This window comes from Uloborus diversus, chromosome 9 (genome assembly GCF_026930045.1).
Source record: "Uloborus diversus isolate 005 chromosome 9, Udiv.v.3.1, whole genome shotgun sequence".
NCBI lineage: Eukaryota > Metazoa > Arthropoda > Arachnida > Araneae > Uloboridae > Uloborus > Uloborus diversus.
In genome coordinates, this window is record NC_072739.1 from 81,747,559 (window position 1) to 81,891,737 (window position 144,179).

General features: G+C 33.5%; 4 protein-coding genes across 4 annotated transcripts in view; 1 reads left to right on the top strand and 3 right to left on the bottom strand.

The window, feature by feature from the left end:
• Positions 1-8,292: 8,292 nt before the first annotated feature.
• On the bottom strand, positions 8,293-14,441 carry LOC129230347 (acetylcholinesterase-1-like). The gene is made up of 4 exons (XM_054864745.1): positions 13,909-14,441; positions 11,817-12,131; positions 10,434-11,250; positions 8,293-8,434 (listed from the first exon to the last, which is right to left on the bottom strand). The coding sequence occupies exons 1-4, from the start codon at positions 14,438-14,440 to the stop codon at positions 8,293-8,295; spliced, it is 1,806 nt and encodes a 601-aa protein (XP_054720720.1). The 5' UTR covers position 14,441.
• Positions 14,442-28,796: 14,355 nt separating this feature from the next.
• On the bottom strand, positions 28,797-50,675 carry LOC129230751 (acetylcholinesterase-1-like). The gene is made up of 5 exons (XM_054865184.1): positions 50,577-50,675; positions 34,897-35,464; positions 33,715-34,029; positions 30,404-31,124; positions 28,797-28,972 (listed from the first exon to the last, which is right to left on the bottom strand). Exons 2-5 carry the CDS (start codon positions 35,429-35,431, stop codon positions 28,831-28,833), a joined length of 1,713 nt encoding a protein of 570 aa, XP_054721159.1. The 5' UTR covers positions 35,432-35,464; positions 50,577-50,675; the 3' UTR covers positions 28,797-28,830.
• On the top strand, positions 45,051-118,678 carry LOC129230348 (alanine aminotransferase 2-like). The gene is made up of 13 exons (XM_054864746.1): positions 45,051-45,183; positions 73,423-73,512; positions 74,989-75,097; positions 78,208-78,338; positions 89,223-89,336; positions 92,011-92,140; positions 94,692-94,786; positions 96,508-96,641; positions 104,044-104,152; positions 107,091-107,156; positions 108,806-108,961; positions 113,130-113,242; positions 117,676-118,678. The coding sequence occupies exons 1-13, from the start codon at positions 45,067-45,069 to the stop codon at positions 117,764-117,766; spliced, it is 1,455 nt and encodes a 484-aa protein (XP_054720721.1). The 5' UTR covers positions 45,051-45,066; the 3' UTR covers positions 117,767-118,678.
• Positions 118,679-143,026: 24,348 nt separating this feature from the next.
• Positions 143,027-144,179, bottom strand: part of LOC129229827 (DNA excision repair protein ERCC-5 homolog) — a 3,721-nt gene continuing 2,568 nt past the window's right edge. Inside the window, exon 1 of the mRNA XM_054864201.1 lies at positions 143,027-144,179. This exon is cut by the window's right edge and continues 2,568 nt beyond it. Coding sequence (XP_054720176.1) covers positions 144,057-144,179 — 123 coding nt within the window. The 3' untranslated portion in view covers positions 143,027-144,056.

Here is a 144,179-nt window from a genome sequence, read left to right on the forward strand (position 1 = left end):
ACAAATAATTTTAAAAGTTTGGCGTCTGCTATATAGTCCATGTTCTTATTCATTCATTCTTCAAAAATAAATGAAAAATTCTTAAAAAATTACTTTTTGTCGCCGGCAAAGGTAACATAAAATTTAAACAATCAAAGTAAAAATTTTAATTGATAATATAAATATTTACTTTAAAATGCGAATTAGAATACCGATTTTTTGATTGCAGAACTGAATTGAAAATGCTTTGAATCACCGAAAAATCAAATTTTATTGCATTTTGACTGAAAGAAAAATATTCAGCGGTTGACCGAACGACCAGAAAGGTTTTTCTCGGATGTCTTTTCATTTAGAAGCTCATACTTCCTTTGCATTGAAAAAGGTGTTGTAACACCGAAACACATGTCTGCAGTAACTTGTATTATTTTGTGCTTCATAAAGTAGGATAACTGATTATTTTAATAGAAATGATCTTTCTGTTTTTTGTTAGTGAAAGAGGATTCTATCATGGAAATGATGCAAGTGATCATGGATGCGTTAATGCTCTGGAAAGAATTACAAAGAAAAATTCTTAATGACTGACAAAAGACTATCATAGCCAGCTCCTCTTTGTAAACAGAACATGAAGTTAACTTATGTTTTCTTTATGCATGTTGTGCATGAAAGTCGATATAAGTACACATTAACTTTATTATACAATTAGATATCACTAGAATGAAGTATTTTTTTTTTTATCTACGGAAACTAACTCCTATTTCAACATTACTATTGGGTCTCAATTTACACGGCATTTCCGTGGAATGTTACCCTAGCGTAAAACGAGCGTCTACTGTACTTAATATACGAGGGGTTTTTTTGAAACGTAAGGTTACAAGAGCTCTGATGGGGGTGCAGAATCTCTGTATGAATCAAAATCACACTGATAAAGAAGATGTTAAAAAGCTTTCAAACGGTTCCGGTGGATGGAGCTGGGTGTCCACTAACAGGACAAAATGTCAGAAGATGGCTGCGTTGACGGAAATATGCCCCGCGAATGAAACAGGAAGTGTAATAAGATTTTTGTGTTGGGAGGTATTGGACCACCAGCTTTACAGCATCGACCTCGCACCAGGTGATTTCCATCTTTTTGGACCTTAAAAGAAACACTTGGGAGATCAGCAGTTCAGTACCAAGGTTGCGATTCTGCAAATCATCTTGATGTGGTTTCTCATTCTTGACGACGATTTCTTCCATGCCGGACCTCCAACTATTTGTTTAAGGTCCAAAGAGATGGAAGTCACTTGGCGCGAGGTCGGGATTGCAGGGAGGGTGGTCAAATACCTAACTGCGCAAAAACCTTGTCACACTTCTCATTTCGATGGTGGACCATGTTTCCTTCAACGCTGAAATCTTCTGATATTTTGTTCTGTTAGTTGACACCTAGTTCAGCTCACCGGTACACTTTGATAGCCCTGATCATATTCCTTATCTACAGTGGGGTTCCTATTCATACAGAGAACCTACACTCGCGTCAGAGCACTTGTTAACTTATTTTTTGAAACCCTCAACGTGTATTTTATTATGTTCAGTTTTGGAATTTTACGAAAGCCTACATTGAAAGGAATTTTTGTAATACAGAGCTACATTTTATTGCTTCGACTATGTAGGGCAAAATACTAAAAATATGTGCCTGATTTTGAGTGATTTCTAATGGAACACTAGTATTATTTTGAAATTGCTGAAATATGTTACATTTATGATATTAAGAGAATGAACTTAGCTTCAATTTCCTGGCAGTTAATGCTTTTCTTTTTTAATTGAAGGAAAATGTGTTCAAGATAACTGATTAATCAGTAAAAAAGTATATTTGAGCTAATGTTAGAGTCTAAGCCGAATGAGAGAGAGAGAGAAGCACATGCTACCAATCCGATGCAAAAGTAATATCCCCTGTGATAGATACAAGATCAACTAAAAATAGATTTTCTCATGCATAGCAAATAAACAAGATCTCAAAATTTTCTTGCATAAACAACACACATACGTACACAAAACTGTAGGGTGTGTGAGTGTGTGTGAATTATTACAGATTTATTACACAGGGGCGGGGGGGGGGGGGAGTGTCCATGAAAGATTTTCATGCTCGTAAGGGAGCCACAGGTCAAAAAAGGTTGAAACATCCTGGTTTAAAACAAATGCCAAGTCTGTTACCAGCAGTTTTAATGGTATTTGATTAATACTTTTTTCCTCCTCCACTACTATGCTTCTTTTACCTTTAAAATAGAGATACAATTTTCTTGCAATTTAAAACTTCCCCAAATAGCGTTGTTTTTTTTATTGGAGAAAGTTATTTCATGAGTTTTTGGTGATTAAAACTTGTGTGGCTGTAAATGTCTCTCATATAAAGTTAATGTATGTAACTCTTTATAGTGAATAAAAGTAAGGTTTCAAAGACATTCTGGAAGGAAGTCTGTGGCGGGCCTGCGTCCAGGAGACCCCATAGCATCTACAACTTTGAAGTTTTGCACAAAATTATTTCGAGCCCCATTGGTTTGCACTTGGGGTTTTGCTTTTTGAAATTCGAATTAGTTTTTTTGTAAGTAATTTTTTAAGCTCAAATTTCGCGTAAATTGCCTATTAAAAGGGTGAAAAATTACTTGCAAATATTAATATTATATATCGTTGGAAAGGGTAGAATTTTCCGCGTTCTACGCGCTAAGGATTTTTCCCACAGCTTTCTTTTTGACACCACTGGAAAGAGCGATTTTTTTTTAAACTCCAGATCTAATTCGACTCATGGTCGGAAAAATAAGCTTCTATCTCCAAAGGAAAAAAGTACAAGCCGTTTAAAATCAAGTTCGAATAATCTTATCTCCATTAAAATTATTGATGTTTTATTTGGCTTTGCCACGTCTTTTCTCGATTCGCTTCTTTTTTCTTTCTTATTCACAAACTTTAAGGGTTTCGATTTTAACGGAAAATCTTAGGCTCAACTCAATTTAAGCCTCGAGCTAAAGAGCAAAATATGATACTAGATACCACGAATATGAAAGCAACTTTTCAAGCGTACAGCAGTTTTGCAACTGCAGTTTTGCAATGCTCAGGAGCCCCTTAGCCCTTACAGCTCTGCAAATTGGTGCAAATTATTTTGAAAACTGGGGAAGTGGTGCTTTTTGTTCCAAAGGGAGCTCATAATGCGTTTTTAATCTGTTTCTTTTTGATTGGCGATTTAAATCTTAGCGAATCAAATCAGATCGCGAAGCAATCTTCGGGGGTTGGTGAGCGTTGACGAGCCGGAGTCAGAGCCCTCTAAGTAAAACAACAACAAAAACGATGTTTTGAAATTCAGAGACATAAGCCTGTTCAAAACAAGTTGATTTTGGAATTTTTAAAGAAATATAAAGGCGAGAAATTTTATTAATTTTAATTGGTTGCAAATTTGTCAACTTGGCATTGCAATAACTTTTCTAGATCAAAGCGCATCAATTATTCTAGATCAAAGCGCATTGGTTATTACTTTCTCACATACTTCAAACAAATGACATAACGCTCGTTTTCATTTTTAAGAGAAAACGTGAGTTTTGAAAAAAAAAAGAATAAATAAAATGTGCTTAAACACATGGTTAAAACAACCCACTTACAAAATAAGTTGTATGGATCTGCGACTCTCAAGCGATGGTCCGACACTGGTTCGCAGAAAAATTGAATCGGCTTTTGAAGATTTTTGCTTGTCCACGTTAAAATATTTTAACTTAAAAAAAAACACGATAATAATAATAACTTATGTGATATCTTTTATGTGAATTTTGTGTATGATTTTCGCAGTTTTCAATAATTTTTCAGCAGAGTTTATCACTTATATGTAATTATTACAATAATTATTTAAGTTATTTTTAACATGTAAATAATTTTTGTAAGAGTTCTTTAACACTAAGTAGAGTTTTATTTATATGTTTATTTATTCCTTAATTGTTATTTTTATCATCCTGTAAATTAAAAAAAAGGGAAGAATGTACAAAAGAAAAAAAAAAAAAAAGGAGAAAGCCTTACAAGTCCGTAAAAAAAAAACATTTGCATGTTTGTAACACTCCGCAAATGCAAGGTTTTCTTTCTCTTTTTGAAAAAAAAAGGAAAAAAGAAAGAAAGAAGGGAAAGAAAAGAAAAGGAAAATAAAGCATCATCGACCCGTGGTTATTTTTGTTATTTTTTTTTTCAAAAGCTCTTGCCGGTCCGTCTGTCAAAAAAAGGTTGAGAAACGCTGGTATATTATATGAATCTGAATTGTTAAGTGTTCTTGTTGCTTGATATCAATGTTAGATTTTTAAGGATAATCTTAAGCCTTTTGATTAAACATAAAACAAATTGGAAATTTTTACATTTTACTGGAATATGACATGGAGTATATGTTTTTTTTTGGTCATAGAAAACAATGTCTGTTTCGTAACGGATTTCTATACACTTTTGTTTCTCTGGGGTGCCCCCCCCCCTAAAATCAAGGTTGCACCCCTCTAAATATCGCAAAGCTCCCCTCCAATAGCAAGAGCTCCCCAAAAAAGAGAAAAATCCCCTTAACAACCTCATAAAACTTTTAATGGAGCAGTTTGCGCCATGACCTCCCATGGCTCCCTAGGTGGACACCCCTGGTGTTTCTTTTGTATTTGGATCTTAAAAACTGTGAAAGCTTCAGCGTTTCTTAAAATGATAAAAGTGCTAATGTGTAAGCAATATAAACATTTATTTTTGTGCAGAAAAAATAATGACGAAACCATTATTAAATCATAAAATGGGAAGAAATATTTATCGTACACGTGTTTTGTTGTTGCAAGGAGCTTAATGTAGAACAGAGGTTTCGAGCTTTATACTCTGAGCTGTAGTAGTGAAAGGGTTTTTTAGAATCTCAAAGCTTGAATTTGCAAAATTTTAGCAATTTTGTAATTATTCTTAGCATTTATGTGATTAAAGCAGCTGTTTCTTTTCTCTTTCAATGTCCTTCTTTTTGATTTCGTTATTGTGAGTTTTGCTATTTTTAATACAGACTCCAGATCTTTAACAATGGCAAATCTGGACAGGGCCGTATCCAGAGGGGGGGGGGGCTGACGGGCCCGCCCCCCCCGAAACCCGAAATGTTTTGCACCGTAAAACAGTTTTTTTTTTTTAAATTCCTAATGTCAGAAAAGGAAAGTAACAATGTTTTTTTTAATTCTTAATTTTGCTACTATTCAAAATTTATAATATTTTGAAGAAATACAGAAAAAGCAGTTCTAGTTCTCATTAGCTGCAAAGCACACTTGAAATTTAGACCTTTAATTAGGACTTCCTGCTTTCTTTCACAATTCAATTCAGGGCAGTCCAGGGTTAAGGTAGGCCCTTTGTCAGTTCGGTAGATTTTTCAAGTCTATCAAACTGACTTCTATGACTTCCTCCTCCAGGGGCATGCACAGAAATTTTGGGGCTGTCACAAATGCTTCTTTTGGGCCCCCTCCATGTTGCTTACCTATATTTTCAACCCTAGGTTTAAAAATATTGGGCCCCATTTAAGCTCGAGCCCGGGCCAACAGGTGTCCCTTCTCCCCTCTGTGCACGACCCTGCCCTCCTCTCCCTAAAACTCTTATAAAACTTACACTGTACTGATTTCGAGCCGGAGACTCCCCAAAGGCTGGGCCCCTAGTTTCCGATTAGGCGAGTATCTTGTTACCAAGATGTGACAAATTCAGCTCCTTGATACATCCTGAGTAAAAAATGCAAAAATCACGATTCTCGCGTTTTTGTAGCAAAACTTTCAAGATCATTTTTGTGACTGATATGTTTCTTGTCTTGCATTTATTTAATGCCGAATTCAGTATCATGGAAGTTCTTTTGTTATTGCTTGTTTTTTTTCTTACTTCTACTGCATACTGTTAATATCTTTAGTATGAGAAAAAAAATAACACTTACTCTACTCTCTTTCTTTTTCTGCACTACTTGTGATTGAAAAAAAAAAAAGTTTGTTTCGAGAAACATTTCGTTGCAATTATTTTTAACTTAAAACGGGTGTGTCTTACAAAGTTATAATCATTTTGTAAGACTGCAATCAACTTCTAAAAAGTGTAAATAAAGAGCTTCAAATAATTTCAACTGTTCGAGAGTCTGAAAATTATTTAAGTTTTTGAAATTCCTTGAAAAGTTCTTCAATTTTGTATCTTATCAAGAAAATAAAGTATGAATTGTCTAAATGGCCAGAATATTACTCTTCCGTTCTTATTTTCTGAATGTCTACACCATTTCTTTTAAACTATTTTGTACAATTTTCATACTGTAGGGCATTTAATGGAAAAAAGGGGGGGGGGAGGGGGAGTGAACAAAAACAAACTTCACGAAAAGCCGATATGAGCAGATGACGAAGTGCTTCTCTTTTCTTCTCTCTCGTTTTTCCCCTCTGTCCATTAAGTTCCATGATTTGTCGAGCAAGCAGTTTTTATTTTGTTTGATTTTGATTTGCAAAAGAATGTATAACTTTTAAAAAACTTTGTTTGCCTATTTTTTTTTTCATATTTTTGTTGTCACAATTACCTAATATAAGGCCTCAAAATACAGCTTTTTTTTCCGAAAATTTTTCGGGGGAAAACCCCCGACCCCCTGAAATTATGGATGTTCTACATCCGACTTAAAGGGACACTCTCCTGTTATCCTTACCACTACAAGGTGAATAAGAAAAATAATAAGAAATTAAAATAACAACAGTTCAAACAGTGGAATCATTAAAAATCGAGACAAAAAGTCTTCTATGTTAACATTCTTATGCGTTTGGTGTGTCTATATATACTATATGTGTGTGTGTGTGTTAGGGGAGGGCAATGTGCTAATCCGGGCCCCTCCCGAAAAAAATTTCTGGATACGGCCTTGAATCTGGAAGTAGGGTATGGTGGGGTGGAATGGGTATAAAAACAGGTGTGTTTGAAATGATTATCAAACTATTCAAATCGGATATCCAACAATTAAAAAACCATAACTGAGTTTTTACATTTTAACAATTCACTTCTCATATCCATAGTTATCATTACTGAAACAATTTTATTGTTTAGTAAAAAGGCTATTATTTCAAAGTCTGTTTTCATACCCATTCCACCCTATGGGGTGAAGTGAAATGGGTAGTATTATTTTTAATTAAATTTCAGAGTGAAAACATGAATTTATTATTGTTTTTCACACCAAAATATATTAATATAAGGGTAAAAATCTATTCAACAATATAGTCTAATTTCACTGCAATTAAAGGTGTAATGTCCACGATTGTTGAGGATTGGCTGACTTAGTTTTTCGATGATGCATCTTCTTTAATCTCCATTTTCGCATTATTGGGGTAGGAGAAAAAAATTTCCCATCACAGACTTCTTAAGAATTTTTACAACATAAGCACAAGTATATACTAACGATTCTAAAACTTGAGAAATAAAATACTTTTTAAATTTCCTAGTAATCTATTCAACTAGTACCCAGTTTCCTGTAGATATTGTAGTACATAAGCTTAGTGGAATGGAAGTTTGATCAGACTGGTTTTCAATTTATTTAATCATTTCTGGCTTTGTCTAGTGGTTGCAAAGCATGACTCGTATTAGGTGGTAGGCAAATGTTAAATTTCATTATCGATAACATGCTTTACATTTTCATATGTCAGACGGCATGCATGTCTTTTTAGATGCCTTGCGAAAAGTTTGAACCTTTCTTCAAAGAGTGTGTCTTCCATTCAACCAACTTTAGTGCAGCCATAAGCAACTCAATAACATAAGGATTTCAGAATATAAAACTTTCGATAAGATGAACAACTTACTTCAGAGAAAAACCTTTATCGAGAAAAAATGTTAATTCCACAGCCTATGTCATTAAGCTTAATATTATACCCATTCGACCCTACTTAAAAAATTTTAACATATTTCTTAAAATGTATGGAATTTCTCTTTTCTGATTTTTTCAGTAGACAAAAGAGATTTAGAGAGAAGACAAAAATAACAGTAATAAAATTCTATCTAAATTCAAACAAAATCCTGAAAACAAAGTTTAAAAAAAATAGTTTTGATTTTTAAAACGTAACTTTCAAGAAGGCTGCCACTAAATTGACTGTTTCCATTCAGGTTTTTCTTGACCAAAATAAAGTCAAATTATTGTAAATAACATGAGTGTTTTAATTTTTTTTTTGCAAATTGTTTTTTTCCCCTGTAACTCAAAGATTAATAAACTACGCATTCCACCCCACATACCCATTCCACCCCACCTGACCCTACTAAACTTAAAGTAACAAGACACATAATCAAAAGTAATACCGAAAAATCTAAAAAAAAGTAGAATTTTATTGCAGTTGACTAGTTAAAACCAAAGTACGGTCTGAAGAACTCGCAGTTTTCAAAATGTTGTTGTAGGTAACTTTTTCTGTTTTCTTTTAGCTGGAATGTCAATACATAAGGTTTTTCTCGTGAGAAAGTGGGCCACTCGTGACTTGGTCTCCTGAAAACAAAAGAGGCATTTATTAAAAAAAAAATAATGCTGATTTATTTTTGGCAACGGGAAATTAAAGGAAAGTCGGAGTCCTTTATGATTTAGCAAAAAAGAGCTGTGTAGACACTTTTTTTTTTTGAATGACAAAAATTATTTATTTAGGTGGACATTTTATCATTATTTATTTTTATTTATTAATTCATTTTGTTATTTTTTGGCAACGGGAGAAAAATAAAATTAGTTTTTACCAGGAAGAAAGCTTAACAATTTTTTTTTTGATATAATATATACATTTTGATAAACATTTTTATTGTTATTTTTTCAAATGTCTTTGAAAGCGATTAAAAGTTTTTTTTGGGTTAAAAAAAAAGCATACAAGCAGAATTGTTTTAAAAAGTGTTAGGGTAAGATCACCAGTAACAGACAGTCATAAGTTTAGATTCAAATGATAAGCCTTTTAGGCGGGTAAAACTGATGTTGATGTGGCCCATGAATACGGTGCAACCATCTACTGTTTGACCACGGATTGTATGGAATTTTCAAGAGTTCAGATAAGACGAATCTATCTGAATGAGGGGGAAAATTAAAAATTTGATACCGGTATTCCGCTCATTTGAATGAGACTTTGCTTCTGCAAAAGCTGACATCGCTAAAAAAATAATAGATTCGTCCATTTCCGGCTGTAAAACGGATGTTTGTCTTTCCATACAATCCGTGGTCAGACAGTAGTGTCATCAGAGTGAATTTTATGAGCCAGTTGGTATTTACAAGGCAGTGATGGAAGGTTATGAACAGCCACCACAAGGTCATCAGCTAGTGTTTCATGTTCATTTGAATTTAATAACTCTTTAGTTCTTAAATTAAAGAGCTTTTGCACGTTTTTGAAGAGAAAAAAGGAATTTTGAGTCTATTACTCATACTTTTCGCATCTTGTCTGTTACTGGGAATAATCAGATTTTTCGGCGTCTGTTACTTGGGTTCGGAACTGTTTTCGAAATTGAGCAAATAAAAATAGAATTAACTAATTCTAGATCAGAGGATCCAGAAGTATCCAAACTTTAAATGAGATGTAGTTGCATGAGAGAAAATAGTTTAAAAAGTCTCAGTACAAGGCTCAGAAAATTGAGTTAACCAAAGAGCGATGTCTTAAGCATGTATGTGACTGGTACCGCTACCTTATTACTTCATTTGTTCGTTCATTTATTTTCTACTTATCTGTTTCATCAGATGAGAGAGATACATTTTGCGTTTATAAATCAGCTAAAAATGTTAAAAAGGCATGTGTGACATAATTTGCAGAAGCTAATAACTAATTTAGAGAATATCAGTTAGGTACTAGAAAGTCGATGTTGGTATAAAGAGGAAATTAGGCTCGTTTAATTTTGGACGGACTTCTTGTTGATTGAAATACATTTGTCAGAGATTTTGTTCTTAGAAAAAACTATATCGCACCCCCCTACAACAGAAGAGACACATCTCAAAAATAAATAAACAAATAAGTAAATAAATAAACAAATAAATAAATAAAAGTGTATTAAAAAAAAAAAAAAAACATCATTGGAGCAAATGAAGGTCTTGCGCAAAGGCACTTTTTATCTAATTTATTCAAAAATACTATAGTAAGCACAAAACATTTGAAATTTATGTTTTCTGGTTGTTTTTTAATAATCGAAATCAGTAGCGTATACTTAAATTTCAAAACTATTTCTTCTAAATATTGAAGTTTTAATGATGTGTTCGTATTAAATGTATCGTTTATACACTACCACGCACCAGTCATGTAAACTAACTTTGTGCTATTTTTGTGGAAAAAGGGGGCATTAAATTTGGATTTTAATTTTTTCGGCCTTCTTTTTCATTTTTCTATTTCGTCATTTCTCTTGCCGGAGTGCCCTAGGTGGTTCTTAAAAAATTCTGCAATGTGCATGAGATACAAATTTTGATTATTGCCAAAGACTAAGCATTTAAAACAAAATAATTCGTGTAGAGTAATGATTTTTGAACTTACCCAAATTTTGCAAAGTTGGTCCACATCGAAATCATTTCCCTACTTAGTTTTTGTTCAGAAGCTGTATAGTGTCCTCTACAATGCTGATATTGTGTATTCTTACACTTTTTATGAGATTCTACGTATTCCAAGGGCCTTCTAACCCTGACTAATGCTTTATCATGTCCTTTGTAATCAAACGGTCTTTCAAGATAAAGTGGCTCTTCATCATGTCCTGCGGAATCAAACGGTCTTCCAAGGTATGACTCTTCATCTTTGTCTGCGCAATCCAACGGTCTTCCAAACACAAACGGAATTTCGTCTGCATGTACCACGCCCATCCAATGAGCCCATGGTGTCACAGAACTCCGATGGTTGAAGTAGTAGTAATATACGGAATTACCTTTTCTCGCATAGCTTTCTGCAAAATATACATCAGGGCAAAATATGCTATAATCTCCGTACGCATGGTATACTTGACTACGGACATGATGGTAGTCATACTCCTGTAATCCTCCAAGATACCACTGAACAGCAGCTTCGGGTGCAGGGAAAGCGGGGGTAAACAGTGGAATTATGGCACTTCCAAAAGTTTTGTTAATGCGAGGATTTCTTTCACCAAACGGACCAAAAAGCTCTGGCATGAAAACAGGAAGTTGAAAAGCACCTTCGTCTTGATTATTGCCAATTAGCACATCGACATTCTGAAACTGTAAATTAATTACAGCTAATCTAGGATTGATTGGTAGCAGAGCGTCTCCAAAGATGAAGTTAAAAGTTTGGACTGAGAAATTATTCAAAGCATCAGCGGCGTATGCTAGAATATTAGCATCTTTACCTGCAAAGAGGGAAAAAAAATGTTATGAATACTGATGCAGCGTAAAAATGTTTTTGTTAGTTTTAAATTAATGTTAAAGAAAACAAATAAATACCTTTCTGTTGAAAAAGTTTCGTCCACAAATCGCATGACACGCTTTGAATGGGAGAGGGTTTGTGAGATTATGACAGTTTGTGGCATAGGGGAGGGAAGAGATAACAAGCAGTGTAACATCACAAAGTTTTAAATAAGAATATGTTTATGACAACTAGCGAAGCATATGTTAAGGGAAGTGGATAGAGGAATGTGTAATACTTTGTGACAAAGAGGAAGGGAACTCAAAATGATGAAAAAAAGGTGACATCATTTATGGACAGCCCCTAAGGAAAAAAAATCTATGCAACCTTAAAAAAGCAGAAATCCCCCCCCCCCTCCCGACAAAAAGAAAAGGAGAGATCATGTTTCGGAATTATAAGGAACTCTTTTCTCAATACAAAAAAAAAAAAAAAAAATCTAAAACTATGAATATTACCAACTGGGTATTGAAACTATTTTTAAATGAATGAGCAAAATACTTTGTGGCTTACTTCTCAAGCATTGAATTATTCCAACAGGATTCTCCACTAAAGACGCATTGTTTGGTGCACAGCCCATTTCTGCTGCGAGTCGGACACCTAACTGTAGATTCGCCAGGTAACTGGCGTCATCGATGAGTCTTGCCGGGGCACCACTTTCCAAGATGACCCTTCTGAAGAGGCCAACAGTGAGAGGGGACACGCAGAAAAGGCCTGACACCATAGCTCCCCCACTCTGGCCAAAAAGTGTGATGTTGTCCGGGTCCCCTCCAAAAGCCTGAATATTGCTCTTAACCCACCGAAGAGCTTCCAGTATGTCATAAAATCCTGAAAAACAATAGCGAGATCAGTAAAAAATGGGAATGCTGCACTTAACTCAATATTTGTGATAATTTCTTTTTGTTTTGTATTCGCTGCAACTGAAAAAGTATTGAATGGAATTTAGTGAATTCGGGTAGACATATGCGTTTTTTTGCGAATCGACGATGATTATAGATTTCGAAACAACAAGGGAACTTTGTATTTCAAAAAGTTATGTAAGGGCAGGTGAGATTGTAAAATAGGGGTAAATTGTCACTTTGTGACTTGTTTACTTGATAAATTTGCGAAAAAATATCGGTTACATCATCATCGTGCTTGCTCTTTTGCTTCATTTGTTTTCCTAGAACTTTTTACAATGCTTTTTGGCGTGATAGATAACTCCGGCGGAATATTTTACATTTTGGTGGAAATTTTTATGTTGTTAAACTTATAGTTGGAGGATTATTTTATATTCTGATGGAACGTATGGCGGATGTTATTTATTGTCTTTCTTCATTTTTTTGACGGTTTGTTTTACATGGGTTTTGTTTCAATGTCTTGTTGTCATTGTCATTTTAGTGGAACTTTTAATCCTGTCAAATGACTTATTTTATTTGAAAGTAAATTGTTGTTTTTGTTTAGTGCCAGCTAGGCTAGCCATTTGAGGTGCGCTGCTTCACTTTTCCAAACGTACCGTAATTTGGTGTACAGTCCGACTACCACAGTACACACATGCGTTGAGGACCCGTTTATAGGGTAGACAACCATTCACAGCACAAATACACATTCCTACAAAGAAAGGACAAGGACAGGAGAGAGAAAGTATATCTATGCCCGAGCCGGGATACGAATCCAGGGCCTCCCCATCCGCAGCCAGATTTCTCTCACCACTAGACAAGGGAAAAAGTGCATTAAATAAACAAAATAATGCATTGTATCCCCTTATACGTAGCTTTTGTGTAATTTTGACCAAACTTAGCAGTAAATACTAGGGTTGCCACACAGTTGTAGAGAGTCACCAACTGTACAAGCACTTGATTTTCAATATCTTTAAATACATTAAATTGTCAATGAACCTTTATTCTTCTCTTAACCCAATGATTTGCACCAAAATTGGTATATAGGCGGTTCTCAATGGGAGCACTTCTGATTAACTTTTGGCGCCTGTCGTTAGGGGTGGCATTGATATAATCAAATGTTTTTCACATGAAATATGACGACAGTCGCTCCGAGGGAGGAATGTTCTTTATTTTTTTTTTTTTTAAGTTTGAGAATAATTTAATCAAATAGGTAAAAAAAAAAGTCTTGTGGTGGCGGAGCATGTTTAATCTCAAAAACTAACTGTATTCTCTCCTTTTTAGCTTTTTCTTTTGTTAATAAAAAGAAGAAAGTAGTGAAATTTTTCGAATTCCAACGGATTTGCACTTTTTGAAGTGTGTTAAACAGCGGTTCTACATTGATGTCGATAATTTCAAAACATCAATGTTTCTATTAAAACTTCGAGTTTGAGGGTAAACGGAAAGAGATAACAACTATTTCTCTTAGTATAAAACGTTGTAATAAATATTATACAATTTAAAACAACAACATAACTATTTTCCTAAAACAAAAAATTTTGACGTTTGACAGTTTTCCGAAATAAACGAATTAGTTAACAACGTTTAAAAATTTTAAAATTTATTTTAATCCTTCAGTAAAAATATTTAAAAATGGAAATTTTACGGGCGTAGTAATCAAGCGAGAAATTTTACTAAAAATAAAACAATGGTTTAACTCAAAAAGGAAAGATCTGTAAACTACTGACCCATATTCCCTGGTGCTTCCTCACTTGGTGTTGATAAAAATCCAAACACCCCTAACCGGTAATTAATATTGACGACAATCACATCTCCTTTTGCTGCTAAAACGCTCCCGTCATATGTATCAAGTCGATTAGATCCTGACGAGTAGCCACCTCCATATATCCAAAACATCACAGCTTTTTTAGTCGTGCTGTGAGCACTTCTTGGTGCCCATATGTTTAAATACAAGCAATCTTCGCTTTGTCCAGGCATCTTGTCGACCCATGGATATTTGTAAGGAAAATACTGGACGCAGGCTGGAGCATAGCTGTCGGCTTTCAGAGTCGCCATCCACGGTTGGACTGGAACTGTTCTTCTAAAACGTAATTGTCCAACTGGAGGAGTGGCATAAGGAATTCCAAGGAACGTATCTACTAAAGTACCGTGATGAGTGTCCACAATTCCTTCTACAGGACCTGACCTGGTTAGAACAACTGATGCAGCACTTCTCAAAAATGCCAATTTGAGTATCAGCATAAAAATCCCAGAGACCATCATTTTCACAGCGACTTGGAATTTCTACTACATGGACTGCAATGAAAGGAAATAAACTCTTATTAAAACATATCTTCATTTTAATGTCGAACAACACTAGCTAAAACATCCGGACAAAACAATTTTTAGTTGATTTATTTTCTAAATTCTTATAAATTTCATGAATGAAGGAACGTTTAAGTGGTTTAGTAGTATTTGATTTGGCAACGACTTATAAGTAAACATACAGTCTGACCACCATAGATGTAGTATAACTAGATGCACAACTCCGTAACTAGCCACTGGCTGCTCGAAGCCTCCGGTCATTGAACACTCGACTCTTGAATCAAACGGACAAAGCATAGCTTACGAGGATGCAACGCTAATTGCATCCTATCAGACTACGGCAAAAGTTGTTTCGCGCATGTGCTTTCTGGAAACCGTTAACTTGAAGATTTCGGTTGCCCATGGAACCGGTTTCTTAATGGGTATCTAGTTAATACCACAGAAAGCAAAAAAAAAAAAAAAAAAAAAAAAACTCAGACAGGCAATTAAATGTACTAGGTTTTCCACAGATTAAGTTCCGTTTTCAGTTTTCGGTATGGAATGGTTGCGTTTATTAGTTTAAACACACGCCTTCTTTTGGCTTAAACTTGACAATCGAGTAAAAGCACTTTCAGACTGCTGACTTATGCGGAATATGTTTAGTGAGCGTTCAAAATGTAAATGTGCATAAAAGTAACATATGACTTATCCTGCCAAAACCCAGTCCAATAAAAGTGCTGCTTCCAAAGCTCAGGAGGTGGCATTTTCATATTCCCAGACATCATTTAGCACATCTTTTGTTAACTTCAATCTGCATTAATTTTCTCATGAGTATTCAATAATTGATTTTTCTTTTGATTAAAAAAAATAATTGTGTACTAATCGTGAATGCTTATTGCTGTTTTTAATCAAAGATAATTTATCATTTAAAACCAATTTAATATGTTATATTAATTTTTAAATTTTATGTTTTTTACTCTACACAAAAAAGAGAATAAGGTAGTTAAAATTTTTGATAGTATTTATCACTAAAATTGTAACAGATGTTGTTTTCGTTATGCGGTCCAACGTGCCCCACCAAGCGGATCTGTATCGTTGAGAAATATTTAATGAAACTTACTGTTTAAAATCGAACTGTTCATTAAATTTTTTGATGAGATAAAAAATGAAAAATAAAAAAGCGGGCCAACGTGCCTCATTTCTCTCTACTTGATAACAAACAACTAAATGGAGAATCAATTTTAAACTACTAATTGATGTTTGATATTAAAATTGATTAAAAAGAGTTCCAAAGTCTCCTGCCCGATTTCTGCTATTTTCGCTAGAACAATCCGTATGGGTTAATTTATTAAATAATTGTAATAATATTGAATAAATAGCAGAAATATCACAAATACCTTGATCTACTAAATGAAGAAGATATGGGGATGATCCATATTTTACTACTGCAGTAAAATTGTTCGTATTTTCATCTTTCCAGTGCACAAATAAACGCACATTTCTTGGGTGCCATTTGAGAGGTTTTTTAATGCATAGAAATTCTGCAAAACTGAGGAGTTTTTAAAAGGTACTGTAAATTATTAAACAGGATAATGAACAGACGGATAATCCAAGTTCAGTGTTCTTCGTTTAGAACACTTAGCGCAGTTTTGTTTAATAACAAAACAGATTACACCGATACATATCAGTTGATGTGGGTCACGATAGACATCCGATATTTATTTTAAAACCATCATGATATCTGTATTTTCGATATTTATTTTGGAATTAAAATATTTGCAATATAAAATAATGTTTTCGAATCTTATTAATACTAGTGATTCAAAACAAAATTTATAATCAATAAAATTAACGAAAAATTAACATGCAATATTTTTATAATATGATACAGATACATATCATTAATGTAATGAAATATATAAGTTTTAGTTTAAATTAGGAAAATCATTAAGACTGTATACTGAGTCTCAAAGAGCAAATGTATATGAATAGTCGAAATAGATAATAGTAAAATTAATTAGCTACAATGCTTTATTTTATTTATTTCTTTTTTTAATTCTAAATTGTCACATTTCACAAATGATTATGAGTATCATTTATAGATATAATTACCATTTAAAATATGCAACTTTTTGTATATAGATTAATAATGAATGAAACATTAATATTAAGTCCGTAATCACAATAATAATGATGGAAAATCAGCAAGAGTGTGACTTAAACATGTAGTTAATATTTGAAGAATTTAATTTGCATTGATTTAAAACATTGGACATCAAAATATCCGCATCAAAATATTGGACATTTTCGACGCGTTAAAAAACATCAAGACAATTTCAAATCATGTTACAAAAAGATCAAAATTCAAAATTACTCTGCTAAAACATAGTTTAAAAACTACAAACAATTTAAAAAATCATTTTACAGAAGAGCAAAAACATTTGCACTCACTTTCAGCTCCTGTGACAAGCAAGTAAACGCTTCACACACAAAATGACAAAATTGACAGCTCCTTAAACCCTTTTAAGCAATTCCTTACGGCAGATCTTATTCGATTCAAATCGAAAATAAGTACTTTGTTGAATCAAGCATGCCTGGTATTCATCTATTATTATTTAGAACAGAGCTTCTCAATCTTTCTTAAACTCTTATTTGATATATATCGTGAAAAATAATAAGAGATTTTAACTAAGTTTATTTTCCGCAAAACAAGGATTAAAGGTAGTCAACGCAATAATGTTTTCCAGTAAAATGTAAATCTTCATACTTTCCTCCCACGTGCTTTTATGCTATTGCACAAATGTAACAAAATTGTGCACCAATCCATGGAAATAGAATGAACGTTCTTCCTATTTAGTTTTTCTCCTTTTACTAATCTACCGTAACCGCATTGCTTCCTTTATATCAACGCAAGTTAACTATTCCTTCGCACCGGGGAAAACTTAAAGCATCTGAATAGTCAACACTACTTTTTATTTTTGAAATATTGAAGACAATTCACTTTGAAGCTCATTTTTTGTTTGGCTCTAGGTAAAAACCTATATAAAACAGAAAAAAAGAAAAAAATTAAAGAATTTTTTTTTCCCGAAGAAATGGGCAATTTTGTGTTTAAATAAGGCGTTTATTGTACATTACAACATCCTCAATAAAAAGGGATCTATTGCGTAATATGAAAAAACTCACCTATCATGTTCTTTAGAATGTTATTGTCTGTGTTTTGTTCCATTATCTTTCAGCAACTGCCGTTTGCCTCTGAATTAGGGGTCAAAAAATTACAAAATGCAAATTTTCCAAAAATTTCCCATTTATGATTGAAAACAAAAAATCATAAAAAATTTATAAACACTCTGTTTTCTTAGTGCTTAGGACAAAACATCTGTTCTATAATATTCAACACTGGCACGAAATTTCAAGCAATTATTTGTGTAAGGGGCGACTAAAACTGTTTTCGGAGAAAAATACAGTGGCTCCCAAAAGTGTTCGTACACCTTGAAATTTTGTAGTAAAATCAAAATAACGCAAAACTGAATTTGAATATGAAGTCCAATTTTTTTTTCACACCATTCTTATGCCATTCTGAATAAAACTCAGTAGTTTTTTTCAAAATATTGCCAGATTTTATTTTTGAAATTTGTCAAAAAATGAAGAGACGGAGAAATAATACGCCACAAAAGTCGTCGTACACTCAAGTTTTTTCGAATAAATTCATGATTAAAACTATCATATGTCATTTTTTTATTATTTTTGCATTGTGCTGACCCTTAAAAGTCATTTGGCTTTAATTTTTTGTTTATTTATTCCTTAATATTGTGCTTATTACTTTAAAATGACTGGTATTTGAAAAACACCACAAACACCATTCGAAATTTGAATTGTTTACTCACAATAGCGGTAAATTGGTTTGAAATGTCTCTAAATTAGGTAATTTATACCATTCTATTGTGAAGTGCTTGATAAAATGCTTTAAAGACAAGAATAGAATCGAAAACACGGTAAGAAAAGGTCAACTGGCAAAGTTAACAATGCGTGATCGGAGGTTTACAGTTAAAAAAATTATGAAAAATACACGTTTGAGTGCTGAAAAAATTTCTGCAGAATTGAATGAAACATTTTACGTTTAATTTTCACCTAAAATTGTTCGCCAAGTTCTCTGATTAACTGGATTAAATGGGACCTCTTCCTGCAGAAATTTTCTTGTTCGTGCGAATAACAGAAAGCTTACTTTCCGTCGCAAAATTAATGATAAATAAGCTCAAAAAGTTTTAGAACAACGTCTTACTTATAGATGAAAATAAATTTAACATTTTGGGTTAAATTGTTGTATAATTGTAAATAAAAGAAAAAATGAGGAATTTAATCTGAAGAACTTAGTTGGATCAGTTAATCAGGACAGTGAAAGTGTTTTAATGTGAGGGTGCATTACAGCATCAGGACTTGGAAATTTGGAATTTTTTGATTAAATAATGAATCATGCTGTTCATTTAAATATTTATAAAAGCAATTTTAAACTATTAGCCCAAAATTTGGTAATCGGAAACAACTTTGTTTTTTATCGAGATAACGATAAGAAGCACACGTTTGCGTTTGGTGCCTCAAAAATTGTCCTTAAGCTTAGAAATACCCCCTCAATCTTCAGATTTGAACTTAATGTAACATATTTAGAGATATCTGGGGGCTAGATTACGAAAATACAGCTTTGAAACGAAAATAGAGCTAGAAACAGTAAGACTCAAACTGGGGTTGAACACTTACTCAGAAATTACGCAAAAAAAGAAAGAAAAAACAATGAAATCTATTCCCAGACGTTTAAAAACTCTTGTTGATACTGCATGATGTTCTACTAAATAATAACTTTGTAAAAAGTTAGATTATATACTAATTTTTTTACATTTTTTCAAAGTGTACGAAGACTTTTGTGAGATAAAATTTCCGGCAATTTTTGGTTTTTGATTTTTAAAAAATTATGTTTTAATGTTTTATTAAAAATTTTCATGTAGTTTTGTTAAATATAGATCATAGATCTTATAATAAAATACCTATTCCGAAATATTAATTCTAACCAATGGATAATGGCCTATTTCATTGAAAATCGTAGGTGTACGAACACTTTTGGGAGCCATTGTACATTTAAAGATTTTAAAGCACAAAGTGCGTCAAAATCTGTTGTCAGATTTTGAAAACTAAAAAATGAATTAAATTAAAAAAATATATTAACGAGCTCCAATTGAGGCTTGCCTTAATTAATATTCTTCAACTAAAGTCATTGAAGTTCCCTTGAAAACACATACTTTCGGTATCGATCGCTGACTTTCGGTTCATTCTTGTTGACGAAGTTGTTTTCACTTGACGAAGAAACTGAATTGATTCATTTAATTAGTCAGATACCTTAAAAGATTTTGAGAGTGTTCACGTAAAACAGTTAAAGTGCTCATTTCTACGAAGTTCAAGTTAGATATATTTTTTTTATTTTTTGAGCAATCACGAATTGGTTATTATCCTCACTTGGCCACAGTTGATGTTGCTCTGCTTTTTCAGATCACCATGACAACGGTTGTTTTTAATATTTATTTAGAGAGCGAAGTTTTCCTCGTCATACAGTGGCTCCCAAAAGTGTTCGTACGCCTTGAAATTTTGTAGTAAAACAAAAATAACGTGAAACTGAATTCGAATATGAAGTCTAATTTTTTTTTTCACATCATTCCAAATAAAACTCATTAGTTTTTTTCAAAACATTGTCTGATTTTATTTTTGAAATTTGTCAAACATCGAAGAGACAGAACAAATACGCCACAAAATTAATCGTACATTGAAATATTTTCGAATAAATTCATGGTTGAAATTATTACATGTCGTTTTTTTATTATTATTATTATTTTTCCATTGTGTTGACACTGTAAAGTCATTTGGCTTTAGTTTTTTGTTTATTTATTCCCTAATATTCTGCTTATTATTTTAAAACGGCCGTTATTCGGAAAAAACAACTAACACCATTCGAAATTTGTTTTTCCCTCCCCCTCACAGCTGCGGTAAATTGGTTTGAAACGTCTCTAAATTAGTTAATTTATACAATTCTATAGTGAAGTGCTTGATAACATGCCTTAAACAAAAGAATCGGATCGAAAACAAGATAAGAAAATGTCAACCGGAAAAGTTAACAAAGCGTGATCTGAGATTTACAGCGGAACAAAATATGAAAAATACACCTTTGAGTGCTGTAAAAGTTTCTGCAGAATTTAATGAAACATTTTACGTTTAACTTTCACCTAAAATTGTTTTCCTGATTCTCTGATTAGCTGGATTAAATGGGATCTCCTCCCACAGAAATTTTCTTGTTCGTGCGAAAACCAGAAAGCTTACGCTTTTCGTCGCAAATCAATGATAAATAAGCTCAAAACAATGATAAATAAGCTTGAAATAACATCTTACTTATAAATGAAAATAATGCAACATTTTTGGTTAGATTTTTGTGTAATTGTAAATAGAAGAAAAAATGAGGAATTTAATCTTAAGAACTTAGTTGAATCAGTTAATCAGGACGGTGAAGGTGTTCTTGTCTGAGGGTGCATATCAGCATCAGGACTTGGTAGTTTGGAATTTATTGATGAAATAATGAACCACACTGTTCTCATTTAAATATTTAAAAAAAAAAAAACAACTATTTTAAACTGTAAAAACGATTCAGAAACGTTCCTGGAAAATAATAGGCGGCTGATGTGCCCAATTTCTACCAGTAACATATCTTACAACAAGAAGTTCTGTCTAGAACTAAACGAGCCTACTTTCCCATATACCCATACTACTTTCTAGTACCTGATCAATATTCTCAAAAACAGCTAAAATCGCAAATTGTTTCAAAAATATTTTTTAAATATTTTAAGCTGATTTCTAGAAACAAATTATTCCTCACTCATCTTTAAAAAAAAAAAAAAAAAAAAAAAAGCAGCAGCACTTTTTAAACAAAGCAGCTTATACACTTTTTTTCCATTAAAAAAATTCTTTAACAGCTTTCAAAACGAAAAAATAATAGTTAAAATTAATAAGTTTATTAAAATAAATACATCATATCAAAAAAAAAAAAAAAAAAAATAATAATTTTTTGAATGAATTAATGCAATTACCAAAATAAATAAAAACAATAAAATGTCAACTTAAAGAAATAATTTTCATTGTCAAAAAAAAAAAAAAATCGTCTGCGCATATCTTTATGTAGAAACATGAATGACTTCGAGTTTATTCGCCGAAAACTGAATGCCTAAATTGAAACTTTAGCGTTAAAATAAAAACAAGTCATATCAACAATAATTATTTCATAGTTAAAACCATAGCTGCGGAGTCGGAGTAGGAGTCAATCTCATTTTGGGATAAAGGAGTCGGAGTCAAATATCCAAGAATCGGAGTCAGTCATCTGTCCTCCGTGTATAAATGTTTGCCAAAGCTAAGAAGTCAGAGTCGAAGTCGGGGCGTCGGAGTCCGATTAATTATCGGGCACAGGAGTCGGAGTCGGAGTCAGTTGCCCCTAAATTCTCGGAGTCGAAGTCTGGAGTTTGGCGTCAAGAGCTATTTCCAACAAAATTTGTTTGAAGTAAATCCGCCTTCAAGTACGGAATCTACATTGACTTTCACTTTCCCCGTAGGCGCTAATGTTAAGGAATTTGAACTGTTCAAAATTGAACGGAAAATTGTTCAAACCAAAAAGATATTTTATATACAAGTTTTTCATCAAAAGTTTTTTTCTACAAAGTTTGTTTGAAGCAAATTCGCCTCACTGTTCGAAATTGCCTTGAATTTCCCCGTAGGCGCTAATGTTAAGTTTTTCTGAACTGTTCAAAATTGAACAAAAAATAGTTCAAATCGAAAAGTGAAATATGGGAATGAGGTGTCCTCGCCGAGATCTTTCGAACAAAAAAAAGGTTTGTTCGAATCGGACTAGTCATTCAAAAGTTATTAGAGGGGGACAGACAGGCAGACAGACAATTTTCCCCATCTCAATACCCTACTTTCCAATTTTTAATTTTTCAATATTTATCTAACTATTTTATTTATTTTTGACTTTTTGTTTTTTGTTTTTCGGGATATTTTTAAGATGCATTAAGCCATCTTTCATGCTTTTTTCTTCTTTCTCTGACTTTTACTGGGAAAGTAGGCTAAAAACCAGGAACGTTTTCCGATAAAAGTCAGTAACCTTTCTGAAATATTGGGAAATCTTCCCTGTTAAAGCCAGTCGTGAACCTTCTAGAAAAATTAAATAGATTTAATGTATTTGATTAGAACTTTCATGATTTACTAAAAAAACTAAAGAAGCATTACAGCAACCATGGCCAAAGCTACATGAAAACTGCAAGAAATAACCGAGCATATTCCTTGCCTCGTAAAGCTGCAGCTATCCAGTGACATATTTGCTCCCATTGGAAGCTCAGTCAATCTACGGTGGCCGTAAAAGCCGATACACTTAATAAACACGCTCAGTCAATCTTTAAGCTGGTAGCAAAAAATATCTTTCACACCAGTGAGAAGTCTGCATTCGTGCATCTTTTAGCAACTCAGGAAACTTTCTTGCGAAGATACTTGATTTTACGGAGAAATAGGTGAAAACCTCTAGAATCCCAAAACGTTCCACGGAAGTAACCAGTAACGTTTCGGATTTTTTATACAATGTAAACTATTAGCTCAAAATTAATTTGGTTATCGGAAGCAACTTTGTTTTTTATCAAGACAACGATAACAAGCACACGGTTTTCAACGTTTGTGTCTGGTACTCAAAATTTGTCCTTAAGCTTAGTAATATCTCTTCAGTCGCCAGATGTAAACTTAATGTAACATATTTAGAGATATCTGGAGGCTAGATTATGAAAATACGGCTTTGAAACGAAAAGAGAGCTACAAACAGTAAGACTTGAAGTGTGAATGAACACTTATTAAGAAATTGCACACACACAAAAAAATAAAAATAAAATAAAATAAAAATAAATAAATAAAATAAATAAAATAAATAAATAAATTGAAATCTATTTGCAGACGTTCAAATGTTGTTGTGGATGTTGAATGATATTCTACTAAATAACTTAATAAAAAGTTACATTATTCAATAAAAAATAGACATTAAGTGTACGAAGACTTTTGTGAGATAAAATTTCCGTCCCTTTTTAGTTTTTGATTTTTAAAAAAATAAGTTTTAATTTGTAATTAAAAATTTTCATGTAGTTTTGTTAAAAATATATTATCGATCTTATATTTAAATACCTACTCCAAAGTATTAATTTTAACCAATGGATAAGTGCCTATTTCATTGAAAGTCGTAGGTATACGAACACTTTTGGGAGTCATTGTAGTTACATGTACAATGGGGTTGTTTCCTTCAGTCAAAAGTAGTAATTTTAGTCACTGAAAGTGATATAATAAGCAAATAAATAAATAAATAAATAAATAAATGAAATAAAATAAAATAAAATAAAAATAACATGGACCCAGAAAATACTTTTTTTCCCAACAGTAATTTTTTAATTAATTTTTTAAAATGCCCGATTTTTTAAACAAGGCGTGGTCTTGATGACGTCACAAATGATGCTCTTTGCCCCAACTTTCTACAGCGTTTCCGTTCTATGATAATCAAGAAGGAATTAAAATTGCGCTCTACGCTTGCTATCAACCATATTGTTGCCAATACGCGTGTGTAAAGATGCGAGTTAAATATTTTGCTCTGTGAATGGCAACACTGAATGGCATTTCATCATTTGTGGTGTCATCGGCAAAAGCGTAAACAATGAAAGCGCATCGATTTAAGTATTTTTTTTTTTAATATTAAAGTTAAATAAATTATTTGAAAAATGGTCAGATCCTATGCTTTTAAGCGTGCTCTTTCAGAAAAAAATACTTTTAAAATTTTGGAAACGACCCCGTTCGTCTGCGACTTGATTTTATTCATTGTTTTCTCAGGGCTCAGCTCAAGCAGATTTTACGCTAAAAAAAGATTTATTTTGTGTAAAATTACGTTTTTTTCAGAAAAAAAACCCCCCGCCTGCACAGATGAACTTAAACAGCAAAACTGCAGCTAAATATAACATTTTCAGGTTACCAATTCCCATCATTTAATATTGATAAGAAAAAAAAATACCAAGCGTTATACTGTGTAAATAATCTTTATGATAAATGTACTGGTGGATATCGGCCCGTAAGAGCTTTTTCTTCATTACCGCATCCTAATCACCATTAATTTTTTTGGGGGGATATGCCTTGCATTACCTATTCTTAAAAATCACTAATCATAATATGACGGGTGCAAATGTCTTGGTCATTTCCATTCCAGTCCATTTGTAAAAAAAAAAAAACCCAACGAGTAGGGTCCTATCGCAATTCGTGATTGTAAAAAACATAATTTGAATTCAAGACGTCTAAATTAAAATGAATTCTGAATTATTTTTAAAATTTATTTTTGGTTTTGCCTGTTTACTAGCTGCGTTGCAAGGCGTTGCAGCCTATCTCGAAAATAAAAGTAATGCGTCCAGTGACTCATGTTCAAAAAAAAAAAAAAAAAAAAAATAGAAGGTGAATTTTTCCGCCAACGTGTAGCTCAAAATTTAAATTTAGACATCTTTGGATTTTTTTAAAATTCCAAAATTCAATCCTTGCTATTATTGGGCGTAAATATTCCTTTTAACGGACTTTCGGGCTATACATTTCTCCTTTTCCTTCGTCTTTCTTCGTAGAAAATTAAATCCGCCTCCAACACCTACTCTTTTTCTTCTTTTAGTAAACACTAAGCATAACATAGCTTGTTAAATTTACCATGCATTTTGTAATTTTTGTAATATTTATTGAAAAAAAGTATTGTTTAGTGCTGAAGTAGCTTGATTGAAACGCGTCACATTTAGTGATTGTTTTACTCTCGATAACTCGAAGTTCCAAGAAGGCGGTTTAACTCTTCGAGTAGTCGGTAGTTCAATTTATCGGAAATTCCTTTCCTAGCTTGCTCAAGAATAATTTTTATTTTTTTTCTTCGAAATAGTGCATAATAGAAAGACTTATAGTTTGGAAAAACTAATTATTACTATTACGTAAATACATCTTAACAGAATAAATTTTATTAAAATACTTCGAAAAAGGAAGTTATTTTTGACTGTTACACTTTTTTTTTATCGCATCTTAAACCGTAATCAAGTTTGTATGTCGTAGGTCCAATTTTTTTTCTCGTTTTTAGTTTGTATTGCTTCTAAACGACTTTTTGTTCTAAAAGCAAATCATTTAAATCATCAGAACATAAAGACTTCTCTTTTCAATTTTTACCAAAATTTTAAGTCGCACAAAGATTAGTCAGGAGTAAAATTTTAGATCATTAGCCACGGCAAAATGTAGCCCAATCGACTACGTCTCACGTAATCTTGTATGCATTAAGGAGCATTATTGTAAAAAAAAATATGCCCCTCACTCAAGTTTATAAGTAAAGGGGGAAAAAAACGTCTTTCTTCTCATTTTGGCTGCATTTTTACGCACAAAATGAAAACGAAACTTTCGTAAAAACTTGGACTTAAAAGGAATACATTCGAAATACAGAGACAACTTTGTATTGAAAGCACTAAATTATTTTAGAACCGAATAAAATCTTCGAGATAAAGGAATATTTGAGCCTTAAGGCTTCGAGCTAGCGCGAGTCGACTGCATGTGCATCAGAGCCGAGGTTAGGTCATGTCAGGGGGGCATGTCTAGGGATCAAGCTCGGGATTATACGTACTAGTATAAATGTGTCAAGTTTTAGGGGCAGCTGGGGGCCAGGCGACCAAACTAAGAAGGGGCTCACCTTGGCGGCCTTGGCACTCTCAGCGTCCCTACTGTGCATGTTAAAATCCAGTTAGTGTCTGTGGTCGCGTGGCCATTTTTAAATTCCCTCTTTTCGCCAAAGTTTTCGATTAACCGTAGAGGTTCCGATTTCAATCAATTCCGTTAATCGATATTGTACTGCACCTGGAACGAAACATTTAAACATTGAGTAAACTCTAATACGTTGTTCGAATACCCGGAAGTGAACATCACCAACCTGACACGTCGTCAACGCGTCTGGTAGCGAAGTTTCTTTTAAGCACGCCTCATTTAAGATCTTGTTTCGTTATAATTACCTGCCTTATTGAATAAACAATTATTTCCTATTGCGTTAATTCTTTACTTACTTTTCTTGAATTTGCACATCAGCTCCGTTACACATATTTTAACGTTGTTTAATTGCAATTTGTTATTACGTTTACTTGAATTTGCACAAAGAAACATTTAGAGAGTTACGTTTTTATGTTTACAGGTATGTTTTTATTTCCTTTTACGAAAAAGGAAGTATTGTATTCGCGAAAAAATTTTCACCAAAAATCGACCTTAATTTCCATTTTGCTCACCCCGAATGAATGTTGAGTTTTTTTTTTCGACTCTACCACACATGGATAAGTGCCTAAGAACGTATAGACACGCGAAATATCCATTTTGACGATTCCCGAGTTAGTTACAACGAGTTTTCTCGTGACGTCTGTATGTAAGTATGTGCGGATGTATGTCGCATAACTCAAGAACGGCGAGTCCTAGAAAGTTGAAATTTGGTATGTAGACTCCTAGTGGGGTCTAGTTATGCACCCCCCTCCCCTTTTGGTTGCATTCGGATGTTTTTAAGGGAGTCTTTTTCCCCTTTTGGGGGGGGGGAATCTTTGTTAATTTCGATGTAAACTCAAGTGGTGTTACAATGTAAACTCAAGTGGTATTTCGATGTAAGCTCAAGTGTTTGGCGGACACTTGGCGATATATCGCCAGTCTTTTGGTCGCCAAGTTTGGTCATCAACTTGGCGACAAATTTGGCGATTTTTTTTTAAAAGTCTGGTTTCAATTTGGCCCTGTTGGAGATATTTAGAGAGCTAACTTTTGAATCACATTAAAATTACCAATAATGGGAAAATGACATTAAATTGTAGTAAAAGGAAGTCATGTGAGGCACACATCAGCTCGTTTTTAATCACGTGTTACTATTCCTGTGATAAGGTAATGGCGTTTACTCCCAAGTCTTACTCAAGTCTAATTTAAAACTTAAGCGAGTTTGGGGTTACTATATAGTAAGTGCGGATCTAGAAGGGAGTCATAGGGGTCTTGACCCCTTTAAGTGACCAAATATTGCCTAAAACTGCATTTCAGGGAGTTGTATTTCAAAAATTTCGGCCCAGATCCTCAATTTAAGACCAAAAATAGCACTTTGCAGTTTTATGCAGATCCTAATCAGTATTACGATGCTGCCAGGTTAGGTTTTCTCCAACTCTTTGTTTGATTTAAAGAAGATATTTTGAACCATACAAAATATTGTTATTGAAAATGTTTTGGAACTCTTTATAGTATGAAACATCAGCTTTTGTTACCAAAAATAAAAACAAATGGCATATTTTGTAACTGATCTTCATGCGTTCGTTCATAGTAGACACAAGTATTTTCTCGGTATAGACCTTCAGAACTGTTAAAAATTCAACTTCTGCAAAAAAGAAGAAACAAGCTTAATAGCGTTGGTGAAACCAACGCTATTATAACTTACAAAACTACACATAATTTTGTGCACGCGTTTCCAAGTTACAAATGATCAACAATGCAGAGAAGGTTTCGAATTTCCAATTCTGAGCAGCAGTCAAAAAAAATTATTTTTGCAACTCAAAAGCACGTGAATGCAAATTTGTGATTTAATGGTGTTGTTTTTAGCAATTATGTGATTAAGGCAACTGTTTCTTTCGATCTTTCTCTTTTTGTTTTCACGACTTGCTTTTATAAATTCGTCCCTCTGACTTTCAGCATTTCAAATCTTGGTTCAAATCTTAGCAATGACAAATCTTACAATTATTGTTGTTTCCTTCAGTCAAAAGTACTACTTTTAGTCCCTGAAATTGATAGAACAAGCCAAAAAAAAACACGTAGCCTGAAATTTTTTTATATTTTTCCTGCAGTTATTTTTAATTATTTTTTTTAAAGTCCGCTTTTGGAAATAAGGCGTGGTCTTTATGACGTCACAAGTGATGTACTTTGGCGCGCTAAATGTTTACGCTATGCTGTCAACCGCGTTGCCAGGACAAGATAATTTGCGCTGTGCGCTAATGGCATTTCATCACTTGTGATGCCATGTAACAGAAGCGTAAAAATTGAATTTCAATCATAATAATTAAAACTATTGTTAAAAAATATTAAACATTGTCAATTTTTTTGAAAAATGGTTAAATCCTATGTTTTTAAGTATGCTCTTTCAGAAAAAAATACTTTTAAAATTTCGGAAACAACCCAATTGGAAACGGGAAACTTCAGCATGATGTATAAAAAGAGACGCATTGAAACATAATGCAAACAAAAATGCCCAATTTTATTACAACTGACTAGCTAAAACCAAAGTAAGGCCGGAAGAACTCGCAGTTTTCAAAATGTTGTTCTAAGTAACTTTTTCTGTTTTCTTGAAGCTGCAGTGTCATGACATAATGTCTTTCTCTGGAGAAGGTGTGCCACTCATTACTTGGCGTTCTAAAAAAATATATAATAATTATTATTATTTACTGAACTGTTAACACATTACAATATTTTAGTACATATGTCACACTTTATCACTGTAAAAGCAAGTATTTTTGCGAGACTTTAAACGAAATTTCGGTTCTGTTCATATAGAATTTGCGAGATGTTCTGCTCGCGAAATCACCGATATCTTCATTTTCGTGAAAATAAGTGCTTTTATAGTAAATACAATGTTATATTTTGGGACTTTATTCCTGGAAAGACAAAAACGTGGAAGTTGATATAGGGTAATAGATTATTTTTATGGATAGACATAGATTGATAAATTAGATAGATAAGTATAGGGCAATAGATAGGAATATATATATATATATATATATATATATAGTTAAAGACATACATAGGTATAAATGTTGTGTCGAAAAAATTACACTGCATAGCACATAATTAAAAAAAAAAAAAATCTACGCACGAAAGAGGAGTTGTTAGAGTGAAACGAAATTTTATGTACGTGAGGACAGTATTAATATAAGAATGTGATTAAAAATGATCATTTATTCCAAAAAAAAAATCTCAATTGAATGGAGGTTTAAGTACCCTGTTGGGCCACCTCTAACATGATTGCACGAAGTGATGCTGGCGAAGATTACGGTTTAAAAGTATCGTAAGAAGTCCTATGCCATCACGTTCTACATTTACTCGAAAAACGCCGCTAATTCGTTCAAACTTAGCGTCCAAAGTTATTCCAGATATGCTCGATCAGTGACAAATCAGGAAATCGAACTGGTCAAAAAAAGTTATAACGAGGAAGAGGAAGTCCCCTGCCTCTAAGTGTCAGGGTCATATTGGGATGAGTAAATGCTTGCCGACTACTACTGAAGAGATTCTTCTTAGACGTACATGAGACAACAGAAAAAGCAGCTTTTACAGGAATAAATTGAAGTCAACCGTTGCTTTCTGAAAATAAACATCATTTAATCTAGCTTGACCTATAGTATAGTATTTATTACATAGGAATTGCTTTTTCTCTATCAATTTACCTTTAAATCGATGGGTTGGTTGCTGTATGTATCCTTCTCCAGTGAGCTGTTGTGTATCTTGGAAACAAGAGCTAATTTAAGAAAATTATTTACACATTCATGTTTTTCGACCTAAAATTGATAAGAATTTGTTATTAGAACCAAGATACAAATAAAGTTTTTTTTTGTTGTGTAGTGTTACGTTTTTATTTTGCCTAAGACTTCAAACCGATATTTCGCAAGCGCTCGTGCATAACACTCCTAGTTTCCCGCGAATTTCTATTCAATTGGTTTCATAAGATCATCTTTTGACTGAAACTGTAAATGGTCTTTGGGAAAAAAAAAAAAAAAAAAACTGCAACTTGCTCAGTGTGCAAATTTATGATTAAATATTTAAGACAACAGTGACTGTTTATAAACATACCCATATTTTGCGAAGTTAGTCCACAGCGAAATCATTTCTTTACTGAGTTGCTTTTCCGAAGATGTATAATATGCTTTACATTGTCGTCTAGCTTCAGATGGCCGTTCATCAGTAACTGCGTATTCCCAGTATTTTTCAAATCCAAACGGCTTTTCAACTCCGTATACGTAATCCAACGGCCTTCCAAACACAAACGGTATTTCATCTGAATGTACCACACCCATCCAACCAGCCCATGGTGCTGCGGAGCTTTGATGGTTGAAGTAGTAGTAATACACGGAATTACCCTTTTTTGCGAAACTTTCTGCAAAATACACATCAGGACAAAATATACCATAATCTCCATACGCATGGTATACTTGACGACGTACATCGTCGCAATCATTTTCCTGCAATCCTCCGAGGTACCACTCAACAGCAGCTGAGGGTGCTGGGAATGTGTCGATAATTTGCGGAATTAAGGTACTTCCAAAAGTTTTGTTGACACAAGGATTCTTTTCACCAAACGGACCGAAAACTTCTGGCATGAATACACCTAGTGAAAAAGCACCTTCGTCCTGATTATTGCCAATAAGCACTTCGACGTTCTGAAATTCTAAATCAATTACGGCCAATCGAGGATTTTTTGGTAGTAGAGTGTCTCCGAAGATGTAGTTGAAAGTAACCACGGAGAAATTATTTAAAGCTTCACTGGCGTATGCAAGAACTCGAGCATCTTTACCTGCAAGAAGAAAACAAAAATGGTTAGAAGATAAGAAATTTTAGAGACAGTTCAAAGCTGGAAAAAAAAAAACTTTTTTAAAATGCATGTTAAATACTCAAACAAACTATACATGCCCATTTGGAATTTGGATTTAGAAGTTCATGGTCGTTTTTAAGAATCAAAATATCTTGTGCGGGAAATATCTCTAAATAATGTTATTCAACGGGTAAAGGGAAGAAACTAATTCAAACCCAATTTACTTTTGACCTGCCAATGGATATTATAAACTGGCTATCTAAGATCTCCTTACGCAAGAAACACTATTACCTTTACTTTTGATGCTTAGCTTTGATTGATTCCACTGTTCTTTCGTAGTCAAATTTCTCAAGCATAGTTTTATAAGCTAATTTCAACTCAAATTAAAGTACCTAAACTTTATTTATTTTCTTATTCATTCATCCAATGGGTGGGATTTAACCACTAAAACCCTTCCTGTGGCCCCATCCTTGCTTAATATCAATTAAACAAGGCGTCTAGTAGCAAAACTAGCTCATTTCATGATTTTGCAACTTTTTTTTTTCGTAATTTGATACTTTTTGATTGATACTACCTGATCCAAATCGATTTAGGACGAATCTCTGCCAGGTCCAAAACCACAGCCAAAAACCAATTTTACATCAAAACTACCTCAATACAAGCTGAACGACCCATGTAAAATGCAGGAGTTACACTGTAAAAACAATTCAGAAACGATTCTGGGAAATAATAGGCAGCTAATGTGCCCAATTTCTGCCAGTAACATATCTTGCAAAAAATAAAAATGTTGACTGCTAAAATTCAGTAACTTTTTGAAATTATCCTGAAACTTTTCTGAAGAACTCAGAACTATTCCCGTTTAAAGACCATTTGTGTCTCTGGAACCAGATTACACTTAGGTGGATGAAATACAATAGCTTGGCACCTTCCTGATTTACCAAAAAAGCTCTAAAAGCAGTATTGCCAGAACAACGATAGAATTGCAAGTAAGTAAAAAGAATATAACTCGCCTGCAAAGCTACGGGAGTCCAGAGACTTATTCGCTCACATTGGGAGCTTAGTCAGGCTGGACGAGCCATAATCGAACTGAATCCCATTCACCTAATAAATACGCTCAGTTAATCTTTATCCGGAAGTTAAAAATATTTCTTACAACATTGAGAAGTCTACATTCGTGCAACTTGTAGCAATTCAGGAACCTTTTTGACAGTGATACTTGGTTTTCACAGGAAGTGAATGAAAACCAGTAAAATCGCGGAACGGTTACACAGAAATAATCAGTAACGTTTCGGAATTTTTTTTGCACTGATATATCGACAACATTTTTAGAATAAATAGCTAAACTACTATGATTTTTTATTTTATGGCATAATACATGGAATAAACTAAAAATTCCTACCTCAAGAATTAATTGAAATTTCAAAAGAAAAAAAAAAAAAAAAGATAAGTTTACTTCAAAACCATTTCATTTCAAAATATTTTCAATCTGTGAATAATTAGACAGTATGGTCAAGTTTTTAACTTAACCATAAGAAAAGAAAATGAAGTCGAACAGCAAAGGTTACTCAAACGAAAATTTATTCCCATTGAAAATTTAACTGTTAGTGTGCAAAATGTTCTTTTTTCTAGAAAATGGATCGATCTTGTTGATAATAAATGCTTCAAATGTGTTACTGTGTGGTTCTGGTAAGAGAAGCTATGACCTTGACAATGTTTACTTCTTTTTAGAGTAATAGAGAAGGGTAATACGCGCTGAATTCAGTTGGGTTACTTGCGTGATAGTTTTGAAAAAAGAATTCAACTCAAAATCCCTCCAATAACACGTACCTTTCACACTGAGCTCCCTAAAGGAGGTAAACATTGTCACAGTCCTAGTTGAACTTATGAGAACCACACTATACATTTTATACACCATTGTACTATACCTAACCTTCAAATGATTTAATTCCACTTATACAGTCATCTAAACATTTTTAGAAACAGAAGTATTAGAATACTAGAAAATCGCCCGTCAGGGTATGATGGTTGAAAATTGCTTAAACCTTGAACGAAACAATTGCCTATTTGGTGATATTTCGATCGTTGACATTTTAACCCTAACTCCAGTGGATTAACCCTAAACTCCTGTAGATTAAGTTCATTGTTGACCACTTTTTCGTTTTCTCATTCTCCTTAAACGACATTCTTACCAGTAAAACAGTTAGGTTACCGGATCCAGTTCAGCCTTGTCGAAATAAAGCATTTCCCGGCAGGTCAAACATTATTAAAACATATTATCAAATTATCATGTCGTGGCGCGAGTTTCATTGTTGATGACGTCAGGAACGTTACTCGATCATTGGCTATTATATATATATATATATATATATATATATATATATATATATATATATATATATATATATATATATATATATATATATATATATATATATATATATATATATATATATATATATATATATATATATAGATATATATGAGGATAGTATGTTCCTCAGTGATTCTAATGATATAGCGCACCACTGCAGAGCTACTATTTAATGAATAAGCAAAACATTTTGTAACTTACCTCTCAAGCATTGAACAATCCCATCTGGATTTTGCTCTAAAGATGCGTAATTTGGAGAACAACCCATTTCTGCTGCTAGTTTATCACCCAGCTCTAAATTCATCTGGTAACTAGTGTCTTCGACAAGTCTTGCCGGGGCACCACTTTCCAAGATGACCCTCCTGAAGAGGCCAACAGTGAGAGGGGACACGCAGAAAAGGCCTGAAATCATAGCTCCCCCGCTTTCTCCGAAAAGAGTGATGTTGTCCGGGTCTCCTCCAAAGGCGTGAATATTGTTCTTAATCCATCTAAGAGCTTCCAGTATGTCAAAAAACCCTGACAAGCAATGGCGAGATTAGTGACATCCAACAGTACCGCACTAAAACTAATGAGTGTGAACATTCTTTGCAGGAGTTCTAACTCAAAACGTAATGCATGGAATCGAAACAAAATTTGTACATTTAATACTGATTAGACCAAAAGTTGGCTTGAAAGAAATATATAGATTTAATTTTTTTCCTTAATTCGTTTCGATCAGTTTTGTATTTCGAACAATCATTTGTAATTCGATTAACTGCTCAAATGCCATAGACCTTACGACAGAACTTTTTTCCATGACAAAATATTCCGATGGTTTAAGAGGGTAATGATTCCCATGACCCTGTATTCCCCCCTTATTACATCTCAAAAAGTCCAGATTGGTATCTAGGTGGAACATAATGGGAACAGCCGCTGATAAACTTTCGGCCCAGTCCCCCTAAGGAAACTAGAGCACTTGAACTATCGTTGAATTAAAGGGCTAATCTTGAGCCCTTTAAATTTGGCCTTTGCTAATTTTGAAAGGTAGAATGCTTATATGAAAAATTATAAAAAAGAATTTCGTGATGGTTGCAATACAATTGTATATTTTCTAAAACTCTCTCTTTTTATCTTTAAACTTTCCTAAAGAGTATGAACTTGCAATACATTTTGAAAGCATATTTATTGACAATGCACAACCATTAATTAACTACATTAAAAAATAAAAATTAATAAAAGAAACGTTTTGCTTTAACTTAGAGCTACTGCAAAGCAAAATTAAAATCTGAACAAGGAACAATATGGAAATTCTATCACTTAAAAGCACAGAAGAAATATGATTTTTTTAAAAAAAATTATAAAATTAAGCCTGCCTATAAAAGGCAAAAATTGTAACTTACTTACCCATATTACCTGGTGCTTCTTCGCTTGGTGTGGATAAAAACCCAAACACTCCTAACCTGTAATTAACAGAGGCAACAATCACGTCTCCCTCTGCGGCTAAAACGCCACCATCATATGTTTCAATTCGATTAGATCCAGAAGAGAAGCCACCTCCGTATATCCAAAACATGACAGCTTTCTTACTTGTACTGTAAGCACTTCTTGGCGCCCATATATTCAGATGCAAGCAATCTTCGCTTTGGCCTAACATCTTGTCTACCCATGGATATTTGTAAGGAAAGTACTGAACGCAGGCTGGAGAATATCTGTCAGATTTCAGAGGTTCAGTCCACGGCTGCACTGGAACTGTTCTTTTAAAGCGTAAGTTTCCAACTGGAGGAGCTGCATAAGGAATTCCAAGGAATACTTCTACCAAGGTACCTTGATAAGTATCGAGTATTCCCTCCACAGGACCTGATCTGGTTTGGACAATTGAAACAGCACTTCTCAAGTATGCCACGCTGATCAACAGCATATGAATTCCGGAGGTGCGCATTTTGACAAAAGCTGGGAAGTTCTAGTACATTGACTGCAATAAAAGAAAATATTTTTTTATTATGCTATGCATCTACACTTTAACGTAAAATAACCCTAATCACGAAATCCTCAAAATATCAAAACTATTTCTGATCGATTTTGGCAAAACTACTTTTGATTGGCTTAATTTGATGATTCTTTTAAACTAATGGTTGAATATTTAGGTAGTTTATTAAAATGTGGCTTCAATGTCAATTTCAAAGACTTTGTACAAATAGAATTTAATATTTTAAGCACTTTGAGCCCATTATCTAATCCTTAATGTTTTCATAAATAGGAAGCGGTAATGACAAGCAGCAGTATGATAATGTTGTTTGTCATTCCTGCTTCAAGATTTGCGGGCATGCTTTGAAAAATTTTTACTTTTCCATATCAGTGAAATCAATGTCATACTAAAGAAATGAGAATTGCGTACACGTACTTCGAAGTTGCCATTGAAATCTTTTTGTTCATTAGAAGATACGGAAAAATAGCCTTTGGCTGCATCGAAAAATAGCCTTATGAAAATAGTTCTTCTTGTGATGCAGCACCACACTGTAAAAACGTTTCAGAAACGTTCCTGGAAAAGAATGGGCAGCTAATATTCCCAATTTTTGCCAGCAACATATTTTGCAAAAAACAGGAAGGTTTCGCCCTAAAAGTTAGTAATCTTCCTGAAATTAGCCGGAAACCTTTCTGAAAAATTCAAAAACTTTCCCAATCAAAGCCAGTCATATTTTTAGAGTAACTCAGGAACTTCAGTGAAAACTTATATACAGTGCGACTCAAAAGTTTAAGAACAGAGCAAATTTTTAAATCAAAGGAAAACTATTCAACAGAATGCTTTTAAATTTCTAATGTAGGTGGCCATTATGATCCTAAATATGTGACTGAAAGTTTGAAAAATATAACTGTAATAAAAATCAGAAAGTACAAAAGACTTTTGGTTGCTGCGAAAGTTTATGCACAAATCAGGCTTTTTGCAAATATCTCTTGAAACGTGATGCGTGGAGGACTAGTGCGGTTCTTTGCCGAAGTCTCTGCAGTTCTCGCCTGAAGTTGCGAAACTCTCGAAGCTGAAAACCAAAGGTAAATCCGTTACGGAAATTTCAGTGATTTTAAATCGGTCAAAACATGATAGTATTTATAATGTTCTGAAACGTAGAAAACAATTCAAACCTGCGTATCACTCAGGTAGACCGAGAACAACTACCTTCCATGAGGAGAGAAAACTTAAAGAATGGCTGTAACTGGAAGTTTGTCTCTTATCTTTATATATTAATAGGCAAGCCGTTTTTTTTCGGTACCGATTTCTCCTCTGTTTGTGAACCGATTTCCTTCATTCTTTTTTTGTTCGGTAGCTATTGCCGAGGTTTAGTGTCATCAACAAAAATTTTTGAAATTGAACGCTAATTAACGGAGATATTAATAAAAAACGCATTTTCGTCCTAAATGACTTTTTTACGCGGACGGATAGTTCAACTTATTCGAATTTGATATGGTTGGAAAGGTCTTTAAAAAACACTCCTAACGAAAAAAATTGTCAGGGCGCCCAAGGTCCAATAGCCTAAATCCACTAGAAAAAAGTTGTAAGCGTTTTTTAATTAGCGAAACTCAAAAATTTTAATTTTATCTCTTTTCCATTGTTGAAATCCATTGTTGGAAGCGTGAAACATTATGTTGTAATTCATTTTTAAACCGCTTTTTCTGCACGAAAAAAAGCATTTTAATGATTCGAGCTTGGTATGGTTGGAAAACTCGTAAAAAATGCTTTGAAACACGTTCTACCCGGTTTTTCCGCGCGAAAATTGAAACCGCTATGTTGGCTTGAAACAGCGCTAGAAGCAATTAAAAGTTAGTGAAAATTCATTTTTATTTGCTTTTTCACGCGACATAGTTAACTTGAAGAAATTGCTGGATAATATTGTGGTGTTACCAATTCTCACTTGAGCATAAAGAAATGAAATTCTTGCATTTGTTTTTATTATTGAGGCTTTTTGGGTAACTACGGGCATTTAAAATATTTTCATTTTGATTATGTTTTCGCGAATTTAATATTTAAATAAATTGTTTTACGGAGTGAGGGACTGCTTTCAGTTCCAGCTCCCAATAATATCTGCATTTGCTATCACCACAAACAGATCTCAAGGTGAAACGTTTGATAAAATTGGCTTATTATTGCGACGTTCAGGACAATTATATGTTGCCGTGAGAAGAGTTCGTTCATTTGACTGTTGGAAATTTTATATTTAACGGCAAGATCATGCCTACTTAAAAAAAATATTGTTTGTACAGTATATTACAAGTTTTACGTATTAAAGGAGTTTTGCGGCATCATTTCATTCAGAACGACTTCCATAATTGTGAAATTGGCGAACTTTATCCATTTTGGCACCAATGCCAGGACGAGAAATATTTTTCTTTTGCATTCGTAAAAATCGAGTACAGAAATGTCTATTTGCAAGGAACTGACTACCAATGAAATCCCTCTTTAAGGTAGGGTTCATTAAATTGTAACTGTTTGTGACAAGGGGGAGGAAATAAATGACAAGAGGAACATACAATGGGGAGAAAGGGACATCAAGCTTTTTTTGATAAGAACGTTTATGAAAAACAGTGTGATATGTGGCAAAGGGAATAGGTGTTATGGTGAACTGAAACTTTGCGACAAAGGGAAGAGAGATAAAAAATTTTGAAAAGTGCATTTGTCAGTTTTCTCCTAAACCGTAAACAAATCACAAACACGATTTTTTAAAAAAATACACTATTATTGCGACGTTCAGTGTTTTTGAATGGACAATTTTGCAATGTAGCAAGTAGGCTTCGTTCATTTGACTGTTTGGAATTTAATAATTCTAACGGCGGAGGTCAAGGCAACTTACTCAATAATATTAAACTTATTAAAAGAAGCATTGTTCTTGCAGAAGTTTTACGTATAATCTGAGTTTTGCAGGATCATTTCATTTGGGAAGATTTAGACAATTGTTAAATTGGCGGACGCTCTTCATCTATTGGCCTCAAATTTCTGGCCCCAATTGGAGCTCGAGAAATGGTTTTACTTTGCATACGAAAACAAAGAGTAGGAAAATTTATATTTGCATACGGTTGCCACAAAGTAGGGGCTGTCCACGAATAAAGTCCCGGTTTAAGGTGGGGTTCACGAAATAGTTACAGTTTGTGACAAAGGAAAGACATGACAAGAGGGGCATACAATGGGGTGAACGTGACAACAAGCCTTTTTTTAATAGGAACGTTTATGAAAAACAACGTGACATGTGACAAAGGGAAGAGGGGGTATAGTGAAGTGCAAAACATTGTGACAAAGGGGAGAGAGGGTTCAAAATGTTGAAAAGAATGACATCTGTTATGCACTGCCTTTAACTTTAAACAAATCACGAAGTCGATCTTTTTTAAAAATTGTACTATTATTACGGCGCCCAGTGTTTTTGAATGGATAGTTATATGTTGACACGAGTAGAGTTCGTTCATTTGATACTTGGAAATTTATATTTCTAATGACGAAGAAGCAACTTACTCAGTAATAGTAGACGTTTTGTAAGTAACATTGTTCACACAGAAGTTTTACGTATAAATTAAGTTTTGACGCTTCATTTCATACGGGAAGATTTCGAAAATTGGATAATTGGTGATTTTTATCCATTGGCGTCAATTTTTTTGTTTCCAATGCCAGCGCGAAAAGTGTTTTTCTTTTGCATACGTAAACAAAGAGTGGGGAAATATTTATTTGCATAGGGTTAGCACAAAGCAACATGATATCCAAAATAAAATTATTCAAGCCAGCAAATTGTCGACCCCACCAATTTCTCAATGGGGTTGTTTCCTTCAATCAAAAGTACTACTTTTAGTCTCTGAAATAGAAGATAGAATAAGAAAAATAAAATGTTGAGCCAGAAAAAACTTTTATTTTTTCAACAGTTGTTTTTTAAAAACTTTTTTGAATGTCCGATTTTAAAAATAAGGCGTGGTCTTTATGACGTTATAAGTGATGTACTTTGGCGCGCGACTTCATTGCCGCGCTAAATATTTACGATTTGCTCTTAACCGCGTTTTCGGGTTTGCGCTGTGCGCTAATGGCATCAATAAGTGGCATTTTATCGCTTCTGATGCCAAAAAATTAATTTCAATCTGCGCACCGATTAAAATAGTTGTTAAAAAATATTAAATTTATTCAAATTATTTAAAAAATGGTTAAACCCTTTGTTTTTAAGCATCTTCTTTCAGTAAAAAAAAACTTTGAAAAATTTCGGAAGCGACCCCATTACCGAAATATCCCCTTTTATCCATTTATTTTGAGATTATAGGTAAAAAGAAAATTGGAATAAATTATTACTGTGGTCTGGTGTGTCAGTATAAAAATTGTACCTTTTCAGATATGCAGTAAACATGAGTAAAAGTAGAAATAAAAATTTTGGAAATAGTTAAATTCATACAAGTTTTCTCAAATATTCATTTATGAATATGGTTGAATTTCGACCACTGGGCGAACACTAGTTCAGATAAAAACTCGACTTGGATCAAAAATATCACGTGACACCATATGCAGACGAATTACCGAATCACGATTGATCCACGAATAAAATTTAGCTCGTAAACTGTTTTTGAAACAGTGTCACAAACAAGCAAGACTGCAATGGGCAAAACACCACATGCATTATAGTGAAGAATGGATTGGTGTTGTATTCCCAAAAGAAACAAATAATGGAATTTAGACAGTTCAGATGGGTTCTCATACCCATGTGCGTGACTTGAGGAAAGATCCGAAGTGCATATTCAGTAAGCAACAAGGTGGTGGCTCACTCTTCGTATGGGGCGCTTTGTGCTTCAACGAACAAACTACTCTTAGCTTTCTAAAGGTCCGACAAAATTCAGAAGTGTATCAAAATACTCTAAGCGAGCATTTGTTACCTTTTGGTGATGTCCAAAATGGTCCTGATTGGATTCTCCAGCAAGACAACTGTTCAATACACACTTCCCGTAGTACAACACAGTAGCTTGTGTCTCAAAATATCAGTGTAATGAACTGGCCACTACTCAGCCTAGATCTTAATCCGATAAAAAACATCTGGGGAATTCTATCACTTGACGTATACCAAAATGGGAAGCAGTATTGCTCAGTACAAGAGTTCAAATCAGCAATCGAGGAAGTCTGGTACAGACTCGCTCCCGATACCTTCCATAATCTCGTGCTATCAATGGATAATCGCGTATTCGAACTCATCAGATGCAATAGTCACTCCATAGACTACTGAAAGACTTTTATGCTTTCTTAAATGTAAATATTTCATTTTTTTGCGATAGCAAATTTGATCTTTTTTAATGAAATCCTATTTTAAATTCTATGAATTGTTTCCAAATTCGAAACAGGAACTTGTAAGCTGATTGGTTAAGTACAGTAAAAATTTCAAAGCTATCCGCTGTATACTTTTCTTTTTATAAAAAGATTTCGGTTGTTCTTTAACTTTTGTGCCGCACTGTATGTATATTAGTCCAGTCAATAGGTAGAAAAAAACGGGCTTGCCTGACAAAAAACGGGGTCAAAGATTTTTTTTTCTAATTTGTATATACTTGTACCAATATGAAAAAACCAAGTTATCCAACACGAAAGACCGCGGGAGAAGTTTTGGAAGCCGAAAACCCCCAAAAATTTGTGACTTTTTGGAGTAATTTCAAAATATCTCAAAAATGGTTAAAATTACAAAAAAACTTCCAATACAAATGCTAAAGAGGATTAAATTTCCTTCAACTTTTGTCATTACAACATTTTTGTAGCATGAAAAGCAAGCGAGTTACAACTTCTTGAAAGTCACACTTTTTCTGAACCCCTCAGCAAAGTGCGTGAAGTCGCATCGGTAACGGAGGAAAAAAGGAGAAACGCCGGCAGTCTGACCTTGGAAATGATTTGTCTTTCGCAGCTGAGGGTAAATGCCTCCATTCCCTTTAACTTAAAGAAAACACCCCCATTCTATCCCCCCCCCCGCTTTTTTTTTTCTCCAAATGCGATGTATCGGCTCAATAGCTACGCATGTTGGTCACTTCCGAGTTCGAGCGAGAGTATGTTTTATCAATCTGCGTGTTCTGTATTACATTTTTTTTTATTTGCGAAATCAGTTTGAATGAATGCGAAATAAAGATTATGAAGGAGAAGGGGAATAGAAAATCTTCAAAGATGAAGCGCAAAACGTCAAAATGAAGAACGTCAGCGTTTTTCGAAGGACTTAAAAGAAGTGACAATTCACACTGCCTGTCACAAATGCTATATCAATGAGCAATCAAACTCTGCCCTTGAAGTAATGGTTGAACCTAACATGTTAACTAAATTCCTCAAGAAAGATTTCTGGCAAATTATAACAACAATAATCGTCTTATCCAACTTCTTGAGACATATTTCGAAGAGTGTGACATTGAAGTCAGGCAGACTCAAGAAGATGCCGACTTATTTACTGCTCTTTCAAAGTCGAAGGAAATTGAAAAGGTTGTTATAGCGGGCGAGGATATAGATCTGTTGGTACTGATGACAGCTTTAGACAGCCTTTCAGCAACTTGTTCTTTTTAAAACATGGAAGAGGGAATGCTTGTGATTTGTTTTTTACCCATTAAATCCTTTAAGATTGACCTCTACAATATTCTTTTCATCCATGCGTTTAGTGGGTGTGATACGACATTAGCAATCTTTGGCCAATGCCAATTTAAGTTGTGCAACATGGTCAAAAAAAAAAAAAAAAAAAAAACTCCTGAAATTAAGGAAGCTATTGAAACATTTATGGACCCAATCAGTCATCACGATGCCGTAGCTGCAGCTGGAGAAAACATTTTGAAAATATTATACACAGGTGACGTAAAGTATTTGAACCTATCTTTGGATACTTTGCGATTTAATCTTTTTATAAAACTAGTATCTTGCAAGGCTACCTCCAACGTGCGGGCGATGAGGGAAGTTATCACTCATATCAGTGCTACCACCAAACTCAAAATTGGTTGGGCAACATAATTGATCTAGAGAAATGGGGTTGGGAACGCAGAACGCAAGGTCTAATGCCTGTTGACACGAAAAGAGATTTAGTTCCTCATACTCTTTTGAAGACTGTATCTTGTACCTGCAAGGAAAATTGTACTGGAGCCTGTTCTTGTCGCAAGGCAGGTTTAAAATGCTCCAGCACATGCAAACACTGTATCAGCACAAATTGTGAAAATGTTGCAGAAATTTCATCTTTGGATGAGACTGCCGAAGAAGATGATTTGTTCCAGGAGCTTTCGGAATTATTGCAACAAGGAGATTAACAATTTAAGGACTACAGCTTCTTTCTACGCTCTACAGATTTTGAACCGGGAGAACCTGGGCCTTCAAAATGGCTTCGAAAAAGATAAACAACGTATTTGTTGTCCTTTTTCTATTTGCTTTAAGGTCGAATGAATCTCCCTGTAAGTTAGTTGTATGTATTAAGCTTCTACAGTTGGATTTTCATTTTGAAAGGTAATTCTTCTGGGTTTTTCATGCCTCAAAAAGTCAGTTTCTGCAGAATTTTTTCAAAGTGTTCATTACGTACTACTATTGTACCTTCATTATGCATTATCATGTCTATTGTTTGCTTATTAGCACACTAATATTTATTCATTCACATTTATATTCAAATATCGCATTTTTGCTTGTAATAGAATAGATGGTACGAATTATGTGCTTTAAATGAATGTAAAGATTATGTATTTCAATTACAAACTGCAATATAAATCATATGTTAATGGAGTCTGATGAAGACTACCTCTGTCAGACCAGAAATATTAGTTCGTGAGCGGTGGGGGAGGATTTATTATTATTATTGTATCAGCATAGGATGCATGATTGTGTTGATTGTTTGCTTATTAGCTGCCTAATATTCATTCCTTCACATTAATATTTAAAAATCGCATCTTTGTTTGCAATAGAAAGACTAGAATTATATACCTCAAATGAATGTATATATTGTGTAATCCAGTTGCAAACTGTAATATATCATCTGTTATTGGAGTCTGATGAAGACTAGCTCTGTCAGACCAGAAATGCTAGTCCGTGAGCAATGGGGAAGGTTTTTTTTATTATTGCATCGTCGTATGTGCTTGAAATGAATGTGTATATATGTATTTCAGTTTCATAATACATCGTCTGTTTTTGGAGTCTAGTGGGAACTAATCTGTCAACCAGAATTGCTACTCTGTGTCCGGTGGGGAAGGGGGGGGGGGAGCAAGAAACTCAAACTGTCGATAAACTCTCTGAAACTAAAGCTTCTATTCAAGTTCTAATGATCGTGATCTTGCTTTCGATGTGAAAGGTTTTTTTTTTTCGGATTAAAGGAAAACTGCCTATTTTCAAAGAGCTATAGCAAGCTTGCTATTTGTGCTACAAAAAAGTTGTAAATACGAAAGTTGTAGGAAATTTGATGTTCTTTAAACTTTACAGTTAATACTTTTTTCTGAGTGGAACCATTTCGGAGATATTTCGGAAAAAACAAAAAAATTCATAAATTTTTGTGGTTTTTCGGCATGCAAAAGTTCTTCCGGGGTCTTTCGTGTTGGATAACTTGGTTTTTCCATGTCGGCACCAATATGTACAAATTAAAAGAAAAAAAATCTTTGACCCAATTTTTTGCAAGGTAAAATGTATCTATTGACTGGACTATATAGTAATAGCTTGGCATCTTCCTGCTTTACCAGGAAAGCTCCTAAAGCAAATATGGCGAAGATAAGACGGAATTGCGAGATGTTCCTTCGCAGCTATACTATCCGGAGACAGCATTTCGCCCTTGATTGGGGCTCAGTCAATTTGGAGGGGCCGTAACTTAGCTGAAAGAAAAACGCCTAATAAAGAAGATCAATATATATTTTTGGAGTGGTAGCTGAAAAATAATTTTCACCACAGTATAAAATCGGTATTCAGAGAACTTGATGCGATTCAGAAACATTTTTAGCATCAAAACTTGTTTTTTTTTTTTTTTTTTTTTTTTTTTTTTTCACAGAAAACTGATTGAAAAACCTTGAAATCACAAAACGTTACCCGGAAATAATCAGTGACGCTTCAGAATTTGTTTACAGTGCAATTCAAGCCCCTGAAAACATTTATATAATTTTCAATGAAAATTAAAAGTTTACTTCGTTGATTTTTTCTTTTATACAGTAGCGGAATAGATATCATTTTCAATAAAATAGTTATAGATTGTACCTGTTTTGTTTTTAAAAAGTGATTTATGTTTATTTATTTACCTGAAAATCCGATTGGGAATCGTGTTACAATGTGAAAGAATTAGCGCATATAGTGTGTAAAAGTATCTTACAGTTACCTTCCTTGAAAGGGCCGAAGTCAATAATACCTTACAAAAAGAATGAACTATATACAACCACTTTAGAAAATCAGAAACTTTTCAAGGCCAATAAAAATGCTACTTCAGTGAATCATTTAACATCTTCCCGTTGCTATCATGCCTTTGAAAAAATAAATAATCAAACATAAAAAAGAATCCTTGGCGACATTCTTCCATCCCTCTAAGAAAGCTGGCAGAATGTCAGCGTGTCGTTGGTGGGTGGCTGAATCTCATTCATGGCATGGAGAGTGTGTCAATCGGGAGCATGGCTAGGAAGCTGCTTACCTTGGAGAATATCAACCCTCTGTTGAGAGACATTCAAAGCGAGGAATCCGAGCCTACGGTTAAGAGGGCGGCGGAGATAGAGAGAGAGCTGAGAAAGGTGAGAGTTTTGAGCTATAGTTGATGGTTCAGAAAATCGTGAGTCCAGAAGTAGGGTAAAAGCATCAAATAAGGAGTGGATTTTGTGTCTGTTACTTACAACTAACATATTTAAAAGAAAATTCTGATATTTAGCTTAAAATGAAATTTTGGGTTCAGGCATTCGAACCTTTTAAGTTTAAACGTTTATATAGATCGAAGACTTTACCGATAAATTAAAATCTTCCAAAAAACCCGGAACAGGTTTGCCCCATGTTTGTTTTACATGGATTTTGTTTCACTGTCTTGTGTCTTCTTGTTATTGTCATTTTAGTGGAACTTTTAATCCTGTCAAATGACTTATTTTATTTGAAAGTAGACTGTTGTTGTCTTGAACCAGCAAGGCTGGCAATTTGGGGACACAACAACACATTCACACAAAGAAAGGAAAGAGAAAGTACATTCATTTCCGATCCGGAATTCGATCCTCATCCGCAGTCAGACTTCTCTGACCACTGAACAAGGCTTATACACCATGTATCCGATTATGAGGTACTAAAAAAATGTTAGAGAACAAGTGTTTGCATTTCGTGCATCTTTTTTTATTCTTTTTCTTCTAACAAATGATATTATTTTTTCGATTATCAACGCAGTCTATATGAGATGATTTAGGTAATTTTTTGACCTCGAATGCACTGTTCGTCCCCTGGACGCCCCAAAAGGACTCGCACAAAACCTTTTCTCGCATCACTTTTACTTTTCTTTTACTTTTTTGAACTAAAAGGAACTTTCTACGCCCCATATTGCGTATTTTCCAGCCTTTGACCATACTGCACGCTATTTTTTTTTTAAAGTTTTATATGTTACATCAAACCTTTTTTTAAATTTTTTTAATATTTTTTGTTTTTTACTTTTTTTCTATTTCTATAGTTATTTATTCATTTATTTTTTGTCTTACTTTGCTTATTTTTAACAATTTTATTTATTTATTTATTTATTGTCTTACTTTACTTATTTTTTACTATTTTATTTATTAATTGTTTGCGAATTTTATTAGCTGCTGCCACATAAAAACACTTCCTTAATTAAAATTTCTCACTAAATCTTCTTTATTTTTTCTTACATTTTCTTTTTATTAGTTTTTTAGCTGTTTTATTTGTTTATTTAATCATTGCATTCAGACGAGAAAGCTAAATGTGTTAAAAAAAAAAAAAAAACCTCATGAAATTTTCAAAAACAAAAGTATGTCCTTTTTTTCCGTTTTAGTTCCTCCTATAATAACAGCATTGAGTATCTTTAAACACAGTGGTTCTCCACCTGCGTGCATAGAAGATTTTTAAGGAAGGCGTAAATTAAAAAAAAAAAAAAAGCAAAACTAACTATATAAGTGAATGAAAAAGTGAAACTAATACTATACTTTTCTACAAAATTATTTAGTTTTCTTCATAAAAAAGAACTGATTTTCTTTGAAGTGCATAAAACTAAATTGAATTTATTCAAACAAAAGAATGAAACGCAAGGTTTTAGCGTCTTGGTGATGATTGTTCAAGCGTGTAAATTTTGATTAAATTGAATGCGTCTGTCAAATGCTATGAAGGTTATGGGGTGCAGTCAGCCACGTAGACAGATATTTCTCCATCTCAAAAGCCAATTTTCAGTATTTTATCTCTTAAAACATTCATTGTACTAACTTGTGCACGTCAGCGAGATTTTTCCAAGAGGTTACGCCTACTTTCACGTGTTTATGTATCCCCAGTATAAATGTCTTATTATTATTATTAGTAATATTTCTACTCCTATTATTCTCTTATGATAAATAATAATCATTATTCTCATTACTATTATTAACATCATCAACAGCAACATCATCGAAATCATTATCATCATCATCATTATCATCATTATAAAAAAATATTATTATTATTATTATTATTATTATTATTATTATTATTAATATTAGTTTTTTTTTACGTGAACGTAGATTGTCAGAAAACGAATTAAATGAACTCATGTCGTCAATTGAAACTTATCCAGAAGCTAAAACGGTTACCGTACACAAAAAGAAAAGGGGGGAAATTGATGAAAGGTAGTAAATTATGATGGATTTGTAAAGCGTATTCTGCAGTGCAACGATTTGTAGTGAGTTTAAAAATAATATTTCGACTGCTGCTGAACTAACAGATGCTCACGCATTTTTCTACAAGAAGAAAATTTTATTGGGAATGGACACGTAATGCTTTAACAGAATTAAAAATTATTTCCGTATATTAAGTAATAGTTGTTAGATAAATTCTGTTATCTTTTATTCACATTCACTTTAATAGCGAATAAAAGATAATAGAAAGAGGTATGGATAAAACATTCAACAATTTTTTGAACTGGAAGAAAAAACACATCTATGCACTATTGTTGCGTTAAAAACTAAGAAAAGAAACAATAATCACATTTTCCCTGCACAAAAGACTCTTTGCATGTTTTTCAACTTAATAAACTCAAAAAAAAAAAAAAAAAAAAAAAACTTTATTCATTCAAAAACATAGTTTTGTGTAATAATCTTCTTAAAATAAGGTATCATGCTTTCGAAAATTTTTATGATTGTGGTACATTTTTTTTTCCCCTTCCTTTCTCCTTTCGAAAATTCCTTAAAATGAATTACTGGACATAGTAGGTGAATGTTAGAAATATTTTATGGAGATAAATATTCATTTCTATTATTATTATATTTTGGTACCTTTGAATGTTTTAATGGAGCATATAAAACATCTATAAAAATAGGTGAAAGTGCTAAAATTTAAAAAATAGAAATAAATATTACAAATGGTAAGAGAAACGCTCAACGGTTTTGGAAGAAGAGAGGTGATGCTATACAGCATGATTTAGAAAAACTTTACAATGTAAACCTACCTATAGTGTTTGAACTTTGTACGCGTTTAACTCGAAACAGAAAAAAATTCACTTACATCCTTTTCCTTCTCACTGCCTCAAATAGTAGATATAAAGTGTTCCTAATTTTTTTCGATATTCAACAAAAAAAAAATAATTTGTATTACAAAAATTTTTGAAAAGTGAAAGCATCACAAATTCTAATATTTCAAGGTATTTTGAGAAATTAATTAATGTTAAAGATTTATCCAATTTATACATTTCTAAAATATTCAGTACACGTCCCAAAATATATCAAATTTCATTTAAAAGTACTTTTATTAGAAATATGTACTTACGTATTTAACATTTAATAGCTAAATGCACATATTAATGCATATAACAGTCTTCTAAAGGTACATTCCTAATGCACGATTAGAGTTTCTTATTATCTTTCTTCTGCTTCTAATGCATAGAAAAAAGCAGTAGTTTCAGGATAATTTCCGAATTTTGAATTTTTGATATATTTACAAGTGTTCTGAATCCATTTTGACCATTTTTAGAAAATGTGTGCCTATGTGTCGGTATATGCGTGGCTGGTTTTTTTTTTTTTTTTTTTTTTTTTGTGGCAGATGTAGCCCAAAAACTACAGCAAGAAATTGGACGAAATTTGAAACATATGTACCTCTATGTAAATTGGTACTCATTAATTTTGGGCGCCAATTCTTCCTACGGGCACTCGAGCAACCGAACGATTTCATTACGATGGATTTGTGAAGCGTATTCTGAAGTACAGCGATTTGTAGTGAGTTTTAAAATAAAATATTTCGACTGCCGCTGATCAAACATATGCGCACGCATTTTTCTGCAAGGAGAAATTTTTATCGGGATTGAACACGTAATGCTTTAACTGAATTGAAAGTTATTTCCATCCGCTAAATAATAGTTATTATATAAGTTCTGTTATCTTTTATTTACTTTAATAGCGAATAAAATATAATAGAGAGAGGTATCGATAAAACATTGAAGACAATAATTTTAATTTGACTTATTTTTCACCACTTTATTTATTAATTGTTTGCAAAGTTTAGCAGGTGCTACCCTTTTTTATTAAAATATTATCACTGAAGGTCCTATCTTTTGTTTTTTGTCTCACATTTTCATTTAAGATTTCTTCGGTATGTGTCATTGCTATAATTCAAAATTGGTCCATAGGAAGCCCTCAAAGGGTTGAAATGATGATTCGATTTTGGCAGCAATAGGCTCAAAGTGAGGTGCAGCAACTGAACGATTTTTCTCGTTACATGTGACTGCTTTATCTCGAAATATATTGCAAAGAATCGGACAACATTTAGTCCATTGATACTAGAGTGTACAGGAACTGTTAAATGGAACAATGGTGCTTGTTCGTACAGAGCTAGTGTGTAGTTCAAGTTAGTAACTGAAGTATTAGAAATTTTGTATTGTCTTCAATTTCAGATAACTCAATATTTGAAGTATAGCATCGGTACCTTTTACACCAAACCATATGCATACATTTTAATATTTAAAAAAAAAAACCTAGCAATAAAATTTTACAAAATGTATGAAAATTTTCGACAAACCTTTTCTTTTAAAAAGCCCGAGAATTCGCATTCAGTTAGAGTTTACCAATTTTTGACCTAGTCATTTTCAAATGGAATTTTTTTAGTGAATCTGTGAAACCAAGATATCTGTGAAACTAACATTACATAAATAGCTATTAGAATGACGTACGTATTGTATCAAAAAACAACGTAATGTAACTTAATTGTCGCCACGATATCGTTAAGGTAGGCGAACACCCTGATTTAATTTTAAAAAAAATAGATTTTTAAGAGTTAGGGTAATTAAAATAGTTTTGATATTCTTCTTTCCACATCCGCATCTTATATTTCCAGTCAATGAATTATTAAGAACACTAGAGGAACTTTAATTAAGGTTATATCTGTTTTTCTTTAATTGAAAATTATTTTTTCTTTTTTGATTTTTTTCAAAACCTTGTTTTCCAAGTGTTTACTTACGCAAACAGCTCTAGCAAAATAAGTATTCAGAATATTCATTTAGAAGTTTACGAAAATAGAACTTGTATATTTATGTGCAATGAACCTCTATAATTTGATGTACCTGCAATACATGTATTTTTTAATAATGATAAATGAAAGTTAAACGGCAAAAAGGCGTTCTTTGGGAAAGTTTCAAATATTTGGTTTTATTATTTGTACTCAGTACCTAATTTAATTAGTTTCGGAGGTTCAGTGCATTATCTACTAATTAACTAAGAGGTAGACATCAAAGTTTGAGAATTGTAGGAAAACTGTTGACACTGCACTGGAAGTTTTAAGGAAATGTTAGCTTTTTAAAAAACATTTTTTAGTTAAAAAAAAAGAGAGAGAGAGAGAGAATTTAAAACACTGTTTTTTTTCCTAACTAAGAGTCAAAAATAGTTATTTACATTGCGTTAAATAATCAAGTTAAACTTTTAAAATAAGCAATGAATATTTAAAAAAAATAAAAAACAAATAAGGTGTTTACCTTCCTTGAAACGTTTAAAACTTATAGACTTTAGAAAGAGTCAGCTGCATAAGTTGGACGTTTCTGCAGAAATAATAAATTGAAGTATCTTTTTCGAAGACAAACCGAGTAAAATATATTTAAAAAATATTTAGATTGCTTCTATAAATAAAATACATTGCCACCTGTCACTGAAAACATCTGCCTAAAAGATAAAGAAATAATTTTAAGTCTTCGTCGTCTGCGATTTTCTCCATATCTTCCGTTTTACTGAGAATTTTTTTATGGGATTTATTTTAAAACGCTCTTTTTAACTCACTTTCCAAAAAATGCGGTTGAAAATCTATTGATTCCTGAAAAGTCATATAAGATTTTAAACTAAGAAACAAAATCCTGATTCGTAACAAAATAAAAACAAACTTCAAAATTTTAAATGGAACGCATTTTCTTAACTGCAAAACTGAATTTAAAACGCTCGAATTTGCCTTAAACGAAATATGATGGCATTCTGACTATTAGATCTAGTTTTTTACAAAGATGACACCATTACTTTAAACGTGTAAATTTAAGGGTCAAATTTTATAAAGCACTGAAAGGGGAAAAAAAGCATCAAGTTTTTAAAATAGACAGATATTGCGCATTGTAATACGCAAATTTCAGTAACTTCTGACGAAATACTAAGTTTCGTTTAGATTTCTGAATTCTGAAAAAGAAGTACAAATTTATGCATAATGTATGACTTCAAAATGGTGGCTAAATATTTGTTGAGGATAGTAAAAAAAAAGTTTAATATTTGAAACTGAAATTTCGGTTGGCAATACCAAAATTTCCTTAAATTATTAATTTATTTTCAAACTAGTGTGTGGTACCCGCACGGCTTTACCCGTAGTAGAAAATTAAAAGGTCATTTGGTTCGCTTGCATATTTACAAATAATGGATGATGAATTTCTTGCCAATTGGTTATGTTCATTTGCTCGCCCATTTTACGGTTCCACGTTATGATAATTTCGTAATTTAATCTTCCACGTTGTGATAATATGCTCGGTAAAATGTCCTTAAAATTAGAATATAAAAGGAACAAAATCGAATTCTCGAAAAATCGCTTCAAGATGCACACCCCCATGTTACAAACTAACTTAGTGCCAAATTTCATAAAAAATCGACCGAACGATCTAGGCGCTCTGTGCGTCAGAGAGATCTAGACATCCAGACAGAGAGACTTTCAGCTTTATTATTAGTAAAGATTAATGAAAACTATCAAATTAGTATTATGATCCATATAAAGCAATTTTTTAATGTTGGGATGTTTTTAACTTTTACATAAAAAACGCATGCTGCATCCATAATAGTTCGCATGCAGCAATCATTTATTGTAAGTAAAAAGGTCGGAAAACACTTTAACGTTGTGAAGCGTATTTTTTATCTATTTGATTACAGTGCAATGGCTGAAAAAATTCCACAAAAATGGCGTTTGAATGCTGATCAAAAATATGTGGTAAAAAATAGGTTTTTATTCGAAATTTCAAAGTTGGTTCTCGTTCTAATACGAAGACGACAGCTGAATTTTTTTTACAATTCTCATTTTATACTGTACATTATTCCTCATAAATTGACATTATTTCATGTGTCAAGAAAAATATATTCGGGTTTCGTTTATTTATTTTGCAAGGTACCAAATTTGGAAGAATCTAGTTTATTTTAAATGTTTTTTGAGTATAATTTGAATATTGCTTGAAATAATTGAACCTAATTTAAATGTTTAGAATTTGCCAATGACGATTCACGGAGAGTGCCTGCTTGTCAACTGAGTCACTGAGTGGCCTTCAGTTGTTAACAAGAAGTGATCGAGGTCAATAGGATTTAGTTAGAACGCGAGAGAGAGTCTGAAAGAGAACGAGATATTCTGTATGACCTAGTTTTTCATGTTAGTTAACGCTGCTGCGTGATCGTGCATTGCGAGCTAAAGATATCTGTTACATTTATTCAAGTTAAGTCGAGATTTGTGTAGTGGGTGCTTTCAGGTACTCCCCGAACTTGATTTTTTGGGAGGGCGGGAAATCTCAATTTGCCAAATTTTGCTGAAAGATGCTCATTTTGCCGAATGGAACTCCAAACTCCGCCGAACGATGATAATTTTGCCGAATAGAGCTGCAAATTCTGCCGAACGATGATAATTTTGCCGAATAGAAATCCAAATTCTGCCGAATGATGATAATTTAGCCGATTAGAACTCCAAATTTTGTCGAATGGAACTCCAAATTTCGCCGAATAGAGCTCCAGATTCTGCCGAATGATGATAATTTTGCCGAATAGAACTCCAAATTTCGCCGAATGATGATAATTTTGACGAATAGAACTTTAAATTTTGTTGAATGAAACTCTAAACTTCGCCGAATGATGACAATTTTGGCGAATAGAACTCTAAATTCTGTCGAATGATGATAATTTTGCCGAATAGAACTCCTAATTCTGCGAGGATGACAATTTAGCCGAACAGAACTCCGAATTCTGCCGAGTGATGATAATTTTGCCGATTAGAACTCAAAATTTTGTCGAATGGAACTCCAAATTTCGCCACATAGAACTCCAAATTCTGCCGAATGATAATAATTTTGCCGAATAGAACTCCAAATTCTGCCGAATGATGCTAATTTTGCTGAATCGTCAGGCAAATCTTGCCGAATAAGGAAATCTTTGAGAGGTCACAGTGACTTCCCGTGACCTCCCATCGGGGTGCTTTATTTTCTGTGAACGTAATGTCTATTTTGTGCTTCGTGATTATTTGGTAGTTTTTCTCATTGAGAATATTGAAAGACAGCGTTCACGAAGAAAGTTCTTCAAGACAAAAATTAAGAGACAAGGATTTTTTTTATCGGGAATATAGGAATGAAAGTGCAATAAAAAAAAACCTGCGCTAGTCTAGAAACATGACAACCATCTTCTGCTGCAGTTCATGTACTTGGTTGGCTGTTGAAGCTTTGGAAAACATATCTCTTACATAAAACCTATCAACACCTGCAAAGCCTTTGCCAGTGCTATAGTCACCCTCATGATTGTTGGCCCCCGCAGACTCAAAAAATTAATTTTTATGCTAACACAGCGCATGCAAAATAGTAAACAAGAGAGAACAGAACATACATATAATTAAAATTCACTTCAAAGTATGTTGAGAAGAACGATATGCGAAGCTATACTGTGTCATTTCAAAGTATAGTATAGTAAATGGCACTTACCTATAACTATTTAGTATAAGAGTACACTTTTTCAACGTTTTTGTTAGCGTCTAAAATCTAAAATCTCAATAACAATAACTAACTGGGGTAATGAGAGGGGAATGTGCGAAAGGAAACAAAAATGCAAAATAAAAGTGCCTCAAAGTAAAGAGAGGGATTTTTAAAACACCTTAACACCCCCAGGATCACTCATTCCAGAGGGGGTTTGTTACGATTCGGCGCGACCGTTTTGGCGCAGCTGTTTCGGCGCTGGCCGATTCGGCGCTGACCGTTTCGGCGCCAGATTTTTGCATTCTGAACTTTGTGAATTTCAGAAATTTTAGTTCGAAGAAGTAAAAAGATTTCTGGAAGAAGTATGTAAATTTGGCGCTCTAGAGGCTAGTTAAAATTTATTTTAAAAATTACAGTGCGGGGGAAAGAGGGGGTATATGTGATCCACGTATGTTTTATTCCGATAACATACAGCAAAGTATCTTGAAAAAATAGCAAGTAATGCCAGTGCCAGTCCTATTTTTGTTTAATTTTGTCTTTTTTTTAATTTTTTTTTTAATCAATGCTGAGCCATTTTGTGTTTCTGTGGTGATTACTTCTTTGTTGTAGCAGCTATTGGAAATATTTTCATAAATCTTCTTCACATGAAAACACTTTTCAAACTAACCAAAAAGATCGACTTTACTATTGCAAACACATGTATGGACATCAAGGTAAATTTAAGGCAATGTTTATTTTTTTTTATTGACTAAAAAATCATTTATTTTTGAAATTTAGTTCTATATAAACACTAGTATTTTTCTGTAATTGATTTATAAATTTATTGCAAATTACTTTTTTTAAAAAGTGTTATTATTATTATTATTATTTATTATTGCTTTTTTTTGTTACCAAATAGTTAATCGACAGTTTAGTGCTGTAGAACAGTTACAGGAACTAAAAAGACACAAAGTACTTTATTTTAATTTAAAAAAGTTTAAAATATTTTTATTCATTATATTAGTCTTTATGAAACCTAAAAGCAATATATAATAATAATCTTTACATAATAAATATTATTTGTATCTTGTAGTCTTATAAGTTTTTTTTTTCTTGTCTATCCTGTGTTCAAAGCACGCTACTCAACTTAAAACTTTATAGAGAGCAGGGTTACGGGTCATTTTCTCAACACGTTAACTTTTTCCAATGTCAAATATAAAAAATTCATCCTATTATTAGTTGACAGTTTTTAATTTTTTACAAAAAAGATATTTAAACAAGTGCACAAATTAATGATCAGCAACGAAAAAAATTCAATTTAAATTTAATGAGTTTTATATTTAAATTTCATAGAAAAATGTCAATGCTGTCTCCTAACTTATCTACTTCGAAAAATTATGAAGATGTTTTTAAACTTATATTTTATCAACTAATAATAGAAAAAGAAAACAAAATACATCTTTAAAATTATTACTTCATAAAACTTTTTACAAAACAAAAGATATCTTGAATTTTGAAGCAATGTTTGGCATATTTGTATGCAGACAATTTCGATTTTTGAACAGTTCGTATTGAAATTGGTCACGCCGAAACGGTCGCGCCGAAACGCGGCGCCGAAATGGGTTTCGCGCCGAAACGGCCGTGCCAAAACGGCGGCGCCGAAACGGCCGCGCCGAATAGTCCCATTCCGTTCCAGAGGTCATGGTTGGATGGGTTCTCAAGACACATCTGCCTTTTTGATACAGACTAGGGGATGAGTAGTTCATTATTCAGTACCTCCAGAATTCAAGAACGTTGTGACCACTACAGATTTTACGTCCACCAATCTCCATCTCATTTTCAGGGCCAAAATTATTGTCAGGACCGCGCTAAGAGATGTACTCTGACTTAGAAACAAGAATGGAATTTTTATGTTATGACTTTGAGTGATTTAATAATTTTTAATGCACATTATTAACACCCCAAAATCTATCGCTTTACTATTTCTCTATCGTAGAGCATAATACTTTTAACCAATGGTTACAAACCAGAAAATCTGTCAAGGATCATTCAGAAATTAAGAACAAATCTTAACAACATCTCACATTTGATTTTTAACCCAGACATTTGACATTAAACATACGTTGTTCAAACAAACAACTCATTGTTAAGAAATGTGAAGTTCACGTCTGCCAAAACAGAAAAACTGAAATCGTCGAATGCAGGTGCTATTCCCATGCAGGAGTACATTCGGCAGAGAAAACTAGCTTGGCAACTGCTCAAGTGGCATGATTTCTCTGTTGGCAACCGTGCGATGCATTGTCTTCGGAACTCTGCGATGAATTATTTCTTTCTCTAAACGCTCTATTTTCTCGAATCTTTGTGTTAGTGAAGAAAGGGTTTGTTTTTTGCGTTTCAAGGAATTTTCAACGTAAATATACACTGAACGGAAATAAGATCTTTTCCTTTATCGGGTAGTGCATCATGATGTTTGGAGAGTTAAGATTAAAAACAATGTAAGATAAGAGGTTTGAGCAATAAATGGTGTATTTTCTTCTTCTTCTTTTTTTTTTTTTTTGTAAATTTAAATGTTAGAACTTGGAATGTTTCTTGAGGAGATTCAACCAGAAAGTGTTGAATTTCCAGTAAACATTCTTATTATAATAAACTTTTAAGCCTGTATGTAACTGGTTTGTTTTGTCGTATAAGATGGTGCAAAAGTCTTAGCTAGGCTTACTGAGATAAACTTATTCCAAGGTATTTTTCGCTGTAGAGTAACCAACTTAGGCGAAGAGTGTCTTCCTGGAGAACTTCTAAAGGTGGCTTCGCATTGCTTTTCAAAGCAATGTCTGGAATACCTGAAATCCAGCCCAGGTGAGGGAAGAGAAGGGAGGAGATTCCTAGTGTGTTACCGCTGAGCAATGAATTTGATGACAATGACATAATTCTCTGATTAATGATAAAAGGCATATTCTTCTCGGTTGTTACCGCTGAACCATGAGCCTGACGACAATAGCATAACTTTCTAACAAATAATAAAAGATTTATTCTTCCGGCTTATTACCGCTGTGCCAAGGGTCTGATTTCAGTAGCAGGGCTTTCTCATACATGATAAAAAGCCTATTCTTCTAGCTTATTTCCACTCAGCTATGAGTTTGATGACAATGGCATGACTTTCTGATTAATGATTAAAGGCATGTTCTGGCTTTTTACTGTTGAGCCATGAGCCTGACGACAATGGCATGACTTTTTTTAATAAGTAATAAAAGATAAAAAATAGTGTATTCTTCTGGCTCATTACTGCTGAGTCAAGAGTCTGATGGCAGCAGCAGGGTTTTCTAAAACATGATAAAAAGCCTATTCTTCTGGTTTACTTCCGCTTGGCCATGAGTGTGATGACAATGGCATGGCTTTCTAATACATGATGTGGGCATTAGCAGGATTTTGTTTTTGCACGAACACTCTTTAAAAAAATGGTATTCCGTAATCCATTGCTTCATTTCCAAACAAAATAACTTTGTTAATTAAATTATTACTGATCATTTGTATACGTTATGGTGTATCACTATTTTTATGGTACATACACCCCTAAGAGGGGAGGCAAGTTCTTCGCTTGCAAATGCCAGCATGAAATGAGAGCACAAGAATGTATTTTTTTACCTTTGGCGATTAAATGAGAAACTCTAAGTTCTGCCTTTTAATAGGAATATTAAAGTACACTGCGGCACGCTTCCCGATCTAGTTTATAAGGGATCGGTAATCAAAGGGCTGATAAAAGACAATAACATAGCTTGAATTTTTTTTGCATGTGTAATTAAACGAACAAGCATTCTTGAATGACAGAAGGAGAGGAATACTATTAATCTGAATCTGCAGCTAAGAATACTACTCCTCAATCATTGAGTAAAATCTAGCATTGATTAAATTTTTCTCCGAGAGCAAAATAAAGCATAAAAGACAGAGTTACATTTTTCCTTTTTGGATCAGCACCAACTTTCCGTTTGAAATTCGGAACTGTTACAGTGTTCTTTAAAACGTAATGGAGAAAGAATTTTAAGAGGATATCTATTTTTGGAACCTTGTAGATGGTGTTACCTCACTGAATATTTTTGCTATCTGCTCAGAGTAACTTCCACGTAACCTTAAGAATTGCTTTTCATTCTTTTGAATTAATCAGTGCAAAAGCACTTATATTAGCAAGAATATAAGGTACTGCAGGTAAAGTCATTACTGCTGTTTGTATAGTTGTTACTTTTTAATATTCTCAAAGACCTTTTCATTAGAATTTATTAAAAAGAACAAAAGTAAGAACACCTTGATATTCTTTATTTTTTAAACGTTGAATAAAATAATAGTTGCAATAAGTGGGGTTTTTTTCTTTTTCGAAAGTACATTTATTTGGAGACTCTTTGGGCCTTGTGGATTAACTAAAGCACCACTTCATGTTTTTGTTAGTTACTATGCACCACTTCATGTTCCTTCAAAAGAACTGTTGAAGGCTCAATGCTGCATTGCTGGCAAGGTTATGAAAATTTTTTTCTCCTTTTTATTTTAAAATATAAGTTGGCGAAACCGATCGCAGTTCATTTTGTAATCCGATCCTTCCAGCTGTAGAAATTTCTCGTTTTATATTATAATACTATATCAAAATATTATAATGACAGAAATTTTGTGATTTTATGAAATAAAAATGGAGAGCTTTTAAATCTTCAGAAATTTAATTTTTCTCTTTTAAGGTCGCACTACTCTCATTAATATTACACAACGTTTCTCGTATTTTTCAAAGTTACCATAAGTGGCTGAATTATTTTGAAAAAAGGTAAAATTCTTTCTTAATAGTTTTCACACTTTTTGGATAACTGTACAATACTTGACGATTTTTTTTTTCAGTTCTATTCCAATAGATGTGGTAACCCTATAAAATATGATTGATAAAACACAACAAAAAATTGCTATTTCGGGAGAAAAAAATTTCATTTTCTTGCCAGCCTATCACAAACAAGTATACGAGGGGGGACCCAAAAGAAACCGGACTAATTGCACGCAGCCGATCCCAGATGTATTGGAATGTTCTCCGGCTAGATGGCTCAAGTAGAGACCTTCATAAAACAGCTGTGTAAGTGGCATCAGTGTAGTTGATAACGTCTGATCATAGTGTTGCTTTTCTCAAGTCTTATTGCTTTCCGCCGGCGAACTTTTTATTGCAGATTTGAAACAACAAAGAGTTCGCTTGAAATTTTGCTTCATGCTTGAAAAGTTGGCAACGGAATAGCTTACCCAATGCCTCAACAAGCTTTCAAGAACGATGCTATGAGCCGTACACAAGTTTTCGAGTGGTTTGGGCGATTCAAACGTGGTGAGATGAGTGCTGAAGATCATGCTCGTTCTGGGCGCCCTTCAGCGTCTCGAAATGATGAAAACGTTGAAAAAATCCTCCAAAAAATTAACGAGAATCATCGTTTTATGACTGACAAAATTTCAGGAGAAACAGGAGTGAGTTGGAACTCGTGCGGGCGATCAGGTGAATTGTTCCTTCATCATGATAACGCTCCGTCCGCTCAGGACAAAAATTGCCCAATAAGGAATAATTCGGCCTTCACTATTAACCGCTACTTGGCCTCTCAGGGGTGGCTAGTCGTTCCTCGACCCCCGTATTCGCCAGACCTAGTCCCCTGTAATCTTTTTCTGTTACCGAGGATGAAAAAAATTCTGAAAGTGAAGCGATTTGATGGTGTAGAAGCTGTCAAAACTGCTTTGCAGAAGTCACTGAATGTGATCAAAGTTGAAGAGCTCCAGTGGAGCTTCGAACGGTGGAGAAAAACAATGACAAGTGTATTGCTTCACTTTCTTTTCTTCTTTTCTCCTTCAAAGGTGAATACTTTGAAGGAGACAAAAGAAATTTTGTCAATAAATTGATAAATAAATATTTCAGAGCAAACATCCGTTTTTTTTTTGGGTCCCCCTCGTATAACGTTCATTAAAAATGTGTGCCTCACTTAATTGAAATAACATTATTTCTACGTATTATTTATTTATCCTCACATAATGAGTATCTTCTTACCGCGAAAAATCTACTGCAACATTTGTTGAAGCATAACATAGGCAGATTGTAGGCATTAGCATAACATAGGCAGATAGATAACGAATAGCAATATTAAATAGCAGTATGCAACAGAACAATTTGAGATCTGAATGAAAGAAAATACTTTACTTGCTTTATCGACCCTAAAAATGTCTCTTGTGAAACTTACACTTAATTTATTATTAAGTAAATATGAAGCATACTAACAATTATGTATTTATTTACTTTCAATGTACGATACGGAAGTCCTTAAGATGTATGTTTTGTTTTCTGGCTAGAACCTCCAATATGGGCTCGCCAAATAACGTCATACAGAGGGCGTAGGGGAAGGCGGGGCTAAAAGTTCCGCGGGTAAATTGTTCCCTTTGAAATACCTCAATGAAGAAAAAAAGATAAATGTATTTTGTAAGTATCTGATAAAATGGAATGTTGCAGCGCACTGATGGCTGCCATATTAGCCAAGCTAGTGGCGTCCGGTATATTAAAATCTGAGCACGTGCATAGCTGATCCACTTATGTAAATATTTTCGTTTTTGAATTTTTTGGTCTTTTTCACGAAATTTAAATGGTAGAGTTTAGTTCTTTGGTTTTTTGTACAAATATCTATTGTGCATTCTAAAATACTGCGCTGAAACGATTTACGTTTCGTTATCTAACCGATAATTTATTTTTTCAAGAACTTGTGCTTGTGGGGCTAGTTGTTCCTTCTTTGTGGGGCAAGTTGTTCCGAGGAAACAACTAGCTCCAAGGAACTCCTTGCCCCTATTTATCTCTGTAGTAAACAAAAACACATATAAATGATTATATATATACATATATTCGTTACCGTGAACTATATAAATCGGAGAACGTCGACTCTCACCGGGAATTCATTGAAAATATTTGGTCGCTCTCTTATAGACAGATAGAAGAATATGAAATTTTTGAAGATCAAAATATGAATCAAAATATCTTTCATACTTTCATATGAAAACATGAAATTTGCGAAATTTGTTTTTTGCGCCACCTTGCGGTGATTTAAAAAAGTAGCCAGAGAGGTAAAACATGACAAAATTGCTCAGACAAGGCAGATATTTCATTAAACAGGTCATATCCTACGCAAGTGGATCTGTCTAGGCTTTACCTGTTTGGCTGTTATGATAGCCAGAGACTGCAGCTGCTTTTTTATGAGTTTAGCCTAATCAAATTTGTGTAGGACTCTCATTATCGGAGGTGTAAATTATAAAAAAAAATAAGTGTAAAGCAGGAGAATTTTTTCTAGCAATACTGGCTCGTTCACTCATTTACAGGCATATGGAGTGTAGATGAAAAAAATCGGGTTTCAACTAGTCAGGTTTCGGTGACCGGGGAGAGTTTGATGTCTTTGGGAAAAAAGGGGAAGAAAGAAATCGGAATGTCTAAAAATAGATCTTGCACATGTTAAGTTAAAATGAGTATTTTCTATATTCAGTAATTTATGAACACAAAAATACATAAAGAAAGAAAGAAACCATAAATAAACACATTACAATAGCAATAACAATATCCGCCTGCGAGTAATTAGGAATTCATTGTTATCATTTGCACTAACCTCGTTTATGGATCGTCTGCAAAGTATCGTACCAGTTAATAGTCAAAAAAAGTTTTCTGTTAGGATTGCAGACTGAACTTGCTATCATAGCTTATTTGCTACAAAAGTTGTTAAATATTTTATTTAGTTTTCTGAATTATTCTATTCTTACTACATTTTTTACTATGTTAATATATTATAATGTTACTATACTTATTAACTGTGCCTTGATATATGTGTTTGTACTTAAAAGGCAATCATTGAGACTTTAAATACAAGTTATCAATGCTAAAATGTAAAATAAATTTAGTTTTAAGTTAAAAAAAAAAAACATCTGATTATTCGGACAGTATTGCTTATTAGCCTTTAATTAAACACTTCTTTTTAATCAAAATTTATTTTTTCTATCACAAATTATACCTTTAACAAATTAATTGTCTCGAAACGATGTTCATCTCGAAACCATCATCATTAAACTTCGTCGTGTTAATATCGGAACAACTTGCCCCACCCGCTGAACAACTAGCCCCAAGAAGGGGCAAGTTGTTCCTTTTTGACTTTTAGTACAATAAAGTTAATTATAAAAAAAATCTTGCGAAATACTGCACAAAAAACAGTTGTTACATCATAGGAGCACATATTACTATATTTTAATTTCAGAATAATAATTCTAGAACTACGTTTTCATAACTAATATTGAGCTTGCTTGAAAAACGGAACTTCTAGCCCCACTCTCCCTATTGATCTTAAGCAGGTTTTACTGTATAGTATTTTTTTTTATCATTCATTATTATTTTTACACTGCAGAAACAATTCAGAAACGTTCCTGGAAAATAATAGGCAGCTGATCTGACCAATTTCTGCCAATAACACATCTTGAAAAACCAGGAACGTTTTCCACTAAAATTCAGTAACCTTTCTGAAGAATTGGGAAAGCTCCCCTGTTAAAGCCAGTCATTTTTCGGAAACCTTCAAGGAAAATTAGGTATGTTTAATGTAATATTAGAACCTACCTGATTTACCAAGAAAGCTCCAGAAACATTAAAGAAAACCATGGCCAAAGGTATGATAGAATTGCAAGTAAGAACCGAGCCAGCAGCCAGCAGAACTCTTGCCAGCAGTTCTTGCCTTGCAATGCTGAAGTTATCCAGTGACTTATTCACTCTCATCGAAAGCTTATAGTCAACTTGGATGAGCACCAATCGAATTAAAGCCGATACACTCAATAAACACACTCACTCAATCTTTAAACTGGTAGCTAAAACTGGTTTTCACAACGATGAATAGTCTGCATTCGTACAAGTTGTAGCAATTCAGGAAACGTTTTCGCAAAGACACTTGATTTTACGGGGAAATAGTTGAAAAACCCGTGAAATCTCGAAACGTTCCACGGAGATAACCAGTAACGTTTCGGAATTTTTTTTACAGTGTATTATTATCATTATTTATTTTTTTATGTATTGTTTATTGATTAGATCCTTTATTGGTATTCTTAAAAAAGTTTTGAAGCAACATTTTTTTTTGCTCATTATTTTGAACACATTTTGTTTCCTTGCCTTTGTTCATCTTCTTAAAGAGATTTTACTGCGACAATGTATTTATGTTTAAATTTTAACGTATTTTGTTTTCTGACGTAAACTTCAATTGATCCTCTTACAGAAGTTTTACTATTTATATTTGTTTATTTACAATCTGTTATTTTAACTATTTTAGGATATTCATTCAACATTTTCAGCCTTCTTAACAACATTTAGGAGCTTTTTTTTTCTCTAGCTAGAAACCGTGTTTTTCTTCAAAAGTGTTTACTCTGATTTTGTAATCACTCTTTTAGTAAATTTCCGAAACGTATGTGCCAAATTAATCTTACTGAGATCAAAGAATTAACTAAGTGGATATACATTGCAACTTGAACAATATTTTAAACAAAGTTATCAAAATGACCCCATCCCACAGAACATAAACCTTATACATGCTAATATAATTGCCAGCAGATTACATTCTATTTTCAGAATGAAAGGCTCAATGAAATAAACAGCGTCACAAAAATACCCACTGTTCATAAATTAAATCTTGTATCACCTATTTATATTCAGCTTTCGATTTAACTCGTTTCAATCCAGTGTTGCTACTGTAAAACAGATGTAATCTAAGCGCCTGAAGAAACGTTGGGTAAGCCGCCAACTAGCCGTGGTTCATTCTAACTGCTTTATTTTCTTTTTCATGGGTTTGATTCAAGATTTAAACAAAATTGCGTCACAATGACGTCAAAGCGGAACTCCGCACATAAGAAAAGTTATGCTCCGGTTGGAAATAAAATATATTTAGAGCAGGAAGATATTTATGAACTTGTAAACGGTAATTGTAAGAAGTACTTCAGGAATTCTTTTCGTGAACTGAGATTTAATGTAGTATCAGTCACGTTTTTTTTTTTCTTTTACTCCCCCCCCCCTCCCTTATGTACGTGCAAGGATTTCTTCTTTTTTCTGGAGAAGGGGGGGGGGGAATTAATTCTTAGCAATTTTTCTACTGGTCCGTACTTAGGGGAGAGTGGCCCAAAGCGGGTTGGTTAAGGAAGAACGATCGAAAATTGTAGTTTTTAGCTTTTCGAAAATTTTTTGGTCTCATTTCCTAGCAGGAATCGTGAACTTTAAAATAAGAAGTGATTCTTGCATTATTTCAAACCCAATATTTATTTATAATCAAACATTACAATCACTCGAAAAACCCGCTTTGCACTATCAGAGGGCCCGAAAGCGGGTAAACTGTTCGGTTAAAGCGGGTAAGTTTAACTAGTTGTGATTTGGTATATATTTCAGTCAAATATGAAATAATAAGTGATTGAATCAACTGATTAGCTAACTGCCAGTATAATTTTTTTTTAAGTTAGAATTTCAATTTAAACCGGATAACACTAAGTCAGCACATTTGTTAATAAAAAACAAAGAAATAATTGATTGAATCAATAGACTAGCTAATTGACGTCATGAAAATAACTTTTGTGACTTATACTTATCATATTTAAATAGAAAATCTAAGTCAGTACGTTTGCCAAAACATATAAAGAAATCAGGTATACCTGCTTGCCCGAAAGCATGTTTTTTATTTCAATAATTATCATAAATTAGAAAAAACAAAACAAACCGAATGATCATCGTAGTTTATTAGTGGATGGTCTCAGAATAAGATAATATTATTGACAATTTTTTTTAAAAAAAAAGCTTGTCTTCGACTAATCACAAGTTACAAACCTTCATATTTTTTAGAAATGTATCATTTGTTTTATTTTAAGCCTGGCTACTCCATGCCGCTTCATCGCTGCTTCGCTGGGACTGATTGAAACTCGGGGGTATTCGGGTAAACACGATGCATCGCCGCTTGCACACCATGTGGCGGCATACAAATGCCTACCCATTGAGAAGAAATAAAACGGAGGGAGTGAAGACTTTCAGTCGTGAAGCCAAGACCCCGAGTCATGTGATAGATTTTAAAGCAAAGCATTGGAAGAAATCAGGTTTCTTTCGCTTGTTTCCCACAAAACATGCGAGCCATTCGTCGTTGTTGAGTCACGTGACTTGGGGTCTTTGGGTCAGCTTTTGCTAAGCCAATGATTGGACTTGCTCCCTCCATTTTATTTCCTTCTCTAAGTGCCTACCCTACTCTACCCGCTTTGAGAGACCTACCCGCTTTAGGCCACCCTCCCCTAAGCAATGACATGCTGTGCTCGAGCACAGGGAAGCGACATCTTTTTTTTTTTTTTTCAAAGGATTAAATCAGCATTTAAAATGCTAAAACTGGAGATTCCTGACCTCGCAAGAATACGAGATGCAAAAAGTGGAAAACTCCAGTTTAATTTCAGGAATAAACCAGGTTTTTTGAGTGGAGGATTTCAAAAATGACATAATAAATCATTATTACTGACTAAGTACATCTTTCGGAAGAACAAGGGGCATTAGATCGGACTTTGGAAGCACAAATTGAACATGCAAATATATTGAACAGAACGTAGTAGCCGCAAGAACATAATCACTTCCCATCCCGTTCAAAAAACAAACAAAACACACACACACAAAAAATAACGAAGTAGCAAAAACTAATAGGTACATTGATTACAGGATTTCCAAAGGAAATATTGAGCAGTTTAAACAAGATAACACTTTAAAGCAGCAAATTCTAGCCGACCGTCGTAAAGAGCAAACAAAGTTGAAAATTTTAAAAGTAATTCAATAAAAAAAATTCATTTAAAATAGTCGCTCAAAAATTCAACAACAGCTGTATCAATAAGTTTTTTTTTTGAATCATTCAATAATACATACAGTTATATCAATTTTAACTAATAATTCATACCTGCACGAAATTTTCTACTTGTTTCTCACACATATATAGTTTAAATAATTTCTTTCCTCCAAAATTCCTAAAATTTCCGGTTTTTTCGACAAAATATTCTCGGATTTACTCGCTCTTCTTAAAATTTCCGAATTTTTTGCACCCCTAGATATAGCCCACGCAGTAAATACCTCCAAACTTTCAATTTGAGTTCAGATGTATATGATAATCTTTTTTAGTCATGGGAGCGAAAGTAGCCTAACAAACACTAGTTTGAGATGTTCAGCTGAATGAATATTTGTGCAGGTTAATCTCCAAGTGTTTCTCATAATGATCAATTAACCAACGTTGCTCGTTATATAAATAAGGAGGGAAACCATTTGAGTGATTTTCAAAAATCCCAAGCTCACTAACAAAAAGCTTGCGAACATTGCGTCGAAGATTTAAAAAGTATGAAATTGTTGGTTAGTTGTGAGGGAGACAATTGCTCAGACGTGTCAAACTTTTAAGCCTGAGTTGAAGCAATCAGTATCTTTAGTCACGTTAGAAGAAGTTGAAGGGATCTTTCTCACAACCATACTTCATAATACCTCATAAAAAAAGCTGAGTATACCTTCACACTGATAGCTAAATATTTTTAGTTACACATTAAATACTTTATAGTGTAATCTGACAAGTGAATGAACGCTTAAACCATATTACATTTTCAGAAATAATTAAAAAAAAAGATCATAATTACTATTATGTTCATGATCTTAAAAAGTTTTTTTTTAATTAACGTAGTTATATAAAGAAAAAACTATGACAACTTTGAGGGACAAAAAAATTTGGGGCAGGGGTTGAATTTGTTTGGGAATTTCCATGAAAAAATGTGCAGCAACCCTGTCAATGAACAGGTCTAACCAGGAGATAAACACAACATTTTTTTTTTGTCTTATTTTGAAATTGTAGAGAGGAAAGTACTTTTGTCAATTCATTAAAGAAAAAACTTTCGCAGCCTTGTTATTTAAAACAAATTATGAGCTGTTCATTCATTGGAGTGCGTTCATTCACTTTTCGCACTAACTCTCTCTAGTTATCTTCATTTCCCGTGGTGGAACTCTGTTCTATATTTGCCGAGACTTCTCGCAGAGGAGGTAAAATATTTCAGCTCTCTTATAGCTATTCCAGATTGACAATCTGAAAACGAGGTGAAATGAGCTTAATGTAAAGTGCAAAGATAATTAATACAAAGGGAAAAAAAAGTTTCCTTCAGTCAAAAGCACTTTTAGTCATTGAAATTGATAGACTAAGCAAAAACAAATAACATGGAGCCAGAAAAAAAACTTTTGTTTTCCCAACAGTTATTTTTTGTTTAATTTTTTAAAATGTTCGATTTTGGAAATAAGGTGTGGTCTTTATGACGTCGTAAGTAATGTACTTTGGCGTGTTACTCCATTTTTGTGCTGGGTGCTTACGCATTGTGAAAAAAAATGGTTGTCAATAAACAGTAACATTAATAGCAATCATAATGAGAATTTTGAACGAAGGCTTTTCTGAAGCAAACATGAAATTCATTATTATCATTGCACTATAATGTTTTTATCGTTATCTAATGCCAAAATAGTGAGTTCTGGGCTAATAACATCTTTTTTAACAATCTTTTCTAGAAAAAAATACTTTTAAAATTTTGAAAACAACCCAATTGCTGAATTTTTGCGAAAATGCTTGTTTTTCATACGATTCTGGTGGAAACCCTTGACATTCCGGAATGTGGCAGGAAATAATCTGTTAACTCTATGGAATTTTCTAATAGTGAAGTTTATTGCAGAAAACTGTGATTCAAAAAGAGAAGCAGAAAAAATACAGTAATGTCGCTGTACTGTCCCGCTTATTTTTAGAACGCAATGCAGGTGCTCTTTCATTAGAAAAATAAATAAATAAATAAATAAAATAAAAATAAAAAATGTGTTACTACTGAGGGGGTGGGGGGGGACAGTGACTTAGCATATTGACCGTTCGGAACTAAAGTGAATTTTTTGAACTTCACTCACAGTAAGAGAATATTTACCACGGTGTAAATTGTTCTTTGAAGCAACGTGAAACGAATTGTGTGAAAGTTGAAGTAAACGAAAAGTAAATAAATCCTATAATTTTTGTTTTTAACTTTGAAGATTGTTGGGTTGGTTGAGATAAGTGGGACCCCTTTTGAGAATAGTTCGTTTTTGAAACCTTATAAAAAAGTTTTGAAACAAAAAATATTAAAATTATTGTCAAAAAATATTAAACTTATATCCCCTTAATAAGGGGAGGTGGTGCACTTTGGTCCGCTTTTTACTTATCGTTTTTTATCTCATCAAAAAACTTAATGAGCAATTTGATTCGCTACAAAGAGTTTCATTAAATCCTTCTCAACATCACAGATTTTTTTTTTTTGGAAGTGTTGAATTGATAAACTTTTTTTAGGTTAATTTTTTAACGGAAACTTGTAAAGTGGACTAACGTGCCCCACGGGTAGGGTACGTCGGTCTGCCTGGTGGGGCACGTTGGATCGTATAACTCAAACAACATTTGTCACAATTTTAGTGATAAATACTATCACACATTGTAACTACCTTATTCTCTTTTGTGTGTAGAGTGAAATATATTAAGTTTAAAGATCAATATAACATATTAAATTGATTTTAATTGATAAATCATCTTTGATTAAAAACAGCAATAAGCATTCACAATTACAGTGCTGGCCAAATTGTTAGACTAAGACTGTTTTAAAAGTAAATTCTTTATTGATTACATAACTATAGACATATTAACGAACAGTGAAATAATTATCTAATATTTAGTATCATTCCCTTGTTCTTGATGAGCATTTTAAGTCTTTTTGGCATACTTTTCACAAGGTTTACACCATTTCTTAGTTTACACCAACTTTTTAAAAAAGGAGGTAAAAAATGGTTTATACTCACTATTATATATATACTCACATACACTACTCACTAATTACCTAACGCTAACTTTAAGTATAACAGAACACACTAATAAAAAGAACTAGTGAACTGTTTAAGCTGACTGAGGTTATGTTCCTGGTAGGTAGATAAACAAAGAACATAAACAAAGCAGACAGTGCTGCCACCTGCAAACATTAAATTAAGCTAAAATAACGTAATAATCAGTGTACTGTACTTTAACAGTAAAATAAATAGTATTTTAGTACAAATAGTGTACAAAAAAAAAACAACAACAACTCTTTAGTCTAATAATTTGGCCAGCACCGTAATACACAATTATTTTTTAAAATTCAAAAGAAAAATCAATTATTCAATATTTATAAAACAATTAATGCAGATTAAAGTTAACTAAAGATGTGTTAAACGATATCTGGGATTTATAAAATTGCTACTTCCATAGCTTCGGAAGAAGCACTTATATTGGACTGGGTTTTGGAAGGATAAGTCATATGTTACTTTTATGCGAAGTTACATCAATATTTTTTTCTAGGGGGGAAAAGCTCTTTTTTTTTTCTTCATTTTATTGCATGAAACAACTCCAAGCAGAAAAGAATCCTGTTATACTAATACCATATATTTCAAAGAAAAAGTACAATAAAATTGAGAGCTTTAAATTAGAATAACTTTCTGTTCTTCAATCAAAATTAGATAATCTTAAGTAAAAATATTTTTTTTGTATTCCTTTAATCAACTATTTGTTTTATTTTATTTCTATGTAAAATGCTTGTTAAGCAAAAATATTTTATTTAATACAGGAACTTTGTTATAGCATTTATTGCATATTTTATTCTTAGAAAACATTTGTCTGCAAATATTTGGAAGTTTATTTGAAAATATAAATAGTAAAAAAGTGCAGATATGAAATAAATATTTTGGTAAAATGAATTTAGTAAAATTTTTGTTAAATAATTAAAACAATATATTTTTGCTCCCCCCCCCAGTTTTTATTATTATTGTTTCAAAACATGTGTAAGATGAAATGAAATGAATGCATAATATACAAACACTTAGAATATTGTTATAATTATTGAGATTTAAAAGAAAAAATAAGTTTTTAAATTATGTGGGTTAGGTTGGTCCGGTCCAACGTGCCCCACAAAGAGTGAACCAACATACCCCACCTTTTTGATCTGAAGAAGTGATGTCATAATTTTTTTCTTTTTGACAAAAAATGAAAACATTGCTAATTTTTGTGAACCAAAAAAACTTACTTTTGGAAAGGAGTTCAGTTTTTTTCCGCAATCTTGATAAAAAGCGTTAAAAAAAAAAAAAAAAAAAAAAAGTTAGTTTTCAGAAAATTACTCAGGACTACTGAAATAACACTTTCTGGAATAAAATTTGTTCAATATAACTGTGCCATGTGATTTCATTATAGGATTTGTAGGACCATAGGTGCTATTTGTTGGTCATAAAATAAAATAAAAAATATTAATAGTATTAAAATACCTGAGATCGGTCCAACGTGCCCCACGATTTAATGTACCCCACCTCCCCCTACAGATTGCACTGTTGGCATATTTTGTTATTCATAACTGTTTTATTTTTAAATACCATCATTAGCTCAGCTTTCCTTTCCCGTTCACCACCAAGACACACGCAACACTATGAGGGTCATTCTCCAGAAAACGTAACTTTTGAACGCAAATATTTTTCAATTTCAAAACCTTTTGTTTTCTTTCTTTTTTTTTTTGAGCAATCACATTAATTATTGTTCTCACTTGACTGTTTTTGGCGTTCCTATGATTTTATTCCCCCCCCCCGCCTCCCTTTGCAGCACCACCGTCGACCGGCCGCCTCACGATGCTGCTCCTCTAGAGAAAACCGTCTTCATGTTGCACCCATATCCTGAATGCACACCTACACACACACGCATGCATACAAACACTTTCACACACACATACCAACACGCTCATGCCTGCACACAGACACAAACACATACGTCTACACACATATAAATACACACACACATACATACACGCCTACACACATACATACACAAACGCCGACATACATACATACATACACACGCCTATACACATACATACACACATGCCTACACACATACATACACACATGCCTACACACATATGCACACACACGCACACACGCATACACATACGCACACACACATACACACACGCACACACATACACACTCATTCATACCTGCACACAGACACAAACACATATGTCTACACACACATACACACATGCCTACACACACATATGCACACACACACATACATACACACACTCGTGATTGCGAAAAACACAATTTGAATTCAAGATGTCAAAATTCAAATTATTTTTTTTTTTAAATTCTTACATGAAAATGGTACCTACTAGAAGTAACCATAAACAACGGCCCAGCTAAATTCCAAATATTTTACTCATAAATAAAATAAATAAAAAAGACCTTGTTCATGAAAATAAAAAAAAAGAAAAAAAACCTTTAATATTTATAAATGGAGGCCAATTTCATATCAAAGTAGTAATTTTGGTAATTGTGTAAACAATCAGCTATTTTAATGATTAGTGGGAATATAATATTATGCCCTCTTAATTAAAGTACGGCTTAATTAGTAGTTTCAAATGTATTTTAAAAAATAGTATTTAGTTAATTTGAGGATATATTGGCAATTTATAATTTTGGTAGAATGCCTATTATTGATGTATTTCCCCTCCATCAGTTATTTTCACCTCAGAAATAATAATATTGATAAGGCCCGTCACGGAGGTGAGATTCACGGAGTTGAGGTTCTTTCCCTTATATAGGCCTAATGGATACATTTTTCATGGAAAACTTTTTTTTTCTTCGTTGCTACAATCTGCACACGCTAAACATATGAAATTATGTTCACTTCTTTTTTTTACATTAATTTACATCCCTGAAATTCAAGTTCACGGAGGTGAGAAGTCAGAACAACCATACTAAGTTCTTAAAGCAAAATCTATCTTTTTGTTTTTCGACAAAAATCTCACAACTTCAACTATAGCTGAAAATAAACAAGGGGGCTGGCTCCCTTATATCATGGAAAATAAAATTTGATGTCATTACTGCCACGTGTTAATGAGGAATGGCATTTCGTGTTTAGGTAACGGAGGTGAGAATTTATTGTGCGACATGACTCCTTATCCTAAAAAAAACGAAGTAAAACACAATATTAAAAAATTAAATGTACTTAAACAATTAGTATTTGAGACACTTGTGAAAGGAATAATAAATAAATAAACATATACTTTTAATTAAACAAGTTATTAAGCAACATAAACAGCTACATAAGGTGTGTGACATGCCACGGAGGTGAGAATTCACATGTTGTGAACCAAAATTATACAAAAATAAAAATTATTATTAAAAAATTGTTAGCAGGTTTAAATAGATATTTATTTGATGAAATTAAAAAGTATTGTTAAATGAATTGTACCTAAAAGTTTTTTCTGTATATGGCGTGTGACAGAAAAGTTACACTTTTTGAAGAATGACCCATAAATGAGAACTGATGTCATAGAAAAATAAAGGGCAAATGACTGCATTTTTTAATATTTTTTATTTTTGTCATCTATTGTTCTTTAACTTTATCGTACAAGCTTTCTCACTTGGTTTCCGCTGAAAAAAAAATCACGAAAAAAAAACTTCGAATTCCAAAATTTTCCTTCTATTAGTATAGAATTCAAAACGTGTTTCTTCAAATATCTATTTAAAAAAAAAAAATGTTTCTGCAGATACTGCCGCTTTCCTTCCCTCGGCAGATTGCACTTTCGCAGTTTTTTTGTAACTATTAGAAGATTAATACTCACGATCATACCAGACTTTAAAAGCAGGTTCCTGTATAAATATTATTTTAAGGGATGTACAATTCATTGAAAGATATTTATTTGCATTCACGCACAAAATAATTTACCTTCATACTGATTTTAATTTATTTATTCCTTTGAAGAACAAAAATTTGGTTTCACTTCATTCACAAAAACTTTGGAATGCAAAATCTATTTGCAATTTTATGCGTTGCCAGATTCATTTTTACATAAGTCTGGTCATGGCCCCATTAAATACGCTTACGGGCCTTGACAGTTTTTGACTTTTTTGTGTTAAACCGATGCAGCTCATGCATCCACCAATCAATGTCAACGTTTCAATCCAGCTCATGCATTCAAATGTTTGACTTTTCTGTTAAACCGATGCAGCTCATGCATCCACCTATTAATGTCAACGTTTCAATCCAGCTCATGCATCCAAATGTTTGACTTTTCTGTGTTAAAGCGATGCAGCTCATGCATCCACCAATCAATTTCAACGTTTCAATCCAGCTCATACATCCAAATGTTTGACTTTTCTGTGTTAAACCGATGCAGCTCATGTATCCACCAATCAATGTCAACGTGTCAATCCATCTCATGCATCCACCAATCATAATCAATGTTTCAAAGTTTGGTTACATTTTTAATTGCACGTGGCCCATTTTGACCCCAAGAGGCGCCACTGGGAACCCCTGCATCCACCAATCAATGGGAAAGTAATGGAAACAGGGGTGCCCTGTAGCGTCCTCTTTGTTGCCATGGGTTTCAGCGATTGCCACGACCTATAAAAATTAAGTGGGGCCATGCGATGATTTAAAATTTTTATCTGTTGCCAGCTTCTATATGTTAACAAAAAAGTTGCTTTAAAAAGCAACAGAAAAAAAATATAAATAAAAATTGCAGTGAAACTGACGATTTCTTTATGTGTTCTTTTTATTTTCAGGGTGTTCTGAAGCCATTCACGGAAGTTATCAGAGCAGACATTAACGATATACAAGCGATGGGCCAGAAACCAATAACGTTTATCAGACAGGTTGTAATTTTATATCCCCTATTGTTCCTTAATCCTTAATTGCAAATTATTTGTTTACATTGCTAATTACATTCGCTAAAATGTTTTTGAAATTGCAGTATTCAACTTTAACCAAGTTTTTTAGTTGACACAATAACATGCTTACTTAAAAAATTGAATATTTGATCAAAAAAGTGATACATGGCGCTCACCTACGGTTGAATAACTGAAAAATGAAATTTAAAGTGTACTAAAACACTTTGAATAGTTTGAATTGTTTACTTACCTCTTATACTATCTGAATTCTACTTCGAATGGTATTTCTTCTCTTACTTGCTATATCATTGTACCACGGAGAGATGACGGATGAACTGGTAACGGAAACAGAACACTTCATTTTGGGGTAGGTACGATCAGCGAGAACGCGCGAGCAGTAAAAACTTTACTTCTTGCTAATCTTTTTATTACAAAACAAAGTGTTCTGTTTCCGCTTCCGGCAAGAATTGCATCCATACATTTTGTGGCTGCGAAGAAATCTAGCTAAAAGAGTTTTTAAAAAAAGGGCGGAGGGGGGGGGGGGCCTACTAAATGAGTGAAATGAGCTTCACTTCAACTGTAAGCAGTTTCGTTGTAACCAAGGCATTGCACAGTACCTTAAACACCAGGGTAATCGTACCTACCCCTACACTTATTCGGATACACCCTACCACTGTATGTGATTTAACCGGTTGGATGGGACCCTGTAGACAGATCTGATTTTTTGATCCATACTTGAAACCGAGCAATCCCTGGTCCAGCACCTCGATAAGTATTGATTTGTCTTATTGAACTTGGATTACTTTGTGACCACGACATATGTAACATGCCCGAGTCACCATTGATCAACACGGAGGATCTTGAATCAATTGGTACCGAACACGGGACCCTTCAGTTACGAGTCCAATGCCTTATCGAACAGGTCACCACGGCTTCTGTAACCAGGACAGTGGAGTCGGAGAAAAAAATGAATGACCCCTACTCATGAACTTTAAAGCCTCAGACTCCTTTATCCCAGAATCAATCCGACATCGACTCCTACTCCGCAGTCATGGCACAGCTGCATATTTGGATGCCAAATGACCGACTCCGATTTCGACTCTTTGAAGTTTAAAACCTCCGACAACGACTCCTTTACCCCAAAATCAATCCGACTCCGACTCCGCAGCTCTGAATGTAACTGCTGCTTTGAGTCCAAAACCTTCTTTCAAACCGAAATAACGTGTATGCATTTTTTTTTTTTAATTGCGAATTTAGTTTGAGCAAATTTTATTTTTCATATGGGTTCTACGTGATACGTAAACATTTTTTTTACTCCTAACACTACATCGGTTAATCTGCATGGCTTTTAATCACACACTTAATAGCAAAACTTTTCTCTTTTGTATTCATTTTTTTATTCGTTCTCTTTCTTTATATTTGTAGTTCCTTATGCATCTTAAAATTGTTTTTGTGTCTCAGGTGCTGACCATGTGTGCTTATCCTTTGTTACTGAGTGATCCCTTCATTCCAAGTGATGTAAAAAGAAGAGCAAACAATATTTTAGACGAATGTGGTGGAAGAAGTGCGGGTGAGTTTGGGGAAAAAAAAAAAAACTTTTCCCTGGAATGTTCGCGTTTAGGGGCACCCCTATGGGAGACTACGGGAAGTCACTGTGATCTCCCAAAATTTTCCTTATTCAGTAAATTTCTTCAGATGATTCGGCAAAAGTTGGAGTTTTATTCGGGAAAATCATCACTATTCGGCAAAATTAAAATTTCTGCCCTCCTTAAAATTTGGGTTCGGAGAGCTTCTGCTCATATTTAGCAGTTATGAGACAATGCCTAAAACTTTTAGTGTTTCCCCCAGTTAAAAAAAGAGTACAGAACTACCTGATAAAAGGAAACTTCAAGTTAATTAAAAGGTCACTTTTTCAAATGATTTTGTAGAACAGTGCGATTATTATTATTATTTATTTTTTTTAATGTTCTGCATGCGTATAAAATCTAAGTATTTTTCAATAGCCAAGATTTTCTCTAATATTAAAATGATTTTTAACGTTTTCAGTTGAAAAAGTTATTCTAAAAACTGAGTAAATTCAAATTTGAATTAAAATTCAAGTCTGTCACTTAGAAAACTAGTAGCAAAGGTTACACTTGAAAATTGATTCTTATTTGAAGAAACTGCAAACAGCATGCTTAAAGATAATGAGAAAAAAATGCATGATTAATATTGTGCAAATGCAAATTTTCAAATAAAAAATTAAGTTTCATTAATTTAGAAAATCTATTCAATTTTCTTTGTAAATTGTTCACTATTTTATGCCAATGTTTTTTCCAAACACACTAGAAAATCACTCGCCAAGGTATGTTGGGTTAAAATTGCTTCCACATTTGAGCGAAACGATTTCTTGTTTCAGGGGCGTAGCTAAGGGGGGGGGGTTTGGGGACAAAACCCCCCCCAAAAGTTAGTCTAAAAAAAAAGAGAAAAAGAAGAGAGAAGAGAAAGAAAAAAAAAGAAGAAAAGGAAAAAATTCCAAGCGATTATATATATATATATATATATATATATATATATATATATATAAAAGAAGTAACCCCCCCCCCCCGAAAGTCGGGTCTAGCTACGCCACTGTCTTGTTTGGTGATATTTCGATAGTTGAAATTGTAACCCTATCTCCAGTGGATGAACCCTACACTCCAGTAGATTGCGTTTATTGCTGACTACTTTTTCGTTTTTTTCATTCTCCTAAAATGAGTCTTACCACTAAAACAGTTAAGTTACCGGATCCAATTCAGCCTTGTCAAAATAGAGCATTTCCCTGCATGTCAAACACTGGCAAAAAATATTATCAAATTTTCATGCCATGGCACGAGTTTCATTGTTGATGACGTCGGGAGAGTTACTCGATCATTCGCTATTATATATATGAGGATTTAATATTCCATTTCTTACCAAATTACCATTTCGACGTTTCTTAACTAATCTTAACATACGTTTTGTCAAGTCTATTGTAAATGATGAGACACTTGTAAAATTTCTTTTACTATCAAGTACTTGATTTACGTGGCGTAGCAAAGAGGTGGTGGTTTCATAACTTGCTCAGCAGTAAGTAAGCATATTAGTGTAAGTGTTTGTATACATTGTTATAAGTACTTTTTGAGAGTAGTTTCTAATAACGTCCACTGGAGAAAATACACTATCCCTAAACATATCACTTATCGTAATAAAAAAGAACCATTATGCATGGATTTTAATATTAGAATGATGACGAAGGTCTTTAAAAACTTTTGTTAGAATAAATGTAGCAGTAACTGAAAATCCATTGTCACAGTAGTCTCTAAAAATATCATTGCAACAAGGAGAACGGTTTCTTATGAGTGTTTAGCGAACAACGTTCCTACAAATCTCCTTTGGAATAAGGACAACAGTTCATAGAATTGACGTTCGAACGATAGCAGAATGAGAACAATCACGAAAAGATGGTTGTACCTAAGCTCCAAGTGTGTGCTTCTGCAAAACACGAATAAATAATTTTTGCAACAAGAATATAATCAATAAGATGTAAGAAAAAAAAAACCCCGCGTTTGCAGAAAATAGTTAATCAAGTAAACATCCTTGCAATTTTTCCAAAAAATGCTACAGCAGAACCTCTCAATTAGGGACACTAATGCGACCAGACATTATGTCCCTTAAATAGAGGTGTCCCTTCTTCGGAAGTATTTTAGTTTATGCATGCGGTGTGTTTACTCAGATAATTGTTTTATGAACTTAAACTATTAACATTTTAGATTAAATGCTTTCTATTTTTCATACACAACTAAATAAAATTCACACTTAATGATTTTTTAAAGTTTTTATTATTTCTTCAGTTAAAATTAAATCAAAAATTTTGTATGTCCAAAGTTTTGCAGCATAAAGCAATTATTTCGAAGTAATTCAATGCATGAATTTGCGTCATGTCATGTAATTTACATTTACAATGCAAGACATTGTGAATTTCAATTAGTGTTCACATTTCAAATTGTATATAAAAAGCTAGTCAGTTTCTGTGCCCTCTCCTTTGGCGCTGAGCGTACATGAATAAAAATCTGGGTGGGCAAATCATGTATGTAACATTCAGCAAGACTTTTAAAACAAATACTTGTTTCTTTAACATCTGTTAATGTTAAACTCTCCTCAATTATTTTTTAGAGGAAAAGTGAAACTTGAATTATAGTAAATTCATTCTTTCTTATACACTTGTACATAATTTTTTGTAATTTTTTCCCTGTGACTGTCTCTTAAATAGAGTGTCCCTTAATTAGAGGGAAATACATGGAGGTCCCTATTCGAAGGGACCGGGATCAGAAAAAATGTCCCTTAAATAGAAGTGTCTCTTATTCGGAGGTGTCCCTTACGGGAAGTACTGCTGTATATTGCTTTGGATTGAGGAAAACTAAAAATGCTTATAACTCCTGTTATAATTAGCTTAGAAACTTGTCGTAAATATAGCTGTATGTATTGGTAAATAGAAAAAAAAAATTTAAAATAAATCTTAAAGCTTTTAACTGAGAAGTATAATCTGGCAACAGCAAATTAAAAAAAATATATACATTTATTTATTTTGTGTAATTTTAACTAATCATCAATGATTGTTTCAGTTATTTTAACGCTAGTTTTTGCAGTACATTTTTCTTTCATTGCATTTTTTCCTTTCAGGTGCTTACACATACAGCGAAGGTATAGACTTAATACGTGAACACGTGGCTCAGTATATGGAGCGAAGAGATGGGTTTCCTGCTTACGCTAAAAATGTTATTTTAACCTCGGGTTCGAATGAAGCTTTGCGGGTAAAGGGTAAAAGTTTCTATGCATTAATTTTTTTTCTCTTTGCCTACTGAAAGTTTCTTTGAGTATTGTGACTTTTAAGTAAATATCATCTTTTCAGGTATGATTTTATTGGTGGGGCTGCTTCCACGGGTTACTGCCTGACAATTTAAAAGCAAAACGATTAGTATTTTGTAACTTTCAAAGCAAAATATACTTTTTACAAACTACTTTTTCCCATGGATTATTGTACTTTTTAAGCTTCATTTAATGGTAAAGTTGAATGCACAAAACACATTTTGGATGATAAAAAAAAATATTAATAACATGGTAACAGGCTGACAGTAATGAAAGTAGCATGTCAAAAGGTTCTTCTCTGTTACGTAAATGTAACGTTGGGTGCTACAAAATACTTACCGTATTCTTTAAAAATGACAGTCACCCGTGGAATTGCCCAGCATACTTAAAATATGGTAACTGATTGACGATAATGAAAGTAGCATGTCAGAAGGTTCTTCTCTATAATGTATATTTTACATTGAATGTTACGTAATATTTTACTGTTTTACACAATTACCGTTTTCTTTAAAAACGTCAGTCAGTTACCCGTGGAATTGCCCAGTAGACGTAAAGAACGGCCAAGTCTCCCTTGATCACAAATATCATAACCCCTTAATTTTTGCTTTACAAAAGCTTTCTTCGTGAATGCTCTTTCTGTTCTCTCAATAAACGAAGAAGATGGTTTAAAACAAAATAAAAATTAACTAAGACATACAATCCAGACAATTCGTGCTGACACTAAAAATCCCCCCCCCCTCTAAATATCCCAAAAGGTGAAATTGCAATAGAAAAACAGGAGGATAGGAAATTTCCTGTCAACGAAACGGCGGGGCCACCAACATTCCATCCATGGAAAGTAAAGCGGACCCTACACGAGTTCAGTTGAGCCTAACTTTGATAAACCTAACGGATATATTTTGCTTGCAATGCATGAGTACGTAAGAGCGTTAAATATCATGAAAAACTTCAAGCTTGAACAGAATATACTCATTCTTATTCAAACTCTCTCTCTCTTTCACTCGTTCTAATTGATCCCATTGTCCTTAAACACCTCTTGTCAACAACTGAAGGCCACGCCATTTGCATTTGTTCACGGTCAAACATTCAAATTAGGTTCAAGTATTTCAAACAATATTCGAATTGTACTCCAATAATATATACTATTTAAGGGTAATCTTAAAATGACTGATCCTAATAAATTTGGTTCATGTATTTCAATTGTTCTCTGAAGAAATTTAAAGGTTATCCTAAAATACTTGAACCTAACAAATTAGATTCAAATACAGTGGAACCTATGTAAGTTGACCACCTGCGGTGTACTACTTTAGTGGTCAAATTACAGAGGTTGATTTATATGATAAGGGCTAATTCCGTGCCTGAAAAAAGCGGTCAACTTAGACAGGTGCTCAACTTACAAGGGTGGTCAACTTCACAGGTTTTACTGTACTTCAAACGATGTTCGATTTGTATTCTTAAAGAATTTAAAATAAATTTATTTCCAAATTTATAACCTTGCAAAATACAGAAGGCTTTCTTTGTTTCTAAACATATTTTATTCCAGAATCTTATGTATTTTCCTTCTAATGAATGGTTAAAAAACTTCTTTAACTTTTTATGAACGCAATTAATTGTTATAACAATCATGAAATTAACATAGACATGGAAACCGGTTCGCTCGTGCTCTCTTAACTAGATGGATCATCCTGTGGTAGAAAAGTGATTCCTTTTCAACCAACGATCGTCCGCCATTTGTAGGGCAAGAACTTTCCACCGCGCATCACATAAGCTTACTATCGGTTCGTTTTCCGCAATTTTCTGGGATTTTTCTGTTTTAAAATAGTGCTTTCAGTGAAAGATTTTTTTTTTAATTTGAAAAAAAAAAAAAAAGAAAAAAAAATCCTCAAAATCATTTTTTTGTTCGAAGTTAACTACTGGAGGTAATTCCAAAACAGAAAATAGATTTCGCATCTTCTTAATTTGTAACTCATTCATCATTCGGAATTATGCGAAGCATTAAAGTATACTTTTGTCTTTAACGAAAAATTAATTTTTGGGTAACGGATAAGTCAGTTTTAATCACTACGAGGATTTTTTAGGTTGCATCTCGTATCTTGTGTGAATTCTCGCATATTTTCAAATAAAGGGATTTTAAATTAACTCGGATATATCTATGAAGTTTACTGCATAAAATTTGCAATTCATGGGTAAATTTGTATGTACTTTTGGTTAGTAATAAATTATAAATTTAAGGAATCAAAATTGATATTGAATGGCTTTTAAAGTCATGATAGCATGTTTAATTACTCGTAATCAGAATATGTACTTTAAATTGCAAGAAGTAAAATTTACAAAATATTTTTATTGAACAAAAATGGCATAAGGAAGGTACATAGCTTTGTAAATCTCACATCCACTTTCGGATCAGAATCAATAACAAATATTATGAAATAAAATAATATGTAACACTTGCAACTAAATTGTTGATAAAACACGAAAATTTGCTATTAATTCCCTATTATGTGCAGTTTTTAATGGTGACAACTTTTCAACCCTAATTTTTGATTGATCTAAAAGTTTTATATCCTTAAAAATACAAAAGACTTTAGTTTTCGAGCGGTATATGCCTGCATGCGTGTGAAAAATGTTATCCATTTCTCACTGAAACTTGCTAAATTTAAACTTTTCTTAAAATTACGAGAGACCTACAAACTTCATATTTCGGTTACGGAGACACGAAGGCAAAAAATTTACGAATCTAGACACATGCTGTACTTAGCTCTTTCCCTTGCTACTAAATCATCAATATTTTTTCGTTATTACACTATCGTATGGTTTCCTAGTATCTTTGAAACTTAAAGTTGAAGCATTAGTTATCGTTATATTGTTCTAAAAGCTAGTAAATTGCATAAAACTATACGTAATCAGTTTATATGTTAACTTGTTAATTGTTCATGTTTTTCTTAAAACAAAATTAAAATAAAATGCTGTTTGGTATAAGTTTATTAATGCTATTTTATACTTAATGGATAATCTAATCGTTGTTAAAGAGTATGGTTTTTGTTAATTTTTGCCTGATTCTACTACGTTTACAATTGAGATTCTTAGAAATATGGTGACATCTAGTTTTAACATATTGGTTTGCAAGTAATTTTATTAGCTGAAGTGTATGCTCCCTATCTTTATCATCATTGCCATGATTGACCTCTTTAAATAATGAAATGCAAGTAAAAATGGCTAGCACTAAATTGACAATTTTGGTTCTTATTTTGACCATTTTTGGTAAACCTTTGTTAATATACTTACGGATACACTTTTCTGTTTCTGAGCAAATTTTAACACTCTCCTTAGTCGGCTTCGTCAACCCTCCTTTATTTTTCCTATCAAATAGAGTTTATGTATGCGTTACAATATTTTTACTCCTGTTGATTATTTAACATTATAGTAGCTCAAACTAAATTCTACGCTTCTAAATACAAACTCACTCTTACCTGTACAAAGATAAATTGATTCCTTTCTTTGCTCTATTCCTACACTTAAGAGCAACTGTCTGTAAGAATCAGGCAGTTTACGGCATTTGTGATTGTTGACATTTTTAATTTTTCTTATTTTCACATATGTTGTTCCTTATCATGAATGTAATGTTTGTGCAAAATATGAGCTTTGTCTGCCTTACCGTTTTTGGGAAATTAAAATTTTAAATTTAGGGGGCGTGGCACATTTTTGCATTTTTTTCAAATTTGCAGATTTTAAAGTTTTTGTTGCTTTAAGTGCCCCTATAATGACATGGATTTTTAAATTCTATACTATTATATGGTCTTCTTAGATACTATTACAGCTGTCAAATCGGTGTCATCGAGGACGACGGCCACAAACTCCGTTTAAAAATGACCGAAAATGAATTTTTTTACTACTTTCAATGCCAATTTTCTAAAAGCGCCTTCATGATGACACCAACGTTTTTACATAAATTCCTAGCTACACTTGCATACATCAAAAATATGTAATAAAATTGGTGTCAAAGGGCGCCAGAAGATATTGGAACTTTTATGTGATAAATTTCACAAAAATGCAAATGTTTAAAGTCTAACTACTACTCTCGCCCTCAAAGCAGAGATCTGAAATTAATTAAGTTTGATAACCAACATGTTTGTCTAACATATGAACTAAAAAAATCGGTGTCACTCCTATTACTTTCGGAAATATAATCATTCGAAACTAGTATGTTATGGAGTTATTTAAAAAAAGACTTTTTTAATTCGAATGGTCTTTTGCACGGTTTGTTTTGAACTTTAATATAAAATTACAGTAGTGACACCTAAAATAATATGTTTTTAATGCATTTTATAAAAAAAAGCTTTATAAAAAGCATTAGAAACACAGTAAATCGATATAGGTACAGATGGACGTATTGTGTAATGTGCATTATAGGCTAAAATAGTCGTACTAATATTCATATTTTTTCAACCATACTAATTTTTTATCTGTTATTTATATTAAAAATGTAACTATTTATAACATAATGTCTTAAATAGTGATGAACATAATGTATTATATAGCGAGCATTCAGAATCTGAAACAATTTCAGGATGTCGTAGACTAAAACAAAGAAAACATAAAAAATCAAATCACCCAGTTTCAGAAAGACGGTCATTTCTTATTGATATCTGGTAATTTTGTAGCACTAAAGCTTGGGAAAACATAGTATCCCGGAGAAATAGTAGAAGTTGACCATTTGAAAGTAAAGGTCAAATGCATGGCAAGAAGGATTGGAATAAATAAATTTATTTGACTGGAAAAAAGGCGAGTGTTGGTATGATAATCTAAACACATTATGCACAATAGATCCACCTGTACCTATATCAAAACGAGCATTTTCTATTCAAGATAAAGACGCTCTTACTGCCCAAAGCTGTTTATGTTAAACGTTGCTTCTTTGTAATAAATTAAAAATAAATATGGTCAAAACACTATCTGGGTGTAATAAGATTAAATTAACAAAATACATAAATAAACAAATAAAATAAATTAAAAAAATAATAATAAATGAAAAAAAATGCATCACAACATACTAACTTCGAATGATTATATTTCCAAAAGTAGTAGGAGTGACACTAATTTTATTAGTTCAAATGATAGACAAACGTGTTGGTTATCAAACTTAATTAGTTTCAGATCTCTGCTATGAGGGGGCTAGTTGTATTCAGATTAGCAAATGGTCAACTTCTACTATTTCTCCGGGATACCATGTTTTCCCAAGCTTTAGTGCAACAAAATTAACAAATATCAATAAGAGATGACCGTCTTTCTGAAACAGGGTGATTTGATTTTTATGTTTTCTTTGTTTTAGTCTACGTCATCCTGAAAAATACGCAAAAATGTGCCACGCTCCCTAAATTAAAAAAAATAATTTCCCAAAAACGGTAAGGCAGACAAAGCTCATATTTTGCACAAACATTACATTCATGATAAGGAACAACATTTGCAAAAATAAAGAAAATTAAAAATGTCAACAATCACAACCTGCCTGATCTTTACAGACAATGGCTCTGAAATGCTGAACACGAAGTCGGCGTGATTGAGTTTCATCCACCTGGAAAACACTGAGAAAAGAAGCAGATGCTGTTCAACCACCAATATATTTGTCCTCACAATGGCGGCCAAGTCTACTCCTAGGGAGAATCATTTTCCCCTCCGAACTTCGGTAGGCTGATCCATCAGGGCCGGATTAAGGATTTCGGGGCCCATAGGCATTAGAAGTGTTAGGGCCCCCTCACACATGTATTTTATACATAATCTCATATATTATTTCTCTAGCCTTTATTTCTGTCACCACGCAAAATATTCCTTATTCCTTTATCAAATTTCATAACTTACTCCTCATTTTAAAGCTTATAGTTTTAGGTTCTGACTACAATTTTAAGTATTACCAATAATGTTTATTAACAATTAATACAGTAACTAAAATGTGTTTATATTTACTTTTCATTTTAGAGTTAGAAAAAAAGATGTATACAGCATTACTCAGTAAAATATTTCTGAAGCATTTATACCATTATTATTAACTGTAGCGGATTTGACGGGGGGAAGACCGTTTCCCTCCCGAAGAGATGAAAATAACTTAACTACGTTATAAAATTTTAAGTTACTTCTTCAGAACATAAGTAAAAACTAAAAAATGAAAAACACACACACATAAAACATATATTTCAATAAAGTCCCTTAGATTTTGTTATGACGGCAATATTTCTGTCAGAAGTCAGTGCAAAAAAATACATAAAGCTCACAAATTTCGAATTCAAAGGCACAAAATGTCACAATTTCTTCATTAATACTTCTTTGGTGGAAAAATTTGATTTTTCTGTTTTAACACCCTCTCGTTTTAATTACGATCTTTCAAAGTAATACAGAGCATTATTATACCGTTTTGGTGAAATTATTTAAGATTTAAGTAAAATAGATTAATCGGCTTCAAGACTTCTTTTAAAACATTTTAAAGGAACCTCACAAAAACTGTTTAACAAAACATTATATGGGGGAGGTTACATTTTTGACCTTTTCATGATCCTCCCCAAAACTATTTCTACCCACGTCTGATAGCTAATTAAGTTAATTTCGGTAAAAAATTAATATCTTGTTACAAATAATATGCCTGCAGCAGAAATGAATAATATATAAAACGAATTCTTGCTTGTTTTTATAATTATTTTTTTTTTAATCAGTACATAATTGTTTTCTTACCTTTCTCATAGGAAACTTTTTGCTTCTTAGAAAAGTATTTCAATATCGTTGTGCTTTGATGCTTCATTTTTAAAGCAAAAAAATAAACACTTCAATATTGGTACAAAATATCAACTCAAAAACTAGCTTTATACAAGAACTCCCTCCACTTTAAAGTTTGGTTACCCTGCATATATAAAAACTTAAGAGGACCAGGAATTCGTTAGAGTGAAAAACCTTTCTTCTTAAAAACACCACCTTTCATCCTGGGAAAAAGTGGTGCGGAAATGATAAAAATAAAAGAAATGGTTTGCAGGCGTCTAACCATAAGCTCCTATAGAAAAAGGGTGTAAATAATAAGTGGACCAAAGAACATGTTCTCATAAAGTGTTCTTCCAAAAAAAAAAAAAAAAAACCGCTTCGAATTTCGGCAAGGGCCTAACCTAAGGGGACACAACGCGCCCTTCCGCAAATACATGTGTTCAAGCTCTTTGATGAACCGCCCATGCTTTTTTAGACTACAACCACCAGAGTCGCCTGTTCAACCTCGATTGTAAAGACAGGACCATAGTTGTAAAGGCGGCAGGATTGGAAGGCAGTTTATTTACTCTGGGGAGATCAAAAATTTCGGCAAAGTGACTTGTTCACTTATTACTAGCCATTCCAAGAAATGCCCACGAATAACAGCCAGGACCTTAAAATACTGCAGTCCTGCTAACAGCTGCATTTCTTGGAATCAGAAATCGGGTTTCCAGGAGCTGAAATGTTAACTATGGTTTCTTTCCTTTGTGTTGAACAACCTGCAGCTAAATGTGGTGGAAGCAAAGGATTTTCTGATTCCCTTGTCTTTTTCTTTTCTTTTTTTTTTTTTTTTTTTTTTCAAAGAGAAACCAGAGAGGTTTGCTAAAATATTTTAAAAAGAGCTTTTCACAAGAAAAGCTGTGTCTGGGTCAGGATAAACGGTGTTCGTGCTTAAGGGTTGTACGTTCGGCGAGATTTTCACTGTATCAGAATTAAGAAAATTTCTAATACGCTGGTAAATAAAAAAATAAACAATTAATAGTCTTTCGCGGCTATTAATTGTTTTGTGGCAAATCAATTGTAGATGTAACTGTAAATTTCTATGTACATAATATTTTATGTATAAGAGATTCAGTAAGTTTACTTGGTCACAGGTGCATAATCTTCAACTACGTTTTTGATAAACAATAGAGGTTTAACAGTAACTTATTCAAGCAAAATATTCCTCTCTAAAAAAAATGCCCAGAAGTAGTTTAAGGTTTTAAAACAAAAACTTATTTGTTAGAATTGGTTATATTTTATTATGACTATCAGAGACGCACGAAAAATTGCGTTACTGACAACTTCTCCCCCCCCATGCATGAAATTTTGAAAATTACAATAAATTGATGAAATTTGCTAAGTTTGGGCCCCTATCACTCGTTAATCGGGTCCTTGACAAATTTCCGCGAGCATAGCTATTTGTGAGATTTCTCTTAATAAAGTGTAACGAGTAGGAAACTGGGGCATACTGCTGATAACTTTGTCCCCATCCCAGATCTTACCCCTTTTCAGGATTTTCCTTTTCTTTCAGGGATTTTCTCTTCTCCCCGTGTCAGATGGTCTAAGGAGGGCAATATGATACTTTTTGCAATGAGCCAAGGTTTGGCTTTCACGTACGGAAGTATGGCAGCGGGTCCCCCTTCTTTTCACTCAGGGTCTGTTTACTGAATAGGAAAATTAGACCACGGCCTCTGCTATTTGAAGCCCCCAAATGGCTAAAACTGTTTTAGCAAATGAAAAAAAAAAAAAAAAAACTTATGTTTAGCTACAAGAGGGCCCTGAAAATTGTTAGGCTTAGGGCCCCCAATATCTTAATTGGGAGCCCTTGGTCGTCAAGGTTCTGGGGCTCTAGGGGTCCCTAGAACCAATATAAGCATTTTAAACTAAGTTTGATTTAAGGAAAAATGTAATAAAATTGAAAACAAAGCTCAAACATTTTCGGGGCCCTTCCAACTTCGATCCCCCTCCCCTTTTCCAATCCAGATCCACCGAAAAACTTCTCTTGGCTGCTTTTCTCCGGGCTTCGATACGGCCAGGACTTTTTCCTTTTCTTTCAGGGATTTTCACTTTTTCCCATGGCAGGTGTCCTAGGAAATCGCCAAGCCAAAGTTTGGTTTTCGTACATGGAAGTTGGACTGTGGGCCCTCTTCTCTCTACTTAAGGCTTGTTTACTGAACAGGCCTACTAGGCCTTAGCAAAGCCCCTGCTATTTGGGGGCTCCAATTGGCTAAAACTTTTCTAGCAAATGGAAAAAATTGTATTGTTTGACTACAAGAGGGCACCGAAAAAGTGTTTGACCTGTGGCCCCAATATCATAATCGGGGCCCTGGGTCAATAAGTTTTTGGTTTTTAGGGGCCCCAGCAAAAAAATATTTAAACTAAGTTTGATTTTTGGAAAATTTTTACAAAATTAAACGAAAACAAAGCTCAACAATTTTTGGGCTCGTCCTGACTCCGGTGTCTTGCGTTACGTAGTTACGCCACTGAGTTATGTAGTTAATCGTTAGCCAATACTTTTTGATCTGGATGCCGTCGGGCCACAATGACGGATCAACCCATTTTTTTTTTTTTAGGCCTAACTTGTATAACGTAAATACTTTTTTCATGTTCTATTTTAATTCCTTCTTGGGTCCCTTATGTTGTGGGGAACCTCCCATATGCAACGATTGAGGTATGGAAAATCTGCCACTGTCAGCCCTTTATCAGCTAAAACAAAAGGCCATGGTCTCCATGACCTTTGAAAAATGAATAACAAAACCTTTTTGTAGGGGCCCCATAGCTGTTGTGTGTGCCCCGGATCCTACATGCATAAAAAATTTCTTGTTTGACAGCAGTAAAAGATGAGATAGAGAGAGAAAAAAAAAAGGAAGGGAGGGTCATTTTTTTAAAAACTTTTTCCTTTCTTTCTTTCTTTTTTTTTTTGGTCGAAAAGAACTTTTTTCTTACATATTTTAACTTTAAGATTTCTCCGGGGCCCCTGAGAACCTCGGGGCCCCTAGGCAAATGCCTACATTGCCTATTTAGTAATCCGGCCCTGCCCATGTCTATGGAAATTAACGATAGTGGAACATGAAACTACGAACAGTACACGAAAATTGTTACATAAATATTATACTACTTAGAGTTGGAAGTTCAAACAATTTCCCGCATTGAAAAAGGGATTCCTTGAAATAACTTTATGATTTATTCTTTCCGTACAATGGTTAATACTCGAATGCTAACGATTTACGACAGTTAAAACTTAAATGTTATTATAAAGATTTTATTACCTAATTTCTTTTAATTCATTTTGAAAGAAGTGATCGAGTACATTTATTACGAAATTTTCAGAAAAGTGGCCAAATTCAAAGATTTGGCAAGAAGTGGATGGTACCACGCTATTGTCCGTTTTTCACAAGAAGGCACTTGACTCCTCCCTCGTCACGTGGTATCCTATGATTCTATTTCGCTGTTTTCGGCAGAAGATATATTCGGATCATAGCATTTTGTTGTAAAAGCAGCGGTTTTTAAAATGTAAGAATAATTAAAATGACAACAGACAAGCGAAGCAAGTGATGTAAAGAACACTTAGACCTTTTTTGCACATTAAAATGAACGCCCAAGTTAAGTCTGTCTGGTTGTCTCCTTTTTGAGCGCGTGGATTGCATACCGATCACCCCCGCGTAAAATGGAACTCTGCGTTCAAGGGGGCGCGGCGAAGTGCATTTTCTTGAAAAACGGAGAATAATTCACCGTCAGCGCGCGATAGGTCTTCCATGTCTCATCAAAACTTGCAAAATTTGGAGACTTCTTTAAATTTTGAAAGACTTTAAGAACTCATATATCGATAGCAGAGTTACTATTGCAAATAGTTTAAACATCCTGAAACATGTGATAATATACTCTTTCGATTGATACTTATTCAGATTTTCTACATTAGTACACTATCGTATATTTTCCTGGTTAAGTGTCTTACTGTTGCTCTGAGGCGACGATATGTTCAGCTAAAGTACAATATTCAATTGCATTGATAACGCTTACTGAAATGCCTATTATTTATATTTTTATTATTTTTTTTATCATTCCAGTCCATACTAAATGTTCTAAATACGCCTACAAATGGTAACAAAATTGGTGTACTTGTTCCTATACCAAGAGATCCTTCATTCACAACACTTCTGAAAGAATTTGGAATGATTCAGGTTAGTATAACTACTTTATAACAAATTTAGATAACTTAGGGGTTGAAAAACACATAATGATTGTAGCTCTATTGTTCAATGCATTCGTACAAGTGCGACATTTTTATTCATATATTTGCACTTAATTACCCGAACTTTAAACTAAAGCTGTTATTCGTGATACATTTGAATACACTGAAAAAATTTTGTGTAAGGTAATCCGTATTAATGAATGCAACGCTGCACAAATTCTGGAGTAAGTCGTTTTTTTTTTAAATATAAAACTCAAATTGTTGGAGGAGCCTTGCACCATGGTTTCTGTCAAATCCCACCTGCAGTCAAAATCACTTTAAAAACTCAGGTGGAATTCAAAGCGCATGCGTAAAGATTGGCATCGACGCAGAGCTATTATTTTAGCGAAACGAAGGCCGGCCTTGGTGACCGAGGTGTAAAAAACTTGATTTGTCAGCTGGCTGTGTCGGTGTGGGTCCGATCCCACTCAGGTGTCCTGGGTGTTATTTCCTGTCTTAGCGCTATAAAAATGTCTTGTTTGTATATTAAAATAAATTTCGAATGGTGTAAAGTTTATGTATACTAGTTGTAAAAAAGTATCAACTTGATAAACATTGAATAAATGAACGATTAAAAGTTGTAATAAAGACCAAAAAACAAGGGGTTTCTAGCATGAAAATTGCTGATTTTTTTATACTGCTATAACAAAATTTCAAGTATTGTAACCTACTAATTTATTTTTGAACTTTCAATTTAGAAAGCAAAGAAAGAAATTATTACGATCATTTAATATATCTGGGTAATTTAAACCATCGAATAGTTAACTTGAAGTATAAGTGTACTTACATTTAAAAATGAGTTAAAAGAAAGTCATTTAAGGAAGTCAGATGAAAGCTTAATTTTTGCTAATGCGTAACCTTTCAATCAATTTCTCTGTAAGCATACAGAAAATTTTGGTGTAACCTTACGCAGAAATGAGTGAGACGTTACGCTATAATTACATTACCATGGTGTAACCTTCCAAAAGCGATGTGTAACTTTACACCAGTTATATCAGTTACTAGTAGTACCCGCATTGCTTTGCCCCTAATAGAAAAATTATAAGGTCTTTTGATTCGCCTGTATATTTACAAATAATGTATGGTGAATTTTCTCGCCAATTGGCTTGTGCCCATGTTACGGTTCCACGTTATGATAATTTCGTAATTTACTCGTCCATCTTATGATAATTTTGTTCTTAAAATTGGAATAGAAAAAGAACCACATCGAATTTTCGAAAAATCGCTTCGAGGTGCACATCCCCATGCTACAAACTAACTTTGTGCCAAATTTCATGAAAATCGCCCGAACGGTCTAGGCGCTATGCGCGTCACAGACATCCAGACATCCTCCGGACATCCAGACAGAGAGACTTTCAGCTTTATTATTAGTAAAGATAAACAAGTTACTTCAGAGCAGTGGAGCACTGATTTTAAGGAGTAAAGTAACGCAATTTTTAACAGTGTATAGGGAACCATTATGTAACATTATATATAAAATATAAAATTTCTAAAATTTTTCTTGTACTTTAAAAATAATGATTTGTACGTGTTGCGTGTGTGACCGTAAATGTGTGATCTCCGAAGAGTTGTGGTTTTGAAACCGTGCATTGTCATTGAAACAGGAAATTATTTGACGTAACTAACTTCTACTCTCTAACTTTTCAATTCCAATGTGAAAATTTTTATTTATAGCTGAACATATCAAATGCAAGTCATAAGAATAAACAGATTTTGACTGACATAAATTAATATTGTTTGTGAAACCTTTATTAAAGGAAGGAATATATGAGTAGCACACATGTAGAGTGACTTGTGATAATTTTTCAGTGGATAATGTGCAAAGTTTAGTGTTGTCGCAACGTTTTATTTAACAATTCTGAAATGTTAGTTTTAAGAACATTAAAACTTTAAAAATAAATGAGTAAATAAAAATCTAGCTGTAACAGAATATTTGCTTAGTGCACCTCAGAATTGTAGGCATTCGTCCTTAGACAAGTAAACTTCGAAATGGGTTGAAAACAAGAGAAACTAATGTTGATACAAACAAACAATAGCAAGGTAAATTTTTTTCGTCAAATGTTATTGATTGTTTGCAGTAAGAAATATGTTTTAACTGACAACACTCTCTGAACTTCTCTTTAATGCGTGATGCGAAAGTTTTGGGTTTCTAATCATGTTTATAGCCTTTCCCCTTTTCTACGAATTTGATGTTTTTTCCATCTTGTGCTAACAATGCTGACACGTACTATAGTTGGTTAGCTAATTGCTTTTCGATTAATTTTTTTACCCTATTTTTTTTCAAACACTATCACTTGTCATATTTACGAACTTTCTTTCAAAATGCGTCTTTGGTGTAAGTGCCAATACAATAAGCATAGTTATAAAGTAGAAGCAAGTTATAGACAAAAAAAGTAGCAAAGAACCTTGGTTATTCTGAGGTAGTTTTTCTGACGTCTTTTTTAATTCTTAGAAAACGATCTCAGTTTTATAATAAGTAGGAATTTTTGAGCTACAAGTCTGCAATATAACAAATGTAACAATAAGCAATTTTATAAACCTGGAAAACTAAAAGACCAAAGAAATGTCTATTAAACTACTCTGTAATAAATAGTTTAAAGTAATTTTTCTCCTTTTACTATTAGATTGACTACTATTTAGAAGAGGAACAGGACTGGTCAATAAACTCAAAAGAACTTATAAGCGCTCTTGAAAGAGCTAGTAGATACTGCATTCCCAAAGCCATTTTAGTTATCAATCCCGGCAACCCTACTGGTAAGATAAACGGTTTTGTCTATATCTGTTCAAGGTATCCGAACACGTTCGGAGTCACTTTCTAGAAAAACTGTATTTAGAAACATCGTAATTACATTTTTTGATGCCGTTTTAGCAGTAAATAATAATTAACAATCATTTTAAAAAATAATTGCATAAAAGTGCACAAAACTGTTAATAATTCGTCGAATTTTCAAGAAAATATTCAAAATATTCAAGAATGCAATGAAATATTTTTTTTTTTACGTGAGAGAGAAAACAAAAGTATCACCAAATATAATTTTAAACAAAAATATTACATTGATGTTTTAAGAAAGAGAAAATCAAAACTAATGAAATATTGTTGCAATGATTAACATTTTGGTATATTCCCTAGATAACAGTCTAGAGACAAAGTCTGAAAAGTTTTATAAAAATGAGATGAGAATATTTTGAGTTATAGCTTTTGAAGTGAGCTTATTTAACTCAATAGCTCATTTCGAGAAAAATGCAATTTAAGCATAAACTTCCAATGCTTTTATTATACGTTTTGCACATTCAAAGACCAATATCTCTGACAGATGATTCCAGGCTTAGAAGGCTAAAAATGTACAGTCTTGAGCAAAGAAGAGACCGAGGGGACATGATTCAGCTGTTTAAATTTATTAAAACGAAAGATGTTACGGGGCTAAAGTTTAGCACTGAAAACAGGACAAGGGGTCATTGTTTTAAGCTATTTAAATCTCAGGCTAACATGGATATTAGGAAAAAATATTATTTTAGCAGGGTAGTGGAACCTTGGAACAGCTTACCGGAAGAGGTGGTAATGAGCAAGGTAGATAGTTTTAAGAGGGTCATTGATCTTCACTGGGGATTGTAAATTGACTAGGACCAGTCTAGCTGGGCCCAGAGCCTGTTGCTGGTCGTCACATTTGTATTTGTATTTGTATTCTAATGAAGGTAGAGACAAAAAATGACCAGCTTTGAAATGCAACAAAGTTGATGAATTCAATAAATGTATTTCAAAAATTTGAGCAATTTCGACAAAAATAGTCATTTTAACGTGTTCGGATGTACCTCAATATGAGTTCGTGTGTTTGTTTGTTTGTTATACACTTTCATACTCCTTAATTGATGCGAACGAAACTTACCACAAAAGTCAGTCATCATTTGAAGAAATTTTTCGAACTTCTAGACAAATATGAACTATTTCTTTATTGGTTTCACCACAAAGAATTTTTTTGAAAATCAATAATACATGATATAATCTTCTCAAGTTTTACATCATTTTAAACAAAAGGGAAAAAACTGTAGTATGAAAGTTGTTTTAAAGTTTTGCAATAAACAGAACAGGATTCATCACCGTTGATTACTTTCTCTTGATACCAAGCTCTTATGAGGCAGAGCGAAGCAAAGAGATGTAAGTGACAAAAATTTAAAATTTGGAGAGAATCAGTATAAATGGTAGGGGGACTTCTCATCTGTTTTTGGACAAGAGATGGAACTAGTATCTCTGGTAGTTGCTGAGTTGCTGCTAAACAGGATGATTTAGCAAAAAAAAAAAAATCAATTGCAACCTACCTACGGCTGAACTTTAAACACGTTTTACTCGAAACTTTCATCCCTTTGTTTCTCAATACCTCATATAAGTATCGTTGTAAATTTGATTGAGGATAATGCGAAGACTGTTTGATATCGTTTGATTTAAATTTTGTTAAAAAAGCAAACTGAAATAATTCAATAAGGACCTAAATTTCAGTTTGTTTCAATTTTGTGTTACAATTTCAATCAAATGTTTCAATTGCGTAAAAATATTTATTATGGTTTTGGATTTTTATGAAACGAGAAGAAATCCTTTCTACAAAATACTTTTTTTTTCCAAGTTTAAAATGCATTTCTGTTTGACTGCAGGGGTATTATAATACTTACTTATTGTTGAAACTAAGTTTATCATAATTGACATAGTAATTATTATGATTCTAATTTCATATTCGCATAGAAAGCAGGGCCAGTGAAACCTTACTGGTTTCGTTAGTTCTTGCAATGCAAATTTGCTGGAATTTAAAGCTTTAAACTCGGTGCGTAGCAAAAATGACAAAGTTAAAAATTGAAAGGAAGTGTACACTGTAAAAAAGTTCTTAAACGTTACCGAGTATTTCCTTGTAACGTTTCTGGATTTCAAAGGTTTTTATCCACTTCCTGGAAAGATCAAGTATCATTGTCAAAAAGTTTGCTGCATTGCTACAAGTGCACGAATGCTGACGTACTGTAGTGAACTTACTGTAGTGAAAAATATTTTTAGCTCTCAGTTCAAAAATTAACTGAAATGTTTATAAAGTGTATTGGCTTCTGTTCGATTATGGCCCGTCCAGACTGGTTTTAAGCTCCCAAAGGGAACGAACAAGTCCATAAACGACGTAGAATTTTAGCGGAAAACGTTCCTGGTTTTTGCAAGATATGTTACTGGCAGAAATTGGGCACATCAGCTGCCCAATATTTTTCAGGAACGTTTTTGAATAGTTTTTTTTTTATTTTTTACAATGTACCTAAAGATTCCTGTTCACTTTAACAGGTTCTCTTCTAACACCTAGAAACATGGAAGAAATCGTTTGGTTTGCTTTCTCTCAGAAATTGGTTCTATTGGCTGATGAGGTGAGCACCAAGTACGTAAGAGTGGCACTTTTTCTTTTACGTAAAATTGTATTCTCTTGTCAAAATCGAAGACAGAATTTCATGAAATAATGCTTCCCGATTTTACACTTGATTACTGCCTAAAATATGCAGATTATCTATCAGGTTATAGAGTTTTGAGTGTATAATAATAATTACGAAGTAATTATTCAATGGTTAAAATCCCTACAAAGAGGGAAATTTAGAAGAACAAGTGAGACAGGTTTTATTGAAAGCTCTCAGAAACAACCTGTTAGTAGAAAAATATGTAAGTTTTGTGTTTGTTCGCAGCAAAAAAAAAAAAAAAAAAAAAAAAAATCAAAACAGTTGAGAATATAATATTTCCGCAATAATGATGAAAAAGTTTTTGGTTCTCGGAATAACATAATATCACACACTCAAGCCATTCTTACTTTCAACAGACTTCCTACGGTTAGTTTTTGTGACGTAATAAATAGTTGGTACTTTTCTGTTAAAGGTACATCATTTGGCGCACTTTTTACTTTTGGTGGTTTTAATTTATTTATCGCTATTGCAAACTAAAAATTTCGCACTTGGCGACAATCAACAACTTGAATTTCTAAATTCTAGGGCTGCCATATACTTGCAGATATCGTCAATCGCTTTAAGCAAATTTTCTATAGTAGGCAAGGTAGAAAGTAAACGTGTCGCGAAACCAAGTGACGTACCTTCAACAAAAAAAGTAGCAAACAGTTTACTTAAGGCACCTATATAAGAGCCGATGCATGAGCTTAAGCTCAGCCATTTTGGATCGGAGCGCGTGTTTGAGTGGTTATCTTTCCTGGCGAGTTATCGCGTTTTGTGATTTTTCACTGCAAGCAATTATATGGGGTACGTGAATTGTTTATTAAATAAAATTGCACCAAACAAAAGTTAATTCATTGGAAATCAATTCTATATCTTTATGTTTTTGGCTCTGAAAGGGACAGAGGTAAAACACTATCATTCTTTTCACTTCCTTTTACAAAAAAGGAAGTATTGTATTCGCTAAAAAATTTTCACTCAAAATTCGGCCTTATTTTCCATTTTGCTCACCCCCAAATTAATGTTGAGTTTTTTTTTTCAACCCGACCACACGCTGATAAGTGCCTAAGAACGTATAGACACCCGAAATATCCATTTTGAAATTCCTCGAGTTAATTACAACGACTTTTCTCGTGACGTCCGTATGTATGTATGTATGTATGTGCGTATGTATGTCGCATATCTCAAGAACGGTATGTCCTAGAAAGTTGAAATTTGGTACATAGACTCCTAGTGGGGTCTAGCTGTGCACCTCCCTGTTTGGTCGTATTCGGATGTTCCAAAGGGGGTGTTATAATTTGGCAGTCACTTGGCGATATATCGCCCGTCTTTTGGTCGCCAAGTTTCGTCACCAACTTGGCGACAAATTTGGTGATTTTTTTTTTAAGAACCAGATTTTAATTTGGCCACTGTTGGTGATATTTAGAGAGTAAACTTTTGAATCACATTAAAATTGCCAGTAATGGGGAAATAGCATTAAATTGGTGTAAAAGGAAGTCACGTGAAGCACACATCAGCTCGTTTTCTTCCAATATTGCTATATTTTTAAAAAGATTTTTAAACTGCAGCGAAAGAATTAGACGACACTTAAAAAATAAAATAAAAATAAAAATAAATAAATAAATAAACATAATTCATGAAAATCTAATGAAATTTCCCTATTTTTCTTTCAGGCTTACCAGTTTAATGCTCTAGGACAGTGTTGCCAGTTCCAGTCTTTTAAGAAGACCATAATGCAAATGGGCCATCCCTTTGACAAATTGGAGCTTATTAGTATGATGTCTGGCTCCACTGGTATTTTAGGAGAGTAAGTTGACATCTATACTCAATTCAGCGAGAGCTGATAGAGGAAGTAAACAAAGAGGGTTACTAATTTCATGACTTACTTGCCCGATTGGCAATGCTGTTCGCATTGAAAGAGCGGACATTTCGCTTATCTGATTGGCGCTGTTTTCAATCATCCCAGCGCCAAGCAGACAGCGGTAACGCCAATTGTCACGTTTCTTTATTTACGTCCACTATCAGCTCTCGCTAAATGGACTATAGGACAGGAATCCCCAAATTGGGTGCCGTGGCACCCTGGTGTAAGGCAGGGAAAGGCAAGGCGTGCCGAAGGTGACATTGGTATCAAATCTTTGTTATAAATAAAACAAATATATGCAATGATTACTCATAAGATCTTTCAACTCATAAGATCAGCAGGTTAGAAAGGTTCGCTATTATTTAAGCTGAGTCGCGCTGGCTTTGGCAGGAAACAGGTAGCAAAAGTTATGTCAAAAACTGAGTCAATCCATGTCAAGTGACCTCGTCGTCTCCACCCGACAATCTCCGATTTGAACGAAATTTTATAGAGGTGCACACACACAGAGATGCCTTTGAAACTCATCTATAGAAATTTTTAGCTTCCAAGACCCAAACCCTGGGGATCTAGGATCGGTAAAAAAAAGGGGGGGGGGAGGCTCTTAAAGGGCGCATCAGCTTTGTGAAACGAATCGCCATGTTTAGCACGGATCCTCCACTGGAGGCCATTTTGGAGCCCACTTATTTTTTCTTTTTGAGGTAGCCTAGATCGTCATGTTTTGTGTCTTTAAAGCTGAAAATTTGGATGGGTTAATTTCAAAGGCATGTCTACACCTGAATTAAACGTCCGCCAAATCAGAGATGGTTGGAAGGGGACCACCAGGTCACTTGACATGGAATGAATATGACATTTTCCACATTCCTTTATATTTTGTACAGAAAATTGTAATTATAGAGGACTTGCTAATTCCTCAAATATCTGTACCTCAGAGCCAGACTGACGTAAGTCCAAAAATTGCAATTTTCCGTTTATTAGTGCATTGTATGTAGACGCCTATTCCGTATCGAGCCATGTGAACTTAATTCTTTAAAAAAAATCCTCGTGAATTTTTTACCAGTGTTAAGAGAGCGCACGTCTCATCCTTTGCATGCGCCAGAAAAAAGTTTTTCCTTTCTTCTGTAAAATTACCATAGTGTGACTTACGTCCGTCTGGCTCTGGGGTAGCATATTTGGGAAGCAATAATAAAAATGGCGGTCTTGTTTTTTTTTTTTTTATTTGATACAGACATTTCATTTTATCTGTAAAATTATTTCTTGTTACAATTAGTTTTACTCAAAAAAGACAGACGGGAGAAAATTTTTTTTAGCACCCTCCCAAATTTGCTAACGCAATTAGAAAAAAAAGTATGCTTGCATCTCTTCTTTTGAACACATTCAAAATTTTAAGGAACTGAGATATTTATTATGACACGACATTTAAATCTCATCAACTTGCCTAATAATGGTTAAGTTCTCCTATTCAATAAGCAAATGCGTGGCATTTATTCTTAGAAGATTTTCAGGAAGCAGATTCTATCCCCCCCCTTCTTTCCCCTACAATACTCTACAAACAACAACAACAAAAATAAATTAATAAATAAATAAGTCACGAATTAAATGTCGTACTGCGCGGTGTAGCCGTTGAGCTATTAAACAAAATTTAATTTCAAAAAAAAAAACGTGAAAGAAAAATCAATCGGTGTAATACTTGATCTGTGGAACAAATATTGTACTGGGCTACTTTTATTACGTAATTCAATATTCACTTAACTGTGTTCTTAGATTTTCGAAAGAACTGGTTAAACCAAAAAAGTATGGCTTACGCTTTTTTTTTTTTGATCTTCATACAGTGGAATATAATTACAACAAAATTTAATTCTGTCAAACCAGGCAGCAGGTAAATTAGTTTTTGATATTTTACCTAATACATCGAAGTTATGCAATAATCAGTTAAAAAAAAAAAAAGCATTCACATTTTTAATACTCAAAGGAAATGAACATTTTCTTTACACATAATAAACAAATATTAGCTGCATTGTGATAAAATTAGCTTTAACCATTATTATCAGATAAACTCGTAATTTATGTTGATCGAAAATAAACTTAGACTGGACTTTCAAAAAGAAAAGGGAGGCTCATACGTTCAGCATAGCCAAGCTAATTCGTAAGAAAAAATTTTAAGCAACTTAATAAAAATTATCGATCAAAACTTACACTCTATCGAAGTAAACTAAACAATACAAAAAGAATATTACTAAACTTATAATTTAAATTTAGTTCAATTTAAATTGAATAGTCGTCAGAGGATCACAAACTATTAGTTATCCGTACATATATGTGATTTATTTTTTATTTTATTATTTATTTATTTTTTTTGGGAGGAGAGAGATAAACTGTTAAACGTGCTTTTTAACAATAGCCAAGTAAAACTTAGGGCACTGTCATAACGTTTCGATATCCGGAGTTCAAGGCTACGTTTTAAATAAGCTAACAAGATGAAGAAAATAATGCAACTCTTTTCAAATCAGATTACTTACGATGAGTGGAAAATAAAATAGCAATATGAAGATTAAAAACTGCCTTATACTGAAAATAATATTTTCCGAAATGACATTTCATGAAAATAAATCTGTAAAATTGGCTTCTTAGTGGCACCTGAATGTTGGCAGTGAAATGCTGTAGCAATTCTATTGCTACAGCGTTTTTACTTTTGAAAAACTTTAACACTTCTTTCAAAGGTAAGTACATTAGAGTTGCTTAAGAGTAAAAAAGAATGCGAGAAGGACTTCCGAATAAACGAAAATTTTGTGAAATATTTAGTTAAAAAAAAAAAATCTTTAAAAATGAACTGCATGGTTCTGACGCTTTCAGTATCAGTACCAATGCGGTTGAAGTAAAACAAACCTTATCACACAAGGGAAAAATAAGTTTAGACGATTAGGTGATAAATATATATGATTAACGACGTAGCGTTTTTAATGTACTTATTCAAAAATGGAGTTTACGGAGGGATGGTAATTTAAATCGGAAAAAAATAGCTTTTCCTGGATAAGAAAATGAAACTGGAAAGTGCATATATCGTCGGCTCCATGCTAAACTAACGAATGTGAAAATTGGCACTTTTCAGGGGAGCTAAAACAATATTTTTTTTCTTCCTGAGGAGTTTAGTTATTTTTAATGTTTTAACTTGTACAGATAACTTTAAGTGTAAAACTATCGTTTGAAGTAGTTATAACCAGTGGGTAGCTCTGTTTGAGTACTAAGGCAAACCGTCGAGTTTGAAAAACGATTCACGATTTTTCACATTCATTAATTTAGCATGATACCGACGATCCATCTCTACCTGAACTTATTTGTAAATTTGTACTTTTTAAACTTCTTGAAGGCTGGACCATCCCACTCCTTTTTAAATTCCATGCACAACCGCGAGTATGCTTGGGCTGACCACCAAGTGGTTAAACATACATCCGAAACTATTCTTTATTCAGTAGAAAGACAGAGCGAAAGTAAACAATAGGGTACCAGAAGGTTTACCACACGTCCACTTTTGGAGATTTTCTCTTGAATTATAGTAAAAAAAAGTTAACTAATAGTAATCGAATTTGCCGTCTGCTCGGCGCAAATTTGTTCTTGTCCTTGCTAAACAAGTGATTGAAATCGCCAAAAGGAGCATTTCTTTATTTACACGTATAGTTGAGGCAAACCTAATCTGGAAGCGTCGTAATAATCCTGTGATTAGAATTTGTGTAGCCTTCACAATGCTGTCAGGTTAGGTTTGCCCCAATATGGTTCTGTTGAAAATAAATGGCAAAATTAAAAGCTCCAACAAACTACACTTCTGTATATTAGAACAAAATCATTTTACTATTTTTTCTCAGTCAACATAGCTTTTCAAATTGAAAAGAACAGATTACGCCGTAGATTGCAGGGGAAGAGGGGGGTACCGTGAGAACAGCGAGACAGTAGCAATTTATTTTCTGGGTTTAGCTATTTCCAGACTGGTAACACTTTTGCATAAAGTCAATTCAACATGCTGTGAACATTATTTCAGAAAGAAAGTTGCATTCAGATCTAAGGCGAGAAAAATAATTACGTCATCTTAATTTAACCCCATCAAAGTAAATTTTAAATTGCTTGTTGCATCGTTTTTTGTCTTGTTTGATATACCTTAATCAGCCTATTATTTAACGTTCATCACAGCAGTAAAATGATTTTGTTATTTTTTCTTTGTATGAAAATGGCGCTTAATTACTTCAGATATAGCAATAAGGAAGCAGTAAGACAGCATGAGTTCAAGTCTCACTGATCCCGTGGTTCTTTTATATAAGAAGTGGAAAAATTATGTGGGTCATTTTCTTTAAACTGCTAAATTGTTGTTCTTGCTCCAAAAATAACAAATTAACTTGTATAGAAATGAAACTGACGTTAGAATGCTTTAACAACGTGATTTTACGTTTGTAAAATAAGCTAAAACAAACTTTCTATTATTATTATACATTTAAATAATTTTTTACATGATAAATGTCATCCCCCTGTATGTCCCTACCTCTACTTTAAAACAAAATAAGCTCTAAAAAGTCAAGAAGCCATGTGTATTTGTAAAGAAATTGTTTCTTAACTTCTTAGCAACTGTTATGCAATGCTGTAAAATAGAAAAATAAAGCCTTTTAAAGATTTGCACTATTGAAAAAAAAAAAAGAAAAAAGTAAAAAATGCCCTTTGATTTTTTGTCATTCCCCTGTCGAAGAATGGAATAAATGTTTCTCACATCTGGTAATAGTTATATTAACCCATAATTTAGTCTTTGAATTGTGGTCTCATCATAGTAATAATCTTAATTGGTTCTTTTTGCAAAAATACACGGAGTGGAGTATAATTCGGTGATCTCAATTTAAATTTTGTATGTATTTTTAATGACTGTCACTACCCTGTCTCTGAGAATTTATTTAATTTTGTAATCATCGCTCAATGAGTGATTGACTCCTGTTTGTATACAGTTTTTCCATCTTACTTTAAGTGACATTGAGTTTTGTTGTTTACAGTTATGACAATATATAAGTTAACTTTAAGTTTTGTCATTCCTTGTCGTCATTTCCCTGTCATGTGTAAGGGAAACAAATGACCACAATAACTCCTTTTTCCACACCACGACATTGGATTTTTTTCAATTTCACAAAAGTAGTGTTTCCTTTTCCCACAGAATTTATAATATCGTCAGTAAAATGCATTATTGCCTCTAAAAGTCATTCCCCTATCACAGTGAATGCCATTCTTTGTCTTGTCCAAATTGCGTTGTTTCGGGAAAATGATCCATGTGTTGATTGGAACTTAATTACAACTAAACTATTGACGAAAGTAGTAACAAGATTAGTTAGAAAACCCTGCACCAACACAATAAGGGTGTTGAGTGGAGTTATGGCTATTACATCGAAGTAATATTTCGCTAGCTCGATAAATGTGTGTTTCACTGATCCCACTTACAGCCTGAGTAAAAACTTTAAGGCCAGTAAAAAAAATTGAGAATACGGGAAAATGAAGTTAAAGGGATTTTAATATTTTTGAACTAGTAATCATTAATGTTCATTTGAAAGAAATAACTCAATGTTTAAGTTTTTTAAAGTATGATTTTTCCAGAAAAGTAGTAGTATATTCAAAGTTAGTATTTCAGCATGAGTAACAACTTTAAGGACACCAGTATTTCTTAAATACTAAATGTAGATTTACTAGAATAAATATCACAGCAGTTAATGAGATTGTGGAAACCCTTTAACTTGTATTTTTTTCATTAATTTCTTCGAAGTTTTGGTGGTCTTTGTGAAGATGTCGAAAGGTAAGAAGTTAACTGATCGTGAAAGAGGGCAGATTGAAGCTTTTTCCCCCAACGGGGATGAGCAGCCGTACTACTGCGAAAAAAATAGGAAGATCAAAGACTGTGGTCAATAATTTATTGAGATTGAAATACAATTATGGTAAAAAAATCCCAGTGGAAAACCTAGAGCTTTGTCTTCGCGTGATGAAAGAAGTGTTTGCAAACTTACATCAACTGGGAAGTACTCAACCAGGAAACATATTCAGGCGACAGGCTTAAATGTTTGTCAAAAAACGATATATATCACATTTAGAAGGTGTGAAAGTTTTGTTTACGTGGCAAAATTGGCTAAGCCACATTTACTGAATAGGCACAAAATAGAGCGTTTGAACTTCAGCCAAAAAGTCATGACCTGGGATAACCAATGGATACAAATATTTTTTTCTGATGAAAAGAAGTGTAACTTGGATGGACCAGACGGATGGAAGTACTAGTGGCATGATTTACGAAGGGAAAAAGAAATATTCTCCAAGCGCCAATTGGGTGGAGGCTCTGTCATGACTTGGGGGTGCTTTTCTTACAATAGTATGGGCTCAATTGCGGTTCAATTTTCGGGTAAAATGAATTCACAAGAATATCAAAATGTCCTCCCAAGTCATCTCTTACCAAATGCTGAATTTATTGCTGGAAAATTGGAAATATCAGCAAGACAATGCACCTACCCATTCGAGTAACAGTACACATAATTGGATAAAAGTCAACAATATTGAAACTTTGAAATGGCCAGCTGAGTCTCCAGATCTCAACCCAATCGAGTACTTATTTGGCGACTTAGCAAGAAGAGTTTATGCAAATGGGAGACATTTTACTTCATAAATAGAGCTGAAATCTTCTATCGAAGATGAATGGTATGAAACAGACCCCGAACTTTGTCAAAAACTAATTTCATTTATGCAAACAAGAATATTTGAAGTAATTCGAAGAAATGGCTCCTGCACAAGATTCTAAATGCTTGCATTTCTTTCTTCCTATGCTTTTTTCTAAGTTGGCCTTAAAGCTTTTACTCAGCTCCTTCAGGCTCAAACATTGATCTGTAGTATTTTCTGATGATAAAATAATTACAAATGATTGTTTTGTCGCTTTTTGCTTGTATTTAAGGTTAATAATTATCACTCAAATTATGTTTTGATCCTCAGTTAAAGATATGTCCAATTTCTCAAAAAAATTTGCTGGCCTTAAAGCTTTTGCTCAGACTGTACTGTGTCTGTTTCCATTCACTGAGGGAGCAGTGGGACCAAAGTGCATTTCGTTTTTTTTCTTTTTCTTTTAAATGAATTAGTAGATCTTTCTAAATCAACTTTTATTATACCTATTACAGTAACACATAGTATAGAATTCAAAAGAAATTGATTGCAATGTTTTTTCATATTAAAAAATGTGATTGAATTTTTCCGTCTCACTGTACCCACTCTTCCCCTATAAGTTGAAAGGTCTTATTTCATTTTCAATGTTTTATTTAACCAACTTTATCCTCATAATTTTTGTACAAAATATTTGCAGGTCTGGCTTGAGGTCTGGATGCTGCGAACTCATAAATATTACAGATGAAGTATTAAATGTGTATAAAAAATCTATTTGTGTGAAAATGTGTCCAGGAGTTTTGGGACAGGTAAGCTTCTTATCTTTTAAAATAAAAGCAATTATATTTGATAATTTCTTAGATGACACTTTCAGACTGATAGGTCAGATTGTTTTTTCTTCATTTTGTTTCTATTAAATAAATATCATCATGAAGAAAACAAGCTCTCCGAACCCTTAGTATAATCTATTTGAGAGATCTTACTGATATAGCTGAAGCACAAACGAACTATTTTCAGAAGTATCGTCTGGATTTTGAACTTCTCCAGGAAAGATTCATTATACTCTCTCTCTGTTAATTATTAAAATGCAGACTAACAAGGGAACGATAGGGGAAGCTGCTGTACCCACGGACGGTTGTACCTACGGATGTTGGTCGGGAAATTCCGGGTATAGTCGAGAGAGATCCTAATTGAGGTTCAGTGTGTTACAGCCCTCTCCATTACGCCAGAAAGTTTCAACGCCATCAAACGAACATTTAAGATCCTATCACATTTTTTCGGTTTTAGCAGGATCTAAGTAAAAAAAGATGAGCAATTTCTTTTTTTTTTCTTCCGTCATGGATTATATTATTAATTTTTGTTATAGGTATCATGATTCCCTATAATTTGAAGGTTTTGTTTCTGATTTTTAATGTTGTAAAACTGTGGTTTTGTCGATGTGACTGCCTTGCAAAACCAAAATGGCATACCTTTGTACCCAAGGACACACAACCATGTGTACCCACGGACAGCAATTTTTAGTCTCCTTGGGTCACACCTGAGTCTTCTTACAATGTGAAGAACCTCAAAATGATGCCTTGTCATCAACGTCCGAAATTTGCTTTCAACAATGATGATGAATTTGAAGTAGGGCTTGAAGATATAGTGTTGAAGTAACCCCCACCTGTTGTAGGACCGTTGTCAATCCCACCTGTTTTCATTTGAAGTCGACTTTTCTAGATTTTTGTTTATTTAATCTAAACACAGTTTTTTTTTGTAATTGGTTAACTTTGGTTAAAGGTTACAATTTGCATATAAATTGAATTTATTATGTAGGTACAGGTACATAGAGAGCCATACTATCATGAATCTAGTTTTTTTTTTTTTTTTGTTTAAAAACATATTAATTATTCAAAACATCATTCTTAAGACTAATAACTTTTTAAAAGAGTTCACTGATGTTAAAGATTAAGGAAATTTTAAAAAAGGGGAAAAAACCTTCGATTAATTTTGGAAGTTTAATTTCTGTTGGATATTTTAGTTAATGTTATTTTCAATGGATGTTTGAAGTACGTCAATATAAAATGGCTTATGAAAATGTATTGAGTATAATTGAGTTCCTCAGAACTATTTATATATTATTTTTTCACATGTCCATAGGTACAAAGGCACCTGACCGCGGGGTGAACGCTGAACGGGTTGTTGTACCCACGAACAAAAAAGATGGTTTTTAAGAAATTTTTTTTGAGGTTGAAAGTTTTGAGATTTTCACCTGACAAAAATTGCCAAATTGGATGATAAGTTGTATATTCTGCCAGACTTTTTTTCCGATCGATTATCCATTCCCAGAGATCAGCAAAAAATGAAAAGTGAATTTTGTTCGTGGGTACAGCAGCTTCCCCTACGGATTTGTTTTTTCCAGAAGAAAATTTGAAGCATGGTAAATTTCAGTGCATAGGACAGGATGCGGAAAGTTTTAATACACCATTCAATTTTTAGAATTAAATTGGAACAATTCATTCATGGATATCGAATATAATATAGGAATTGAAAACTAATGCGCTATCCTCATATATATAATAGCCAATTCACTGATCGAGAAACGCTCTGGTGTCATCAACAATTAAACTTGTGCCATAGCATGATAATTTGTTAGTATTTTTCGGTAATGTTTAACATGCAGGGAAATGCTTTATTTTGACAAGGCTGAACTGGATCCGGTAACCTAACTGTTTTACTGGAAAGACAGATTTTAGGACAATGAAGAAAAGAAAAGGAGTTCAACAATGAACGCTATCTACTAGAGTTTAAGGTTCCTTAACTGGAGTTAAGGTTGAAATTTCAACTATCAAAACAATCACCTAACAGGCAATTGCTTCGTTCAAATGTAGAAGCAATTTTCAACCGTCATACCTTGACAGGCGATTTCCTAGTTTAAAGGAATGATCAATGATTACCGAAAAGTCTCATGTGATCGGCCCCAACTCTGATAAACAAAGGTTCGCTCCGCTGCTACGGAGCTATGTTTCTTTATTCATGGCAACCCGGAACGCATTTTAACACCTTTTACTCAGCTAGGGACCTTGTAGTTATTTTAGGACTTCTGATTGACCGTCCAACGCAAAGACGTCGGCCATGTTTTTCTCCCCACACACGAAATATACCATTGAAATATTCGCAACTCCAGAGCTCGTATAAGTACCTTGCGGTGATTAAAAATACTACAGAAAAAGGTAAAACATTCCATTCCGCGTGTTTTCTTTGGGGTATATTACATGCTTCAGACAGTTTATGGTGTAATGTAATGTCAGAAGAATAGAAAAGAAAGCTTCCCACAAACACGATAAAGAATCGCTGTCATTCACTAAGCCTCAAAGCAAGTTATAAGTTACGGCGTGCGTTTGTTTTACCTTTTTCATCCACCATTAGACAGTGGCTGCAGCGCCCCCTATAGTTTATTGGAGTTGCGAATACCATTATATGCTGTAATTCAATCGCGTATTTCTCAAAAACGGGAATGTTGCGAAAAATTATAACCCCACAATCGATTTCATCGCCCCCTTGATACATATATAAAAAGAGAACCATGTTTATTTCTTTTTTCTGGTAAAACAATTCCTTGCCGTTCCCTTGAAGCATGGTTTTGTAAAATATTTCAACTTTCACACAAACTAATTATTTCACTATGTAGAAATATTTTTGTGCATTAGAAAGAGAATTATAACAGCTTAAGAAACCTAAGCCATTTATTTTTTGTTAACATTTTAGATTGCTTTTGACTGCATGATTTGCCCACCCGAAGTTAAAGAACCATCGTACCAACGTTTTATGCAGGTAAGCGGACTCTTTTCCATTAGAAATTTGTAGCATAGTTTAAACCAAACTTAACAATAGTTTGACAAGAACAACGTATACCAAAAAGCTACAAACTCTTTTAAACCCTTTTTTCATGCATCTAAATACAGGTTGTTTGAGAAAGAACTCCCCTACTTTGAAATGGCAAAACAGCAAAGCCGTGTAAGATAGAAAGGTGAAACAAGTTGTATGTTGCACCAGCGCTCTGGAATTTTTTTATACAATGGTTTTCATAAGTTCAAAAATTCAGAGAGCGCTGCAGTCAAGTGTTTTTTAATTGGTGAATGAGAAAGAACTCCCTTACTTTAAAATGAATTAACAGCAGAACCGTGTGAGATATAGAAAGGTGAAACAAGTGGTATATTGCACCAGTAGGTATGGAATTTTTTTATACGCCGGTTTTCGAAAATAGTTCGAAAATTGGACATCAGAGTTTGGACACAGTTAAATGTTTTTTATTGGTGCTACGCTACATTGGTGATTAAATTGGACTACAGTTAAACGTTTTTTATTGGTACATGAAAGTATGGCTATTGAACAGAGGTCAAATCTCATTGCCCACATCGCACCCATTGGTTCGATATGGCTACCTTTCATTGTTGTAAAATCATGCAATCGAAAGGTCATATTACTGCTGTGAAAGGTTGCTATATGTTCCCAAATTCAAATTCAACAAATATTTTGACCGGAACACATTCGGTGCACTTTCGAAACAGATTCAGAAACACATTTCAGTGCACAAACAGTGAATTGAAGCATTTTTCTTGATTCAAAGTGTTCCAAACGTATTCCCAATGCGTACTGAGAGTTTGCAGTGAACTGTAGTTGAACATCTGAAGGATTTTATTTGGGCATAAATTTCTAAATTAAAATCCCAAACAATTTTTTGTTGCCCATAAAACTTTGCTTACGTTCGACGACCTTGACCGGTAGCTACCGGTTGGTTAATCTTGGTTAATCACGTGACAGCTAATGATCACGTGCTTCAATCAACCAATCAACAGCTGAAAATGGTAACCGGTGCATTAACCGGTAGATCATAGAACGCTGCGGTTAGTAACTGGTTAGTCACCGGTCGATCGGTTAAGTTCGTCGAACGCAACCTTTAAGATAAAAGTATTCTAAATATATTCATTTCATTTACTGTACACTGTTAAAAAAAAATCCTGAAATTTTATGGTAAAAATTACTGGCATCCATGTTGCCAATAACTTTTACAGTAAAATCCTATTTTACTGTAAAATTTTACGGTAGAAAAAACGAGAGTTAAAAAACGCAGCACGCGAGCAGCAGGTTCGATCTCGGGACCTTCGTATAGGCGGGCGGGCGACGTTGCCGATTACCATGTACCAGTTGGCACACATCGAGTGTGGGGAAATACGGTGTTATCTGCTTCGCAGTGTAAGTCACGTGGTGTAGTGAATGGCGCTGCAATCGTTAATTTTTCTCCGTACAATTTACTGTAATTATTTTTGTACTGTAAACACTCTATTTTTACAATAATATTTACCGTAAAACATTCCTGGATTTTGAACAGTGACTTGTTCATGCATTTCCAAAAGAACTCATGAAGTTGAACTTTCTTATTAAAACCTTGGAAATATTGCAAGGCTATTTTGCTTTTTCAGGAGTGGAGAGATATCATGCAATCCTTAACAGAAAAGGCAATATTTCTGACGTCATCTCTGAATCTAATAGATGGCATCGAATGTAAACAACACACTGCTGCAACTTTCGTCTTTCTTAAACTCAAAATACCTAGCAAGGCTGTGGCAGCAGCTAAAGTATGTAGCTTCAAGTTATGTAGAGTAAAATCTGTACCTCAGAGCCAGAAGGACGCAAGTCCAAAAATTGCGAATTAACTGTCTGACCACGGATTGTATGGAAAGACAAACATCCGTTTTACAGCCGAAAATGGACAAATCTATTATTTTTAGCGATGCCAGCTTTTGCAGAAGCAGAGTCTCATTCAAATGAGCAGAATACACGCATCAAATTTTTACTTTTCTCCCCCATTCAGATTGATTCGTCTCATCTGGACGTTTGAAAATTCCATGCAATCCGTGATTGGACAGTATGTTTATTAGTGCAGTGTATGTAGAAGCCTATGCCACATCGAGGCAAGTGAACGTAATTCTTTTAAAAAAAATCCCTTTCAATTTTTTACTAGGGTTAAAAGAGAGCGCGTCCAATTCTTTGGATGCGCCAGGAAAAAGTTTTTTCTTCTCTCCTGTAAAATTATCATAATGTGACTTAAGTCCTTCTGGCTCTGAGGCACAGAAAGAGCCTTTGCAAAATATTTCTGATCTATGTTCAATAAAAGTTCTAATTTCGATAAAATATTGCCTAATTTTAAATGAAATACAATCAACATTAAAAATTTTTTATCACATAAATAAAAAATGCAAGCTAATTTCGGTAGTAATTGCTTTAAATTTGGAAAATAATTTCTGTTTCCCGATTTTATAAATATGCAGGATGTTTCTAAAGTCTTGGGGTGAGGGATGAGGCTTTGGTCACAAGGGCTTTGTATGAGTGTAAACGGTCTTAATAACCCGTTCTTGTTATGACAAAGGAAATTAACTTTAAAAAAAAAAACTTTCAGATTCAAACATAATTCGTTTTTTATTTATTTTCACCCTTATCTCAAAATAGTTTTCTCCGCCTTAATACATTTCTACGTGTCTACTTTTCGTAGTTCTGGGAAGATAGGAGATTTTCAACTTCGTGCCAGGAGCAAGCGCAACTAGAATTTTTTCTGGGGGGAGGCGGGTCATAACAGCCCTTGTATAGATATACACTGTCATATTAGGCAAAATGTGTAAAAACGAAAGGTTCTGAGGAGGAGGGGTTACCACCAAAACTTCCCTTGCAGCACCCCTAGGAGATATTTTCTTTCATAGACGCCATTTTTAGTTTTCGGTGTTAGCACCACCTACATGCCTTTAGCTAATATTGATCCAATGGAAATAAAAACTTGATGAGATAAGGATCAACATAAAAAAATACACATGCATTTTAAAGTTTTTGTTCTGAATATACGATGACTCCCAAAAGTGTTCGTACACTTTGAAATTTTTTAGTAAAACCAAAATAACGCGAAACTGAATTCGAATATGAATTCTAATATTTTTTCACCACATTCCTATATCATTCTAAATAAAACCCTGTAGTTTTTTCAAAATATTGACGGATCTGCTTTTTGAAATGGGTCAAAAACGAAGAGACAGAGAAATAATACGCCACAAAAGTCATCGTACACTCAAATATTTTCGAATAAATTCAAGGTTAAAGTTATCATATGTCGTTTTTTAATTATTTTTGCATTGTGTTGATCCTTAAAAGTCATTTGGTTTTAATTTTTTGTTTATTTATTCCTTAATATTGTGCTGATTACTTTAAAATGGCTGGTATTCGTAAAAAACCACAAACACCGTTCGAAATTTGAATTTTTTCCTCAGAGTAGTGGTAAATTGGTTTGAAATGTCTCTAAATTAGTTAATGTATTCCATTCTATAGTAAAGTGCTTGATAAAATAATTTTAAAAATAGAATCGGACCGAAAATAAGGTAAAAAAGGTCAACCGGCAAAGTTGACAAAGCGTGATCGGAGATTTACAGTTAAAAAATTTATGAAAAATACACATTTGAGTGCTGTAAAAGTTTCTGCAGAGTTAAATGAAATTTTTTACATTTAATACTCATCTAAAATTGTTCGCCAAGTTCTTTGATTAGCGGGATTAAATGGGACCTCTTCCAGCAGAAATTTTCTTGGCCATGCGAAAAACAGAAAGCTTACGCTTTTCGTCGCAAATCAATGATAAATAAGCTCAAAACAATGATAAATAAGCTTGAAATAACATCTTACTTATAAATGAAAATAATGCAACATTTTTGGTTAGATTTTTGTGTAATTGTAAATAGAAGAAAAAATGAGGAATTTAATCTTAAGAACTTAGTTGAATCAGTTAATCAGGACGGTGAAGGTGTTCTTGTCAGAAGGTGCATATCAGCATCAGGACTTGGTAGTTTGGAATTTATTGATGAAATAATGAACCACGCTGTTCTCATTTAAATATTTTAAAAACCAATTTTAAACTCTTATCCAAAAATTTGGTTATCGGAAACAACTTTCTTTTTTTATCAAGATAACGATAAGAAGCACACGGTTTTCAACATTTGCGTCTAGTGCCTCAAAAGTTGTCCTGAAGTTTAGAAAATACTCCTTCAATCTTCAGATTTGAACTTAATGTAACATATTTAGAGATATCTGGAGGCTAGATTACAAAAATACGGCTTTGAAACGAAAATAGAGCTAGAAACAGTAGGACTCGAAGTGTGGTTGAACACTTACCCAGAAATTAAGCAAAAAAAAAAGAATGAAATCTATTCCCAGACTTTTAAAAGGTGTTGTTGATACTGCATGATATTCTACTAAATAATAACTTAATAAAAAGTTAGATTATTCAATGATATATAGACATTTTTTAAAGTTTACGAAGACTTTTGTGAGATAAAATTTCCGGCACTTTTTGGTTTTTGATTTAAAAAAAAATAAATTTTAATATTTCTTTTAAAAATTTCATGCAATTTTGTTAAAAATTGATCACAGATCTTATAATTAAATACCTATTCCGAAACATTAATTCTAACCAATGGATAGGGTCCTATTTCATTGAAAGTCGTAGGTGTACGAACACTTTTGGGAGCCACTGTATGTTCTTTATCAGTGCAGAATTTTATAAATATCCTGTACAGTAAACTTTCGATTATCGGCGGTCGGATTATCTGCAGTTCTGATTATCCGTGAGTCTTTTCACATTTTTTAAAAACTCATTAAATGTGTTTTAAACTTATAATTGTGTTATTGCTCGTTTGTACCTTTTACATTTTTACATTCAATGTTAGTAGATGCAATGTAGCAATGTTTTAGCTATAATTTAAATGTATGTGTAAGTGTTTTTCATATTTTTAGCTATTTTTCAAAGTAGTGTCGTTTTTTACCTATTATTCGGACTATACGCGGTTTTCGTTTATCCGCGGTTACGTGCCACCCTATTCTGCAGATAATCGAGAGTTTACTGCATATGTAGAGAGTTACATCTCTTCCCCTAATTTAGTTTTAAGTTCTCTTAATATTGCCTTGAATTTTTAAATTCTCCCAGTTTTTCCTTTTTCTCAATACAGTCGAACCCGCTTATAACGAGCAACAAGAACCCGAATTTAGCAATGAAATCAGAAAGATTAGGTTGGTACAATGTTAAGTCTATGGGAATAAAACTCCCTTTAACGAGCAAAACCCGCTTAAAGCGAGCAATATTTTTGTGATTCGTAAAATTTCTATTGACTCCCCCCGCAGAGTTTATCTTTTCTTGGAAAGTTTCTTTAGCATTCCGAAGTCAATTGTAAGTTAGTGATGACTCATTTATTCTGAGGAAAAGTGATGACTGGCCTTGTTTTTACTTTGTGGAGTAGAAAAGCATTCGAAAATTGTATAAAAGTTGACGACAGTGTTCCGAGGATATTGTCGCTCAAAACCAAGCTAATGTAGAGGATAAAAAATAATGAAAAACGAAGACGATAACGACAAATTAATGTGAAGAAATGGAAGCTAATCAATTTTCAACATACTTAATGGCTTTTGTGAGGCAGAAGAAATTCAAACATTTTCGAAGCCAGGGATGAAAATGAGGATGTTTGTAGGGCCATGAATTTTCCTTAAACACAAAAACACAAGAAAAACAAAGAGTTCAAAGCAAATTAATCAACTTCTTTGATACTACACAAAAATAAAAACGCATTGCCACTGTGCATGAATTTTGACGATTTTTTTTTTTTTTTTTTGCAACCTCGTTTTTTAAGAGCACTTGGTTATAACGAACAAATGTCGTAACCCCCTCGCACTTGTTTTAAACGAGTTCAACTATATTGTTATGTTTATGTTTTATTTTAGGGAAAAGGACAAACACCGGATACATTTTATGCAATGCAGCTGTTGGAAGAAGCTGGAATTTGCTCCCTACCAGGTTCACTATACGGACAGCTACCTGGAACACATCACTTAAGGTATGCAGACAAATTTCAAGGCAAAATACAAGAATTGATTCTAAAAATAAGTAAATTAATAAAATAATGAAATAAAATGATCTTAACGATATGCTACTTGATATTAATTCAGAAAACATCCCAGTATTCTATACGAATAACATTTTATTTGAAAGAACTTATTGTCATGGAGCATCTTTTAGGATTAGGGCTGCAGACCTTTAAAGTACGCAGACTACGCAAAATGACAACATGTGTGTTACATTAATAAGACAATGATCATGAGAATGCAACGTCGAACTACTGAAATGTCTGCCGTCTCATGAGGAAACTCAATAATAACAGGATTATGTTTGCAATGCAAACGCTTTTTGCATTACCGTAAACGCGGGATACTTTGGCCCACATTTTGGAATTTTCTCCTCTTTTTTCACACACACAATAATTTTATAACTATTCATATTTCCAAGCTGTGGAAACTTGTTTTACACATCAAGAGATCTCTTAATTTAATTTTTGAATAGTGATCAGTTTATTTCCAAGTATTTTTACCCTTTATTATTGTTTTTTATTTGGGCCAGTCTTACCCTTGCGTTTGGGTTACTTTGGCCCAAAGTGGTTTTCCCTGTTTTAACTCGTTGTAGACCTAACTAGAGTCAAAGATACGTATATTCATACGAAAACTATTTATTCGAAAGAAAAAAAACATTTTAAAAGAAGTTTGAGTAGCACATTTTTAAAAAAAAAAAGAAAATTATTATTATTATTATCATTTTTAACTATACCTAGTGTGCGTATACCTAATTATTGTTTCGGAAATTGCTGACAGAAAACGGTCATATTTTCATTAGTTTTAGAGGTTGAATAGTTTTACTAACCGAACACCATTCGTAAAACAAAGGATCCTAAATTGTCGGAGAAATAAACTTGCTAAACTTGCTGGTGCGTTCCCAACGTTAGCTCCTTCTTTTCATCCACAGCTATACCTGAAAACCTGAGCTCATTCATTCTACAACAACAAAATAACTTTACGACAATTTTAACGAAATTTGTAAGAAGTAAATGCTCCTAGGTCAACTTTTTCTAAACCTACTACAACTTTCAGTTCCTCTTTATTTTTCATAATAAAAGCCATGTAACCGAGCCCTGATGAACTGAGTCTGCAATCTCTCTCTTTATCCGTTGCCGAGAATTCTAGGTTTTTTCTTGCGTTTTTCTTGTTTAGAGTCTCAATTTTAGCTATTCTTTACTTTTCCAAATCTCTATGGCGGACTTTTTCAAGTTTTTATACTGAGACAAAGTAGGTCGCAATATTTAGGTTAAGAGATATGTTGTCATTGTCAAATTAAAATAAAAACGAGCTGATGTCTGCATCACATGACTTAATTTTACTCTAGTTTAATGTCATTCCCCCATTACTGGCAATTTTAATGTGATTCAATAGTTTACTCTCTAAATATCACCAACAGTGGCCAAATTAAAACAAATTTATAAAAAAAAATCGCCAAATTTGTAAAACTTGGCGACCAAAAGACTGGCGATATATCGAGAGTGTCCGCCAAGTTATAACACCACTTGAGTTTACATCGAAATTAACAATGATTTACCCCCAAAAAGGGGCAAAAGACCCCTTTAAAAACACGCGAATGCAATCAAAAGGGGAGGTGCACAACTAGACCTCACTAGGAGTCTACGTATCAAATTTCAACTTTCTAAGATTTAACGTTCTAGAGTTATGCGACATACATACGCACATCCGCATAACCGCACATACATACATACGTACATACAGACGGCACGAGAAAATTCGTTGTAATTAATTCGGGAATCGTCATTATGGATATTTCGCATGTCTATACGTTCTTACGTACTTATCCACGTGTGGTCGAATCGAAAAAGAACTCAATATTAATTCGGGGGTGAGTAAAACGGAAATTAAGGTCGATTTTTGAGTGAAAATATTTCGCGAATACAATACTTCCTTTTTTCTAAAAGGAAGTAAAAAACTAAACAGAAATGAGAAGTACAACTATACTACGGCTTAGACTGTTAAATAGTACTTAGAAATAAATACTTAAAAAGCTCTTAGCTAATGTAGGACTGTTTCTACATAGAAAAATTTGAGAGGTTATGAAGACACATGTTAGCACAAGGAGCGCAGAACCACTGGTGTCGCTTCTTGGACAGAACTGCTTGGTACACATTACTGAGCGCTTGGGGGCGCTCTCTAGCGGTTTCTGTCAAAATATGTTTAAAAACTGCATCCTGAAGGTTAACAGAGAACTTTGTATCTTTTTCTCCATTTGGGCCAAAGAAGGACCCTAAGGACCAAAGTAGCCAGCGTTTACGGTACATTAACGTACAAGTTTTATCTACTAGTATTAAAATTCGACAGTTTGTATCTTTTTATGTATGTATCTGTGTTTGTCATTCAAACTTCTCGAGAGTGCCAGAGAATTAACAACCGAACGAGGTATCAATAGATTCGTAATTTTTCGGGGATCATGTTTGATCAAGTTGCATCATTGTACAACTTCAATTAGCGGTCGAGGCTAGCAGTATGCTGATTTTTTTTTTCTTTTTAAGAGATCAAAGAAATCTGGAAATCACTCACATTTTTATGGTTTTATTCCCACATAGTTATTGCAGCTCTCCATTTAAAGCAAACCTCAAAAAAGTATATATATATATATATATATATATATATATATATATATATATATATATATATATATATATATATATATATATATATATATATATATATATATATATATATATATACAGTCCAGTCACATTAATGTGACCACCACGTACTTTCCACGTCAGAGTTAAATAACCAATCACAGAAGGCAGGTGGCAGCACAGTGCAGTTGAGCATATATAAAGGGTGTGTGAGGGCTTCGGAAAACATTTCAATCGTTGGCGTAATGCAGAAACGAAGCGATTTATCCGATGTCCAAAAGGGCATGATCATTGGCTTTCGGGCTAAGGGTGGAAGCATTTCCGAAACGGCTGAGTTTGTGAACTGTTCGCGTGCCGCCGTGGTAAAAGTGTACCGTGCATGGCAAAATTTTACTGTCCAAAATCAGCGACGTGGCAAATGTGGTGCACCACGGGCCATAGATGACAGAGGCGAACGACGGTTGCGGAGATGCGTTCTGGCAGATAGACGGGCTACCTTTGAGCAACTGACCACCAAAATGAACCAAGAGGCTACCAAAAGTGTCTCCCAAACTACTATTCAGCGAACATTGCTGCGTCCGGGCCTCCAAAGCAGACGCCTGGTTCGTGCACCTATGCTGACTGCTGTTCATCGACGACGAAGGCTAGAATTTGCACGCCAGTACAGCAGCTGGACGTCCACTGAGTGGCGACAGGTAGCGTTTTCAGATGAATCGCGTTTTATGCTCCATCGGACAGATGGACGCGTTGGCGTATAAAGCGTGAAACCTCTGAAAGGAACCACCCTGCAGCCATTGCCGGAACGGTTCAAGCTGGAGGCGGGACATTATGGTCTAGGGAATGTTTTCCTGGCATTCTCTGGGTTCACTGATCATTGTGGAAGGCACGATGGATCAATACAAGTACGCATCTGTCCTTCCGGACCATGTCCACCCCTACATGCGCATTGTTTTTCCTCAGGATAATGGCATCTTCCAGCAGGACAATGCAAGGTGCCATACAGCTGCCAGTGTACGTGCGTGGTTCGAAGAGCACCAGGATGAGTTTACCGTCTTCCCCTGGCCAGCAAACTCACCTGACTTAAACCCAATCGAGCATCTGTGGGACCATCTCGATCGAGTTGTTCGCGCCATGGATCCTCAACCGCGTAATCTAGCACAGCTGGCCACGGCATTAGAGTCGGCATGGCTCAACATCATAGAGAACACCTTCAGGGACCTAAGTGACTCTCTTCCTGCACGTCTCGCAGCAATCCGCTCTGCGAAAGGTGGTTATTCTGGCTTTTGACAGATGGTCACATTAATGTGACTGGACTGATATATATATATATATATATATATATATATATAAATAGTTATTAGTAGTTATATATATATATATATATATATATATATATATATATATATATATATATATATATATATATATATATAGTTTTTCCTAAACTGGCAATTTTTTTTAAATGTATAATTATAATATTAAAGTTGGCTGCTAGATATTATTAAAAGTGCAACGTAATTGCTAATTGTTAAGAATCTATTGTTATTATTGATATACATCGTTTTTTGGAATAATTTTGAGCCATGCCAACTCAATTTTATTGAGCTCCTACATTATTGTATACCAACGAATACAATAAAATATGAGTGAGATAGCTTAAAATAGAAAAATCGTGATTCAAACTTGCCTCGAATTACTGCGCATAATTTATTTTAAATATTTCTATTTAAAAAGAGAATACACTTAACTACTGATTCTTATCTTTTCAGATTAACCATCTTACCAGACAAGAAAACAATACAGGATATGGTAGAAAAGATCAGAAGTTTTCATTCGAATTTCATTCAAATGTATAGTTGAGTGTGAATTTCTTTACACACAATGTAAGAAAGTCTGTACAAAATGCTGTTCACGTTATTTCACATTATGCATTGAAAGATCAGTCTATTCTTGAAGTTGAATGTAGCTAATGTGGAATTGAGAATGATATGCTAATGAATGTTCCAAAGTTAGCATTAATCATAACTGTCAAGGAATTTTTTTCTTCATTATTTATTTGTTCACGGTCGTCTAGATATTTAAGGGAAACTTTATATTAACCCTATAGAAAACTATTTATATTTCCTGAAGGAATAAACGAAGATAATAAACACATCTTTGGCAAAACAATTTATAGATCGTTTACATGCAACTTGATTTATATTAACCAGGAAACCATACAATAGTGCAATAATGAAAAAAAAGCAGCATTTGAAAGAGCATATAGTAAAACATGTTTCTGGATGTATACATTATTTGCCCTCTTGCCCCGTTAACCGAATATAAGGTCTTAAAGTTGCCGAAATTTTGAGAAAAGTCTCCAAATTTAATGAGTTTCACAGAATAATGGGAGATATCTTTCACACACTTTGCAGCTTAATGTCCTACCACATGCAGACGGCAAAATGGTCGACTGAAATCGGCATCTTTTAATTCTCGCCAAACCTTTAAAGTTGGGGACTTTTCTTAAAATTTCGGCAGACTTTAAGATCTGATATCTCGACAACGGAGGCACGTGGGCAAATACTTTTTGTGCCAAAAAAAAAAAGTCTCAATGTATTTTTTCGATTGATTCAACTTTTTTCCTTATGAAACGTGTGCTTCTACTATTAACGTAATTATTTGCTGAGATGAATCTGAAAAGGATGATCTGACTTTGAATTGCAATATTTTTTTACTGGACGTAATGGCAAAAAGTGCAAAACACTCGCCAATCATTAATGATATTGTAAATGTTCTTTGCGTCCACCGGCATATTTGGATTCGTCAAAATTATATAGCTGAGCCATGGGAAAATGGTGAATGAACTAGAAGCGGAAACAGACCACTTCATTTCGTAGTAGGTAGGATCAGCGAGAACGCTCTAGCAGTAAAAATCTTGACTGCTTGCCTGTTACGCTATAGTGCCTAGAACGAGGTGCCTATTGAACTACACGGAACGGAAATGGTGCCTTTGTCTAGGCACTATAGCTTCTGCTTCCAGCTCATCCGCCATTTCTCCGTGGTACAACTATAAACGAATCTACTTATCGTCTTGACGTTGTGTAAGAAGTGCACGAGGCAGGGGGGGGGGCATCTTAATATGGTAGTTTGTATACAGAAAAGGTGTGTTATGACTGGGAAAATAGAACTTTCGTAATACAACTTGATAAAAGCCTTAGCACATTTTGTTTTTTTGCATTTTGTACAGTTCTATCACGAATATTATGGTACAATATCAGCTCAATCCTTTAAATATGCCCTGTAAATCACAAGAAGTGGATGCTTTGTGTCGTGCCGCAAGAAATTTTTTGTGAATTTACAAATGTCAGCTGCAAAAGTAAACGTCTTGGCTCTGACTTTTAGCAAGAAACGCCAAAAACTGCTGTCTATTTTAATCAAACGAAAAAAATATTTCCCACTAGCTTTTACAGCATTAGTTTTATTTTAAAGACATTACATACGAATGATTTTTAGATTTTTGAGCCCATATAAAGCCTCACTACATTCTTAAATTCTACCATAAATGAAACGTTTCTGCTAAGACCGAGTAGCAGGGCTGTGGAGTCGGAGTCGGAGTCGAAGAGTCGGAGTCGGACTGATTTTGGGGTAAAGGAGTCGGAGTCGGAGTTGTTAGAAAACTTGCCGACTCCGACTCCGACTCCGGGTTTCTTTTTTTTTTTTTTCCTTTTCACTGACTCTCCTTGCATTTTTTAAAAACTGACTACCAATTGGTTCAATTACATGTATAAAAAGATACTAATGAGAAAATAACTGCCATTATGGCAATCAGCTAGCCTGAATGCTTACCGAACTTACTGTAGCCGTCCTCTAGTTTGCTTGCCTTTTAACTTAACTAATAGCGACTGTCAGCAAACGGTTTTGTTGCCTAACATTTTCAAGTAATCACTTTCAAATAAAAATAGAAATATAGTGTTTTGTTCGATCTCAGTTATAAAATAGCGAAAGAAACGTAACAAATTAATAAGTCGAGGCCCGTAGCTAAGGTTGAAACGTTTAAGGATGATCGACAAATTCAAAAACGTTCTGGCGCGAAAGCACGAATCCAAAAGATCCGATGAAAAATAATCTAATGTTTTTTCTTTATTAAGACTATTTCTATAAGCTTGGTGCTCACTAAAAAGTATGGAACAAAATAAGTGTAAATGGTTTCTTGATTGCAACACTCAATAATTGCAGCTAATCTTAAAATCTTAATATTAAGGTTAATTCTAAAGCAGACAATAAAATTTAAATTAAAAATTTAGCGAAGAAGAAATATAGGTATAGTAAAAGCTATTCGTACAAATTTGTATACCGCCGCATTTTGTGTAAAATTAGCTCCTGATGTATATGTGCCCTATTTTCGTTGAAATTTGATTGATGAAATATAATTTAAAATATATTCGCGAAAAATTTCAGAATTAAAGTATTTATAAACTCTGAAATTAACTTTGGGTGTCATCTACCTGATGGGTGTCACCCAGGGCAAACCACCCCCTCTCAAGAACTTGGATTTAGAAAAAAAAAGCTTTTTTTCTCTCAAGTTACAGCTTTCAAAAATTGAAAGCACATGATTTGATCAATATGTATTTGTTAAACATTAAAGGGGGGGGGGGGGGCAAATTACAGATAATCCTTTTCAAATTTTTTAAAAGGGATTTTTAAGTCATCTCACTTCTTAACTCGTAACTGTTGGAAAATTTGATTTTTAAATTGAATTTCTAACATTGTATGCGTCTTGGGTTTACAATAAAAAACAAAATGCGAAATTTTCATGAAAAGGAATCAATATTTCAATCTCTGTTTAGAGGTTTTCCCCCTTCCCCTGAAGGGAGAGAGGGAGTTGAAAAAATACAATTAAAAAAATCAAAAACATCCGGAGTCGGAGTCGGAGTTGGAGTCGGAGTCGGGCGTTTCAAAATCCAGGAGTCGGAGTCGGGGTCGGAGTCGGCCATTTTCCTTCCGACTCCGCAGCCCTGCCGAGTAGTACTACTTTGCGTGATTTAGACAAATTCTGAAATATCTTTTGTCGATCCAAGTTCCACTACAAGTAAAAATACACGAATTTCTTTGAATCAAAGTTGCAACTTTTTTTTCGGCATTTTTAATTTCAGCCAATGTACCATACGGCCGTGGGCATGTAAACGGCAGTATCTGCAGAAATAAGTTTTCGAGACGTTTGAAAAAACGCGCTTTGGATTCCGTACTCACAATTAAGAAATGATGAAATTAGATATTTTTTCGCGTTTTTTTTTTTTTTTTTTTTTTTCCCAGTGAAAACCTAATAGGTAAGTTTGTACAATAAACCTGACGTCGTAAAATACATGACAAAAAAAAAAAAAAAAGAGGAAAAATGAATAAAAATTTGCAGTTACTTCCCTTTACATGCCCATAGCAGTATAATTCAGCAAATATTTAAATACTGTGTGTATTATCATGCAATATACTGTGTATTATCTGTGCATGCATTATATTGTGTATTATCATGCAATTAAGTTTTTAGTTACAAACCTCTATTCACCCGTATAGCAACACATTATGTATCACTCATAATAAGCTGTATTTCACACATACGCTACAACATCCTCTAACTATATTATTTTATGCAATGTTTATGTAAAATTTAAAGATTATCTGCAATGTAAATAAGTTGTAAATAAAATATTTTAACAAGTGTATCGAATCTTATGTGTTTTCTACTCTGGGAACCAGAGGTGCCCATTCCTCCAAATTCAATGGCACAAATCCTACTCCCCCCCCCCCTATATTCCTCAACCTTCTTTTTCTTTTCTTATTTTTATTTTTTAGCTCGCTTTCGTTGGTTTTATTATTTTTTAAAAAATATTTTTTACTTATTATTTTTTATTTATTAGTATATTATTTTATTAGAAATGTTCTGTACTACGCCAATGACATACACACACATGCTACATAAATAAATGAAATAGAGCATAAAGAGAAAAAAATAAATTAAATAATTAGCATAAAATAAATCAATAAATAAACTTAAATAAATAAATAAATACCCCCTCCCCTTTTGATGCCGAAATTTGCGCCATTACTTCTTCCCCCTCTGTGAGCACCCCTGTTGGGAACTTTCAAAGAAAAGATTAGAGGAGGGTGGGGCACAGTGAGACGAAAATCATAAAATTCAAGAATTTCGGAAACTTTGATTCTACAAGAAAATTTTTAAGGTGGATTTTTAATGCAGCTTAAGGATACAAACTTTTGAAACACAAAAAATTTCATTAGCATTTTCAGTTTTTGAGATAAAATAAGAAAAGGAAACGTAAAATTTTGCCTCAATGTACCCCACGCATGGGGCGCAGTGAGACAGCATACAAAACACAGATAGATAACATATAGGGTTGAGTGAAACAAATACAAATACAAATGTGACGACCAGCAACAGGCTCTTGGCCCAGCTAGGCTGGTCAAGTCAATTTATTTATGCTTACATAGAGGAAGTAGTCCGAAAACGGGCCACCACTTTTTTTTTCTACCCACTGATTTACCTGTTCACGCTAAAGGGATATAATTTTGGGGCCAATAACTCTTAAAAACATTCATGGAGGTGATCTTAGGGTTCAAAAACCATTGCACCAGTTATAAATGTTTTAAAACTTAATGATTACGAAAAAGGGCAAAATCACGTTTTTCAAGAGGTGGTCCGAAAACGGGTCACTAAGCTATTTTATCTCTCAAAAATAAATAGAAAGCATGAAATTTTAATTCAAAAATTTTATTAAATATCATCTTAGATATATTTTTACGAAAAATAAAAATCCTTTATTTCATTTTTTAGTTGCAGAAGTTACAAATGTAGTAAACCTTTTTTTATCCATCCCACACACTCAGATGTCTAGCATTGCAGCAGAGAATCCACACTTCTCCTGTAGTGTTATCTGAAAAGAATCTGTCGTAAAATATGCATACTACATTGCCATCTTCAGATTTATCAAAAACAAGAACCACCAACTCGTCATCCTTGTCGTTGCCATCAATAGGAAGATCAGTGTGGTCTCCTTTCAAGTCCGACTACTGTCGTTGGGATTTTCTCTTTGACTTTTGGCTTGACTGAAGAATTTGGAGGTTTTCTCTTTTCACGGGAAACTGATTCCTCGCTCACAGTTTTCCGACTGTTGTCCAATGCACGCTCCACACTTTTCGCCAATTCGTCTTCGTAAAGTGATCCAATGAGGATGCAAAATTTGAGATTCTTTCCCTAGTCCCCAGCTCCCCACAGTGCCTTACCGCGAGTTAATTTAAGTCATTATATTAAGTCAAAACTTTCAAGTATCGAAAACGGTGTTTTCTAAAACCGGGCTACCAATAGTGGTCCAAAAACGAGCTAGCCTGTTTTTGGACCACTATCGGTAGCCCGTTTTTAGAGCACACAGTACTTTACGTTTATGGTATACTAAACCATTACTAAACAAACAAATATTTCAAATCAAGCACACTGAAAGAAAGCCCATGTAACCTTCTTTCTTTTAAGACAAAAATCACTTACTTTACTCTATAAATTAGAAAGATATAAACTAACTTGTACAAGCTTCGAAAGGTTTTGAGTTCTTCAATAGCGAGTGTTTCTTATAAAACTGTTCCTGACACAGCACGTGCTTTAGCTATCAAAGTCATTTGCTCACACTACGCTTTTGCCTCTTCCTATTGATTCATTCGGTACCATTTTTGCGGCTGCGCACAACCCCTTTCCCTCATTTACAGCGGGTGGCCCGTATTGAGACCACTTCCTCTAATATGTTCAACGCTTAAAATCAAAATTAAATCACAAAGAAAAAAGGATTCAAGTTTCATCGTACATCTTAATAAAAATTTGATTTTCAGACCATAAAGAAGATTGATTTCGCATTGCATCATTTCTTTCGTAAGAGCTGTTATCACAATTTAATAGTTTTATTCGGAATGGATGCAACATCTGGTACAGATGGTCATACAAAAACAGTCAAAATGGTTTTACTTTTGCGCAAAAAACTTCACAAGTAGGCTTTATTTTACTGTTTTCAAATATATTAACAAATCTAATTTGTTATTCTGTGTCCTCAATTTCATGCAAAGTTACAGCTGCGGTAAAACTTTAGATTAATTTTAAGCAACAAAAACATTAACACATACATTCGTTGGTTCAACGAGACGGTTAGTTTGGTTAGTGGACAATAAACATTTGTTTGTTCCTACCGAAATCTTTGAAATATAATATAATGTTTATTATGATATTTAAAACGAAAACAAAATATTAAAAGTCAAACTGAAATTTGTGTAACATTACAAATTTAGAAACAAAGAGTGAACCCCTGGCAGCAATTCTTGATTGCAAAAACTTTCAATTTTTCATAAACAAATTTTTTTTTCTCGCGCGATTTAAAAAAAAAATAGTTTGGAAAATTGCAAAACACATATAAGTTTAGCTTTTTTCTTTTATTATTTTTATTAACACGGTGTACTCTGGGTAATATCATTATAAGTCATTGTTGTGTTTTGAAATTCAATTGCTATAACGATAACTTTTTTGCACAGTTACAATTGAATACGCTGAAACATAACAATGCAGTTTTATTAGCCGCAACAATTGGAGTCTTCCCAGTATTGATAAATTCGACGAATTCGTTTCATTTGTTTTAAAGCTGTATAGATTGAAGCTTAAAAAGATTGCTTTCTTTTGAATTGCGGTTTGAATTTGCCATTTATTTCAGAACCATTAAAGTCTAGCTACCTCTAAGATGACGAGGATGGTTAGTCTATTTATTACTCTCTCTTTATATATCTACTTCGGAGCTAAACTCACCAACTACGTTGGTTACCACGATGTGTCGGGATTCTTGTACAGCGTCTTGACCTTACTCTTACTTCATTCATTGGATTGCTTGAGGAAACACATCAAAACGCTTCACATGAAGCCTCTTAACATAAAAGCAAATGTGGCAACACAAATAAGTGGAAAAAAATGCCACGTTATACTTATAATATGCGAACCCATTTATGACAAAAATACTGTGGCTACTGAAACTCCGCCACCAAAACCGCCAAGAAAACCTGCGGTTAACAAAAAAAAAAAAAAAAAAAAACTTTAAAACATTCTTACAATATGTTCTGGATATAAACTTATTGTGACTGTATATAGTGTAAATAGAGTTTTGTACATATTTATTTTGAAACTAGAGTTGATGCCTTTGCCTATGAATTTCTTGAAAAGTGATTATTTTGAAAAATATATTTGATTATTAATGTTAATTTGAAAAAAGATTAAATGTTTGCTTACTATCTGGATATTGAAGCTGTTACTTTGTGAATGCATGATCGATCATCAAACTGTTGACTATGTGAATATTTGAACGATCACCTAACTATTGACTATGTGAATATTTAATCGATCGCAAAAACTTCTGACTATATGAATGATCGATCCCTAAACTGTTGGCTATGTGAATATTTGATCGATCACCAAACTATTGACTAGGAATATTTGATCGATAACCAAGCAATTAACTATGAATATTTGATCGATCGCAAAAACTACTGACTATGTGTATGTTTGATCATCAGCAAACTATTGACTATCAATATTTGATCGATCACCAAACAATTGACTATGTGAATGATTGAACGATCGCAAAAACTACTGACTATGTGAATCTTTGATCCATCACCAAACTATTGACTATGGGAATGTTTGATCGATCACCAAAAGGTCTAACGGACCGTGACTACTAACAATGAATTATTACGAGACCGGAATGATGACTTTGCTCACTGATAGCTACAAGGCAACTATGATGACTATTCCCTGATGATGATTACTGCTGACTTGCGGTAGAATGACTCAGAATTTACTGCTTTTGAGCCTCTTCAAAGCTCGTTTTCTTGCCTAGTTTTCCACTTCTTGCTGCCTTTTTCACAATAAACACATGTTTCGAGAAAAAAATTGATCAGTTAAAATCATGATAGACTTATTTAGAAAGATTTGTAGGATTGAATGCAAATTTCAATCAGAAATGTGATTGCATAACCGATGAAACTCAACAAATGTAATACAATAATTGCTCCAAATAAATTAGTTTTTGGCCTAAGATGTGTTTCTGTTGTTGTTATCATGTTGTAATATGCGACGTAGTAATAGTAACGATGAAAGAATGTTAATAACTCTGTTGCAGTGTAGAATCAAGAAGGTATATAATAATTTCCCGTGATCCTTGAAGGTTTTCAGTTCTCCAACATGAACAAGTTTATTAATCAAACCTCTTTTTCGAAACTTGTGTTACTTTCCTTTTTAATCATAATTTATTTCGTCTGCAAAAGAGGTTAACTTTGTTTAACTTTAATGCTGCAGATTAAACCTTAACACAAATGCAGCAATAAACGAGAAGTTATTCCAAAACATAAAGAGGCTTCTTTCCCATTCACCAACATTGGATGTGTAAAAATAGCCATTATATGGCTCTGGACCATGGGTAGGAGGGGGGGGGGTAGCCAGGTGGTACGCGTCCCTCTGTCATAATTTTACTTGCAGACAAAAATCACACACTTCAGCAAAAAAATATCAACCAAATTCTTAGTTACAAGATTCCAAGCTCTCAGTTTCAAGTCTATCTATCTGTTTTGAAATATTATTTTTTATTCTCATTGTGATCAACCACGGGCAGAACGTAGGTCAGTACTGTGCATCTTCTAAGTACAAAAATTAGAGAAGTTTTATGGCTAGAAAAAGCATCAACAAAATAGAGTAAAGTGCACAAAGCTGCAGGATTTCATTATAAGTAATAGCAGAGGGAAACAATGCAGTATGAGTTTGGCAATACTGCTCGACGCTGTGAAGACGATAAAACAGCATTTGATGCTTTCGGAGGCTTACCACTTTTTTGACTTAAAGTGATTTTTTCTAGATCGCATTAAAAATCAATATTTTTGCATTAAAATAAATAAAGAAAAAAACTCATGAAAGAAGTTAAAGTGAGCTTTCTTTCTGTGTAAACTTCGTGCAAATTTCATGCGTGTGAAGAAGCTTTGACAAAAGCGTAAGAACTGATCAAGCCCACCAAATGACCTTTAACAATTTCTCGTGCAATAGCGGAGTGAACAAGTGAACTTTCCTCAGAAAAAAAAAGCAATCCGCTATAATGCTCACATAGCTGGTACATTAGAATGTGAGTGGCGCATTCTAATATATTTTGTAGGACTCGACCGATGCATCGGCCTGGCCGATGCATCGGCGCCGATGGTTCAACAATGTAGCCATCGGCATCGGCATCGGCGGCCGATGCTAACTTGCAGGAAACATCGGCCCATCGGCCTTAAAAAACATCGAAAAGCCGATGGAATTGGCCGATGTTTCTGAAAAAAAAAATGACCTTTGTTGTTTTACTTTTTAATACAAAGTAAAGGGAGTTATTGTTTTCATATAAAATAGTTTAATTTTTACCGAAAATTGTTCGCCAAGACTTCTGATTAGCTGGATTAAATGGGACCTCTTCCCGCAGAAATTTTCTTGTTCGTGCGAAAAACAGTAAGCTTACGCTTTCCGTCGTAAAATCAATGGTAAATAAGCTCAAAACGTTTTGGAACAACGTCTTACTTATAGATAAAAATAAATTCAACATTTTGGGTTAAATTGTAGTATAATTGTAAATGGAAGAAAAAAATGAGGAACTTAATCTTAAGAACTTAGTTGGATCAGTTAATCAGGACGGTGAAGGTGTTCTTGTGTGAGGGTGCATCTCAGCATTAGGACTTGGAAATATGGAATTTTTTGGTGAAATAATGAATTATGCTGTTCATTTAAATATTTTAAAAAACAATTTTAAACTATTAGCCCAAAATTTGGTAATCGAAAGCAACTTTGTTGTTTTTTTTTTTTTTTTTTTTTTTTTTTTTCAAGATAACAAAAGGAAGCACACGGTCGCGTTTGGTGCCTCAAAATTTGTCCTTAAGCTTAGAAATATCTCCTCAATCGCCAGATTTAAACTTAATGGAACATGTTTGGACATATCTGGTGGCTAGATTACGAAAATACACCTTTGAAACGAAAAGCGAACCAGAAACAGTAAGACTCGTAGTGCGGCTGAACACTTACTCAGAAATTGCACAAAAAAAGAAAGAAAAAACAATGAAATCTATTCCCAGACGTTTAAAAGCTGTTGTTGATACTGCATGATATTCTACTAAATAATAATTTTGTAAAAAGTTAGATTATATACTAATTTTTTGACAGTTTTTCAAAGTGTACGAAGACTTTTGTGCGATAAAATTTCCGGCACTTTTTGGTTTTTGATTTTTAAAAAATTAAATTTTAATGTTTTATTAAAAATTTTCATGTAATTTTGTTAAAGATAGATCATAGATCTTATAATAAAATATCTATTCCGAAATATTAATTCTAACCAATGGATAAGGGCCTATTTCATTGAAAGTCGTAGGTGTACGAACACTCTTGGAGCCACTGTATGTATCTCTGGTAAGTCATAACTCAAAAATGGTAAGCTGTAGAAGGCTAAACTTTCGCACGTGGCATGTGCGTACGTTCCAGTTGTGCACTTCAATTTTTGTTTTTGATCGGGTGTTCTAAAAAGCCTATTAACGTTTTTTTTTTGTGGCTATTAATTACTTATTTCAATGCAAAACTAATACAGCGCCTCAGACTGACGATCATTTGGTGATATATTGCCGAATTGGAGACTATGGAAACAAATATGAGATGGCGAAACCGGTTTTGTTTCATTTTGTTAGATTCCCGTTGAACCGACGTTAATTTTTAATTTTTCGATATTTGTAATATGAATCACAGTAATGCAGTCTTTTCTGTATCGCTTCGGCGGAGCTACAAGTTTGGGGCCCGTCGAAATACATTTCGCGGCCCTATTTCTCTATCACAGAAGTTGTAAAACATTTATCATAAGCATTTTTTGTAACTTCTACGGTGCCCGCATGGTTATGGGACAACTCGCGCAATTGCAACATTTGCTACATTTTAAATCCGCCACTGCACGTCAAAACAAAACTTGGGTGCAAGTTTTAAAAGGGTTTTTCTGCCCAATGTTTATTGTTATTTTGAACTCTATTTTTTAAGACTATTTTTTGCATTTCCGAGAACACTTGCATGCCCCTCCTCCCACTCCCTCAATTTCTGAAATTAAACTCTAGTTGTACTTCTGAGTTGTTTAAAACTAACACCATTCATAAAATTAGAGATTTTTTTTCAAGCTTTATCTATTGTTTAGGAAGGAATTTAGAGCATTAATGTAAGAAATTGATTAAAGACGTTTTGAATGGTGACATAATTCGGAAATCGAAGGGACTTTTGAATTTTTTCTTCGGAAGTGCTGAAGTAGATTCAGAAACTCTCCCGAGGCATTGGTGGTAGCGGTTCTGTACTAAAAAAATTAAGCCGATGTTGGGGCCCAAGTTTAATGTTGTGAGTTACTCTAAAATCAGAGAGTGACCCACCTAACCCACCCTCGTAGTTTCAAGCATTTCTTAAATATTTAGCGATTATTTGTTTTGGTCAAGAAATGTCATTTTGAGTATTTCTTATGCTTGTTTCACCTATATTTCGTAATGCGCCATCTTTTCTGCATCATTAATAGCGATTGATTTTTTTTCTGTAGTAAGTAACTATTTTTATGTATTTATATAAAATCGATTAAAAAGTGTTTTTCGTTTTCATCATATTTTTAATAATATGTTATAGAAAAGTTTCAAGGATTTTCTATTATGCAATTTTTTAAATTTCAGAAAATTATTGTTAAATTGAACAATTCAATTTGAACTTGCTTGTAGTGCTTCATAAAAGATTTAACAATCAAATTGTTCAATATTACGTGTGCAAACATTAGATCAAGTAGTATATGTATTCAGTTATTAACTTGGTATAAATATTGAGTTTGTTCATTGTAGCTGCGTTTTAAAAACCTCGCTCTTTTCATGGCTATTTCTTTTTTCCGCAAAATTTATGTCACTGTTATAGCTTTTATGAAAAATGCAAACTTTTCTATTCATAAATTATAAATAAGTATTAAAATATTCCTATTATGATTTAATATTATAATTTATCTGTTACCTTTTTTGTTTAATTTGATGACTAAATAATGTCTACGTGCAATCTTTCTACTTTAATTGCGTAATTTGTTGACGGTTTCATAGTTTTATTCTTATTATTATTTTTTGAATGATTAAACAACATAATTTATTGTTTTTAAACTACGTTTAGTGTACCTAAATTTATACATTATTACAATATTACTGAAATCTTAATTATATGTTCAATTTAAAAAAAAAAACAAAACAAATCAATTGGTTACTAAACAGTCTCTTTGTTTTTCTTCCTTTTTTTTTTCTTCTTTTCTTTCTTTCTTTTTTTTTTTTTTTTGCTGCTGTTCTTTGTCTTCCATCATGCAGCAGTCAAAAAAGGAGAAGCATAACTACACGCTATACAGATTGTACGTAGTACGATCGAAAAGTTCGGGGGACAAGCTGTATAAAACCTTACCCAGAATAGTTCATATTACCGAAGCACATCCACCTTCAAAAGGTCACCTTGAGGGACTGTGTACTTCTGCCAGGGTTCATATAACTTTTGGAAACTCTCCTGGAAGCCATTTTTCGATACCTTCTGTGATGCAGCTTTATCTTCTCCTGAAGGAAGAAAGTGGCATCCATGCCAATGTTTTTTTGCTGGGAACAGGTAAAAGTCACACGGAGCTAAGTCCGACGAAACGTTATGTTATTTGTTTGTCATATCAGAGTATTGACCAATCGAACCGTGCATCCTCAACATGAAAGTCGCCTTCTTCCCCACGATGAAGTTGAAGCAGCAGCGCAAGAGGCCTTACAGGAGGTTGCGATAAATGTCTTCCAGGAGTCCTTCTAAAAGCTATACGAACGCTGGCAGAAGTGCATAGTCGTTCAAGGTGACTATTTTGTAGATAGATGTACTTCGGTAATGTGAACTATTCAGGGTAAGGTTTTATACAACTTGTCCTTGAACTTTTAGATCATACTACGTACGTATGAGTTTTCAATTTACTATTTCATAACGTCTTTGAGTGACGCAAGTTTACGCGCATGAAGAGAGAATTTGTGATAATTAACTATAAGGAGGCTTTCAAAATGGATATTTCGTTTCTTCTATATGTTCTTAGGTACATATGCATGTACAGATCCAGATGCGCCGAAGAAAACTTGTGAAGTTTAAATTCGCAGCTCCAGCGCTCGAATACGCTACCTTGCGGTGATTTATAAAACTGCCGGGAAAACAAAAACATTGCCACGTTGCGTTCCATGAGTGTCTGTTGACGTTAACGCAGCCACTTTGTTCTGAGTATTTATTTACGGAATCGATGTGTCTTAGTTCGATTTCCGTAGCTTTCAACTACAGAAATTGTTTCGTCCCTTAGTAGTATTCTCGAGCTTCTCAGAATAATGTTAGCTTTCCTTATTTCCTTCTAAAATGTGAGTTGATTGAGAAATGGTTAAAGCGAAAACTCTGTATTAACAAACTTGGATAACGTTATACAAGGTAAAAATTTTTATTGTTTTGTATGAATTTGTAAGAATATGGTTTTTTTTTTTAAATCTTAAATTAATTTAACTAACCATATTTTACAGCAGCATTCAGTTGGAATGGACGGTATGCAAAATATTTTCTTGAATATATTATCGTAGAAGAAAATGAAAAATGTTTAACCGAGAAAGAATTTACTTTATTGAGCAATCACGATTGCTTATTGCTTTCATTTGACTGTTTTTGATGTTCCTTTGATTTTTCCCACCGCCATCACCCTCCGCAGCATCACCGTCAACCGGCTCCTCACGATGCTGCACCTCTAGCGAAAACCGTCTCCAGGTTTCGTCAATATCCTGCACTTACACGCATACATACACGCACCTGCACACATATACACCTACACACATATACACCTACACACATACACAAACACATACACACACAAACACACACACTCACATACACGCAACTACCCACACACTCATGTCTGCAGACAGACACAAACACATATGCCTACACACATACACATACCCCCCCCCACACACCTACACACATACACACAACTACCCACACACTCATGCCTGCACACAGACAGAAACACACATGCCTACACACATACACATACCCCCACACACAAACACACACGCTTACATATACACACACACTCGTGATTGCGAAAAATATAATTTGAATTCAAGATGACAAAATTCAAATTAATTTTTTTCCCCTTTTATTCTCAGCTGAAAGGTTTCGCCAAATTTGTTTAGGGTTATTGTTTTAGTATTGTGCGAGCAAAGTAACCTTGGCGAGATTTCGCGTTTTTAGTTAAACCATTTTTAATATTTATCATGAGTGGAATAAAATGGTAGTAAGATTACAGAATTCGATAAGTAAAAAGAAATAATGGTCAATCAACTGAAAAGAAAACTACTACCATATATCCGTGAGAATTTTGTTGATGATTTGCATAACATGACATAATTAAATCGTAACTCAGAAACTAGAAACATCGAAACAAAAAAATTTTAAATTAACCGATTCTTTAATTTGAGAGAAATAACTCAGCCACAAATGTAAAACAATAAGCGGTAGCCAAGCAAGGCAAAGAAGTATCATCTTCTTTTGATAATAATTTTGTAATGTCATATTAAATTTTCTAGCATTAATTGTTATTCTTGTCAGGCCACAATTATTATTTAGTTTTATCAAGAATTGATAAATATCGAATTCAACATCGTGGAAATGGCTGCTTAGAACTACGAACTACGTAGTTTGCATTAATGTTTGACGGTTAGTAATGCTTCTTGAACTTTCGTTTCTTTCTACGTGGGCCAGAATATCAACAAGACTTTGAAAATTAATTTAAAAAGAATAAAGCGAAAAAATCATGCATACGAACTAAATTTACTAGGCTTATTAGCATTTTCTTCGTTACCACGTACGTTTGTTTTAGTTTTTTCGTCCGCCATTAGACAGTGACTGCAGTGCCCCCTATAGTTCGTTGGAGTTGCGAATTGAGTGATCGTAAAATAGAAATTTAGGTCGAAATCTGATTTTTTTTTTTTTGGATTACAATTCCTTATTCGTAGAAAGGAAGTAAATTGAAATGAATCAATGATCCTTTAAATTCCTGATAATCTTATTAATTTATTTCTGTTAGATTTTTTAAATTTATTTAATCATTTATTTATTTATTTTTTTTTGCCATCGGCCAACGGCATCGGCCATCGGCCATCGGCAATCGGCTATTTGGAGGAAAACAATCGGCCATCGGCTATCTTTTAACAATCGGCCAACAATCGGCATCGGCCCATTGGCCAAAAAATGCCATCGGTCGAGCCCTAATATTTTGATGTAATACTATGAGCTCTCAAACCCAGGTTACGTTAATCACGTAATCTTGGGGGATCACTTTCTTCAAACCAGTGATACGTGCAGAAATGTGAACTATTTCAGTGTGAAATAAATACTAAGAGCAAATCATTCGTCTTCATCAATGATGGTTAAAAACAAAAACACATTTAGCAGGATTTAAAATCAAAACCAAATCTAAAGGGTTGAAGCAAGAGTGAGTGAGTGAGTGAGTGAGTGAGTGAGTGAGAGAGAGAGAGATAGTGAGTGAGTGAGAGAGAGTACATGTATTAATGCATGCAAGGAAACACGTCAACTTCTTAAGTTGCAACGCGTCTGCAACATTCTAAGAATGACTGCTTTAATAACCTTTTTTTCGTTGTTTTTGAACAGATATAAACTTAAAAAAATAATTATAAACTTAAAGAAATAATAAGAACTCTAAATATACTTGATAACTTAGTGGTAGTCTATAAAAATGTTGGATGGTAATAACGCAAAATGCTGGGGACAAATTTCAACTGTGAAAGAAACATGTTGATGTAAGCAATCAAGCAAAAAAGACATTATTTCAAATAAATATACTTGAAACATTTTAAAAATCTGTTTTAGAGACATATTATTTATTTATTTATTTATTTTTTGCTTTCTTGGCAGACTATTAAAAACAGATATTCTGACTAGGGATAGCGGATGGTAATGACTTTTTAACACTAATATTAAGCCACCAAATAAAAAAAGTACTATTTAGCACTGTTAAATGCCTGTTATTTTGTTCTTTAGAAGGTGACAAATAAATGGTAATTCAAAAAAAAAAAAAAAAAAAAAAAGACAAACGCTTTTCTAAGATTGCTATGAGCCTGGGGCAAGAAACTGCAACTTTTTAGAGAACTGCCCATGTGTCACTTCTACATTTTGCTTTTTTCTTTCTTTGCTATTTACACAGGATTTTTTAATAATTTCTAATATTGTTCTGCTAGTTTTTTCGAAGATTTATTTACTCATAGATATAGGTATAGTTATTGCTTATAAATGGACTTTAAAATATTGTTGGAAACAAGTGATAGTAGAAATTAACGCATTGAGATTTTACTACCGAGTAGATAGTTTTGTAAAGGAAATAAGTTCGCGATTTTTTTTTTTTCACACACTTTACCGGTCAGCGGGCCAAAAATGCTTGAAAAACGCTGGCTTAAAAAATTGAGCGGCGAAGCGTCAAGCCAGCATGTTTCTCCTAGGCACGCTAGTTTCTCCTTTAACAAGAAAGACGTACACGTAAACAACATGTACGGTTCCGGACGGCGATTTCAGCGATGTTGATGAAGGTTTTTTTACGAGGACATTTCCCTGAATATGTAAAGGTGTGTAGTGCAATGAGGTTAATTAATTTTTTTAGGAAACTTTTATTTATTTTGTGTGCTCTTGCCCTTCCCTACAAAACACAGTGGAAAAGAACATCCAAAGTTAAAAAATAAATAAATAAATAAATAAAAAGGGAATCTGAAATAGAAAAAATGCACTTAGAATCATTTTATCCTCAGTAGGGTATGTCATATTTTTTTATTTTTTAAAAACTTTGACTTGAACATTTGGGATATAATGTATTTGCACCTAATCAAAAAGCACAAATTGCAGATTACTGCATACACATGTTACAAGCAGGGCTATGGAGTCGGAGTCGAAGAGTTGGAGTCGGACTGATTTTGGGGTAAAGGAGTCGGAGTCGTTCGAAAACAGGCCGACTCCGACACCGGGTTTCATTTTTTTCTTTAATTTTCTCTGACTCTCCTCTCAATTTTTAAAAAAACTGACTACCAATCAATTGATTACATGCATAAAGGCCTCCTAATAAGAAAATGACTGTCATTGCGGCAACCAGCTGGCTTGATTGTTTATCGAACTTTCTGTAACAGCTACCTACGCCGCAGTCTCCTAGTTCGCCTATTTTGTATTTTTATTTAACTGATAGCAACTATCAGCAAACAGTTTTGTTTCCTACCCTTTTCTAAGTAATCACTTTCATATGAAAATAATAATGTATTTTTTACCGCGATTTCAGCAATAAATAGTAAAAGGAATGTTGAGCAAGTCGGGAAACTTCTGACGGTGCTTAGTAAATTCAAATAAGTGTTGGCACGAAAGCGCAAATCTAAAAGATCCGATAAAATATAAATGTTTTTTTAAATCTAAAGACTTTATCTAAGAAAGCTTGGTTATCACTAAAAAGTACAAAATAAAATCAGTACATGACTCATTGGTTACAGCACTCATTAATTATAAATGCCAATAAAAATAAAATTGAGCTGATAAACGTAGGTATAGTAAACGCTATTCGTGTACAAAGCTGTATACCGACGCATTTTGGGTAAAATTTGCTCCAGCCTTACATGCTACCCACCAGGCTTGGAGTAATCGCCGATTACGTAATCGTACTCTGAGTAATCGATTATGTTTTTGAGTAATCATAATCGTAATCTGTCAATGTGATACTCCCGCAATCGTAATCATAATCACGCTTTTTATGCATAATCGTAACTGTAATCTAAGTAAAATAAATTGTAATTTGGCCTTGTAATCGTGTAATCTTGACTTTCTGAAAGTGAAAAAATTTAAGCAGCCCTTTGACTATTGTATGGAAAGATAAAATAATGCAATAGTAACATAGAAAACGACTTCAAGCTATTCAGTGCTCCTCCCTGTTTGTAAAGGAGAGTCATAAATCGAGACCTATCTTAAAGTGGTTAGTACAATTAGTACCCTCTAGGCACAGTCTTCCCTGTGGGTGCCTTTGGCAGGAACGTCTCAGGGCCTCTTGGGAACGATTCCCCAATTCCTTACAATTAATTAGTCATGCATTAATTTATCTTTTCATCTGTCAATGTTAGGCAAACAAGCAAAGCACCATTGTTGCCTCAAAACCGTATTTTAGCAGAAAAAGTATATAATGATATCTAAAGTAACAACAGTTTCGCGTAACAAAAAGCTTTTGGTGTCTTTCATATTTTCATGAGAAAGCAGCGAATGACTGAGGTTTTGACAGACGAAAAGCGAATTTACATTTGTGTTTCAGTAATTCTTTAAACACCCTAAAATATGTATGACCTTTATTTAGCACAAGTATTTTTTTCTTGTATGTTTTCAAAATAACTTCTCGCATAGTTTTATCTTAAATTCATGTTTTATATGTTTATAGCTGATATTATTTTTAGTTAATAAGTATATAAAATATGAAAGAAAAAGTTTGCATTAATAGATTTTATAAAATTTGTTTAAGTTTCATTGTATTAATGAATTATTTGAACGCAAATTTTGAAGTTTAATTCATCTTTTTATGCCACTTTTTCAAAGTGAGAATAATTGCACTTCACTGCTGCATTAAAACTATGATGTGTAAATATTAATATAAAATACTGATTTATGCAAAAAAAAAAAAACTTTATGACTAAAGAGTGGAAATCATAGCAAAACGTATTAACCCCAATCTTATTTTTTATGAGGATTTAAGTTGAAACTATTTAGCACTTGTAAAAGTGCAATTTCTTCAATAAGCGATTGATTCAAAAATGAAATCAAAGCATAAGCAAATAACTTATCAGATCATCATAAAATTGCCCCTATAGAGTTGTAGGAATCTACAGGATAGGTTATTTTTAGCAAAAGGGTAGTAACACTCATATGTGCCCTTTTACTAAAAATAATATTACCGAAGTATTTTTCCATTTCTGCGTTACCTGCTCCAGTTCAATGATTGTTTAACATTGCTGGAAATTTTTCCACTTCTCAAAGAATAATAAAGAAAACAGACATCTTTAAAGCATTAATTACGCTTAAATACATTAATTCCCTTCATTTTTTCGGATTTTCAATTGTTTAGTTCTGTATCTTTTATTTAAACTTTCTGCGTATTTCATTGTATTTTGGTTTTTCCTCATAAAGAAACATACGAGGTTCTTTTTCTTTCTTTCTTTCTTTTTTCAATCGCTGCATATTAAATCAACTGATATTATACTAAATAGTTGAGAATACAATGCTGAAATATACAACACAATTTTCAGATATTATAAACTCTAAAATGTTGAGCAATTTAGCAGTAAGTTACCGCCCTTAAGCCAGGGCTAAGGCATAAATACTGCAATGACAAAATAATAATGAACAATTGAGCCAAAAACAATATGCATTTTGTATACAAGGGTGGATAAGGGTGTGCCTATACCTGTATACAATGTACAGTCATTGTAGCGTTGTGTAATGTACGCACTTTTAACTGTCTAGATGTTTTTAATGTTTCATATGTATGTTGCTACTTTCTTGCAACAGCGTCATAATTCAAAATAAATAAATTAATAAATAATCTTTCAGTTAATACTACACGGTAGTTGCAATTATCTCTATAATATGAAATCAGAATTTTCAACTATCACCTTGTTGATGCACATGAGTGATACATATATATACATTATATTACAAGTCTGTAATCGTAATCAAATCATAATCGGCATATTATAATCGTAATCGATTACATTTTATAATAACAGAATCGTTGCTGTAATCGTAATTATGTTTTATCAGAGGATAATAATCATAATCGTAATTCTAATACGACTTTTTTCGGTCTCGTAATCATAATCGTAATCGGTTACATTCCCTCGTAATTGACTCCAAACCTGACCAATCTCTCCCCGCAATATAGTGCAGTATTTTCGTTGACATTTTTAAGATGAAATTTAAGGTTTATTTTTGGGGAAAATTTTCAGAATAAATTAAAGTATTTCAATTTTTATAGACTCTGAAATTAATTTAAGGTGTCACTCACCACATGGGTGTCACCCGGGAGGGGACAGGTGATCTCCCATCTCAAGAAAAAAATTTTGACTTTGCAAAAAAGTTTTTGCATGTATCTTAGGTTTACAATAAAATACAACGCGAAAATTTCATAAAAAGGAATTAATATTTAATCTCTCTTCAAGGGTTTTACCCCGTTTCCATGAGGGGAGGGGATTTGAAAAATAAATAAATAAATAAATAAATAAAATAATTAAATAAAGAAATAAATAAATAAGCCGGAGTCGGAGTCAGACGTTTCAAAATCCAGGAGTCGGAGTCGGCCATTTTTCTTCCGACTCCGCAGCCCTGGTTACAAGGAACGCCTTTTTCAGTGCAAAAGAAATGAGCATTGAAAAAGGCGTTCCTTGTAACGCCGAAACACGTGTCTGCAGTAATATGCAATTTGTGCTTTTTGACGTACTTATTTCTTTCTTTAAATACCCAAACATATTATCAAATTATCATGCCGTTGCGCGAGTTTCATCGTTGATGACGTCAGGAGTGTTACTCGATCATTGGCTATTATATATATGAGGATATGATAGTTTTTAAATAGTATTTTTCCTACTTAATTTGAAACTACTACTCCCCCCCCCCCATCTGAAACATACTTTAACTAAAGCACTAATAATCAAAACAATGTAGAAATCCTGCTCCTGCTCGAAGGAAAATGAATTTGGTGGGAGACAATAAATAACAAAATTAAACGAAAGGGGGGGGGGGAAATTGGAAAGTACACACAAAGAGGGCAAAGCAAAACGGCCATACGTAACGTTTGAAAAACCGTTTTTAAATTCATGATCTCCAAATATGTCATGTAACATTTTGCTCTGTAGTTCAATTGAGTTTAGTATGAGATTTTCCCTGTATTATCCCCCATCCCCGCTTATATCTCCTGTTCTAATTAATTGAGAAACTTCGAACAACCGTCAATTTGTACAGAACAAACAGCTGTTTCGAATGATATAAAATGATGAAGGGAGAGCAAGATTTTTTTCGACTCCCTATTAGGGTGATTTTTACATGAATTTTTAGCTTGAAAATTTTTTTTTTTTTTTTTTTTTTAAGAAACTTTCCGAGATGCAGACTCCCGGGGTTCGAACCATTTTATTTTTTTGCCAAATTTCATGATTATAGGATTATAGGGTCTCCTAAACATCGCGGAACTACACGCACACATAGATCAACAAAGTTTTAGAAATAAAGCTTACTAAATTAAGTATTTAAATGATGAAACAAAAATTGTTATAAAAAACATAATACACTAAAATGATACAATAAACTTTCATAATGAGTAAAAAACATTTTATTTCATAGTTATCAAAAGGTAAATAAATAAGGTGGAACAGTAAAAATATAAATTCATTTCTAATTTGTACAAAGGTAAAACAACCGAAAGGGTTACTCATTAACAACGTTACCATTTTTGAGTTGACCAATGGATGACAGTCAAATTCTTTAAGTAGTTATATTTTATTTTGATTCAAAGCAGACTTAAATTGCACTGAAACACTTTTCTATTGTGCTTTTAGCATCAAAATAGATGAAGTAGAATTTATACATCAGTTCATATACATTCAAATGCTTCACATTGACATGAATTAAAAGACATTCCGTTTTCGTTTTAAACTTTTTATTTAAATAACTAGTGGGCTCCGCCCCCTGCTCGTTGACGCTTACCAACCTGCTTAAATTGTCTATAGAGAGAATTAGATTGAAAAACACGTCATGAGTTCAGTTTCGAACAAAATGAAAATCCCCCTCTTCCTCCCGTAGAAAAACGAATTTAAGTAAAGAACTCATAATTATAAAACAAAACGCTCTCATCCGAAGACACAAAGAACTTGCATAACCATAGAAACATGCATAACCAAGATATTAAAAAAAAAAAAAGTTTGATTGTTTTATAATTATGAGCTTTTTACTTAAATTCTATTTTCAACGGAAGGAAGAGGGGGATTTTCATTTTGTTCAAAACTGAACTCATAACGTGTTTTTCAATATGATTCTTTCAATAGACGATTCAACGAGCAGGTGGCTGAGCCCACTAGTTATTAAAATATTGCAAAACGTCACTTTTAAATTCGTGGTCTCCAGTAATATATATTTTGCTCTTTAGCTCTAGGCTTAAATGGAGTTGATCATTAGACTCACTTAAATATAAACTTTTATCAGAATTAGAACAAGCTTTATTTGATTCGGGGAAAAAAAAAAAAATTCTCTTTCGAACGACATATAATACTGAGTGGTTAGGGAAATCCTTCATCGGTTTAATAGTTCTTCATATTGATCCCACGTGCGATGTTTTCTACTTTCTTTCAGAGTGCTTAAAATTTCCTGCTTAACATCAGGAGGGAGACAGTTAAAATCGTCAGAGTCAAGATCGATTTGATTCAAGTATTTTATATCTTCTCGGCTGAATTTAAATTCTTGGTCTCCAGTAATAAATATTTTTCTCTTTAGCTCTGGGCTTAAATGGAGTTGATCCTTACACTCACTTAAATATAAACTTTTATCGGAATTGGAACAAGTTTTATTTGATTCGGGGAAAAAAAAAAATCTATTTCGAACGACATATAATACAGAGTGGTTAGGGAAATCCTTCATTTGTTTAATAGACAATTTAAGCGAAATTTTGGCTTAAAAATTAGTTACCAAAAAAAAAAAAAAAAAAAATCAAATCACTGCAGTATATTTTGAATTACGGTCTTTTGAATCATTAAAAATTTTAACACTTAATTCAGTGGCGGCGATTCGGGGGGGGGCAACCCCCCTTTTTATGGTTCACTTATTTATTTCATTTTCCAATTAAGAAACCAAAACTAGAAATTATAAAAAAAAAAAAAAACAGAAATGTCAATATTTTCAGAACATAATTATTTGTTTTACTTTGTATATCTGTTTATGAAACATTATTTAGCACAAACAGTAACTTTTAGTTTCTGAATTCCTTGTTAAGATAATTAGTAAATTGCTTTACTTAAACAAGCCATATTTGCTGAATGAAATCATAACCAAGTGTTTGTGACATCTCAAAATACTTTGGGGTAAATAATGTGTGTCTAATTCATGTCTATGTGTTTCTTCGGGGAAAGTTATTGTGTACAAATTCATCAAAATCTCAATAAAATCGTGAGTTAAGTTGCTAGATTTACATCAATTACCACACATCTACTCTCAAAACCAGACCTAGCAAAATTTTGTACTTTTCTCTTTCTCTTTTTTTTTGGTGCAGCTAAAAATCCCATGGATTTTAGCTGTCGTTTTTTCTTTTTGCCCCCCCCCCTTTTGAGTTCCAATTAATTTAAAAACGCTAAATATTCAATATTTGGTTAAGTGCACATTTTACACAACACATTTCGATACGTGAAAGGGTGTTTGTGATCCGAAAATTTTGTATTGGAAAAACATTCTAAAACTGAAAAAAAAAAAAAAAAACCCCACCTTTAAATGATTTTTGTACGCATATTTGAACTGTTTTTTAGGGGGGGGGGCGGGGAGAGTCGATGCTTCCTCATAGTTTCTGAAAATTTTTCTTGAGTCTACTATCATCCTTGGATATGTGACAGGTAAAAATGTAAGAATATCGCGAATTTTAAACCAATTGAATACATAGAAAAAGAAATATCAAATAAAATATCGTGTGCATATGATTACTAATTACTGTCTTTTGAGCTATGAGTACGTAGCACTTAAGCTCAGGTATTTGAATTTATGCAGGTTTTCGGGTAAACTTCCTCATGATCAAAAAGCAACTTTTGGTCAAATTATGCTCATTCAACTTTGCATTTAATCTTACATTCAACTTTACATTTTCCCTTTTATATTTAGCATAATACTGTTTTTTGATCAGAAACATCAAGCATGTTTGGTAATGACAGTCCTTCGTGGTCCAGAGCTTGAAACTTTTTTCAGACTGTCCTCTTTTCAACTGTGATCCTCCAACTTTTTACATGCTGCACATTTTAAATTTTTAACTATGGTGAACTCTCAATTATCCACAGGAGATCCATTACATTATGTATCTCAATTATTCACTTTCAAAAAAAAAAAAAAATTTTTTTTTCAGAGATGATTAGCTCAATGTAGAGAAATGCACCACTTGCACTTAACAAGGGAAAAATCTATTTTTAGCCATACAAATTTCTTTCTTCCCCCTCTTTTTCAATGACATAAAACTTTCCTAGGTCACTGTAACCAGACTTTGAAACCTGATTTTTATATCTAGACTACTAACTGATTTCTAGATCTACACTACTTAGGCGCGAGAACTAGTGACCAGACCAAATTTGAATTCCTCTTTTTTTGTTAGAGCAAAAGAGGTTTTAGAAAAATTCAACAGTTTATTTGTAATTTAATCAGAAAAGTTACCACAGATCAAAGTCAAAAGTCATGCAGATATGTGCAGCAGTAAAAAATACTTTTCAATGTTGCAGGATGCAGACAAGTCAGATATAAATTTTTAAGCATTATTTGAATTTATGATTACAGTAAAAATTTTATCTCAAAGTAAATGACCTTAGCTCTTCCGGTTATACCAATCCTCTTCAAACATTAAACAAGGCAATAAAATCTTAAGAGATAACATTTTCTAGAATAATTGTCCTTTATCAGAAAATAGTTAGAAATTTTATAATTATATACAGTACAGTCCTGGTTATCCTCCACAAACAGGTCAGCATAAAAGTTAAACTGTTGGATAATAAAGAGAGTTTAATGAATATATAAAAATTACTAGAATAAACTCACAAATATATTAATACCATTGATTCATTTTCAATGATCAACTAATTTCCATTGGGGGAATTCCCCCCACATTAAGTAAGATATCACACATACACACTCATGCACACAAGCAGTTCACAGACACATACACTCACTGATGCTATTGGTTGACACATAAACACTCACTGACACCTGCAAGTTATCAGCATACTATTTTCCAATGATTTTTGTAGCATTAATTAAATAAAAAAATGTAAATGTCACTGGTATGGTGGATAACCCTGACTCTACTGTACATACCTTTTAATGATAGAGCACAACTATTCATACATATTTTTTCAATCATTTATTTATAAAATTTAAAAGGGGAACAAGAGGGAAAATCTTTAGTTGAAGAAAAAAAAACTAAATTGATTTTATTCTGAAGTTATTCAATTTTTTTTCTGTAAAGTAACAATGCATTTAAACATGACCTCACATTGAATCTACAGAAAAGGACTTGCTTTGGTTCAAGAATAATATTTTAGAAAAACATTTTTACCCAATAAAATAAATATCCAAAAAAAATCAATCCCAGCTATCCAAAAGGCAGGATGTTTTAACATAAAGCACTTCAGTGGATTTTGAAAACATTACATATGTTGTAAATATAATCGTATTATTAGTCACATCATTCCACTAAGCATAAATATTTTTGATTCAAAATGCCAAAAAACATAATATGTATATATCTGAGAATTTGCAGGAGACAAGATCCCTCACACCTTTATTCATTTTCTTCTGGACTTATAGGTCATGGACAATTCACAATGTTTCTGAAAACCAGTCAGAAATGCACCTGGGTGTACGATGGCTAATAATGCTGGTCATAATTCATACTTTTTAAAATCATCTAATGTACAAAAAAAAACAATAATTTAAAAAAGTAATTACATTTCCTTTCAGATATTATAAAAGTTTTAGGATGAAGTCACGTCATTTCATCATCAGAACTTTCTTCACTAAGCATTACTGTGTTTGGTTTCACTTTATTTTTTCTCGTTGTGCATTTTGAATCTGTTTTCCTTTTCACTTTAGGAGGGATAGCCTTTTTAGAAGATTTTGAACGTCGTTTTAGGTTTTTTCCAGAGTTTCCTTCCTCTGCAGTTTCATTTTTTTCAGGAGACGTCATTTTTTTTCAAAGCAGACATTATTCGTTTGCTAGGAAATAAGTCAGTCTGTTTTTTTCAAATTCATGGTGAAGAAACTATCCAAGTGAGACTGTGTAGTCCGTTCATTCAACTTTTTAATTACCGGAAGCAAAGCATCGTCGACTTTACTTTTATTCCAACCAAA

What these genes read in the sequence shown, in the direction of transcription:
- LOC129230347 (XM_054864745.1), bottom strand. Translation starts at nt 14,440, where the DNA reads ATGGTCTCTGGGATTTTTATGCTGATACTCAAATTGGCATTTTTGAGA. An exon ending in AATAATTCAATGCTTGAGAA is followed by an intron (nt 11,251 to 11,816) that starts GTAAGCCACAAA and finishes CCCTCTTTGCAG; the next exon opens with GTAAAGATGCTAATATTCTA. An exon ending in ACCAACTTTGCAAAATTTGG is followed by an intron (nt 8,435 to 10,433) that starts GTAAGTTCAAAA and finishes TTTTGTTTTCAG; the next exon opens with GAGACCAAGTCACGAGTGGC.
- LOC129230751 (XM_054865184.1), bottom strand. Translation starts at nt 35,431, where the DNA reads ATGCGCACCTCCGGAATTCATATGCTGTTGATCAGCGTGGCATACTTG. An exon ending in GATTGTTCAATGCTTGAGAG is followed by an intron (nt 31,125 to 33,714) that starts GTAAGTTACAAA and finishes TTCTTCTTGCAG; the next exon opens with GTAAAGATGCTCGAGTTCTT. An exon ending in ACTAACTTCGCAAAATATGG is followed by an intron (nt 28,973 to 30,403) that starts GTATGTTTATAA and finishes ATATTTTTTTAG; the next exon opens with AACGCCAAGTAATGAGTGGC.
- LOC129230348 (XM_054864746.1), top strand. Translation starts at nt 45,067, where the DNA reads ATGGCTAGGAAGCTGCTTACCTTGGAGAATATCAACCCTCTGTTGAGA. An exon ending in TAGAGAGAGAGCTGAGAAAG is followed by an intron (nt 45,184 to 73,422) that starts GTGAGAGTTTTG and finishes TTTTATTTTCAG; the next exon opens with GGTGTTCTGAAGCCATTCAC. An exon ending in GTTCGAATGAAGCTTTGCGG is followed by an intron (nt 78,339 to 89,222) that starts GTAAAGGGTAAA and finishes TTATCATTCCAG; the next exon opens with TCCATACTAAATGTTCTAAA.